General features: G+C 39.4%; 8 protein-coding genes and 2 long non-coding RNA genes across 22 annotated transcripts in view; 7 read left to right on the top strand and 3 right to left on the bottom strand.

Moving 5' to 3' along the window:
- reps1 (RALBP1 associated Eps domain containing 1) overlaps nucleotides 1-4507 on the bottom strand; it is a 13606-nt gene extending 9099 nt beyond the window's left edge. For 2 of the 3 annotated variants that reach the window (XM_088286671.1, XM_088286674.1), the window contains exons 1-5: nucleotides 3788-4507; nucleotides 1890-2013; nucleotides 992-1215; nucleotides 704-872; nucleotides 192-322 (exon numbers count right to left, since the gene is read on the bottom strand). In XM_088286671.1, coding sequence (XP_088142797.1) covers nucleotides 192-322; nucleotides 704-872; nucleotides 992-1215; nucleotides 1890-2013; nucleotides 3788-3940 — 801 coding nt within the window. In that variant the 5' untranslated portion in view covers nucleotides 3941-4507. The remainder of the gene's footprint in view (nucleotides 1-191; nucleotides 323-703; nucleotides 873-991; nucleotides 1216-1889; nucleotides 2014-3787) is intronic. The other variant, XM_088286672.1, reaches the window with a different exon arrangement.
- A 584-nt stretch (nucleotides 4508-5091) lies between these two features.
- abracl (ABRA C-terminal like) lies at nucleotides 5092-8782 on the top strand. Of its 2 annotated transcripts, XM_088286879.1 has the most exons (4): nucleotides 5161-5226; nucleotides 5311-5401; nucleotides 6228-6293; nucleotides 6592-8782. In XM_088286879.1, the coding sequence occupies exons 3-4, from the start codon at nucleotides 6233-6235 to the stop codon at nucleotides 6774-6776; spliced, it is 246 nt and encodes an 81-aa protein (XP_088143005.1). In that variant the 5' UTR covers nucleotides 5161-5226; nucleotides 5311-5401; nucleotides 6228-6232; the 3' UTR covers nucleotides 6777-8782. The 2 variants fall into 2 exon arrangements, with proteins under 2 accessions (XP_088143004.1, XP_088143005.1); XM_088286878.1 differs by lacking the exon at nucleotides 5311-5401 and having other exon boundaries at nucleotides 5092-5226.
- Nucleotides 8783-9558: 776 nt separating this feature from the next.
- Nucleotides 9559-16536, top strand: heca (HECA ribonucleoprotein granule regulator). The gene is made up of 5 exons (XM_088286910.1): nucleotides 9559-10037; nucleotides 12038-13043; nucleotides 13611-13777; nucleotides 15008-15162; nucleotides 16051-16536. The coding sequence occupies exons 1-5, from the start codon at nucleotides 9890-9892 to the stop codon at nucleotides 16213-16215; spliced, it is 1641 nt and encodes a 546-aa protein (XP_088143036.1). The 5' UTR covers nucleotides 9559-9889; the 3' UTR covers nucleotides 16216-16536.
- mtif3 (mitochondrial translational initiation factor 3) lies at nucleotides 16535-18729 on the bottom strand. 4 transcript variants are annotated; one of them, XM_088286911.1, is made up of 4 exons: nucleotides 18604-18729; nucleotides 17659-18115; nucleotides 17340-17491; nucleotides 16535-17246 (listed from the first exon to the last, which is right to left on the bottom strand). In XM_088286911.1, exons 2-4 carry the CDS (start codon nucleotides 18110-18112, stop codon nucleotides 17007-17009), a joined length of 846 nt encoding a protein of 281 aa, XP_088143037.1. In that variant the 5' UTR covers nucleotides 18113-18115; nucleotides 18604-18729; the 3' UTR covers nucleotides 16535-17006. The 4 variants fall into 4 exon arrangements, with proteins under 4 accessions (XP_088143037.1, XP_088143039.1, XP_088143040.1 ...); XM_088286913.1 differs by having other exon boundaries at nucleotides 18479-18625; XM_088286914.1 differs by having other exon boundaries at nucleotides 18470-18616.
- A 658-nt stretch (nucleotides 18730-19387) lies between these two features.
- Nucleotides 19388-21344, bottom strand: knstrn (kinetochore localized astrin (SPAG5) binding protein). 2 transcript variants are annotated; one of them, XM_088286778.1, is made up of 9 exons: nucleotides 21222-21344; nucleotides 20875-20916; nucleotides 20660-20786; nucleotides 20538-20567; nucleotides 20363-20462; nucleotides 20144-20258; nucleotides 19999-20060; nucleotides 19783-19857; nucleotides 19388-19626 (listed from the first exon to the last, which is right to left on the bottom strand). In XM_088286778.1, the coding sequence occupies exons 2-9, from the start codon at nucleotides 20891-20893 to the stop codon at nucleotides 19498-19500; spliced, it is 657 nt and encodes a 218-aa protein (XP_088142904.1). In that variant the 5' UTR covers nucleotides 20894-20916; nucleotides 21222-21344; the 3' UTR covers nucleotides 19388-19497. The 2 variants fall into 2 exon arrangements, with proteins under 2 accessions (XP_088142904.1, XP_088142905.1); XM_088286779.1 differs by lacking the exon at nucleotides 21222-21344 and adding an exon at nucleotides 21023-21215.
- Nucleotides 21078-34989, top strand: knl1 (kinetochore scaffold 1). 2 transcript variants are annotated; one of them, XM_088286777.1, is made up of 39 exons: nucleotides 21078-21671; nucleotides 22072-22105; nucleotides 22200-22236; nucleotides 22366-22425; nucleotides 22511-22593; nucleotides 22665-22720; nucleotides 22816-22834; nucleotides 22917-22960; nucleotides 23039-23091; nucleotides 23204-23396; nucleotides 23520-23535; nucleotides 23680-23723; nucleotides 23819-24055; nucleotides 24134-24183; nucleotides 24553-24838; nucleotides 24917-24966; nucleotides 25325-25610; nucleotides 25689-25738; nucleotides 26103-26388; nucleotides 26467-26516; nucleotides 26884-27346; nucleotides 27437-27474; nucleotides 28008-28172; nucleotides 30762-30894; nucleotides 30976-31025; nucleotides 31108-31206; nucleotides 31277-31392; nucleotides 31501-31591; nucleotides 31721-31837; nucleotides 31926-32010; nucleotides 32576-32638; nucleotides 32738-32777; nucleotides 32870-32974; nucleotides 33056-33147; nucleotides 33303-33368; nucleotides 33491-33600; nucleotides 33705-33826; nucleotides 33962-34087; nucleotides 34672-34989. In XM_088286777.1, the coding sequence occupies exons 2-39, from the start codon at nucleotides 22077-22079 to the stop codon at nucleotides 34766-34768; spliced, it is 4107 nt and encodes a 1368-aa protein (XP_088142903.1). In that variant the 5' UTR covers nucleotides 21078-21671; nucleotides 22072-22076; the 3' UTR covers nucleotides 34769-34989. The 2 variants fall into 2 exon arrangements, with proteins under 2 accessions (XP_088142903.1, XP_088142901.1); XM_088286775.1 differs by having other exon boundaries at nucleotides 21079-21671; nucleotides 22813-22834.
- A 6904-nt stretch (nucleotides 34990-41893) lies between these two features.
- nudt14 (nudix (nucleoside diphosphate linked moiety X)-type motif 14) lies at nucleotides 41894-55429 on the top strand. Its single transcript, XM_088286510.1, has 5 exons — nucleotides 41894-42070; nucleotides 48300-48343; nucleotides 51090-51154; nucleotides 51640-51940; nucleotides 53840-55429. Exons 1-5 carry the CDS (start codon nucleotides 41990-41992, stop codon nucleotides 54087-54089), a joined length of 741 nt encoding a protein of 246 aa, XP_088142636.1. The 5' UTR covers nucleotides 41894-41989; the 3' UTR covers nucleotides 54090-55429.
- A 9064-nt stretch (nucleotides 55430-64493) lies between these two features.
- LOC148316887 (uncharacterized) lies at nucleotides 64494-69059 on the top strand. Of its 2 annotated transcripts, none has more exons than XR_015840105.1 (3): nucleotides 64494-64761; nucleotides 64931-65015; nucleotides 68846-69059. It is a non-coding gene; the product is annotated as an uncharacterized LOC148316887 (long non-coding RNA). The 2 variants fall into 2 exon arrangements; XR_015840104.1 differs by having other exon boundaries at nucleotides 68843-69059.
- Nucleotides 69060-73900: 4841 nt separating this feature from the next.
- jag2b (jagged canonical Notch ligand 2b) lies at nucleotides 73901-117631 on the top strand. 4 transcript variants are annotated; one of them, XM_088286344.1, is made up of 27 exons: nucleotides 73901-74050; nucleotides 74143-74334; nucleotides 76273-76587; nucleotides 94306-94360; nucleotides 96705-96962; nucleotides 98125-98185; nucleotides 101643-101773; nucleotides 103133-103252; nucleotides 103402-103515; nucleotides 104276-104389; nucleotides 105257-105370; nucleotides 105768-105814; nucleotides 105894-106067; nucleotides 107751-107907; nucleotides 108054-108215; nucleotides 108508-108621; nucleotides 109082-109195; nucleotides 109318-109431; nucleotides 110347-110463; nucleotides 110655-110682; nucleotides 111287-111372; nucleotides 112634-112747; nucleotides 112869-112984; nucleotides 113140-113388; nucleotides 113493-113624; nucleotides 114342-114492; nucleotides 115020-117631. In XM_088286344.1, the coding sequence occupies exons 2-27, from the start codon at nucleotides 74266-74268 to the stop codon at nucleotides 115565-115567; spliced, it is 3774 nt and encodes a 1257-aa protein (XP_088142470.1). In that variant the 5' UTR covers nucleotides 73901-74050; nucleotides 74143-74265; the 3' UTR covers nucleotides 115568-117631. The 4 variants fall into 4 exon arrangements, with proteins under 4 accessions (XP_088142470.1, XP_088142469.1, XP_088142472.1 ...); XM_088286343.1 differs by having other exon boundaries at nucleotides 107745-107907; XM_088286346.1 differs by lacking the exon at nucleotides 105257-105370.
- A 9937-nt stretch (nucleotides 117632-127568) lies between these two features.
- On the top strand, nucleotides 127569-128515 carry LOC148316885 (uncharacterized). Its single transcript, XR_015840100.1, has 5 exons — nucleotides 127569-127642; nucleotides 127714-127912; nucleotides 128012-128080; nucleotides 128217-128260; nucleotides 128334-128515. It is a non-coding gene; the product is annotated as an uncharacterized LOC148316885 (long non-coding RNA).
- Nucleotides 128516-142865: the final 14350 nt, after the last annotated feature.

Below are 142865 nucleotides of genomic sequence, written 5' to 3'. Positions count from 1 at the left end.
AGTCACATTGCAAAAACTAAGCCTTATTTTCCACATTATCTACTTTTTAATGTGAAATAATTTAGAAAACCACACATGCCTGAGCCAACCAAAAAAGTTGCTTTAATGTCAGTAATAATTTGCTTTACGTGAGAATTATGATAGTCTAGTCAAGACTATACAATCCCAACCCCAGCAAAATGTCTTCCAACCTGTACGGATGAGGGGTGTGCTCCGGGGATTGTGCTTGCTGGCGGCGTGTCAGCTGTGAAACTGACCCAACTTTCCTGACCTGGAAGAGGGGGCGAGTGTGATGACCACAATCCATCACCTGCCACAGGAGCTGACACAGGTAGAAAGGAATCATCAAAATTAATCCGTGCAATATTTTCCAAACAGAGGGAAAAGAATGCCTATATTTGTATTTGGTGTACAAGTGTGTTTCTGTGGTGGTGTCGTAATATAAATGTGTGTGGAAGTTGCATCAGAAACCTCTACACAGTAACTATTGGTATGAAAAACATGTAATTCTTGAATACATAAGGAAACAGAAAAGTGCGGCTGTAACCACATAAGTGTCATATTCTTGCGTCAGGGACTCTTTGTCATTTGAAATGGTGTATGTCAAAAAAAAAGTAAGAAAGAAATTAAAAATTTTAAAAAATAGAGGACGCCCGGTTCTACATTATATTTATCACAAAGATTCTTATTATGGTTGACGTACCAGTTTGTTGCTCCCGGAATTGCGTCCACACGACTCCGCTCGGCGGCGCCACAACCGGTTGTCTGTCTGGGTTTCCGCCACTGTGCTGCCGTTTGTGTTTCCTCCAAGAAGGTGGGGAGGTGGGTGGGGACTGATGAGGGGACACCACAGGGGATGTTGGCTCTGCCTGCTAAAAGATATTTATTGGTCAAGACCACACTTGCTATAATTGCAATGTGTTTCAAGTTTTGACGTTTAAATTGTCAGTCAAACAATGGAATACGGCACATGGCTGCCACACGTACAAACCTGTGTTTCTATGCTAGGTGCTGTGGGCTGAACTGACTCGTGGACAGGATGGGCGCTTGCTGAGGGGGGGACTTTCTTGTTTTGGTGACCTCTGCCTCTTGGTATTAACGCAGCGGCGGAGGCGGGGTACAACCCCTGACTGTCTGGGTCCTGGTAAAGCGCCACATGTCTCGCCTCCGCCTCATTCTTCCCCACCACAAAACGGGGCAGTGGCAGGTCCTTGACTGCAAACACAGTAATTAATTCTGAATAACGTCCAACATCCATCACAGTGGAGCTATAAGATTGATTTGCTGTGAGGAAGTAGCATCTATGCTACCTTATTAGATTGTGAAATGATTTCAGGATGTTCATATTGCAACATTTCCGGCAACTGCCTACTTACATTTCCATACAGCTTTTTAAATCAGACACACTGTTAAGGTGAATGATTAATTTAACTGCCTGTCTGTTTAACATAATACCTAGAAACAAACAAACCCTGACGAATGAGTGACGAGACTTTTTATTTTTTTGTATGTGTAGGGAATAAATGCTCACAACAAACTTCAAAACAAGAAGCAGCTAGTTAACAATTAAAAGGAATAAATAAATGAATGGAGGCCGAGTGTCGTCTTCAAGCAGTTCTTGTCATTTTCAGTACAAACGTTAAAAAAAGACAATGATTTTTTTTTCTTTTTTATAAAAAGATTAAAATAATAATTTTTTTAGTCCAATGCATCGATTAATCACAACAAAATTTCACATTAATCGATTATTTAATTGTCAGTTGCAGCCTAAAATCCTACCTTGCTTCCTACCACATACCAAAAAAAAAAGGCTATGAATGTAACAGCGGATTCATTGGAAATTGTTCAGACGTCATCCCAGAACTACCTTAATTCCAGTAAGAACTCACCTGAGTTGAGGCTTTCCACTCTGAGCGGCAGGCCCGATTGGGCGATGGCAATGAGCTTTAGGGCAATGTAGAACTGGCTCCGTCCAAAGTGACCCAGCCGAGTAGCTCCGCACAACTCTGTGATCTGAACACACACAAGACAACAGCGCAGACCATAACTGATGTGATGTCATATGTATTAATAAAGTGGACCTAATAAAGAAACCACTGAAACAAAGTCCAAACTAAAATTTTCTAGCCAAGAAATACAAATTCTAAAGAAGACTCCTTCCACAGATGACGGATCCCTTTTTTGCCGACAAGAGTTTTTTTGTTGTACAAACAGTACAAAGTCATTTTACTCACTTTGTCCCTCACACGGCAGCAATGTTTAATCAGAATCAGATCAGAATCAGAATGTCCTTTATTGTCAGTTTGCAACGAGATTAGAGCATTAATAAAAACGAACATACATAAATAAAAAGTAATAAAGAGAACTAGAAGGGAGAGCCGTGAGCTGCTGCATCCAAACGTGCCGCCATCTTGGCAAAGTCTTAATGTGCATTTTAAAGAAAAAAATACTGCTTCATTTATTGCATCATCTCGCCTCTTTGACCTTGAAAAGGCTGCTGAGTCACAAAGTGCAAACACTGTCACTGCTGAGAGCTGAGAAGCCACGAGTATGAACTGCATTAACAAGCATATCATCAAGTGAGATGTGACTACAAATTCATTTATTCTCATTTGCGGGGAAATAAATCCTGACAAGTAATTGATTCAACGTTGACTGTTTTTTTTTGTTTTTTTTTTAAAGAATTGGTCACTTGTATTTACTGAAGCTTGGTGAATAGTTTGTAAAAATAACCAAATTTTGAAATCAATAATTGACATCTTCTGTTTAATTATCAATTTGATGAATAAATTTACTGAACAATTTTTAGCCTCACCAGTTACTCCATACAATACTTAGGTTTGGTTGCTTAACATTAATAGTGTTCTTAATTAGTATGCACGTCAAAAGTAGTGCAGAAAATATCATTTGCTTCTCGACCGATTCAGTGACTAACAGCCCGCATAGTCTACTTTGGCACAAGTTTTCGCAGATTTTTGTTATTTGTGGGAGGCGCATGCTCACAATATCCAGCAAATAACAGAGTTCACTATAACAGAGTAACAAGTTTTGCAGTTAGAATAATCGTTTTTCCCCGAGAACATTGTTGTAGGCTCTATTTTCCGTTATTAAGCAAATGGACTTTTGTTCAACACAATGATATGGTCTGGTTTAACACTTACATCTTTCAATATACAGTGTTTAATTCTCTTTTGTTTTATGTTGTCAGTATTATAGTAAACTTGAGCTGGGAGTGGTAAGTTTATAGCGAGCACATTTAGCCTCTTATTTGGAGAACTGTGTCATTTAGAAAGAATAAATTGGGGCCTGGTGTGAGTAAGTTGTGAGAATATATATATTTTTTTTAAGTTTAACATGTCTCAATCGAGGATTCTAACTTATTGCAAGTACCGGTGAATGAAATACGATTATGCTTTTGGAGAGGGAAGAATGGGTACAGAAAGGAAGACAGGGGGGAAACAAGTTTTGATCAAATTAGAGAAGAAATAGGGAGCAGTAGTTAGGAGTCCGTTTGTGACATTATATGCATTTGTGCCACTCCATCACAATATGAAACGTTTTAAGTGTGCACCACACAGCATGTTTGGAGCTCGGCTGAGCAAAGGCTAACGTTAGCCAGAAGAAGGTGTGTCACGCACTGCGCAGCGCTGCTAACTATCAAGGCTAATCTTAGCTTTTACTGACAGCTCAGCTCTTGACAGTCGCTCAAGTTTATTTTACATCCAAAATATCATTGGTGGGCCGAAAAAAAGCATAAAAAGTGAGGATTTAAACACCGCTAGCTTACCTGTATGACAACTTCGCTAGGTAGCTGGGCCGCCCGGAAAAGGTCAAGAACTCTCCCATAAGAAGCCACTTTTTTAGTGTTGTCCGTGTCGCAGTAAACGAACAAATCAGAGTAATATTTCTGCTCGACATCACTCAAAGTTAGACTTTCCATCGTACTACAGATGCCACCTTAAAAGCAGAATAGCGGGCTGTCGATTAGAACCCGAGCCACTAGCTGGGGCAGGATCCGAAAATGGGCGACACTTCAGGATCACAACTTAGCTAGCTTTGGAGCTAGCGTTAAGATTAGCACTAATTATGTTCTCAAGTCGCAATGACAAGCTGGGACACCGCGACGCCCCTTGCTCTATTGTCGCCAAATACTAGTTGTTGCTCACGATAGACGATTAACGTGCAACGGCGAATGCTTTAATACAGTTATTCACTTAGTTAACTTGTTGGGCCAGCCAAGCAAGGGAACCAACAGCTGGCTAGCGGTTACCTTCAATGTAACTCCGCGGCACTAGTAACGGCGAGCTAAGCACGTGAGTTCGACCGAAAGTATCTCGCGTCAAAAGACGCCGTCTTTTGTCCGCTACAAGAAAAGCGGTTCGTGCTTTTACGTCAGAGTTCAAATCCTCAGCGGGCCCGTTCGAAGTAAAGTTTCGGGCTCTTTGGGTTCCTTCCTCTAGTGACCATAGCCGCCATTCCTACTAGCGCTGTCAATGGACCCCGTTAAATTAGCACTTCCGAGATGGCTCCTTCAAAATAAAACGTGTACTGGTATTCACTTTTATTGTTTGAAATGCACGTGAAAAGCAGCTCAGCGCAAAACCAGAAAATAAAGTCTGGATAGTGTCAAACGCCATATGTTCACTAAGCTTGACAAAAAGTCACTTATGCAGTGCAATGTGACATGACTATTTACAAGAAAGGGGGGTATTTTGCATAGAAGAGTCACTCTACAAATTATGACAAACGAATATATTCGTGGACAGTTTTTGAACTACAAAATACACTCTAGTTCCAAAAACCACCAAAAAATACACTTAAAATGGCCCAAAAAACTGAACTGAGCAACGCTAACAAAATATATAAATAATTTTTAATCCCACACGCAGCGGTGCAGTGAATGTATCACGAGCCGTGACGTTTGAGTCTGATGAGTTTGTAGACTTTGGGAAATCTGGCAATCCATGACAGATTTATGGCTGTTTACAACAAGTGAAAACAAATACTAAAAAAATATACATTTTTTTTAAAACATCAAGGAATATTTTAACTTTCTTTCACAAGATAAATTCCGAGTCGTTTCTATTTTATTGCGAATTTTACGTCTTTTGTGTTGTCCAAAGTATTACAATTTACAACGTTCGCAAACGTTACGTAGGGTAGTATTAATACCAAGCAGCCGGTGGATACTACATCGTGGAAAAGGTGTCAGTCACATAATTACGGGTAAGAAATTTAATAGGTTGTTTGCAAGAAATACGATGCAACCCCTGTGTATATTAGTTGACTTGTTTAAAATATTTTGGCCAGCGCACATCCGTTTTAACAGTCAGGACTCCACCCTCCGAGTGAAAGCAGATCACCGGTTACAACTGCTGAGCCTTCCGCCTTCTTATCAAAGGTCGTCTATTTTAAAGTCATTCTAAACGTTGTCTAGCGATGACTCCGCGTCGCTTACGTTGTAACGAGAATGCGTTAATGGAAATGATTATTAAAATCAAGAGTCTTTGTTTGGTGATGGCTAGCCGGTAGCGCCGATCATCACTTCCGCATTGACTGCAATCCGCCCTGTTCGTGTTGTAGCTTGTTGGCATGTAGTCCTTGTACTGCTTCTTCTTACATGATGGTGTTTGAATGCATCGTATGCAAATTAAGGAGCATTCGTATGATAAACCTTTTATTCAATTGAATATTTGTCATGAATTTCATTTAATTCAACAAACTAAATCTAACCAAGACATCTTGGAAAGTTTGTGCAGACTCCCATTTAATGAGTTAGAATTTTATTGTCCGAACTCAACTCTAGTTCTACATGTTATGTAATGTCACATTAATGGTGGAAAAAGTCAAATTTTTTTCTATCACGAATACCCAGCATTTGAACAGGGGTGTGTAGACTTTTTCTTTACGCCATAGTGGGCAGTCAGTGAAGTTGTTGTAGAAAAAGTGTCATGTGAATTGTGTGCGGGGACATTGAAGGAACGCGAGTGTAGAAGTCTTATGTGTGGGTGGATTATGGTAAATGTATGTAATTTTCATTATAAACTCCCATCACATTGTTAGCCCTGTAGGCTGTCAGCACTGTTTAAGATTTGCTACTTACTGTGATCCAAGTGGCACTACTGCATTGAAATAAAGTAAATATTGTGAATAAAATCTGTCTTGGGTTTACAGGGGAAAAAATTCCATTAACATGTTTGTGTCTTGATTCAATTCCCTTTCCACAGCAACAATGAATGTCACTCATGAAGTAAACTTACTGGTGGGGGAGATTGAACGACTTGGCAGCAAAAGTGAGTCCAGGCTCTTATTGTGCATTGTAGCATTTTGGGATTAATTGTCTTTTGTCTAGCCAGTTAAATTTTAAAGCCACTTCATTCCACAAGTCCAATACAACCAAAAACTTTGCAGTCATGTGATTGTAAGCCTGACTGCTCCTAGTGCTGAAAACATGTTGATCATTACCTCTTGTAGAAATACGCCTAAGGCTATAATTATTAAATCTTATGGTATAGACGTTCAGCTTTTCCATCTAATGGTCATTGTGTAAGTAAATAAATAAATGAAATGAATTCTCTAAATTGATCACAGATGCTGAGGGTCAAACAAGCGTAAAGTTTGGAGTGCTGTTCAACGATGACCGCTGTGCCAACATCTTTGAGGCTTTGGTGGGTACCCTGAGGGCTGCCAAGAAGAAGAAAATTGTCACCTTTGACGGCGAGTTGCTTCTACAGGGCGTCCACGATAACGTTGATATCATCTTGCTCCAAAAATGAGGTTCGCTGTTGCTCACAGCAACTGCAGTTGCAAGTGTTTTGGTGTCTTTTACCAAATATTGAGCTTCTGCTGCATCAATGAGCGTTTGCTTTCAGTATGCGCAAAGCCCACTGTTTAAATTCTCATTGCAAGACTAAACAAGTTGGAACCTACAGCCCGCTCTGATGGCATAATTTTTATTCACTTAAATTTGAGTTAATTTCATTTCACTGCACCAAACAAAACCTGTTTTGGGGAACAGTTTTGTTTTAAGGGCTAATCAACAGACACAAATTATAAAGGTAGTTTTAATAACCTGTGGTTCCTCAAACAAAGCACACTGGCTTGAAAGAATACTTTAGATCACAGTCCAGAATGTGATTAGTTGTATGTGGCTGATAAAAGTTACATGGCCTAACAAATGTGTCTGATTTAAAAATATGGAATAGAACAGTACTAATGGGTTTGGGCTTCGTGTTTTGTTTGCTCACATGTTTCGTTGTAAGAAATTCTTTTTCATTAACTGTCAAGACTGCCAACTTTCCTCTCGCTGAAGTTTATTAGATTTTTTTTTTTTCACCAAAATGCTCAGGGTGATTTCCATCAATATACAGTACTGGGAAAAATACGTTTAAAGAACTACTGTGACTTTGTGAACACAAGTCACCAAACCTCTGGTATGACATTTTCTGTGAAGTTGCAGGCTAATTCATGCTGTGAGCTGACTCTAAACATTTCAACTTGACATGTATTCCAATTAGCAATGTTTAAGCAACTTTTACTGAATGTCATGCATACTTCAGTAAGAAGAGCAAACTGCACTTAACAAATTGTTCCTAGTGAACATGTTTTTTTAAAGGTACATAAAGTTAGATTCAGCTTTCTGTGTGCATATCAACAACAAAATATCTGGATTAATTACGCAACACATAGCAATGATATGTTGGCTAATTATGGTTCCATGCATTACTCAAGTCCATTATGCTACCTCTCAACCTTTGCATTAACACCGAGCAATTCAAGACCAGAACGCTCTGGAGACAAGTGCATTTCTATACCGCATTTCTACCTTTTTATATTCCTTGCTTTGTGGATTCCATTCTATCCTTTTGTTTTCCTTGCCAAGCAAACTTCCGCCAAAAAATCTGTCCATGTATTGGACGAAGTGTTTACATTGGACATTTTTTTGCAGTGCAACTTTTTAAGCATATAATTACTAAAGGGTGCCAACAAAAAATATCAGTTTGTACTTTTTCCTCAGGACCAAATGAACTCAACCAAATATGCTTGATCGATAAATGAACTCGTTTTTGTCTAATTACACTGTTATTTTTGTACTGTACAACGACACTTGTAAATCAGGCATCAATCTGGCAAAATAAGTGCAGTCCTTTTTTTATGATGCTGAAAATGAGCCTCATATAAATAAATTACAACTGGTATAAAACTAACCCACTATAATCTGTGCTGAATCACACAATGTAGGCTTGTGTGCATTTGTAAAAATTATGGGAGATGCAAACAGTAAGATGCCTGGTCTGCAAGTTCAATGTGTCCCATTAACTTCTACTGCTGTCATATCAACCAGGTGGATCTATTGTTTCAGGTGTTTGGTTGTGTGTTTTTTTTTCTTTTTTTAACAACATGCCTTGTAATTGGTATTCAAACAGCATCCGATTCAGATCAGATGTTGTCATGTGAAATGAGTTAGAATGTCACTAAATGAATGGTATTGTAAAACACATTGGCTATCACCTTGATAATAGCACTGGAAAAAAGGAAACCCAGGTAATTAAGATTTGATCAGGTCTAGACACACTGGTCAACTAAAATGTAAATGACATGTGAACATACAGTAGCAAGAAGAGATAGAGTGCTTGCCAGAACAGCATCAATACCTCAAGCTGTTTATACAATGATCAATGTTTTTGAATTGATACACAACTCCTGCATAGTGTTAGTATTACTGTCTTGTATTGCCAATAACCCATGTTAACATTCCAATAAATGAAAAATGTTCACGTCACTCTGCTTTGCCAAGGATGTACCTTGACTCTCTCCCAAAGTCAGCTGGGATTGACTCCGTAATGCAGCCAATAGGAAATAGATATTTAAATCTACTTGCTTTCTAAATTGATTTATATTCACTTTGGTTACATAGGTGTATATATATATATATATATATATATATATATATATATATATATATATATATATATATATATATTTTGTTGCATAACACAAACGTTTTTAAACCAAGATTCATGTGCATGTCAAAATCCCTCATGTAAAAAGTAAAACAACAAAAACGATGAGATTCAGCATTATCGCAACTCAAGTCTTACTTAGTTTAGTTTATTTAGTTTGTGAGATAAAATAAATTAAACACTGCAACGAGGCACCGTGTTTGCGTGCGCGTGTGTGTGCGCACGTGTACATGTACATATATATATGTATATATACATATGTATATATATGTATATATATATATACACATAAATTATTGTTAATTTAATTAATGACACATTGAATTTATTTAATTCCACATTTAATTAATAAATGAAACATTTATTAATGACTTTTATTCATTCTTTAATGTTGCATTTATTTATCTGATGTATTTACTTCCATATTAATGAATGAATGAAACAATCAATGAAAAGTTTAATTAAACATTTCATGATGTAATTATTTCTTTAATTTTGGCACTTCGAGTTCTCTATAATGATAAGCGGCTCGCAGAATGAATGAATGACAAGTGTCTAAAAAACAAGAAGCTTTCAGAATTCCCAGGGTAATTGAACACAGCAAATGTTGCCGTCGGCCAATGCCGGGGGTCCAGTGACGTCACGGGGTGGAAGAAGACGACAGAGCAGGAATGAAAACAAGAGAGGGGCACGCCTTCTCTCGTAAAGGTTATAGCAGCTTAATAAGTGCAGTCAGAGCTGCACGGAGAGACTAAATAACAACACCAATAACTACTACTACGACAAAAACACGTCAGTGCTCCATTAAACATCGAGAGTACCCCTGAAGAAATGGAGTCCACAGAAATGACAGACTACGTTAACACTAGCCGTTGTTGAAAGCGATCGAACAGAACACTTGACTCACGAATCGTGTGGAGGGAAAAATGCCCAACCAGAAGAACAACAAGGGAAAGAAGAGCAAACGCACCAACAGCAGTGGAGATGAACAGGAAAATGGAGCCTGTGCGGCCGCAACAGGAGGCGCGGCCGCGGTTACTGCTGCTGCTGCACCCGGGAGCGAGCGTTCGAGTGGTAAGAGAGGAAATGGGACACAGACGTACACGAACAAGTTTGGTGATGCTATCTTCCTGCGTTGACTGTGTGTGACATACTTTGGGTTGTGTGACATGCCTGCACAGCGATGTTGCAAACGGCCGTGTTCGTGCAACGGATCTCGTTGCACAGAAACCCAGCCGTGCAAAACTACCGTGCTAAATGATGGCATTTTAATGGTTTGCACGCAGATCATCTGCAAATGTAGGGTTGGGGGCCTTGTGTGAAACGAGTAAAATTGTACATCGTGCGTATTTATCCGATCCAGAAAGTCTGCTCATTTGCCAGCGATTTATTTACGTTTATTTATTTGTTTTATTCCACATATGGAGATAAGAAGCATTTCTTTAATCAGTTATTGCTTGACGTTTCGCCGAAAAGATCTACTGCTGTCTCTTTAAATATATTGATCGTGAAGTAAGTGAGATATATATATATATATATATATATATATATACGTATATATATATATATATATATATATACGTATATATATATATATATATACGTATATATATATATATACGTATATATATATATATACGTGTATATGTATATATATATATATATATATATACATGTGTGTATATATATATATATATATATATATATATATATATACACGTGTGTATGTATATATATATATATATATATACGTATATATATATATATATATATATATATATATGTATATATATACGTATATATATATATATATATATATATATATATATATATATATATATATATATATATACGTATATATATATATATATATATATATATATATGTGTGTGTGTATATATATATATATATATATATATATCCTGGTCTTATGAAGATTCCCATGCATATCATGCACATTTAGATGTAATGTAGTGCTAATTTTATGTGTAGGTTGCAGATGTCAAAACTGCCCACACAGTGCTATCGGAAAGTAATTGACTTTACACTCGTATCAACTATTCCTCTATTTTTTATGCAGTCTTAATAGACAAAATGTTAAGCAAGCCCCCTCTCTGACCATTTTCAAAACTAGTTTGAAGACGCATTTTTATTCTTTGGCTTTAGACCCAGCATGAGACCAACTGGTCTGCTGTTTTCTGGAGCCTACTGTAGTTAGTATATTGTCAGTTAATTTGTGTTATACTTGAGTGCTTTCACTGTCTTCGTTATTGTATTATGGCTATTTTATGTTATACTGTTATAAGTTTCACACTCAGGATTGAATACTGCCACAGCTTGACTTGAGCTGTGTATGAATTTAAAATAATGTAAAATAATGATAAATCAAGACCAATGCTATTTTTAAGTATCCTTTGCCTGTGCGGCTCATGTTTTTAGTTGATGTGCCGTGTAGATGACGAATGATTTTATGAATATGGTTCCCTTGAAAGTAATAAGTTCTTTAGGTATTTGAAGGGTAAGATGTATTATTGGTTAGTTTGTAGCACTGAACAATGTCACAAAAAAAAACTATCACCAAAAGGGCCCATGCCTACTCTGACCTAATTGACATAGTTTCTCCCCTTTTGCGTTTTCTCCATTACAAGGTCTAAGTCCTACTAAGCCTGTTGCACACTATCCTTCAAAGGCGTCTTTTTTAAGTTTTCTGTGTAAAAAAAGAACGTTTCCTAGCGTCTATCATAGTATAAGAAGCGTAAAAAGACACAGGAGGGGAACTGTGTGAAAGGGTATGGCGGAAAGTCAAAACAGGATTATGTAAATTTAATGCCCAAGAGTCACTTGGGAGTTAAACAATTGTTGCTGTCTGACCAGTATTTTATACATCTCACTAGACCTGCATGGACGTTGTGACGCATCTAATCATCTGATTTTGAGAAGCCGATCTGTGAACAATGTGGGCGCTTACACAATTTCTGCTTACTGCTCTTGAGGGTTAAACACAGAGAATTAATTTCACTGTACATATGACAGAAAAAATGTAGTCTGATATTGTTCTGTTTTTTATTATTTAGAGGCCCAGTGCGCGACTCCTCTCGGCTGCAGCTTGGGCCGGCCCATTGACCTGGAGAAGGATGACTACCAGAGGATCCATTGCAACAACGAGCTCTGCCCCTACGGAAATTGGATGCATCTGCAGTGTTTCTACGAGTGGGAGAGCTCCATTCTGGTACAGTTCAACTGCATCGGCCGTGCACGCTCATGGAATGAGAAGCAGTGTCGGCAGAACATGTGGACCAAGAAAGGATACGACCTAGCGTTTAGGTTCTGTTCCTGCCGCTGCGGCCAGGGTCATCTGAAAAAAGACACTGACTGGTATCAGGTGAAGCGCATGCAGGACGAGCGAAAGAAGAAACCATCTGAGAGGAGCACTGGGAGGGTGGGGTCCTGTGGAGGGGCTTCTGGGTCTGGGGACAGTGTGTTTGAGGACCCCAGGAAAAGCAAGCCAGTGGGAGGACTGGGGAAAACGTCGCACAGAGCGTCGAGTCAGGAGCTACCGCGAAGACAATCGGTAGACCGCCAGAACTCAGTCGAGAGAGGAGCAGGAGCAGCAGGAGGTCTCTTTCCCTTAGGGCTTCCTTTGAAGTCTCCATGTGACTCCCCGGGACAGTCTCCTCCAACTGGTTTCTCATTTTCGCCAACTTCTGTGCTCGGACCTGGCGGGGTTGGTTCAGGTTTTCGGGGTTCCCGTCAATTGGGAGAATTCCTCAAATCCGCGGTGCACATGGACGTGCAGCGGAAGCATCTTTTAGTCGGGGGAGCCCTTAGCCGAGCCTCCGGCTGCGTCCCTCACCTCGACCCAGCAGCTGTTCTACCCCTGCAGATGGCCTTCACACTCCCGCTTCATCACCGACTTGCCTCGGGCAGTTTAGGTGACGGCGCCCTTCCTCAGCCTGTGCAGTTCCTGAGGAGGCTGGATCTCTCAGAGCTTCTCACTCACATCCCTCGCCATAAACTGAACACCTACCATGTTCGAATGGAGGATGACGCCCAGGTTGGTCAGGGAGAAGAACTGCGCAGGTAAGAAGAGCCTTGAACATGTAGGGCCTTATTTTTGTGACCAGTGTAAATTTAGTGCAATAGAAATAGGTATCTGCGCCGTTGTGGGTGTGAACACAGCTCACTTGATTTACAGCCAATCGAAGTGGCTCCCTCATTGTTGTTAGCCAGACCCTATCTCAGTTTCATTACCAGACCTCACAAATGTTCATCTGGATGAATTGACAAAAAAAAAAAACACTCCAAAATCTTACAAAAAAAACTTCCCAGCTGTGTGGAAGCTGACAAAGGGTGGACCAGGTCCATACATTCTATTATTTTCACTTCATGATGGTAAAGATTGCGTTCTCAATTCATATTGTCTTGATAATATGCAAGTCTTATGAGTATTTATTTTGGGCGCTGACTAGCAAAAAAAAAAACATTACCTGAAATGTCATTCAGCCAAGGACATTACAGCGTGAAGAAGCGATGAGAGTGAACGTCAAACAGGAAGTTCTCTTTCTTTCATCTACTGTACAACGCAGCTGGTTTCGAGTGACCACAAAAAATTATTCTCATCAAAATGTACTCACTATTTTCTTATAGGTTCATCTTGTCCACACTCAGTGCAAGCCAGAGAAACGTGGTCAACTGTGCGCTGTGCCACCGTGCGTTGCCAGTTTTTGAACAGTTTCCGCTGGTGGACGGCACAATGTTCCTTAGCCCATCACGCCATGATGAAATTGAGTACGACGTTCCTTGCCACCTGCAAGGTAAGAACTGATTCTTTGCATCATTTAAGCTTATTTAATTTCATCTGGACATTGTCAAATATTTGTTTATTCATCGCCACAGCGTTGCATTCGCATCTGGCACACGAATCAACGAGAATCGAGGTTAATTCCTTGTAATTTTTTTTTTTTTTTACTCGTTTACTAGTTAAATTAAATAGTGAATAGGCTCTAATAAGGCTCGGATAATGAATGGACATATTCTAATTGTTAACAACAGAGCATTTCATTCTATTTGCAGTGTCGAGCCACAATATTCTTTGATGTACACCACTGGCTCACATATTTTAATATGGATGGCACTTAATTTGCATAGCTGTGAAAGGATAATTGATTAAGCTTCGCATGCTTTTTGTCCCCGTTTCTCGAGAGAAATGGTTAAATTTGGCCCTGCTGTTATAAAGTGATGAATTGAAATTTGATTTGACACAGAAGGATAGAAAAGTTCAGCTTGCATATATAATATATGAGTACTGTTAGTATTATCCAGAACTGAGCACTTGACCCTTTTTTGTTGGTCAGTCCCCCACCCTCTGGTCGCGATTTCTGTATTGTTCCGGCCTTGAGCCTCCAGCCTTATTCATAAAAATGGTCGGCCCCCGACCCCGTTCCAGCGAAAATACTCTGGTATTACCTTTATAACTTGGTTTGAGGACATACTTTTGATGTACTGCAGTGTGGTATCTAACCGAACAGCTTTTATTAGGATTGTGATAGATAGTACACAATCTTAACCCAAAAAACACCTTTACTGATTGATAATATTGATGGACCAGCATAGATACCCCTCTCTTTTAGCATTAGCCTCTGTGCTAGCGTTACTATTCAGAGTTAACGCTGTAAAATGATCAATGTTTATTCCAAGACATCAGTTTAGCTTTTGTATGTTGCTTCCTTTTTCTCAGCTGGAAACTAGTTAGATGTTGAATATTCATCGAGCATATCAAGCTAAGTAAATTATTAATGAATGGAACGCTAATATAATATACAACCTTAAAGGGTTCTATCGTCACTGGAGCTACAGAAAATGTACAGTTCCTTTCTTTCTGACTTGTTTGAGTGGTAAATATCCAATTTATAACTTCACCATATGGTGCATATTTACCTCGGTAAAACCTAAATGACATGTTCAAGGGAGCTCCTTGTTTTTTTTTTTCTTTTTATTATTATGCCTTTATTTGGCAACTAATCGTCTTTCTTCATCTCTAACAGGTAGGTTAATGCACCTCTATGCCATATGTGTGGATTGTCTTGAAGGCGTCCACAAGATCGTCTGTATCAAGTGCAAGTCTCGCTGGGATGGGAGCTGGCACCAACTGGGCACCATGTATACCTACGACATCTTAGCTGCTTCACCCTGTTGTCAGGTAGAAATACATATATAAGCATTAAAAATATGTGTAATTTTACACACTACCATTGCTGGTGGTCACCTTTTCCTGGAATCATCAGTGGATAGAAAGACAAGGAGCAGGAGGAATAAATATATTAGATCAAAATTGTTTTAAAGCATGCTCACCCTGTAGTAAACTGCATTAAAAAAATGTAGGCATGCAGTTAAACCCAAAATGTTTAATAGGCAAAATCAGAATAGATGTTTATACTGTACCTTGGAAAAACTACTGGCATCCTTTTTGAATTCTCATATTTTTTCTTGGATATTTATCTCAATTAAATGTGTTGAATCATCAGGCTAATTTTAATTGCTCACAAAGTGAACCAAAGTAAATACCAAATGCAGTTTCTTAATGATAATTTTATTTATTAAGGGAAAAAAATCTGTAAAAAAAAAAAAGTAATTGCGTGAGTTGACTGTGGTTAACCAGATTTTGGCAAGCCAAGTTCAATTTTTAATGTTCACACCCATGCTTAATTGCTTCTTCATTTTGGTGCATCAGCTTAAGGTAAAATGTATTTATTTTGAAGCTGATAGATTTTAGTCTTGGCTGCGGGTTATAATTTTTGCCGAGTCAATGTTTATATTTTAACATACTAACGCTTGTATTCACAATGCTTCAAAGGAGTATTTTAGCCACACACAAAAAGAAAAAAAAAATATAATATATATATATATATATATATATTATATGTAGATCTCGACTTTAATCCATGCACAAGTTTTTTCATTCATTTATTTATTCAAAATATGTCACATTAAATTGAAAGAAAAGCCTAGTTTCATGTTTTATGTATGTAGATTGTATCCCCACCCAAAGCATGATATGACCTATGTATGTCTCTCTGTGTGCCACCAGGCTCGTCTCAACTGTAAGCACTGCGGGAAGCCAGTGGTAGATGTTCGTGTTGGCATGCAGTATTTTTCCGAGTACAGCAACGTGCAGCAGTGCCCTCATTGCGGCAACTTGGACTATCACTTTGTCAAACCCTTCTCCTCCTACAAAGTACTCGAGGCTTATTGACAAATGTTGTTCATGCAGGCTAGTTAATGCTGCTTTTATTTTTACAAGTTTAGTAAAGTTTATATTTTCATGTGTGAGGAGGAGCTCAAGGTTAGTTGGATGTCTTAGGTTCCCACTTGTACTGTTTCTAACTTTTTTAAATGTACACACAGAGCACGACTCTTGTTAAAACTTCCAAGGCTAATGCTGGAAGTTCAAGAAAGGTGTTGGATTAAGTGTGAAACACATCTATTTGTGACAAGTGAATGTATCTGTAAGCCAAATTAGATTTTTATTTTTATCATAAAATGATATAATTCTTGAATAAAGGTAAGATACATAGTGATGTGGATTTTATTTTCTCATCATGTTCTGAATTGAGTTCACTGCAAACAATTCCATAATGTTTTATTCACAACAGTCACTGCCACTTAAAGGGGAAGTCAACCCCCAATTTTTTTTGCAAGAATATGTTCTAGTCAAAACATGGCATTCTGATTAATATTGCATTTGCGGAATATGAATTAAGCAGTAAAATCCATCTCAGTTAGCGTCCATTTTGTCACATCTGTCGACTAAACTGCATTTGCCCATAACTACCAAGATCATTTTATTAATTTTTTTAGACTAACTGAAAATGTGTTGATGCAGAAAGGTTATGGTACATTAACAATGAGGTAGTCTCTTAAAACAGTGCCAAGTCAAACTAGCCTCTGCTGATTACCTTCAACACTAAAAACATTAACGATTCAAGGGTTGACACCAATTTGTAGGAATCACGGATCTGAACGGATTGTAATACCAAATATAGCTTATTTCTCATTGTTTGTTGAAGTGTCTTGTGTGCCTGGTGGTAAGGTTTGATCCTCAGCAGCCTGTGAGCTGGCAGTCTGCGACAACGAAGTCTGATCTTTGTCTCTTTTGGACAGTTCTTTCGCTGAAGGCGGCCGAAGTACGCACATGGCCGCTTGACCCTCACGTATGACTTTTGGCTTGGAGACAAATCCCACCATCATTTCTATTTGTTGCACCATCTGCTCTAGGTTTTGATCCTGTGAGAAAATAAGATTTATTACATGGGATATGAAGACACAATATATAATAAATTTAGGACCAGTGGTAAATTGGGCATACGTCTTCCTCACCAGGTCGTTGGAAGGCTCTTTGCGTGGCGAGCGCAATGTAATCCTAACGTGGTGCTTCTTTTCCAACCAGCTTTGCACCTGCTTCAGTTTGGTGGTCAGGTCGTGAGGAGCAATGCTTGATGAAAATGTAAGCTCTTTGACTTGCACAGGAGCTATACAGAACATACAACCAAAACAGCTTACACTACATTCCATCTTCTAGTGACATGCCGAAGGTATGCAGATTAGCATCTTTTTACAGCTCTGTGCGCAAGTACAGTATATTTACTTAATGTAGAGACTTGTGAGTGTCAAAGTAACTTATTTTGGCTCCACATACCGGCTTTGGCTTTGTGTTTCTCCCACATTTTCATCTGTTCTTCATGGATTTGTTTGCCACTCATCAGACGATAGACTGGAGGCTCTTGTCGTTCCCCGAGCAGCACCAATTTGAGACCCTTCTCATCCATGATTCTGAGCACATCCGCACGGTGGAGAACACCCAAGTTGTCCCCTGTCTCACTGATTACTTGGATCTGTCGCTCCGGGATTTTCCGGCCAGTGCTGGAAAGGGTGGTACGAGCTCGAGGATCCTGCTTTTTTTTCTTTCCTGCAGGTGTCGGGTTCAAGTTATCCACCTCTGTGCAGAAGGGAGACCATCTCCAAGGGTCAGCAAAGCTGCTGCTCTTTTCGCTCCTGAGAATCCTCAATGCTCTCGTCCAGGAGCCAGGACTGCGCCCATACACCGTTTGGACTGCATGACAAAGCACTTGCCTCACACATCCTGCAGCCATATTCTGAACACAGTAAGCACACATGCAAAATGTTGAAAAGTCACAAGCTTGAACAATTCTTTAAATTTGTTCCCAATTGAGAGGCCTGGAGAACATCATGGAGTGCATGACTTCGTAAAATTATTTTTGAGCAAATCCCCATTTACAAAAAAAAGATACATTTCTACTAAAATGCTCAAGTTTAAGTACAGTTTATTGTTTTTATCTTACTGTACTAAACGAAAATGAAATAGTGGCGTTTTTTAAAGTCCAAATAACTCTTGGGGGACAAACAAAATACACTTTACTTGCAGCAATGGTATCTTTACTATCAACAGTTTTTGATTTTTTTATATTTTTATTTTCTGACTTGCCTACCACTCTCACCAGCGTGGAGCTCGCTTCGAGTCGCTAATACAAAACAAAAGTATTCAATAGTTATTTTGACGCTTCGGGCTTCGCTGAACTGATAAAAACATAACAATGATGTTTTTGCAGCATTCGACCAATACCGTTCAATGTCGCGAGTTGCTGCTTGCAGAATCTAAAGGGTGACGGCGGCTGTCTTCTTCCGCAATGCTCTTCTTCGTGTATTTATTCTGAGATAACACATTTAGTAAACGTACATTACTGACCCCTATACGTATCACAATGAAATGCATTTCCATCCTTCCTCAGTCATTGTTTTCTTGTTCTGTGAATGCTTTGAAATAAGACATTTTAAGGCAAAATATAAACCTCTGGATAACTCAAAGCTATTTTATTTGTTAGATTTCTTTGCTGTAAGATAATATCTAACAGGAAACTAAGGAGAGAAAGGAAAACAGGACCTGCATGACTGAAACGCCAACCCAACGTATTAACAATCAAATATGTTTCTTCTCATCAAACAATTCTTAAATGATGGCATGGGTGGGGAATATCCTGCTTCCCCTAATATGTTGCTATCTTGTTAATACTCTATGTTTTATGTTCCTATTCCCATGCCATACAGTAATGAGTAGAAAGGACGTACTTTTTCCAATGTATAGATTAAAAGTAAAAAGTCAGAGAAATAAATACTTGATTTCAAAATTGAAACTACAACCATGCTAAATTAAAACACCACTTCAAAGTTCAACCACACCCCAAAATTCTGCTTCCAAAATGAGTGGTGACGCCTAATAAGTATTGAAGTGTAAGAATAACTTCTTACAAACGGAAAATTGTTGTTACTATTGTGTTTACATTGTTTAAAAAACGAAAATAAGTGCACTTGTATAAAATATCTTTGTCAGGGGTACATACAATACAAAATGACAAACTTGAGTATTTATTGAGACTGAATAACAATGACATTTAACGACATTTGTACTCACACACATACATGAACAACAAGAACATTTGAAGACGGCCACTTAACAAATTTACAATAAGAGAGCTTCTGCCTCCATTAAAGATTTTTTTAAGTCCGCAGCTTCAAGAGCAAAGGTCTGCCTCTCTTGCATCATTAGTTCCCGTGCTTCTGTCAGGCCTTCCATTGTTTTCTGGAGTTCCTAAAAGCATTAAAAAAATAAATAAAAATGAATGGTGCCAAAAGATGCAAATATCAGAAACCATTTATAGTTGAGTACAAAAGTTATAAACAGGTCATTTATAATTCATAATAATGATGATAATAATAATAATAATCATAATAACAACAACATCACCTGCAGACGAGAACGCTGCTGAGTTGCGATATCACCAAAAGCTTTTAATTCCGTCAACAGGTCTGTGGAGACACTCTGGAATAGGACAAACGTTTTATTATTATAGTTTGTGTTTGGTTTGGGATTTTGTACATTTTTACAACAATAATTCTTTATTTTACAGAAAAGTACATGAGGTACAACAAAAAAATATTAAAAAGTAATACATGTGCATACCATGACTTCTTTTCTTTGTTCTTCAGTCTGGCGTGCAGCTTCACCAATTAGTTCTCCTGAAACTAAGCAGCAATCAAAATTAAGTTTCATTTTAATGATGTTAAAAACATAATCATTTGAACAAAATGCTGTGAAGCGTATTTACTTGGGTCTATTTTTGCAGCCACTAGGATTAGCTGACAGTCCTTGAGGTTTTTCTGTACCACAGAATTCTCTTTTTCAAGGTCACTGTACTGTTGCTCCAGATGGGAAAGTCTTTGCTGTGTTTCAAAAAGAACAATTGGATACAAACCACTCAAACTATAGTAGCTCCATGCATGGTGTCAATTGAAGGAGTTTATCAAAGAATTTTTTTTTTCTATACCTGTGTTGCCGTAAGGTTTTTCTGCAATTCCACTTTGGCAGCCGTCAATTGTTGATTTTGCTCCGTTAATTCTGCCTGCAGTTCATATCTTGTTGAAACCCTAAGCAAAACAGTATGTATGAAAAAGTTTAAATTCCAACTATGCTTGCATGGCAAAATTCTTTTATGTACTTACCCTTTGTAAACTTTTGGCACAACATTTTCTCTGAAAGGCAAGAGTGGGAAAAGTTGTTCGAAACACATTACATGCAGCAGATAAATGCTTATCTATTTGCAGGGGCGTTCAACATTTCTTACCGTGATAAGTGTTCCTTTTGTCTGAGGACATCTTTTTGGTGAGTCTTCGCTGAAGCACATCCTGTTGCTGTGTCCTTCATTTCATTTTTATACGAGGATTTCTTTGGCTCTGTATGGAGATATCCTCCTGGGGAAAATGATAACAAATTTAATATATGCTGTTCAAACCAATTACATAAAAATTTAAAGGAAAGAAAGCCACCGATTGTGCTTACCTCTTGGAATTTTTGACATTGTCCTATCCAAGATGCCAGCGACTGCAAAAGTGGTAAAAATAATTGGCTTTGTTATTCGAGGGGATTAAGCTTGTATTATATCCTAATGATGATTCCGGTCGAAGATAACGTGGAAAATTACACTTACACAAGAAATTACCTAAGTAATTAACAAAATTCAATTGTGGCTTTTGCAGGGGAATGCATTGAGTTGGAAGTAGAACAAACAAATACCGTAGTTCGGTTTTTCAACCACAAAGCAATATTATGGTGCAACACAAGATTACGGGTAAAGTATTAAGTATAACTTTTTATTTTCAAACACCCAATAGTAATGTAGATCCTACCGTACAGAAGACGGTTGTATGAAACGCGGCGTCAAACAATATCGCGCACTAATTTAAAAAAAAAAAAAAAGTCAAACCTAGCATTGTATTTCCGCTATGTGCGTCATTACCGGTATGGTTTAATCAGACTCTGAACCTTTACGTTTTTTCATATATTTTACAATTTTATAATTTTATTATAATCGCACTGAATTAAACTAAACAAATAAAGAATTTAAATAATTGATGGCTATAAAAAATAGTGCCATGAATTCACTACGCATGCGCGCAGGCGGCTAAATTCAAACCTCCAGACGTTAGCATCCAATTGACGTTTAATCGAGCATTGTTTATTTTTTTTATTTTTTTACGATTTACTTCTTTTGCCTTGTCATCATTGATACATTTAGATATTAACGCGTAACAATATTTACCAAGAAGCAAAAAGGTCTCACGCGTAACCACTTAGAGGTATGTCTGACTTTCTTTTTAATTTCCAGATTTTTGTTCCGTATTATTAATGACAAACTAGAAACTATTAAGTGCACACGAATTTTTTTTGTGAATTTTACTTCGTCGTCGTTTTCTTTAGGCCATCTAACCCGATAAACATCGTTATTCGCCGTTCTTTTGCGTAAATTTGCTTTCATTTGTTAAAAAAGAAGCCTCGTCTAAATGAAAACAACCTTTTGCAAAACCTAATTCATGGGAAAACTGCAACTGTTCACCCTCATTGTTTGTGACAAGCCAATTATTAACTTTAGCATTCGTTTTTAACTTTTCTCAAGAGATAAAAAGCAACTTAAAAGGTTACTGTCAATGAAAGGTTACCTGTACATTTAATGAATGCAATGCTATTTTTATAATTTAGTGAAAATGGAGATCTTGGACTCTGGCATGAACGAGTGAGTAAAACCACTTTAGATACACTGAACACAACGTTTTTCTTACACTTCTTCATTTGCTTTTGTGATTTAACTTGTATGTTTTATCTGACAGTGAAAACAGGAGACACTCAAGGAGACGCATTTCTTCTGTGAGTGATGCCAATATCTAATGATGAAACAAACTGCAATTTACATTTTCTTATATACTTTGTGATGAAAAAAGTACAATTACAACAATTTTGTGATGTTTTTAATTATTTTCTATTTTAATTTTGTAGATTCTTAAAACTCCTCGGAAATCAACAATATTCCCAGATCCAGAGCAGCATGTAAATGAGGTAATGGATTTGTTTGTTTAAATATCCATGTATAAATGTGTACTATAATATCACTACATTTTTCTAACGCATTATTTTCCTTCAGGTTGAATGTGCCAAACCAGTTGAAAGAAGAAATTCCAAACGAGTTAGCTTTGCGCCAGCCAATGATGTCCTTCTTTATTCCAAGTAAATCACTAAAAATACACATCTGAGCGTTAAAACAACTATATAATTCAATACTTTCTTCCTTTCTAAAGAGACGTGAAAAATGCCTCCCCTGTCCGAAGTCCATTCCAAGAGTTGATGTCTACAGGTATGTAAAGTCTCATGAATATATTGGCTGTATATGATTTAACACTGTATATTAAGATGTTTTGTAATTGTTTTATTGCTTTTTTTTCTTAGCAGGAATACCAGCACAAAATGGGTAAAGTGACTATTTCAAATGATATTATTTTTGTGAAAATAAAACGATTTGTATGCAGCATTTTCATTTACCCTCATTGCAGTGTCCAGATGTCAGTTTGTGAAGCAGGGATTCAACAAATAACGGGTATATATTTTTAAAATTCTGTTCAGGCGCTGTTTTTCTGTTGCATACATTGTAAATTTGTGTCCAAAATTGATCTAGGAATGGAACCACCGATAAGTGCACCTCATCATGCCAATGAACTAAAAGAAAATGTAAGATTATCTTCATTACGATACCAAATTGCTATATTTTGAATATGAATGTCCTTGTAATGTTTGCAAATCTTTAGTGTATCCATTCATTTACCTTTTTTCTCATCTTCAGGCCACCTTTGAACCTGTCGAAGGCTTTGGAGAGCTAACCGTGATGTATAATGAGGATGATGGCCTCATGGAGATGACCCAGAGTCACGCTACCAACATTGCCGATAATGAAGACTATCTTGTGGATGCTGCACAGAAAAATAGAACCACTTTGCTTTCTTGTGGAAAGAAGACACCATCATCCATTCCTCAAGGTGGGGTACTTTATTTAAAGTACAGACACATTTAATTTCCTTTCGACGCTTGCTACTAATTTTGCTAACATGTTTTTTTTTGTTGTTGTTGTTTTTTTTTTTTTTGTTTTGTTTTCATGATAGCTGCGATTGGAAATGGGTATGTTTGATTATACTCCAACTTCAGTCAGTCATTTTTGTTATATTTCAGGAACTTCAAGTAAGAATTGTTGTCATTGTTGTGCCAAAGATATTGTATAGAAAATTATTGTAAGATGTAAATATTGTGTTTGGTTTCCAAAAGGTTTGAGAAGGGATTTGCTGAAGAAGGGACATTTCAGTTAAATGGTATGTTGTTTATTGTTTCGCCACATCAGGTGCAATCGTCTAATGCTGTTTATATTAACTGGTGATTTACCATAAATCAATGACGTTGACTGCAGATGACACCTGTATGGACATGACACAGTGTCATGCGGCTGAAATCGCAGGAGCTCTATCACCTCCCCCAGCTCCAAATTTCGTCAATTTTCTCAGCGAAGGAAAGACGGGCCTTGTAGCATCATCTATGGAAAAGAAACACAGAGCGGCTACTGGACAACCTGTTCCATCTGAAGAAAGTTCAGAACCCGAATCTGAAAAATTCCTTGCAAACAAACAAGGGACTCTTCAGTTTACTGGTAAGTTGTTTATCGTTTAGTCACATCAGCTGCAATCGTCTTATGCTGTTTATATTAACTGGTGCTTTACCTTTTTAGATAGAATCTCTTTAAAGAATCATCCTTTTCATGCCCTTCAACTGCAAAGGGTAAGTTTTGAAATGCTGCATAATGAAACATATTTCATGTATGTTCCCTTTATTACGCTTTTTAGATTGACTGTAAATAAATAAAAAAAAAATCCATACAGTCATGACCAAAGTTTAAGCAGGATTCGCCGAAAATATTTGGCACACGTACTTTTTAGAACGGTCAACATTGTAAATAATGGGTGTAAAAAAATGTTTTTTTTCCCCTTCCCAGTATGACATCATACTAGAATTTAAAACGTTTTTAATGTGCGCACAATTTATTTTTATCCTTACTAAACATTTTGTAATTTTCAAACTGCTTCCAGGTTAATTCAAAATATATTATGAATTGCTAATTATCTGGTGACATGAAATTTATTTTTTTAGGACAATTTAAATGAAAAATCCCCAGAGAAAAGAATGACGCTGACTGAAGATGACGCCTGTATGGACATGACACAGAGTTATACGGCTAAAATCACAGGAGCTCTATCACCTCCCCCAGCTCCAAATTTCGGTAATTTTCTCTGTGAAGGAAAGACGGGCCTTTTAGCATCAACTATGGAAAAGAAGCACAGAGCGGCTACTGGACAACCTGTTCCATCTGAAGAAAGTTCAGAACCCGAATCTGAAAAATTCCTTGCAAACAAACAAGGGACTCTTCAGTTTACTGGTAAGTTGTTTATCGTTTAGTCACATCACCTGCAATCGTCTTATGCTGTTTATAATAACTGGTGCTTTACCTTTTTAGATAGAATCTCTTTAAAGAATCATCCTTTTCATGCCCTTCAACTGCAAAGGGTAAGTTTTAAAATGCTGCATAATGAATGACATTTAATGTATATTGCCGTTATGCTTTTTATTTTGACTGAAAATAAACGGTATCCATACTTTCATGGCCAAAGTTTAAGCAGGATTCGCCAAAAATATTTGGCACACATATATTTTAGAAGGGTCAATAAATAATGGTGGGGAAAGTTTTTTTTTTCCTTTCCCCTTCCTAGTATGACATTCTTCTAGGATCTAAAACATTTTTAATGTGCACACAAGTTGTTTTTATCCTTACTCATCAAATTTTAATTTTCAAACTGCTTCCAGGTTAATTCAAAATATAGTATGAATTGCTAATTATCTGGTGACATGAAATTTATTTTTTTAGGACAATTTAAATGAAAAATCCCCAGAGAAAAGAATGACGCTGACTGAAGATGACGCCTGTATGGACATGACACAGAGTTATACGGCTAAAATCACAGGAGCTCTATCACCTCCCCCAGCTCCAAATTTCGGTAATTTTCTCTGTGAAGGAAAGACGGGCCTTTTAGCATCAACTATGGAAAAGAAGCACAGAGCGGCTACTGGACAACCTGTTCCATCTGAAGAAAGTTCAGAACCCGAATCTGAAAAATTCCTTGCAAACAAACAAGGGACTCTTCAGTTTACTGGTAAGTTGTTTATCGTTTAGTCACATCAGCTGCAATCGTCTTATGCTGTTTATATTAATTGGTGCTTTACCTTTTTAGATAGAATCTCTTTAAAGAATCATCCTTTTCATGCCCTTCAACTGCAAAGGGTAAGTTTTGAAATGCTGCATAATGAAACATATTTCATGTATGTTCCCTTTATTACCCTTTTTAGATTGACTGTAAATAAAAAAAAAAATCCATACAGTCATGACCAAAGTTTAAGCAGGATTCGCCGAAAATATTTGGCACACGTACTTTTTAGAACGGTCAACATTGTAAATAATGGGTGTAAAAAAATTTTTTTTCCCCTTCCCAGTATGACATCATACTAGAATTTAAAACGTTTTTAATGTGTGCACAATTTATTTTTATCCTTTCTAAACATTTTGTCATTTTCAAATTGCTTCCAGGTTAATTCAAAATATATTATGAATTGCTAATTATCTGGTGACATGTAATTTATTTTTTTAGGACAATTTAAATGTAAAATCCCCAGAGAAAAGAATGACGCTGACTGAAGATGACGCCTGTATGGACTTGACGCAGAGTTATACGGCTAAAATCACAGGAGCTCTATCACCTACCCCAGCTCCAAATTTCGGCAATTTTCTCAGCGAAGGAAAGACGGGCCTTGTAGCATCAACTATGGAAAAGAAACACAGAGCGGCTACTGGACAACCTGTTCCATCTGAAGAAAGTTCAGAACCCGAATCTGAAAAATTCCTTGCAAACAAACAAGGGACTCTTCAGTTTACTGGTAAGTTGTTTATCGTTTAGTCACATCACCTGCAATCGTCTTATGCTGTTTATAATAACTGGTGCTTTACCTTTTTAGATAGAATCTCTTTAAAGAATCATCCTTTTCATGCCCTTCAACTGCAAAGGGTAAGTTTTGAAATGCTGCATAATGAAACATATTTCATGTATGTTCCCTTTATTACCCTTTTTAGATTGACTGTAAATAAAAAAAAAAATCCATACAGTCATGACCAAAGTTTAAGCAGGATTCGCCGAAAATATTTGGCACACGTACTTTTTAGAACGGTCAACATTGTAAATAATGGGTGTAAAAAAATGTTTTTTTTCCCCCTTCCCAGTATGACATCATACTAGAATTTAAAACGTTTTTAATGTGCGCACAATTTATTTTTATCCTTACTAAACATTTTGTAATTTTCAAACTGCTTCCAGGTTAATTCAAAATATATTATGAATTGCTAATTATCTGGTGACATGAAATTTATTTTTTTAGGACAATTTAAATGTAAAATCCCCAGAGAAAAGAATGACGCTGACTGAAGATGACGCCTGTATGGACTTGACGCAGAGTTATACGGCTAAAATCACAGGAGCTCTATCACCTACCCCAGCTCCAAATTTCGGCAATTCTCTCTGTGAAGGAAAGACGGGCCTTTTAGCATCGACTATGGAAAAGAAACACAGAGCGGCTACTGGACAACCTGTTTCATCTGAAGAAAGATCGGAACCCGAATTTGACAAATTCCTTGCACACATCTTCAAACAAGAAGGCCCCAGAGTTAATCCTGAATGTGCTGGCATGGCTCAGATTAACCCTCTAGCAAATGAGCAATCATTTAATGAAGCTCAAATCCGTTCCAAAGATGACGCGATTGATGAGCCTCTCCAATGTGGCCTACCTGCGCAAGTTATGCACCCTAAAAATCGACAAACTTTTGCAACATCTTATAATACAGGTACAATAATTTACAAATTTAGAATATTTTTGAGTACTTTTTGCAACTGAAATGCACAAACAAATAATTAATTTTCTTCTGTGCATTTAGGAAAGGAAACCCCATGGAAGCGGTCTTTGAAACATCAGGTAAGTTTCTCTCTCTCTCTCTTTTTTTTATTTTATTTTTATTGTACTGAAGAATAAGCGATGAAAAGGTAATAGCTGATTACAGTAAACTTGATGCACCTGCGGCAAAATTGAGTGCGTTAACTGGCTTTTGCAGTCTGAAGCCAGACATGACATCTGCTAGGAGTTAGGTGATTCGCAGCCAGTGTGCCGCGGGGAATTATCCATTTCACTTAGTTGGTGTGAAAATTATTTATTTGCTGCAAACTATAAATTGTTGTTTATCTACGCTATCTATGATAGTGACAGGATGAAAATAAATTTCCTTTAGATGGCATAAGGTACATAATTAATCTGCGCATCCACTTTTGTGACATTCACCTTTGGTGTTGTGTTGTGAATTTTTTTTTATTTTTCCTACCTTGTCAAAAAAAAAAAAGTTGCGGAAACTTTTGACTGCAAGAGTAAGTCGTAACTATGTCAATACAGTCTCTCCTGGAACTTAAATCTATATATGACATTAAGAGTTAACTCAAAATATGGGTCTTTCTTAGATGAATTCTGCCACTCAAGAGGACACCAGAGAGCAAGCAGTGAGATTAAGAGCTGACAATTCCAACTTGGACGTCACTCAAAGTCGCTCTTTAAACACGGGGAGTGCTTTCCCAATGCGGTCAAGCAAAATTCAGGAAGCTATACCTGCCAGCGATGAGAGAACAGTGAGTATCACAGTAAATGATGGCGCAATGGATATCGCCCAACATTTGGCCACTCCATACTTGTTGGAGGAGAGCATACAATCAGGTTTTCTGCAAAAGACGCAGCAATGGATATGACGCAGTCTCACTGCAATGATTGATGCTCCCCTTAAACCAGAAGCACACAAAAATATCTTTTGTAACACAAGTTTCCCTTCGACTTTCCGCGTGGTCACCACAACAGACCCTCCAGGAGAAACATCCTTTGTACAAACTGTTGATACGAACAACTTTCAGCCAGCCCAAACAAAACATTGTTCGTGGATAATAAATGCAAAGTTCCAGAAGTTGAAATCTTCATAATAGTTTCAGTAAACAGAAGAACGTGGATTGAAAAACTGATCTCAGTAACAGATGTTCAAACAGGCTTTATTGTTGGTGACAGATGCTCAACTGAGCCCACTTAGTGTGAATCAACACAACACCCTTATGCAGATGTTCAAGAGAGCAGAGACGATTTCACAACGCACCAGTCAATAGATTGGTCAAGCTGTAGTGGAAAGTCTGGATGCTGTCAACTCAGAAGAAATTAGTAGCAAAGATGCTGAATTGGGAAATAAAACCAGTCCTTTGTCGCAGAAGTTAAATTCATCTACTACTGGTGACCTTGGCAGAGATTCAAGTCCTTCTAGGCAGTCCAGGCGATTAAGCATTGCTCATTTTCAGTTAAAATTGAGGCGCTGGAGCCGCATTTTAAGCACCACCTCTGAGATTGTTGCTGCAGATACCTGCACCGGAGCGTCGCCATTAGGGGTGGGACGATACGGGTAAATCACGATTCGATACTGTGACGATATGTGGCCCACGATAACGATAATATCACAATACACAATGTCTCCGATATTCAATATATGATTAGAAATCTCTTCAACAATATATCACGAGATATGTGACTAAAAAAGAAAAAAATGGCCATAAAAATGTAAAAAAAAAAATTTCAATGCCAATATGTGTACAAAGTACAAAGAAATGTGCATTTGCAAAGTAGTTCACTTCCGCTGAGTCTTAACACTGTAGCTACGGCTGGACGAATTAAAGTGCACAAACATTAACAACATGTTTTATGTAAACCAAGACACTGCACTGCTTTCTGAACCTGAAATGTCAGTATCAACTGTCATTAAAGTGCTTTACGTTAACCCGCCCAGTGGAAACATCAAGGCATATTCTTCTTGAGGAACACTAACAGTAGTAGCAGTAGTGATGGTCGGCTGTCTTGGTTCGCCATTTTTTATCACCTGCGAGTAGTAACCGTGATAGCGAACGAGGTGGCTTTTCAGATTCGCAGTGTTGATGTTATATTTTACCTTTGCAAAGCAGTTCTTGCAGATTGCATACTCTTTATCCAGTGTTCTCCCGTCACCGGTCTCGTAAAAAGCGAAGTGTCTCCACACTTTCGAGAGGAAACTCTTGAAACTTGATTAGTTTTTCTGGGTTTTCCGCCATTCTTGCATTGGTTATTTTTCTATTGTAAATTCTTCACACTCTTCACCGGCCGCTGATCCCGGCAATTTTAGAACCGTTTGCGGCATTAGCGCCCCCACAGACAGGACAGGAGAGATTAAATACGGACGGCGATGACGAGGTAAATCCATTATGTGCGTTGTTTTGAAATATCGATATTGCCGCTAGGCTATCGATTATTTATTGCGACAGTTAGCAACAATTTATTGCAATATCTATTTTTTTTTTTCCCCACCCATAGTCGCCATATCCTGACGCTGACGAGACCACAAAAGACGTCTACAATGATTTGCTACCTGAATTTGTGCCAAATGTTAAAACAGGCGTGGGAAACACCGAGGATGCGGTTACACAATATGGTGCGCGAGGGTACACAACAGTGGGAACTCCTTTCGAATTTAAAAGTACAGAGCTGATCTCAAGACTGTCAACTGGATGCTTTAAGCCAAAACAGCCACAAAGAAGCCAAGCTGACAATGGCAATTTTCAGGAAAAATTAGCGAGTAGCACAGCAACCAACATTACCAATCAACTGAACAAATGGAATGACGATGACGTGAGTGACATTTATGATGAAGAGCTTGGTAGCTGCGAAGACTTCACGGAAACGTCGGACACCAAAACTCCCCCCAAAATCACAGAAACCGCAAATCCTATTAAAGGCTACCACATAGATGAGTCCTTATTGGACAATGTTTTTCAAGAAGGAAGCTCAAATGGTGCTCAAGGAATTAAGCGACATTTGCCACCAGATGTAAACAATGCAAGGGAGGAAAAGAAAATGAAAGCATCCAATGTGATATTCCCTGACGCTCTTGCAACAGTACATTGATTTACATTCAGTAAATCCCTCTCCAAAACCAGCCACGTTATTGACTCGGTAACCAGAGAGGATTTAGAGAAAACCCGTGTTTACTTCCATCGAACACACACCAGCCGCACTTACAACAAAGAACGTCCGATCTCACAACATCTCGCAGTACATCCAAAAACTCGCGCACATGTGCTGTTAGAATGACATAACTTAACAACGTAGCCTCTAATTTATCAAATGGTAAAATATTCCCACGTTTAATTTCCTACCAGGAAACACCGGCTCACGTTCTGGATTATGATCTTGTGAGCATCACTACAGTTGCGTCCATGCCAAATCAGAGTATGAATTCCTTCAGCAGTACTGAGTCAAACAGCAGCCGAAGTAACGCTACGTTTAACTCAAGTAAGTTCTCCCAATGCATACGTTCTGTCCATTGTCTTAAAAAAACTATTATTTAATCCGTATTTCTATTGTTGTCTTCAGCTTTTAAACAGAGCATGTTGGACTCCCATCTTGAAGACAGTGAGATACAGGTTTGTTTTTCAGTCTCAGTGAACGATTTCATTGATTGCTTTCCCACCAAGTCCTTATAATTGCCTGTCGTTTTACTGACAGAAATTAAAGGATGGCACTATCACGGTGCTAGAGTTCTTTAAACTCTTCAACATAGACTTTGTGATCCATGAAACCCAGCAAAGCGTCCTTCCTGGCACAGTAGGCATACGCAACCAAAACGATCAAAACAAAACTCGTAATAAAAAGAATTGGTTTTCTTTGTGCTCAGGTTCCACGAGGGACGAGTTGCTCAGCAATGGATTTATTAAAAAACAGACATATAAACCATCCTACACAAATGGCCTATGAAGCTGATTACAGGACTCTCTCTGAAAAGGTGGAAGGGTAAGAGTTTTATTTTCTTTTTTTAATTATAGTCAAAACCGCCACACAAATATAGGACAGTTGCTGTGTCAAAAGTTTAAAAGATGTACTGCACTTTTGTCTTCTCAGATTGAAGTGCAGAATGTTGGACTTGAACAAGCCGCTCAAGATGATCAATAAACATTTGTGGGCAGATGTGAAACAATATTCAGAAATGGAGGTATTTAATTTTTGTTGTTGTCATTTGTTACGTTACGCAATTACCGTTTACTACTCATGAAGTTGAAACTCAATGTGCGCATTGGCGTGAATTTAGTTGTGGATTGACTGATTTTGTTTGAATCGACAGATCAAATGTTTTGGTATCAAACTGAAAGAAAGACACAATTTCTTCATAAAGATGAGCAAAGTCCGCGCGCATGAAATGGAGGAGGCCCTGTACTCGGCTCTTGCACAGTCTCTTGACGTAACTAGACAATCCCACATAAAAAACTTAAGTGTACTTTCAAGACTGGTTAAGAGAACATCTGACATTGAGATTTTATTCTTTTCAGGACGAGCAACAGAAGCTCAAAACTGCAATTGAATCCAATGAGATGATCAAAATTCTGGATGATTGTATTTTTGGTTTGGAAGCAGGTAATGTAGTTGAAAAGTATATAAGTATACATTCAGTGTGTTTCTTTGACATAATTTGATTTTTGCTATTTAGTGTGTTTATGGTATTTTCACTTGTCAGCGTCAGCAACCTGTTTGAACCTGGGAGCTACTTCTTCGGTTCTGATTAACGCGACAGGCTACTACCAGCTTGATTTGCACTTCATTTCTGAAAATAGCAATATTATTTAAATTATTTTCTGGTAAATTGTCATATTGTCAGATTGCTTGTCCTTTTTGGACACCGTGATGGTGACCCTTGCTTTATAGGATCTAAGTACTGGTAGTAGCAGAGGGTGAAAGGTTACTACTAGTTTGCAGTGATGGTAAAATTAAACTACATGAAGCACCTGTGATATTTTTTGACTCCTCTCGATGAAACTCTTGGTTTAAGGGTGCAGTGGAAATTTAATACATTTCCACTGCATGAATATTCATCTTTAAGCCAGGAGTACCATCGAAAGGAGTCAAATAAAATCACAAGCGCTTAATGAAGCTTTTAGTATCGCTACTGTATAGCCTTACACTGATTTCCACAACCCTCCAGAACTAGCAGCAGTTGAAGAAAAAGGAACTGAAAACATGTCAAGTCTGAAATCACTCCAGGAAGGTAAGATACTACATTGCATAATGCATATGTTAAATTTAATTTACTGTATAGGTTTGAAGTACAGTTGTAAAGTTAAATAAATGGGGATTTCTTCAACAGAAATGAAGAGAGCCAATGATGATGTCGATGACAAAAAACGGTAAACAGTTTTCTGAAACATAATGTTGTTTAGGTCAGGTCAGTTAATTTTTTCTATTTACAGTATATGCTTTCTTTGACTGCGTTCCACAGACAAATATTTGAACTGGAGATAGAAATAGAGCAGGCGTCAGGAAAACGTAGCAGTCTGAAAACCGAGACAAGACATCTTCAGAGCTTCATCAGCATACTTGATACGTCAGTTTCTCTTTTCATGACTTCTTACTCTATATGATGCTGCAACTTGCACACGTGAGCTGTTTAATTTTTTTTTCTCAGGCTGACTGAATGGAGTTTTAGAGAAAAGACGGAAAACCACACCGTCTACACTTTCCTCTACGACACATTGCATTTAGAGCTGGTTCACCCAGGTATATATTTTTTTTGCCTTGTCAGCAGAAGTAATGCATTTGACTAGTGACTCATTCCTATGCAGAATTTAGCATCACTGAACCAAACATGCATGATTTGGGAATCTGAGTGGAATCTGGCTAAACACAAAATGTGCTGTCTTTCTTTTCTGTAGGGAATAGCGGTGATAAGGGACCTGAATGCAACACTTCACAAATCAATTTCCAATTTCTACTTGGTGGTAAGGAAAACACGAGTCATGTTAAATTACTTTTTACATAGAACAGATGTGATTCTTTTTTTTTCATTTGTTTTACCTTTTCTTCTATGCTTAATTTTATTTAATTTTTTTTTTATGTCAAGATGAGACATCGCAGAATCATGCGTGCTTGGTTCACAAACTGCTCTCGCAATACATTGAGGGTGAAACAGCCTGGGTGGAGAAGTACCCAACAAGTAGTTACGTTCCAAAGGTCTGTGTGGATGGATCAAACTCTAATATTGGTTTTGTAATTGAAATGGTTGTTGATCCTGTGGCAAGTTACTGTTGTTTCTTATCTCTTCTTCTTATGTGCAGCTGCTCCATGACGTGTCCTTGGTGGTGAGTACCTGTCGTCTCTTGGGCGAGGAGTTACGACTGCTGAAAATGTGGGGAGGTTTACGGCTCTGTATCCTGGACATTAGCTGTGAGGACACTCTGTAAGTTAGTTTGCCGGTGTGCTGGCTAGTGTAGTTTGTAGTTGTTGTCTATAAATTCATTTTAACTCGCATGTCACGTCTGTTTTTCTTATTGTGTTTTTTCATTCAAATAACAATTTTGTCGTCTTGTTCTAGAGTAAATATTGTCTTCAGTAGTCTGAGGAGACGTTCCAAGTTTGAGGTCACCTTGTCGGTCAGCTTGGCCAACCACCTCTATGTTCTTCAAGTGCGTTGCTTCAAAAATATCATTGGCGACACAACGTACGTATGACCAAGGTTCATAAGACTGGATGAGAAATAATGTAAAAGCAGGGGTGTCCAAACTATGTAAACTATGGGCTATTTGTGGCCCGATATCCATTTGTTTAGAGGCCTGAGGCGTATAATAAAATGACAATTGATTTGGCTGATGTCATTTGCATGCATTGTACTGTTTACTTTCTCCACTGGGTGGCAAGACAGAAGGGCAGAAGAAATTTGATTTAATCTCCCATTTCCTTGTGTTCCACAAATAATTCATTCTTTGGTGTTCGTCTGTGAGTATTCGACGTCTTGTAAGTGTGTGGTTCATTTTGTCCCGGTAGCCTAGCCGTTAGTGCTGCACACCTCCATGCAGCCAGCGGGGAGAGCGTTGTCATGGGTTCACTGTCTCAATTCAAACTAATGTTGATGTCACAATTGCTCTTGTTTAAAGTAGCTACAAAACAATGTAAATATGTTTCAAGCGTCAAAGGGGCCCTTGCATCCTTCTATTTTCTGTAAAATGTTGGACACCCCTAAGCGAAGCCCAGAAAATGTCCTGATCATGATGTTGCTTTTTCATATGATATTGTTTGTGTGTGCAGGGCCATGCAGATTAAGCAGATTGTGGAATCATTCACTCCAGCCAAGAAGCTCTTGACAAAGATTGTCAAGAAGATTAATTGTGATCTACTTTGTTGAGATTCGTTCACTTTTATAAGTGTCTTTGTCTGCAATGAGTGAGTCTGCAGTTCTCATTGTCACCTGTAGATGGCGACCAAGTTCTACTTGGTTTTGTTTGCCAAATTACTAAGATATTGAGGTTGGTGAATTTATAAGAACTGAATGTTTTTATCGTCATGTATTTTTTGTTAAAGAGCCTTCTGCATGTAATCCATGTTCAAATAAATGTCACAAAACAAGCTTGAGGAATTTTTCTGACTATTTCTCCAGACCAGGGAGGTGCTCCATTGCTGCTGCTCGAGTGGAATGTTAAGTGTGTCAAATATGTGAATTAGTGTGACTTTGCTTTGCTGCACGGTCAGTCGAGTGACGCAAGACTGACAAGGACACTGTGTCGAGGTTATTTGCAAGGTCAAACGAAGAGAGACGAGCCACTGAGAAGGTGGGCTGGGGGCTGACTGTTCATTTCATTCTGATGCCCTGACATCAAAGGTCACAGGTGGCTTTCCAAACCGTCACCTTTAAGTAAGCCATCAAGGAGTCAATTTCCTCCCTCCTTCTGTCCTTGAATCACCCACAAACCACAGCTTCTGTCAAACCACATCTATGTGGGACACGGGATATTTAAGGGAAGGTTGTCTTTTGGATCTACTTATAACAGATGAGTACCAATTTTTTTTTTTGCGTGTTTGTTTTTGCTTATGAATGTTTTTGAGTTCTTGATGATGTACCATTAATAACTAACATTTGTTTTATCTCTGGATACTTCTGCAATGTCCAGGGAATGGCAAAGTATGGCCAACAGGTTTACAGCTCATCTATTTTCTGGATTTGCAATTTGAGCCCGAGGGTACATTGATGTCAGTTTCAGTCGACAGCAGGGGGCAGTACTACATAAACTGTCAGCCTCCTTAAATGGATAAAAATGGGCAGGTTTGTGCACTTAATTCTCATTCCACCAATGCAATAATCACAATACTGTGTTTAAGCATGTGGGGCCACATAGTATGCTAATATGGTTCTTTGTTTATTTTTATACATGAGGGAACCATGTTTGGTTACTGCTATCTGATGATTTTTTTCTAAATATAATGGAAAAAAAAAAGTAATGAATCCCTATAGAACCGCAATGGTGCTCCTGTATATGGAACCAAAGCAACACCGCTATCAGCCTTAACAGAACTGTTTACCCACAAAAAACATTCGAATATGTCTTCACTTAAACCACATCATAAATATTAATGACACCGTTTTCCTTCCCTGGGAACAGTTTTATCTTGCTATAGAGGTATTACAAAGGGCCCAAAATGTCACTAGTGGGGACTAATTATATTAGGTGAATCATTTAGCTTCGGGCAACTTGTTTAAATCTTTGTAACCTCTCACCTATGAGCACTATTTCAGTGTAGTAATCTCATCAGTGTCCCCAACTGCCATCAACAACTGTAAGGTATGGTGCAGAAATTGGTTTCAGATGATCGAAAGCCACTAAAGGGTTTGATTTGTTATTAGGACCCTGGTAGCCAGGTGGAGCTTCAATTTAGGATTGACGTAAATATAATTTTGATCTCGTACGAATGAATATTTTGAATTTCTATGTTGATGTTGCTTAGCTTCTCAGCAAGCTCATATTTCACAATGACCCATGACAGTTATGTTTTGTCCAAAAACGAATGATAAACCTATGCTTTTTATTGTTGATTTGTTGCTTTTATTTTAAATTTGCACATGATTTACCATGTTTTACTAACTAATCAAATTCCAATATGCGAACATTTCCTGTTTTAAATTTGTTTCAGGCCTTGTGTAGACCGCCTAGCTGAAGTACTACACTTTATCATTATGGTACATACGAGGGGCAATTTGGGTGCATCAGTTTTCTGTTGTGAAAACATGCATGGCAGGCCGATTACAGGGACAACGGATGCAAATTAGCCATTGGCTATAATCTGGCATATTTACAGGAAACTGTTTGATTAATATGCACTGTCCCTGTATACTTTCAAAAATAAAAACAAATACAAATACAAAATGTTGTTGAGAATTGTATTTGCACAGCATTAGTCTTGTTATCACAACGTATTAGTTGTGTTAGTGTCCCTAATAAACTGAGTAGTCTGGACATTATATGGTAAAAGCGCTTACATATCGAAAACGTCACAGCGAGACCTGACAAAAACGTACACGGGCCCGGAGTGGTAATATTGACTTCTGGTGATGTCCCGGTGGGCTGGGCTGCTATATATGCTGCTCGGGCCACTATTCCACCTTGCACATAAATACCCCCCCCCATCTGTACAAAATAACACATTCAAATTGCATAAAACAGTCACAAGTGTTCTCCGTGGAATCTGGTAGAGAGGGGTCGGTTAAGGAGGGCCACTGTCACCGATGCACTCTCAGTCATTTTTTGACCGGGACATACAATGAAATAAAAAATGAGAAGGCGCGCAATGCAGTTCTGTACGGCCAATACGCCCAACCAGATGTTCTACTGTATTAAATATTACTCATTGTAAAACTTTTTTCTTCACATGATCTTTTATTGTGTTTTAAAATAGAACGGTGCTAGTCTTCAAAGTTGACTCCAAATATCAATACTGTGTTCTAATGTCCTGCTGTCATTGCTATCAGGGACCCTACCCCCACCAATGCACTCCTGTACGCCTCCCGGACAGCTGAAGTTATCTTGTTATGTGGCATTAGGGGGCCGACTTAATTGGTCCTTGCAGGCAGGTAATTAGTTCTGGTGGCATGTGCTCTCAGAGGGATATGAATGGAAGGAATACAGCCTGATTCCCCCTCACCCCTCTCTTCTCCTCCTACTCAACGCATTCACACGCACACACACACACACACCCCACACACACGGAAGTTACCACATTCTCTGGTCATTCTCAGGAAAAGACAATAGGTCTGCCTTGTTAAAATAGGCTCATGCTCAGCAGGGGAATAGTGGAGCCACAGCAGCTGCCCCATAGCATCAAGCCTTCGTGGTCCCCAAGGCCTCAATGACCATCGCTTAAGAGTTTTGTAGCTTGAGTTATGACTAATGGCCAAATTAACAAAGGAACTTTTCAACGGGAAATTTAATTAATTTGTCTTGACTTGTGAAAGTAGGAAGGTGAGAGATTAGGATTTAATTAGTTGCAGTTAGTGATTTTAGTGAGCATAACTAGAGCTACAGGTATTCAGGACATACTGTAGAGGGCAGTGATGAGTGGTTTGGGTCAATGAGGCCTTTTCTGTTGACCCGATCAGAAGCCCCGACCAGCATTTACCATCTAAACTCTAATATTGTCTTGACAACTCTGCTTTTTACTTAATTTCTTGTTTATTTGAATACCTTGTTTCACACAATGCCCAAAGGCATTTTATTTGGCAGTACAATGCCATCGCTACTCATGTTGTAAAATCATGGAAAACTTTGATAGGGTCTTCGATGACGTCACCATTTTCCAATCCTTCATTTGGTCTGCGCAAAGCCGTCTGTAGAAGACATCTAGCCGTCGATTTTAATTAGCACGCATTTGATGTGCGCGCTTAAGTAAGCATCATCTCTGCCGAGTAATGATGTATTTTTAGTTACATATTTATGATTTTTGTCACATTATTAGACAAATAGTGAGTCTGAACTATTTCAGCTTACAAAACGTAGCGTCTGTTATATAGTATTGATTGTGTCTATAATTGCAGCATGATAATGGCGCTATTAAGAGGTGCATTAAATCCCCACAGAAAAATTATGGTGCATGTATAAAGCTGAAAGTGCGGATTGTGGAATTTTTATTTATTTATTTATTATTGTTATAGTTCTCTTGCATTAGGGACAAAGTGGGGACAACGGGGCTCCAGATCATGCATATGTCTTGTTACGTTTGGCAGTTGGCAGCCACATGGTATTGCACATTGCCTTGTGAAAGGAATTGCTCACCAGCTGAGCTTTAACATCTCGGTCAGTTACGTCAGTTATGTCCACCTTAGACAAAACAAAAAAAAATATGACATTCATTCTGTGGTCATGATTTGCACAAAATTCACCAGGCAGTTAATAACTCTAGGGCATCAGTTGGTCTTAATAATTTAGCTTAAAGAATAAGAATCATTTTATTTTAAATTTGCCAATTTATTTTTTTTTGCTTGTTAAAGACTCAACACCTCCAGAATGGCTTCACTTCACTCAAATGCCATTTTAAATCTATTTGCAGCAATGAAAACAAACATGTATCTGGAACACCCGTGAGCAGAGCGCATCGTGGGTGCACTGCCTATTCTCTGGTAGAATAATGATGACAAAACAGGAATTAAGACCTTGCGTGGGGAGTGGAGCAGCCAGGGAATAAAACAATAATACATTTCTTAACAAATCTAAGGTGTCTAACACTGAAGGTATCCGGTTCCATTTGAGTTGTGGAGGAGCATGTTTTGTAAACGGGAATATCACTGCACCATGAAATTAAACTACTCTTGGCTTGGATCAAGGTGAGCAGTGGCTAAACATTCAGACTTGTGCTTGCTGTGTGACCCACACCCCAAGCCTGCTAACAGGCGGACAACAGTCACCTTGGCTAAGTGCATTCCCTGAGGCTCCGACCCAAATCCCTGCTTGACCCTTACTGATAAACTACGCTATGGATAGCCCGGTGGACAGATTTCCTTTAAAATAAGGACCAGCCCAAAGTTTCCACGGTAACAAATGTCTGTCTGTTTACGTCTCATGTTATATATGACAAAGCTTTTCTGATTGTCTTCACATGCGCGCGACCTTTCAAGCTGCGTGGAAACCGTTTCCTGGATAAGGCATTATTTGTTGTATGAGAAAGCAGGACGCAATACCTTTAGTAAAGCAAGCACGTAAACAGTTTATACGAACGTCTGTTGTTGGTAAGATGAGTGGCTGTCACCTGCACACATCCAGATAGGTAGCATGTAGACCTAAAACCATCACCACTCCCATTCGCCCGTTATTTTTCAGTATGTTTGCTGTGCAATTTGAATTATCACGCACATGTGGGGTGTGTGGTGTTGTTAACCTTGGTTAACAAATATGGTTTCTTGCCCAATAAAGGTTATTTCTATTGAATTACAGACTGAATTAACAAAAATATTGCTCCAAATCAGAATCATATGGCAAAAGTCTTTTAAAACACAAATTGGAACAGGAGATAAACAAGCAAGAGGGGTCTTGAGAAGGCTCCAGGTTTTTCATTGTCTTAAGCCCAATGCAGCCTGGCCTCTGTCAGGTGCCTGCAAGCAGTAATTGCTCATGACGTCCCGGGCCTGACACCCACATGTTCATGGAAGGATGGGATTAACACAATACGGGTGCCCCAGGAGTAGCTGATAAGATTTTGGGAATCCTTTCTTTATGTGGCCGATGTTCCACTGAGGCCCAGAAGAGGATAGATGCCGTGGCAGAAAAGGTCACCGTTTAGTATCAAAGTCCGTCTGCGTTTGGGAATCCCATATATGGGTAACTTGGCGTATGTCTTTGTTGTCACATAAATATCCACTTAACCCTTTCACTACCAGCTGAGTAAAAACAAAAAAAAAAAGACGTATTTAGCCGCCAATGGTATTGAATGAGTTAATGTCAATGATGCATTGAATTTGTTCTTTCATTAATTTTTCATGTGTTGTAATGGGGAAGCTGTAGCCTAAAGGCCTTTTGACCGCGCAAATGGGGCGCAGTCGGCGTACTGACAGTTTTGCTAAAGCGAGATTGCCATCCGGATTGAAAACCATGACGTCAGACGCTGCATCCAATGGTTGGTGGCGGAGTGATTTCAGAATAAAGAGAGCATATATTTTGGCAGTAAGCTACAGCATAAAGAAGCAGAGAAAAACATGAGGCGAAAATACTCCTCGAAGCGGTTTCCTAATAGCTTTAGCTAACGGATGAGCCAGAACTCCCAGAGATCCTGACAAGTCCTTAAAATTGGATGATGCCCATCTCTTTTTTCTTGCTGCTGCTCTTTGTCTCAAATTCCTCGGTAAAAGTAAAACCAGAGCTTTTTGTTATAATCGTTACAAATTCATGTTGCAACGGCCTACTTTCAATGTTATATTGCTATATCAGAAATTCTCATAGGAGGTTGCACACAAACACATGAGGCATATTCTTTATTCAAAGTTTTTATTTGCTTGGTTTGAATTATTTTTAGGTCAGTTATGTTTAAAATACTGTCTAAAAACCAAGCAGCCATCTCACTTCAATGATGACAAATGTTTATGTTCTTGGCATTGTGAAGTTGCATGACTGTAAGGAGTGGAGTGATGGAGAGCCTATACATTTTTGTCCATTTGTCAAAGTTTCCAGGTTGGCATTCAATCACATCACTGCTATATGGTTTATTTATGTCACTTTTTTTAGTGTGCCGCTGCAGCGTGAGTTTAGTACAATACCTTCACTCAACAGGCCTTCCCTTCTTATCGTGCCCAGCAGCTTGGCCGGATCAGGCAGTATAAATTGGACTTGCCCAGAGGAGAGACGGCGTGTTCCTCTTACGGGTCCACTCATTGTTTCGCCTTGGACTATATTTATTTTGATGTAAATCAGCTCACAAATGTGTTACGTCCTGCCCTTGTGTAGTGGGAGGCTCATTTGACGAAGGAAGTTCGTTCAATTGAGATTGGGTGTCTACAGATGGCTTTCCATTATACCGCTTTTATTAATACGAGGGGATGACATCATCCAAACCAACCCACAGATGCAGGGTTGGGGTCAGAAAAGGGATTTTGCAGCCTCTTTTTAAAAATAAATGTTCGATGATTGAAAATTGAGAATATCAACACATAATATATATTCTGTGCGTGTGTGTAAAATTTGTTTATTAATTTATTTAGATATTTATTTTCAAATTTGCAGTATCTAGTGTGAGTTTGTTTGTTTATTTATTTATTTATCCATCCATCCATACATACATACATACATACATACATATGTTTCTGTTCAAATCCAGTATAAAGTGGGAGCACATTTTCCACCCCCGTGTAGGTGAGTGCAATGATGGTATTAATCAAAACAACCAAATACACTATTAAATCTCTATCATAATGGAATTATAATGGGAAAAAAACGAGGACTTAATATTTTAAACAATTTTTCGCAGTGCATTAGTTCCCATTGTCGCTGAATGACAGTTGTGCGTGGGTGTCTTGCCCTCTCCAGGCTTCCGTAGGATTCCTTCACTGTCGGTGTGTTTGCGGTGACAGACCAGCATCGCCGCGCACCAAACTATGGACGAGATCAACAACATTGAAGTCGTTCCTTGCACAGACTCCGACTGCCTGAAGCCGTTCAGGGTGCACTACAATCAGGTAAGCTGTCTCCCCGCGGCTGTCAAGATGCGGCTGGATGTTGCGGGTTCGCCCAACCCCCCTTGCTATACTTTAGGAAGCTAGCACAACATCAAGACTACGCTGACCTTAAACAGTCGCTGACAGCAATCATTAGCAGTCACGTATTACTCTCTGGACTAAGAAGTGTGTCCATTGTGTCCTTTATCTTACAATAGACTCGAATTCGACATTGCTTTTTTTGTTGTCAAACCTGCCAGCTAATGTGCAGCTCCGGGCTAGCATGCTAACGTTAGCCTGCTACAGCTGTTACAATTGCTGGTCGAGCATGTGATTTAAATGATCGCAAATAGGCTTTATTAACACAATTGGCATTATTTGATGTCACGATTTTGTGGAAATAACGCAGCTGGGGCTTGTTGATATCAAGAGCATCACAGAAAGCTCAAGTGTTGGTTTCATTGGAAAACTTCCTCTGCAACATCACATATTTACTTTAAAGATGAGTAAAGGTGGCTAAAATTGGTTGTCTCTCACATGTCAATCAATTTAACTCAGACTTAAGTAAATGATATTGTACCTTAAGTATGTTTTTGTTTGTGTCTTTCTGCACATCAATATTGCCTTTATTTAGTGTACAAAATTCAAAGAAATATACAATTCATATGAATGGGAAAGTTCTTTACTGACAACACTGAATGGGACACTTCACTGTACTATTTAATGAATCTTGATGGATATTTCTATGTAAATTGTACTAAATTAACTGTCCAGTAAGTGTATGCATTTTATTCATTTGCAGCCGGCTAGAACATCTTATTTCATTTTATTTGGTAATTTTCCAAAAAGTATAGTGTTCTATTGGTCAGTCCACAGGTGCGAGTGTGTCTGCTATTTGCCGGCATCCGACATTTGATTACTCGCTCTGTGTTTCATAGCTCCTACCTATTAGTCACTATTATTATTATTATTATTATTATTATTATTTATTTATTTTTGTTAACGTGTGTTAACCAACAATCTTGGATTAATCGTGCTGGTCTTTCAAGGTTACTCTTCTCCGCCACTCTAAAGATACAAAAAAATCAGTTGAAATACATACAAGGGAACATACTGCTCTTTTTTCATGATTAAAAAAAAGACTAAAATTAATCAAGAATGAAATTAGGGAAAATATTTTTTTTTGTCAATTTTGTATATTTTCCCCTTGTTTTTGGTAGTTAATTTCTACAGGTTGAATGTCATGTGTTTTATTTTGTTTGTATTTTTTTATAAATAATTTCCGGTAGTGGAATATTTAAAAAAAAAAAAATTCAGTTGTTGTTAATAGAGGTGTGTTCACTTTCTAGATCCACAGCGTTTTCGTAGCTTATGTTCTTAAGTCACAAAAACTATGACCTGTTCACATTTCACTTGAAGCAGCTCTTTTTAAATGTGCCCTCAAGCTCCGTTACCATGGCTCTTAAGGTTAACTAAGTTTCTTTTCACCATTTGGGGTTCACACCTGTGACAGCAGGGGGTTGGGTGGGGGGTTAAGCTTATCAAGAGAATGGTGGAACTGCTAATACGGCAGATGGGCAACAAAAGAGATGATGATGGTGACTACCTCTCTGTTCTTCCCTCTCTTTTATCCTAGCCAGCTCTTGGCCAGACCAGGATGGGCTGTTCAGGGAGTCCCACAAAAGCTTTTCAGTCACACATCTTCCCCAAAAACCTTTCATGCTGCACAACACATCTGGAACCTTACAATCATATATATATTCACACTCAGAAAGGCACTAATTGTCCGAGCCTAATAAGTGGTTCTCGTCATCATTATTATTTATCGGTTTGGTTTCATACCTATGAAAGTAGGTGACTCTCCCTGTTGACTCTGGGAAAGGACACACTCACCATTGTTGTCTCATGTCATCATGCTGAATCACAAGTTGCTACTTCAGGCAGGCTAATTACCTTCATTTATTCATGATAATGATTTGAATTATTCATCCTCGGTAGCTTACTGCCTGTGGTCCCTTAGTCCTTCACTGAATGCACCCATTATGATCTTAAAACACATCATTTCATTTGAAATTGTATTGATGATATACAGCCGGAACAGCACGTGAAGTCCATCCACTGGGGTATCTTTAAATATAATGTCAAGTAAGAGTTGGAGTCAATCTTAACTTCCATACAATTTTATGAATGTTAGCCATTGCAGTGCTCCAAAGCAACATTTTTTACTAGTTACACAACAATTTACCTTTGAACTAACTGTAAACGTCAACTGAAACACATCTCACGCTTCAGTGTTTAATGTAGGGATAGCAGTTTTAAGGAACTGAAAAGGCAATCTTGATAAAGTTAATGTGTCAATAAAAAAGTTAACTGCTGTATAATAAATCTTGAATAGATAAATAAGAAGAGTTGATTAAATGTTTACTCACCCTTAACTGTGATGTACTATGAAGCTTTGTTCCCTTTCCAGTTCGGTGGTCATCACATTTTTTTTTTTCACAAGGCTACAGAATGCAGAGGTCACAACGATAGACAGAATTATTTTTTTATCGTTTGACATTTCTTACATGAGTATGTAAACACGGACACCAGCTAGAAATAAACATGTTTAGAATTCTAAAGTCTGATTGGTCTCCTCGGATGTTATATGGCTATCGATGATTATCGCCAATCATCCAGACATCTTGCATACTTATAATTGGTCCTTCTATTCATTCTCAATTTATGGGTCCTGCTGTTTCTGTTTTTTGTGTTACTTTAATTATGTGCACGCGGTCCCATCAATATTTTTAAGAAAGTGCAGGCTGTTTTTTATGTATTTATTTATTTATTTTAATCCATATGGATCATCTGATTGTTCTGTCAATACTGTGAAGACTCATCACACACTGTATGTCACAACGTGTGGTTCTTTTGTTCCTTTATCTATTGCTGATCATTAGTGGAGCAGCTGTAAAGTGTGCATGAGGCTTGCCGTATAGATCTCAAGTGAAGTTAAATCCCCCCAAAAACAGGAGAGCATATGTTAGGAATCAAAGAGTGCTATTGAATTGGAGGACGAGTTGATTTTTTTTTTTCCGCCACTTTTCTGCAGCAGCTGCCAGCTTTGTAGTAGTATTGAGTGGAGTGAGCACAGTAGGTGTATGAGCTGGTCATCGCACGTTAAGCACCTAAAAGATCAAGACGATACGCCCCTCTCTACAATGGCCATTCAAACAGGAGACTGTCATGTTTGATGCCCAAAGCCAGAGGGACCACATTAATTTCAAGGTCCCGTGAAGCCTCCTCTGGCTTCTCTTATCCCCCATACCCGTCTCCCACTCACTCTATGTCGGCTAATCACTGTGTAGTAATCCACATCGAACATGATTCTGCACCTGCCCTCCCCCCAAGCTCCTTCTCGCAGCGAGAGGGCCGAGTAATGAGGCGAACCCCACCATCTGGGAGTGGTGACAGGATCCTAGAAAGAGAATGGTTGCATTTGTCGTTTGCAATTGAGTGTCATCCATTTTGCATTCCACTTACGGTCAAATTGATCATTTGGTATGATTGTACTAAATTAAACTAAACTGGTTGATGGCCTCTCTCTGTAAAGTTGTGTCCGATCAGCACTGGCATGTTCTGTTAAAAAGTTAACCGTCATTTCTTTAAAGAACCATATTTTTCGGACTATAAGGCAATGAACGGGTCTATTTTAGGAAATTGTCATAAATATGGTGCACTGGGTTGTAAGATGCGGTCTCAATGAACTGGTCTTTTTGTGGAAAACATCGATAAATTTGGCACACTGTGCACATTAAGGACAATAAACCAGCGCAACAAATGAGGCAAACTTTATTTCAACATCCATATATAAGATGCACCTGATTATAAGGCACGCTGTCCATTTTTGCGACTATAGTCAGAAAAATACGGTAGTTCAGTTTTGGTATGGTTCTTTGGGGTCACAAATCTGTTGTGATAAATTGTGTTGAGTGATTAAGATGAAATAAAACTTATCAGTGCACTCTTCTTGTTAGCATTAACTAGTGTCCTTAAACTATGGTAAATGCCGTCGATTGGTTTTTGATTCATCATGTCAGCATGCAAAACTGTATGTGATTGGGCCGTATTTTTTTATTTTTCAAATTCACAACATTACATGGAACAATTCTCTCTTTTCATGCACCTTGACTCTTCTAGAAGGAGTTCTCCATGTGTTTTGACACATATAACCTTCCATTAAACTGTGGATGATTGAACACAGAGAAAGACTTTGTTGCTGGCAGGTTAAGAAATGTACTGTAGGTGTTCCTGTGTGGGTGGCAAACTTGCAGGACTCAACAGGCTCCTCAAATCTCTGCTTGTTTTGCAATCGGGGTGCGGCTAGCTTGGCCTCAACTGGGAATTATAGCATGTAAAACAATTGTTCGTACATTAGTCGATGTGGACTGATAAAAAGGTAAAACATAAATGTAAAATGTGACGACAAAGCTTAGAGTCCTTTCATTAGAGGGTGAAACAAAACCCTTTCTTGTCAATCATCAAACAAAAGCATTCATTTTTCCAAGGTTTATCAGAACAAAGCAACAATGATTGTTTCTGGTTTTCACCGTGTTGCGAGTTTCCTATTTTCAATAAACAAGAAAGTAGGAGTCATGCTTTTCTTTAGTTAAAGAATGTGACGCCTGTGGTGGCCATGGACGATGTGCAGCACAATTTATGTATCGAAAAATCATTTAGCAAATAGTCAGACGACATTCTATAAAAATAAATGCTAATCAACATTATTTTTCTAACTTTATTGAATATTATCTGTGTGACGAGTGTTAATTTGACTGCAGTTTTCTTTTTTTAGTTAATGAGCACTGAGCAGTCATGCTAAGATGCAGCACTTTGATTAAAAACGTGTCTCACAATGACGTCGCATGCAGTTCACACAAACGGAACTAAAGTGCCTGCCTGTTTGCAAGCCTCCAAGACACCCTCGATGTGACTACTGCTTAGGCTGCAAAACTGCCCCGCCAATTTCTCCTGCTTGCTGGACTCGGCTGGGTTGCCCTGACCACAGTTATAATTGAATGTGCTAAAATAAGACACCAGCCTCCTCGCCGTCTGAGAAGCAGCCGCCAGCGTTCAGACACGGGCAGATAAAAATCTGATGTTTTGATTGCATAATGAAAGGGAAATTAAGTGAATCCTTTCTATGCATTTCTAAATTGTTTGAATGATATAATATCCTCTTACCCAACCGAGCACATGAACTACATTGACTCTCTTTCACTTCAAAATGCCTTCACTTAATCAGGATGCCAGGCAAATTCCTTTTCCGTTTTAGGTGATGAGAAACACGTGAGACAATGTTAGACGCTTCCCACACGCTCAACACTCAATCTCTTTTCTGCTGCTCTTTAATTGCACATCTGATGGTGTGTAATGCTGCACATCCTGTTGATGCGGCAACATGACCGCAGGGTACATAAACAGCTATTTCCAACCTCTGCCATCGAAGCTTGAATGACAATGGGACGTGTTTGAACATTTAGTCATCAGGATTCCCTCCCTGAAACTTAATCCATCTTGTAAACGCCCATCTTTTCTTTTTGGTAGACAATGCTTTAAAGTCGGTGACTTATTTTCTTCGACACAATATGGCCCCTATCAGTTGATGATGACCTTCTGACATTGAGTGGTCATTTGTCAGCGCTTCTGAAGGCTTTGTCCAATGTCTCCTCAAATCCCTTATTAGATTTGTATAATCTCTGACACAAGATTGTTTCGGGATTTTAAGGTTCAGATCACTACGGCGGCTGTATGTTAACCAATCGTCTCCTTATTTTCAGAGGATGTCTTCTGTCAAATCTGTCATAATAATTAATACTTATCACCATCATACAATAAAACATCTTGTATCAACGTTTCACTGATCTCTTAAATTCAGACTCTTTGCTCCGTTATTGTCCAATTTCAAAGTGAGAGTCCTGTCATTTGATCCAGGAGGCTACAAATAACCAGGGTTCAAAATGCATGTCAGACTTGTGTAGTTTTACAAGTCAGCATCAGTTTCAAAGAATCTGATTGCTTTAGCAGTGTCCAGATTGAATAAATCAATGATGATTTGACGTCCCCTGACTTCAAGGGCTAATGCATCAAAGGGACCATGATGGATAAGCACGTAAACCTTCCCCTAACCAGAGCGTTTTAACATTTAGATAGTATTACTTTGATTGCATTTACTCACGCTGTCTGTTTCCGTCTGATTTCTTCACAGAATGGCACAAAAAAGTCCTGGGACTTCATGCGAACCCATGACAGGTAAAGCTTATGACAGCAAACCTTATGCACCAATTCTGCACATGTACACTTTCACGCATTAACATGCAAAGTGATACAGTTGGTAAAACTGAACACAATATTGCCTTTTTAGGATGTGTACCCATAAAATAGCTATTGAAACAAAAAAAACAATACAATGTAAGCTCCTTTTAATTGCAATTATTTATTTATTTTAATGTTTAAGAACACATCTGCTGCAATTAATGGATTATTTTCACCTTCCAACATATGATAGATTATTTTACTTTCCAAACCTACCCATGACTCTAAGGCTGGTCAAATGAGTTTTTTTTTTCCTTTTTGTCTGTGCATGGCATGGAGGTCTTGTCAATGGTTATAAATGTCAAAGCTTCACGGGGTGCCCTGTAAGCGAAATGTCACACTTTTGTGTCAAAACTCTTTGGTTACTAGTCTGTTTTGCTTGAGGTGCACTAATGTTGAAGGGTGCGTCTCAGGTCATTTACGCCCCCTTTCCTCTACTACTGACCCCAATCAGAGGTGCATGTGAAAAATAGTACCGCTGAGACAAAGACAATCTCAGAAATATCCAACCTGTCCATCGGTTTAAACTCTGCCAAAATATTATTTGCAGTTTTGATATGTAATAAATGCACCAAAGTTTGTGTGTGCGCTCACTCAGGACAAATTTGTTCACTCAGTGCTTTGGGAGGCATTCTGGGCAATGTGTGACTGCTTACTTTTAGCAATGAACACAAATGTGGGAAGAGCGAGTTTTTGGTCAAGGACGATGACGTGGAATCAGGTCAAAGCAACAGAATACTGTATGTCACTTTCTCCTCACACTAATTTAGTCAAATAAAACGTTGTCATGAAAGGACAAAATTCCAGCAATTGTTGATGGGAGTCTAAACCTCTAGCTTCTGCTTTGAGACCATTTTAGGGAAAAGGAAAACACCCACCTTAATTACCATGACTGCAATGACCACAGAATGTTCTGAGGGATGCTATGATAAACATCCACCAGTGCCACAAAAACATGTGCGCACATGGTGGGTAGAGTCCCATTGTGTTGTTATTTTGACACCTTTGTGTTAGCGGTGGCAGACTGGTGTTTTCCAAGAAACCAGATTTGAAAACAGAGAAAAAAAAAATGTGCGTAACCGCAACTCATTGAATAACATTGTGCCAGTCATGGTATCAACTCTATATGCTTCCCTTATTTTGCATCAGAAGGCGCTACATACTGCACAGAAGCTGTTTTGGTACTTAACACCATCACCAGTATTCACCTTAGACCCGCTGTTCACGTCCCACTCATATCCTACTGTCGAGTTTAAAGCCCCTTTGAGAAGGTCGCTCGTTTAACGATGCATGGAAAGTCCCAAGCGTCTTGGTATAACCATTAGAGCATTTTGTCTGTGGGAAGCTGCAGAAGAGTTGTAATGGTGTGGAACACTTCTAAAAGACTCAGAGCTGCCTCGGGGGACAGCTTCCATGCCTCAGGCCTGCATATGCATGTCCCACTTTTTTTTTTTTGCCTCAATCTGTTGCTGCTTAATTGTACCTATTCCCCAGCTCCTTTGCAGTTATATTTTGTATTCTTGCGTTCCGGCTGTGAGCGTTTGCAATAGTTTATGAACACATATGTGGTGATGGTAACGAGGATGATTCCCAGTGTATACTAATATTGGATTTTTGTGTGCAGTTGACCTGAATTACGAGGTTGGGATGATATAACTTGGATACTTTGAACATATTACTATTATTAATATATTGCTATTACTATTTTTTAACCTCTACACGTACAATTCTGGTCAAAAAAAGTTTACTTTCCATTTCTTTACTGAAATTAATTTAATTCAATGTGTCATTCTACTGTTCTGAAGGCAGAAGAACAGCAACATCAAAAGAAATCAAGGAATCAATATGACAAATATATTTAAAGGGGAAGTCAACCCCCCCAAATTGTTTCCAATAAAATGTTCTATGGGCCTTCACTAGTCTAAACGTGGCATTCTGATAAATAAGACGTTTGTGGAATATGATTTAAGCAGCCATATTAAGCTATCTCAGGAGGCGGCCATTTTGTCACTTCTGTCGACTGAAAATGACATCTCAGTTGCTCAGGGCTCAGTCAGGTCTCAATCATCTTAAATTGAATTCGCAAAAAAATATATAGAAAAAGCTGACCAAAAGTAGTTGCTTCTAAGCAAGTTGTGTAAGGTCCTTTCATCATGGGAAGGGCAGGGAATGATTTCCTCCTGCCTCGGACACATCCGCTTTCCCAACAAAGGCTTGCAGTCGCCCCTGGCAGTGGCCGTCTGTCACATCTACATACAGCAATGTATTTACAACACCTGGCGGGGGGGGCAATGGCTTGGCAAATCGGTGTCACGTTTCTGAGGCTTCATTAAAACACAAGATAGTGAAATTATTTTTAAAACTGTCCACCTGCACACACGTGTAGCTCTTAAGATGGAATTCAATTCGAATCATCATCAATATTGAATTACTTTCACTCTAAAATAACATCTTCAGAATCATTCTCCACTGCTTCAAATTACAGAGGAAAGTGTGTCATTGTCATGGCGATAAGTGTCTGGTCATCCATTGTTGACTTGTATTAACCACGGGAGCTTTAAAATCACTTACTCTTGACAATTATAGTGGGTGCCAGGATGCAAAAATATACACATTTTCTATGTACTTATTGCTTCTTTTATATATTTGCCTAAAAGCTTTTTGTTTCCACACTTATCCTTAGTGTATCCGTGCTGATATTCAACACCTCCTCCCACTGTTTTGTTCTTGTCAAGCAGTTCCGTCCAGGTATGTTTTATCTGCCCACCAGCTTTGCAGCACACAAAACATTGTCTAATGTACCCTGCGGTGTGCCATATTTATGCTCTACCTTTCACCATGTGAGATTTTTTATTGTTAAGCACTTTCACTCATAATGTAGTACACTTACAAATCCTGTTTATTCATGTGGGTTGGAGCCACAATGCTTAAATGCGCCATAAGAGGCCCACCTCCTTTGTTCCACAATGCAACAATTTCACGCTGCACTGTTAAATTCAAGGAAGTCTGGGTATTGATATGTTTTTCCGCTCTTATTCCTCTGAGAATAATAATAATGTACTCTTAATCTGAATCTTGACATAACATTTGTTTCAACCTGGGGCTTCACTCGTATTAACGTGTCAACTGTGTCCTCAACAATAATGTTTAAATTACTTAATTTCATGAATGTGGCATAGTTAAGTGTAGTAAAGTAGTAAACACGTACACTAATATTAATTTTGATCCTCCAGCTGTATACATGTGTGAGTGGGAAAGGAACAAGACACTGCCATGTCAGGCCACTGAAAAATCAGAGGAGGGGGCCACCGAAGCAGTCGCCTCAGGCTCGGAGAGTCAAGAAGACCAGGCCGACACAGAGACGGGGAGCTCATCCGCGTGGCCTCCAGCGGCCACGGGCATCACATACGAGCTGTGCGCCGGGCCGGTGGACAAACCCAACCTCTCCTTGGAAGAGATCGCCAGACAGCAAGTGCTGGAGGAGTGCGGCTATGATGTGCCGGCTTCCAAACTCAAGCGGATTACTTCTTACAGGTGAATGTACAGTGCTGTTATGTAAAAGAAGTAGTGCACATTCTATTTCTACTGCTAGAGGGCAGCAAGTACATTTCTGAACTCCGCCCATTTGTGACCTAATAAAGCGCGTTATAACAAATAAAACATAGCTTTTCGTTCACCAGTGAAGATAGATGACGGCAAAATCTTCTTAGGTCAGGTAAGCGAGGAGTAATAAAGCATCAGGTGAGCCAGCTATTTTTTTAAGCTTTACCAGAGAGCAGTAGCCAGGGCACAGCGACAGAAAAGCATGCAGGAGAAAAACAATCCCACATTCGGCAGCCGCACCTGCACAGCCATGACTGACGGCTCTCATAACTGTTCTTTTGATTTGACTCAGGCGCCTCCTCCAGCTTTGTTGGTGTAGTCTATGGTCGATATTACGTGTGGGCCTCTTCCATTTAATAGATAGGTATCACCTTAACCCTCATGACCCTTATGAGGGTGCTTTTGACGGAAGTGCACTGTGTGGTAAAGCTGAATGCTCAGGTCACAGCGTGCTTGATGATTTATTGCGCTGACTAAATGGCCTTTGTTGGGCTTTATAATTACTGAAAGAGTGAAATGACATGTCTTACACTGGACAGGATGTTATTTGGGGTAACACATGTTACATTATATCTGATGCATCAGATAACTACATTGATCTCTAGTCTGTACTTTTAACAATACTCAGGCTTTTTTTTTTTTTTTGCAGGTCGGTGCCTGCATCAAGGCCAATTGTTTCCATAGATACTGTGATTGTTGTGATTATAACCCTCCATATTGCCATTTGAAAAGAAAGACAATTCAGGAAATAGTTATTTCTCTTTATGAATAGTGCAAAAAAATGTATTCTGTATATTGGATTTCGTAATACGACGATCTGTTTATAGGGCTCAAAAATTAAATTGAGGATAAAGCGGTTCGGATAATGGATGGAAAATATAAACAGCACAGAAGGTTGCATCACATCATTGGTTTTTAGACTCATTACAATTTCAACTAAAGAAACAAATACTGTGGTCATCATAGTTTTTCTTGTTAACGTTTGAATTTATTCTTTCAGATGTACTGACAGTGCGATAAAAGATACATCTATGTCTCAAAGAATATACATCAAGGACAATACATTAATTTCTGGCAATGTTTACTTGGACACATTTTTTCAGATTAAAAGCCTGATCTAAATAACAATGCTTCATGCACACACGCAATTTGAAATGGTCTGACCCGATCAAGCCCATTCCGAACATGATTTGGTGATTTATCTGATTGCCACACATTATTCCGTAATTTCGGAGCAAACCGTTTTTACCGCGCATGTCTGTGACGTCAGTATATACGTTCTGTTATTCCCAGAAGCAAGTTAAGCAAGCGAGCGAAGGAAATAAATGGTGGGTGCTGTACTGAACTGAAAAGTGGGGTCTGGAAGATACGCTCCATTAGGAAACGTTAACTCGAAATATGCAAAATAACGATATATACCGACATATGGATGTTTTGTTGACATGGAAGTTGCTACGTTTTCTTCTTTTTCTTTTAGTAATAGCAGGACATTTGGTTAACCTGTGTGCGTCAAAATAAGTCCTGATTGAATCGAGGTTTTTAGTGTCCAGTAAAACAGTGCATCGAATTATAATTTTCATTCGAACTCTGATTGGATAAAAATAAATTTTGTCCATGTAAACATAACGACTAACATTCATTGTTTAATATTGTACAACACTTTCTTAAAATGAGATCTTTTAATTCATATTTTATTATAGAATAATTGCATTGAATAATAATTTCAAATGGCAACATATTTGGCTCAACAATTGTGCCATATTGGTCAGCGTGATTTGTGGAGTACCAAAGTACACAGCACAAGTTTAGTCTCCCCTTTTTTGTCTCCAGGTCCGGCGTGGGAGTCACGGGTTCCAAGCAGACCATGTTTTATGCGGAGGTATCTGACGACAATTGCGTGAGTGCAGGCGGAGGTGAGCCGCGGGAGGGCGAGCTCATTGAGGTGGTCAAAGTACCGTTGCACGAAGCCATGACCTTTGCCTACAACGAGCGCATTCCCAAAACCATGGGCGTCATATTTAGCTTCATATGGTTCCATAACAATATGTCTCCCAAGTACAAGATCTCCACCAATGTGTAACTACAATTATCTTTTATGTCAAACACTGGCCCAGCACAGCGACTCACATCCTCATGCCGTCACTTTTTTTTTTTTTTTTTTTTTTTGTGACACTTGGGTCGACATCTGCCAACGTGTATTTTTACATTTTGCCCTCTTGAACTTTTATGTGATGTCCATACTTTTCCCTCAAAGCAAACCGCCTCAGCGGGCTCTCTTGCACTTTTCTCGTGTTATCGACCAGTTTTGTTTTGTTTTTCCAATGTCTAGCACCGTTTATCAAAAATGGCTGCATATCACTGATTTCATATGCCTGCGTGAGAGTCCTGAATTTTGGACTGCTTTCATGCGGCTTCTTAGACATTTGCAGACATCTCAAGCATTTGCTGATCTCCTTTTATATGCTGTCAAGTTATCTCTTCAGAGCAGAGAGTTTTTGCCGAGCAACCTTGTGCATCTGGTTGGTTTTCATCTTTATTGCAAAGTTAAATGTGCCCTCGAAACCAATTATTACTCAAAGATGCGGTAAAAAATGTTTCTTTTCGCTGTGATCCAGTAATGCAAAAAGTATGCTCATCATGGTTATTGTTGCACCATGCTGTTAGCAAAGACTCTAATTATTTCCTAGTTCGTAATGGCTAACAAAGCATGCCAAACCAAACACTCAACCCTGAAGAGAGAATGGCTCAAACTGAAAACCCTTTACCTGTTTTAGTTTTTAGCGTGTTGTTGCTCAGCACACTTACCTTAAAGGAGGCCAATTATGTAAAAATTACTCGCTTGTCTACAACCCACCCATCAAGTTTAAAATTATACAACCAAGTAACCTTTGTCATGGTAACGCAAAGCCATACTCTCGTTGGAACACCCCGCAGTAGATCGGGACTGGGTGAGCAGGGCCTGATTTGCCTTAGACTGAAAGTGTGCTGTTATTCTAGATCAGGGGTGTCAAACTCATTTTTATGGACGGGCCACATCGTAGTTTTGGTTTCCCTCAGAGGGCCGTTATGACTGTGAACCCATATAAATGTATAATCACCTTACATTAGCACATGCACACGACAAATTGATGGAAAGCCAGTTTTGAAATCATAAGCCGGTCAGTTATTGTTTGTTCAAAAATTCTTCAATTTTATTTTAAAAAGGGGAGGATTGGCAACAAATGAATGACAATATCTCTTATCTCAATGTTGTTAAAAGTGAAGAAAATGTGATGGAAACAGGAAGTTGACGCACATGATTTGCCCTTCGCGGGCCCCATAAAATGAGGTCGTGGGCCAGATCTGGCCCCCGGCCTTGACTTTGACACCTGTATTCTAGATTCTTGGATATTGTGATATAACCATTTTTGCGACATGATATTAAGAACCACTATAAATTGTGAAGGAAAAAAAATGCATAATGCGTCTCCTTTAAGCACAGATGTGTGGTTTGTGTGAGTACCAAGTACAATCGAAGCTGCTTTTTATTGCCTCAAAGAAGAAATGAAATCATGGAGCACCTAGCAAGTCATACAGTTGCTTCTTTCTCAAAGGCTGCCATAAATTATATCTATCTTTAAGAAAAAAAAATACACGTTTAATGGTCGTCAAATTGTCAAGTCCTTTGTTTCAGCTTAACATTGTAATCATATAAGTTGATGTTTGGGGCGGATATCAACTGTCAAACTATCTTTTCGTAGAAAGTAATGAAATAGATTTGGCACATTCACACAAACAGTTTCATTCTTGGAGAATCAAAGCAGCAGTTTGCTAAAAGCTCAGGTCCAAATATTGAAATGCTTATTCCTATTCAGGGAGAATCTCTGTGACGATGACCAGCATTTAACATCACATTTAAAACTTACTAGCAGCAAAGTTTCTATCTTCTCAACATCTGTGAAAAAGGGCTGGTACTTCATTGTCTCGTATGGCGTGCAAAGGGGGAAAATAATTTCTCACGACGTTGTAGACATTTGGTGGGACAGATCACGATAAGTCTCATCAATACATTATTACAATCAGATCTTAAAGGATTTACTGCTTGTTAATCTGGGTGACTGTAAGTTGTGGAAGCTGTGTAACCGTGTAGGAGTTAAGTTTGGAAATGCTTTATGCAGTACAGTAGATACCATGTGGGTGTGAAAGTGAGAGTGAATAAGTGTTTTACTGGAGGACATTGTGAAAAGGAACACAACTGTGATGGATCTTTTTAGCGCAAAAGAACTGATGACAATCGACATTTAAGCTATGAGGTAATTTATTATGTTAAAATAATGAAAGAAAATCGTAGAACCATAAGCAATAGTATTTGGTACTGATTTGGTACCGTTTGAGGTCTCAATGCATTGTTCTAACTTGCACGAACTATACCAATATTTTCGATACTCTCCTCTTAGCCATACCTTGACGCAGGGTTGAACATTCAGCTTTAGTTTTATAACTACTGACGGACTAAAGCAATCAATCGCATTAAAAAAAATATGCTGCTTACGAAACAATTTCTTAACACATACTTGCATCACAATTTTCAAATGAATTTTAACTCCAAGATCATCTTTAGCTGACCATTTGGCACAAGGGTGGCTTGCGTTCGTCTTACTCATATTGTTAAACTTTTTCAACTTGAAAAACTGAAGCATGCAGAGAAGCAATGATGTGGTGATTATTTAACATTGCCAAAAATGTTGTCGTGCTGCATTTCTACTGCACAGTACCAGCTTGTCCCGGCCCTGCTCGCCTCTGTCTGAGGCAGTCGGCTTCTGAAAAAGAGGACAGCCAGAAAGTAAGAAAACCACGGCATATTACACACATTAGAAAATCTGTCATAAGTGAGACTGACATGCTGGACTATAAGGAGTGACCAGCAGTAGTTAATTTTAGCCATATGGTTCACTACTTATATAAACCTGGCTGACCAGTAGCTAGGAAAGTAGTACAGTGAACCGCCGTTTAACATGGGTGATATATTTAAGACCCATCCAAAGTAAATAAAAAAAGTTTTACCCAACCACACGCTTTAGAGACGTTGAAATTATTACAACACGTTTTGCAGTTGGTATCTGCGTCTACTTTTGGAGATCGCTGTAATATGCTGTGATAGATTCTTTATCATGCGCTATATATAAAGTTGTATTGTATTGTCCTCAAATAATGTTTTTCTTTGGCAATTGCCTTTTTTTTAAGTATTACCCTGGGTTCACACACAATTTCTAAAAGAACTGAGATACCAGCTTCATTTTTGAACAACTGAATGAGTTGGAGGTAGGGCTGGGCGATATGACCTCAAATCAATATCGCGATAATTGGAGCAATTTTACCTCTGTAACGATAAATGCACGATTAATTCCCCCCCGTGGACCAAAATCAAAATAAATGCAGGAAATGCATATTGACTGCTTTTTTTATTGAACAACTAGTACACATTACTTTCAATGAAAAAGAAAAGTACAAAAACCATTTGTATAAACATTCCAAATAGCTTGCTTTGCATGACTTGAACAATCTCACAAAGAACAGGAGAAAAAGGTTACCTCTCGCAAAATCTTTTTCTGCAAATAGATTGCCCCAAGATGCTGTAATGCCATGTGCAAAGGCCAAGATTTATGTAAAGGTCTATTGTAAACCATATAAATAATGCCATGTGCAAAGGAGCTAGTGTGGCCTGTAAAGAAAATGCTAAATAAAATAAAAAACATTTCAATGCAAGCCAAATAAACAGGTGTGCATCATCAGGAAAATGTGCCGTCTCGAGTACTCTGGTGCGCAGTCGCCACTTGTCGTCTATGTAATGCACAGTCAGGCTCAAACAGGGATCCACGTTGCGACTCAATCACAAATCAATGTGGGTGCAAAATGCTTGACATGTCTAAGCTCCCGTCCCGATGTCCATATTGGGAAGTGCGGTTTGCGACAAATAATTTTGTACCTCTTGTCGGCTACATTCATGAGGCGTTTAAATCCCGCACGCTCCACTGTAGCTAGAGGAGCTATATCTTTAGCTATGTGCTAGGCTATCGCATCCACCTCTGAGACGTTCTCTCGTATGGTGTCGCCTCCGTTATGGACTGTTGTCACTTGTCGAACCTTGCTTCTCACTTTTAGCACAAGCTCCAAGTCAACAGTAGGGTGGAAAAGAAAAGGTTGGACGCATTGTTTTGGGTGCTTACAACGCACTTTGTTGTTTGTGTTCTTTTGCTCAAACACCGTGGAACCCAAAACATTTCCAAACGACAGATGCAACTGGAACAACTTAAACTAACGTTTCGACGTCTACGGTCGTGTCAGCCACGACGGCGTCGTCAGTTTTCTTTCTTCTTCAGTTGGGTGGAGTCATGTGACTACACGCCGTCTTAAGGGGGCATGAACATAGCCGCAGACAGAAAATACTTTTTTTTTTAAACACAGAATTTACTGACATGGGCAAAATGATGTCGGTTATTGTAATACATTTCGGTAACGGTAAATGTTCGGTTTATTGCCCAGCCCTAGTTGGAGGGATGTTGAACACTAAGACGCAGGGGGAAAAAAAAAAGTTAAATCTTCTTTAAAAAGCCCTTCCGGCATAGTGACCAGTGTTTTTCTAGACAAGACATGAAGCTGCATGAGAAATTGCACACCGATAAGACCAGGACAAACTAACAAATGAAAAAGTTCCATATTATATTATTTTCGACAGAATGCTTCGTGAAAGTATACCGTATTTCCCTCGGGCCGTTCTACAAACCCCTTTCCAACACACAAGTGTAAGACTTACCGCTTTATGATATAACTATTCATAAACACTATATCGCTGGCATCGGGCCAAAACTTTATAAGTCGCATTTTGGTGAATCTTTTTAAAACTCTATAATATTGGTCAGTCCACATGCGTGGTTGTGGTTTTGCTCTCTTTCATGATGCAATGCTAATGATCTCTCTCTCGTCCCTTGAAAAGTGACTATTTTGGAGATACAAGGTTTTGGCCCGACGCCAGTGATATATACTCTACTACTGTAAGTGATAAGGTTGTCACACTTACATACATATTCCCAAGTAATTTGATCTTTCACAGTCACAAACAGTTGATTGCACATTATTGGTTAGTACCAGTGAAGATTGGATAACCACATGTAGTGGTGGAGTAGTATTATTTAATCAATAAATAGAATTTCTCAGAAAGTATCAGTTTGCTTCTGATTTGCTCTCAAATGTGAACTGAAGCATTGTATTAAAGATCAGTCCGTTTTCCATGTGCCTGAAAGTTGTAGTTTTGTTCTGCCTTTGCAAAGATATTTGTCCCTTTCCCCCCCACCAAAAAGCTGTATGATCCTGTGTAACCTGAACTTAAAGTTAGCATCTCTCATATTTTTCATATTAAGAAACCGATCGCGTCCATTGAGATGCATTAAACCTTGTGAACATTTGCGCCATGTCATTTTGTCTTCAACAAGCCATTTATCACAGTTCAAAGTGACTTTTATCTTCTGAAAGCCATATGCGCCGTCTCTTAAAGGTACAGTACATGATAATTGAGGTAGGTGGTTATGTAATTCATTGTTGCATATGGTGAATAGGACCATGAGCGCAATGTTAAGACTCTTCTACCTCCATCACTCAGGCATGAAACACATCTATTTTGTGCCTGTTTGCTGTCTACAAGGCGCTGACATATCCAACTTTCAGCATCACATCGGCAATGTCCAAATTTATTACATTCAATAGGACCAGATTTCCGGGTTTGATGTCCCCCGTGACTATGCTGTAGTCGCTTCTTTAACGTTTACTGATTTATTTTTCTCTGTGCACATTTCATTTCCAACTCGCTGCAGTGTTTATTTATTTTTTATTTTTAAGAAGGTGCTATGTGTAGTGTTCTCGGAGTGAGACAAGGGGTGTACTGTTAAATTAGGAGTTGATATGTGGGTGTTGCGGTTCCTTTAATAACTCTGAGCAGCAACTGATTGAATTCGTCTCACTTTTCTGTTAGGCAGCACAGCGATATTTCTTTTTCTTTTTAGCAGAATTGTAGCTGGATTTAACACTTACAACAGAGTGGTAATCCGCTATAAAACGTTTCATAGTGCAAGCTCATGCTGTTACCGGAAATGCAAAATATTTTTTTTTAAACATAAGCTCGACATTAAAAAAAAAAAGTGTATTTCTTTTCTGATGTTGCAGTTTGAGCTCTTTTTTAAAAAAGTATTTTCTCAAAGACATGCATACATGTTTTACACTTTAAGAGTGTTTGATATTTGTGGATGTTGTTTTTCTGTCATGTTCCAAATCTGTTCAATTAATTACCTAAATGTGAATATATTATACTTTTAAAACATGATTCTTGGTACCAACAAATTGTGTATATTTAAATATGATACTTTGCATGTGCACTAAGTGTGATGGATTAAACTGCATTAAGTTTAAATAAAATGGGTTGGACACCCCAAAATAATTTTGAGAAATTGTGATTTCTTTATATTTTTTAATAGGACACTAGAAGCTGTTTTCTACGTAAATTCGGATGTACATGCTATGTAAAAACTATCTTTACAAAGATAACTATCCTCATGCAAAATAGTGTTTTAACTTACTGTCAGGGAGATGTTGATTCAACAAAACCTATATTATTGGAGTTGTAGTTTACATTGCATTGCGTCACACTAAAAAGCATTTGTATTGTAGCGTGCGAGAGACTTCCAATCATGCCAACCGGCATTTGGAATGATGTAATGTCATGACGCCCTTGACCACATTGGGTCCGTTTGGTTCAAAAGACCCAACGATTGTGGCCACACTTTTTCCCGGCTCCATTTTCCATTGGTTGAGACTCCAGTGTTGGCTTCCCCAACCCTTAATGGTGAATACAGACGTCAGCGGTGTTCCAAGTCTGTCATCAGCTGGGCGAGTGACGAAGGTGGACTTCCCAGTAAGCCGAGCAAGTCTTTCATAAACAACTACTTGTTTGTCATTGTTAGTTATTATCCCCCTTGTAGCTGTAGTAATCATTGTCTTTTTACCTACCGATTACTTGTTGTGCTGCCAGTCATTTAAAAATGTGAATGATTCAATGTTATATTTAGTTATTCGCTGTCTGTTTATACTGTGTACTCATTTTGGGAATGTTATGGCTATCACTTGCACAAATAAAGATCCTCTTCCTCTAACAAGATGGAGTGGCTCAGACCATTTCCTGTATGACTTAAGACCCACACAGTATTATTTGCCTCTCAGACCACAGTTAAATGCAGGGCAGTTGTATATTGCAAACGTCTACTACAGTATACTGTACCTCCCAGAGAGCGTCAATAGAAAATTGCATTATTATTTTTTTTATATTAATGCATTGGCTGCTAGTTGTGTTTTTCCCTTACAAAGAATGCTTCGGGAAGTTGAATTAGATTCATACGAGTGAGTCTTAAATGTGATCTATGAGAACCGTAAATGTGAAGCGTTTTCATGTGAAAGAACAATCCAACATCACTTTCCGTTTAGCTACATGACCGTTTACACCATTTTGCATGCATCAGTGCATGCCAGATACGGCCAAGCTAGATGTGGATCACAAAATGACACGACACATTTCTACCAAGAATCCCTCCGTGCAAGACAAAATCCCTCCATGACTTATTATGAAGACTAATCTTGACAGGCATCCTTTTTCAAGAAATGAATGTGTGGTTTCTTTCACGTGTAGCCATACACTGTTGTCTTAGGATGTTATCATAAGCTGTGTGATGACGATATATAGCTCTTGGGAAACAAGACAACACATTTCTGAGGAGTGCTTATCAAAGTTTTAAGATCACCATATTATGCCCTAACCTACTGCAAGGTGTGTTTGTTTTTCTTAACCTGAAGTGTATATTATTTCCTTCCACAAATACTCCCATTACACACTTCTCTCGCTCTCTTTGGTCTGTGTTGCTTGGGAACAAGATGGCAGATCATGCCATATATAATAACAAATGTACATATTGTGAAATGAATACCCCACTGACGGTGTCAATCACAATTAGATGGAATTTTTGCTGTGGCTCTTGTATAGAATCTCGTACAACAGGTGTACCTTATGAAGTAGCTGGAGTGACTTTGCTTTTCCAGTATTAAAACCGAAAGCGAAAGACAAACTCTCGAGACTGTGAGAATGTTCCGATAGCGACATTCCACAATTAGTCGTTCTTCTCAACAGAGATGCAATTGCGATTTACACAGGATAGTCTTTTGTAAAATTACTTCCTACAGCGCTTGTCCTATCAACCGGCCCTGTCACTTTGAAAACCAAAAGGTGGAATGGAATGCTGCACGTCTTCGTAACTTGAGCAACACAACCAACCCGAAACATCTTATAAAATAATATTTCTACAGCATGCTTATTTGTGTTTGCATTATCACTAATCACAAGTCAGCCATAGATACGGAACTCCATGGACATTTCATTAGTATCATCCGCACGGTTTAATGACACTCAATGCAATAGCCACAGTATATTTAAAAAAAATGCCTTATCAAAGAATGTTTTTGCAAGAAGGAATGTTGATTAAAACTGTTGTGCATCCATAAATGTTATTGGTCTCATTAAGCCGTAGAGCATAATTATAAGGGCATGATTTACAAAGCGAGCCCTGAATTTAGTCTTCTTACTTGAACTGAATGCACACGCTGTTGACAACAAGTGTGACAGGTGTTTTTCTTGCAACGACTTGAAATTGCCCACAATATGATTGCAGTGCTGTATTACACCATTGCGCACTGTAACCACAATAATAAACGTATTAAAGGGGAAGTCCACCCCAAAACAAATCTTTGCAATAAAATGTTCTATGCGCCTTCACTCGTTGAAATATGGCATTCTGATTAATTTTACGTTTGTGGAATATAAGTAAAGCCCCAAAATCAACTTGTTTTTACCTATCTCGGGGGCGGCTATTTTTGTCATTTGCTGTTGACTGAAAATGACCCCACAGTTGCTCAGGTAATGACCAATCACGGCTCACATGTTTTCTGAAGCGGAGCCATGATTGAGCCCTGAACAACTGTAATGTCATTTTCAGTTGACGGAAGTGTCAAAATGGCCGCCTCCTAAAATGAACAGGTGTATTTTACTGGTTAACTCATATACCACAAGCGCAATATTAATCAGAACGCCGTGTTTCGACGAGTGGGGCTTCATAGAACATTTTGAGGTTAACTTCCACTTTAAATCCATACTTCTCTTGACCGTGCCAAGTGACAAATGTCTTGCCCTACCAAAAAAACAAACCAACAAAAAAAAAACAGCAACTTCCTAAAGGGTAGCTCCATAGATGAACACTTGCATTGCGTGCCTGCTGCTTTCATGTTGTAACAGGACACATGGGATGTCTCTGCTCTCCAGAGGCCATCTGAAATGTGTATTAGCCCAGCAGATGGATTACCTTGTCAATGTGACCCATTCACAGGTGGGAATTAAGACCCGCCCATTGACAGGAAGACGAGCTCCACCTCCACAGTTAAGAGCTAACACAATTCCATCGCACTTCCCATCTGTATGCTAATGAGGCCTTGTATGGAGAAAAGGTGTGGGGTTTTTTTTCACTCTTTTGTCATCCAACAAAAATGTATTGTCTTCCTATAAAACTGGTTCAGCTGGGTGTATAATATAGATATTGAATTAACATGGAGAAACCGCTTTTACCTCTGCCAAGAATTTAATGTATTTGTTTTTGTGTATGTTAGTGGGATTACAATTAAACTTCAGACTAGTATCAAAATCTCAACAAAATACTGGTTTGTTTTTCCAATTGTTAATGTGCAAATATTTTAACTAATTTAGGTCGTGATCTTAACTGTGCATCGTGAGATTTTTTTTTTTTTTTTAGCCCAGTTACAGTAATTACCTATCTAATATAATGTAATGGTAATGATGTCATTGTCATCATCATTATGGCAATAGTTTAACTTTCTACATCTATACCACTTACAATGGTCACGGCACCGCGAAGCTGGAGCCCATCCCAGCTGACTTTGTGCGAAAGGGAGACTACACCCTGGCGTGAGAACTGAGCCCACGCTGCTGAACGGAAGTCCGGCAAATGAACCGCTACACTATCAGTGATTAACTTTGACTTTGTATTAAAATTATGATGTTAATGTAGTGGCATGCCTTTTCCGCTGTTTCTTTTCTTTTTTTAACTATTTGTTCTTTTCATAGCACGGTGAGAGTATTTGTATGTTCAAATCTAACCTTGGGCCTTTCTGTGTGGAGTTTGCATATTCTCCACGTGCTCGCATATTTCGGCTTCCTCACATTCCAAACCATGTGTGTTGGGTTAATTATAGACTGTATGGATGGTTGTTTGTTTATATGTGGCCTGTGACTACTGGCGACCAGTCCGGGGTTGACCCCGCCTACCGCCCAAAGTCAGCTAGGATAGGCTCCATGTCACCCGTGACCCAAATGAGGACGAGCGCTATAGAAAATGGATGGCTGGGCGGAAGATGGCCCTAAATAAGACTTAAAGAATTTTAGTGTATATGAAGGTTTATACTAATTAAGATTATTTGGCCTCGGTGGAAGTCTGCGTTCCGCTATGTTTCACGAGCACAGTTATATGAATTATTTTGCAATAAGCACGAATACCTGAGGTGCTAATTGTGGAGGAGGTTCTGAATATCTACTGCGTACTCCAACTCTTGACTAGAATTTTATTACCCAACGGTTGGAAGAGGACCATCTGTGAATTCCGAACAAGCTCAAGGTAACATTTTCAGCTATCAGTTTCCGGGTAAACTTTGGCTGCAGTTATGTTTTGTTTTTTTTTTGTTTTGTTTTGTTTTTTTCACCAAATACAATCCACGTATGCTTCATAATCTACATGTTCATCTATGCGCACCTAAAAGTAAAAACACTGTTCTTCTCTTTTGCAGCGGGGTCATGACCTAATGGATTAACATCATGCTTTGAGGAAGAGCAGCGGGTGAGGCACTGGTCCAGTCGTAGATAAGAACCGAGGTGAATGCTGACAACCTGTTTCGGCTTGAAAAACGACCAAAGATGACTTGCCGTTTGAGGTTTTGCTATATTTTCTGCCGGCGAGCGAGTTGTGCTAAGCATCTGCTGTGGCTTATCGGTTTATTTACGAGTGCCCCGAGCTTTACCTGAGGGGGGTTATGGTACGGGCTGAAGGCCTGTCCGTTTGTGTGCCTCCACATGTGGAAGGCGATGATCTTATCAGTGATGCTCAGACTGTCAGGAGCTACATTTCCTCATTATCCACATCATCCATCATCAAAATGCATGACATTTTATCGTTTAGGTTCAAGAATGGGGTCAAATAATCAACGGGTGTGATAATGTGACTCAGGCACAAATTAAAAAATGTACGAAAAATTATTGTCCGGAGATTCAGTACAGGTTTTATTATGGCGGCCGTCGGAAGGATTATTGCCTATAGGATTAAATAGAGTTTGACCAGCATCCTGGAATAGATTGCGTTCAACCATTGTACTTTGGTTCGCATTTCTAGCTATGTAAGGGAACAAAATCTGAGCCGTTTCAATGCTGCAATATTTTGGCCTTATAACACTACTCAACATTACACATTACATACAGTGAATGTAATGTATTTCACGCATTCCAAATAAGACCCACAAAAAAGCTGCCTCCTGTCATCCTCCATCTCGTGTGAGAAATCCATTCCAGTGTATCATGCGAGATATTTTGAATGGCATTATTGTCATCTACTTGCTTAACTGGCTAACATGTTTGTCTATGGGTAGGGCTGCAAAGTTAATAGCATGCAAATATGCATTTCCCGTTTGTTTGGGAAAGTCTTCCTCTTTGAACAGCAACATTTCACACAGGCTGGCTAGCTGGCTGTCTGGCTGGTGCACGCTGAATGAAACCTGAGCTTTCTGCATGACGGCAAACAAATGCATACAGTACCACCAGCAGAGCAGAACATAAGGGTATGAAAAAGATACCTCTGTGTGTCAATGGTGACTGCATGTCTCCTCTTATCTCTGCGGAACTGCCATTTCCACACACTTGATAGCTCAGTCAACCATGGGAACCAAAAGAAAAGGGCAGTAAACTGTCAGTGACACACGGGGTTCTTCATTTGCAACAACATTGGGATGAATACATTAGCAATAAAGGAATTAAATAATGATGTGGGCAGCTAGTTTAAAATCAAGGCCAGATCAAAGTGGGCGGATGAGGAAATAAAGTCACAGAAGAAGAATGCTCGCAATGATAACCTAGAATCATGACCAATCAAGGATTAAACATAATCTTAAAGAGCAAACTGGAGGACAGGAAATGATGACAACAAAGAGACGGGGTGTGAACCTCTAAGCTTGAACACAAGAATTTTGAAAAAAAATGTTCCAATTGTAAATAACAGGAATTGAAATTTGTCTCTTCCAGTGTCAAACTGTCTCCACCACAAAACCTTTATTTAGATTTAGATTTATTTATTATTTGTAAAATTTAATTTTTATTATATTTATTATTATAAATGTAACATTGCACCACTTTTAGTTGTCACATCACAGAAAAAGATACCTGCTCTACACTAAAGCATAAAAAATTATATCTTCGGTCATTTTCCCCGAAAGCCTTCAACCACAAAAATAAAAGCAAGCATAATAACACTACAAGAACACGATATGATATGGCTGCTGCATTATGAAAAAAAAGTAACATTTGAATCAAAGAAAATTGTAGGGTACCTGGAGCTGACACTTGCGGGATACCAAAAATAAGTGGGATAGGTATGCATCAGATTCTAGTCTATTTAGTTGCCATTATTACCACTAAGCACATTGTAAAAGAAAGTTCTATCACAATTTGAAGTCAGACAGATCATCTGCGCTAATTATTTATTTATTTGGAAAAAAAAATTCAATGAAGGGGCTGGCTTCTCTATTACGATACCATTTTGTTGTAAGAAGATAAACAACAAAAAGTTAAAATGTTGTGTACCCAGAACTCAGGTGTCATCATGTCTTCCCCATTCACTCAAGATACTACCAATCTAAGAATTATGTTCTACCAAAGGCTGTTTACAGCTACCCTTATGCACTTTGATTTCATTTCATGCCCAAAAAAAATAATAACGTCACTGGATCAGAAAAGCTTGAAAGCCATGTCGAATGACTATCTGTGTATTGTTTCATGCTCATGATTTTCACACATTTTAAATGCCACCATTGACCTATTTACAGACGTAACATTTCAACCGTTTTATAGAACTCTCCTTATTGTAAAGTGTCAATCTCCTCACAAAATAAAAAGTACAGAAGAAACAATATAACAATATAGTGAAGCGGAAGGAAAGGAGGGAGGAAAAACATCAAATTACAAAACAAAGCCGCTCTATTATTTCATTCTTTCACACCACAATTTTGCCGTACACGCTATTGTACTAAAGAGGGGAAGGGTGGTGTTGGCCAGGAAACATATATCAATGATGCCTAAACCTACAACCCTGAGGTCACCACTCAAGGCCATTTATTATTCAAAGTTGAAGTCACCCACTGGGAGAATAAGCTGCTTTTGAGTTCAAGTAGTGACGCTTAGGTCATTTTATTTTTTTTTTTTGTATTTTACCTGGTTTCTAATCCAACAACAAATCATCTACTACATTTTATTCCGATGAATTATTACCACAATTAAACTATGGAGACCTAAGAACATTTGCATAAGCTTTAGAGCTGCGTATCATCCTGGTTAAAATCTAAAGAAGCCACCAAACCCCTCAGAAGACACACACACACACACACACGCACGCACCCCGGCGAGTCCCCAAAAGATAGATAAAAGAGATTGGGCCTCGTCACTCGTATACGAGAGAGATCTGAAAAGAGGAAAGACATGAAAAATGGATGAGAGAAGGAATCCACTTCTCCTCCCCCTTGGAGGCTGGCAAACCCCCCACAGCGCTCCCACTCATCATCCCTTCTCCTCCTACCCTTACACACACACACACACACACACAAGGTGTGGAAACAAGAAGAAAAACTGTAATTACACACTACACTTTGTCTTACTGTCATGCAATTATGATTCAGAATTTTGCTTTGCATGTTTCAATTTTACAAACATTCACATTTAAGGTTGTTGTGTGTTTAAAAACAACAACAAATCCAATCAAAAGTACATGTATTTTTAAACTTGTTCATCTGTTTATCAGCTAAAGTAGTGGAGACCCGGGACAGTTGTAACACTTGCATTTGCTCCAATCAAGAACAAGTTAGGAATCACCTGCTTCACCTTGCACATGCAACGTTTAGTGCGGAAAAAGTAGTCAAAAGCCGACAATATAGTGTTGCTCAAATTAATTTTGATTACAGAGCTTGCTTGGTATTTGATCACATTAAACCCATTTTATGTCTGCTGAGATTGTTGTCAACTTCAAAAATTCTACATGGCGAATGCTTTGTTGAATCAGAAAAAAAGTGGTCTAATCTGGAGAGAAAAAAAAAGTTCAGTTGTTATCATTAGCTGCTTTAGCTCTTTTTTAGGGTGCTATGGGAACACATTTTGATAGCATGTCCAGTTATTTTGGTCTTCTATGTCCGAGCACTAAGCTAATAAAAAACGTAGACTATGTTGAGAGCAGCTTTTTTTTCTCCATTGTGCCAGGTTATCAAAATAGTTATTGTATTGTATTGTTTTAATTTTTACGCATGTGAATGAGCACTTCAACTTTTCTTTGTCTTTTTTACAGTACTGCCACTTATGTCATGGCCGCACAGTCCACCTCTGCCGGCAAATTTAACAAAAGTGTGTGACAATGTTGCATATACTTGACTACCTGTTCGTCTGTTTGTTAGCAGGCTACCTCCTGGTTCGCAAATGATGTTGGAAAGATGGGACCTGCCATTGAGCTTCTGCAGGGGTGGCTTTCATGCAAACGTGACTCATACGGTAAAAATGAATAAATAAATAAATAATAATAATAATCCTATTTGTGTACATTTATCTCAATCCACACAACATTTTGTGGCTGATTTGGCCTGTGTCCCATCACTCTCCCAAGTGAAGTGGAAATCTGTACTTTGTCTTTAATGCTGTACTCACTCCGAGTGTCTAAATGACTGCCGTCCATATTGCTCCGTTGGAATGCTGGCTAAAAGATATTTCAGGCGATCCTGGCATATGCCGCTTTGAGGTTCCCAACAGTATGCAGTGAACTCGTTTGCTCAGTGGCTTAAGAGTATGTCATCATGTTGCAAAAGAAGGCTTACATACCACTGAGGTTTTTTTTCTGTACAAATATTTACTCCTATAATTATTCATTTTGGCACGCACCGACTTTAGCTTACATTAGCATAGGAGCGGAATACCAAGGTAAATGGAGGACCCTGTATTTGATTAATAATTATATTTTTAATGAGGGGGCGACAGGGTTGGCTCAAGTAAAATGAACACTGATGGTAACAGATAGGGGTGTGAGGATCTCCACAAAAGACGATTGTATACGTGGCTCGATATATGGGATGCAATTCGATTCAAGGATGCAACGGTTTTAAAATGTACTGGTTTTATTTCGTAAATTCAAAACCGATTTTCCGATTCAAATAGTTTTTTGTTTTTTCGACTTTTAAAGGCTCTTTGTAACAACTTAGAAGGTGATTGAACCAATAACCATGAGACCCACAAGAAAAATTTGATGTTAGTGAATCCTAAACGTAAGCCAGTTTGGAATAAAGAGGGCAGTGTCTCTGCGATCACATCACCTACTTTAGTGGTCCGTATTTGATATTGGACCAGCTAGGGTACCTTTCAGGTTGTGTTGGTTTTTGCGTCTGTGTTACCACCATTGTGTGAGCTGAACATACACCCTTTGTGCACTAAAACAATCACTCAATGTAGATTTCAAAAACTGACCTTTTAACACGGGATGAATGGCTGTATAGCAAATTAATGAAAACTGATCTGTCTGTGACATATTTCAGTGGGAGTCATGAAAGGCACACCCACATTGTTCCTTCAGCACTCAAAGCCAGGTGTGACACAACTTAAGGCACTCCAATGCACTTGTGGCTGTGTGTGAAACGTTCCAGTCCAAGCGGCTGCGGCAGGTCAGGTTATCAGGCTGCCTCGTTTCAGGCCTATCTGACCATCTGGCAGCCAGCCAATAGGGATGAGACACGCATGTGGTGCTTTAGGTGATGATTAGTCCACACATTTTAATTAACCGACTTTTAATCTAGCATAGAAGTGCTTCAAAATAATTCCAAAACAAACTCTGAGCCACCCCCGCCATGGCATGATTCATCATTTTCTATTTGTGGGATTCTGAGTAATTTTTATTTTTTTTTCAATAGGTTTTTAGAGTACATGTAGATCTGAATTTAGAGCTGCGCACCTTTACTGTTGCTGCGGGGTGCCGCAACATGCCAGGCAGCGCTGTGGTATACTGGAACAGATGCAGTGTAAGAGCAAGAGGAGCCAGAGCAGGCTCCCAGAAAATCTCTCATAATAGTTGTTGTTCCCACACAGCAGAGACAATATATGCACTTGTTGCATGTTCAGTTTTGAACTAGTAGCTGTTTGAAAGTTTGCAATTACTGTCACGTCAATGTTAACTTTCATGAACACATCTATGGAGTTTTGCATTGTATGTTAGCATTGAGCTATTAATCAGATGTTCATTAGATGATATGCACAATGTGCAATTCTCGTGTGTTTTATGGTTAGTTTTTCAGTAAACTTCAACTGACAAATGGAAGTGCTACCTGAGCCCCGAACAACTTTGATGTAATTTTCAGTTGACACCAAGTGGCTAAATTGATGACTCCTGTGATGGATAAAAATGGCTTTAAAATCATCATTTGGCAATGTTATTCTAAACCATATTTACACTAGTGTGGTCGCATAGAACATTTCACTGGCGTTGGGCCAAAACCTCATAAGTCACATTTTGGTGAATGTCACATTTTTTTTCGAAAATATATACTAGCGGCCGTTCCACACACATGGGGTGTTATTATTATTATTTTTTTATACATTATTGACTAATATAAAGAGATGAGAATGGCTTTTTCTCTTTGTAACGATACAATGCTAATGTTTGAACAAACTTGCCCTTTTTGGGGGGTCTCCTGAAAAGTGAGTATTTTTGAGGTACAAGGTTTTTGCCCGACGACAGATTTTTGTTTAACTTCACTTCCCCTTTATAGTATGTAACCAAATTACATTGGAAAGACTTGCATTACACATTTGAAACCAAAATATACACAAATCTTTTACTCAAGAGTCTATATGTGAGCCCAATGCAAAATCCCTTGAGTATGCTCGCTTTCAAATCAGCATTTGCCTTTTGTCATCATGGGTCACTTGGCCATGCTGCCAAGGGAATGCAAATTTCCTCCAAAAAGACTCTTGTTTCTATGTATTTACAGCATGGACATAAATACAATGTTGTGTTTACATGTGCCATATGTCTAAATGCACTTGTTGATGTGTGATAATCCCCATCCAAGAGTAAAAGCATATACCCATGTTAACAATGGTTATCTCAGATATGACATCACATATAGGTAGTATCAGACAATAGCTCAAGTTTAGTCTGATGCACCTTGCACAGTGACAAATACAAATTTGGCAGATCAAGATGTGATTTAAATGCGCGTTGCTCCTTCAGATCACATTCTGAGGCTTGTACACGGTTTACTGCCAACAGTAGAGGGCGCTCTAAAACTGCTGCAATAGAGGCTTGACTCGAGTGGAGGACCTCAGTCAACTCAAATCTCCAATAACAAAAACATATATTTTTTTAAACGAGCCAAACAATCCGTTTGTATTTTATTTGCCACCTCTATAATAGTAAAAATAAAAATAATGGATTTATTTTATATACAATTGTTATATCATTACATTTGAAACATTAAAAAATAATCAAACATTGTCTGATAACTTTTTGGTTTGACTTTTTATTTTTAATGAAAAAAAATATCTCAACCGAAATGTTAATCACTTTTCTTAACACTTGCATACTTTTCGGGGCAATTTTGTCTCGCTTTGCCATTTGGCGGCAATCAAAACTTTTCTTACTTTACCTAAAATGACTAAAAATACACAAACATGGAAAATATTCAAAAATGTCATTCTTTGTACAGGTGCTGCAATATTTATGTATCTGTTCCATGGATTTTTAGCTTTACCAGTGTGTTAAATCAAGGAAAATGGTGGGAATATTGAAACTGTAAAAACGAACTTCTGACAAGAGGTGGGCTAGAGCCTGAATGGTTGCCATCCAATCACAGGATACATACAGACCAGGGATTGGTCACGTAAATGCTGTAGAGGGCTACAATTTTTCATCAGCGCTACTAGGGGCCACATTGGACCACACACTTCCTAATCAGATGAATGCCAAAAATGCCATTTAAAATATAGACACAAGTCATACAAAATACGTGCTCTTAATATTATGACATTTTTTATGATGAATTTCTTAATGCGTCTGTTGTATTTTTTTTTTTTCAACGCAAAGGGCCGCCTCGCACAAAACTGGCACAAACTGTTGAACAGAAAACCAACGTAAAGTGATAGAACTAATTTTGTATTTTTTTTTTTTTTCACGAAAATCTTGTCATGCATATCACTCCAAATCTGCCATTATATATTCTACCACTCGTCCATCGAGAGCCTGCTGACGTACTGTCTCCACCTGGTACAGCGGCTGCACTGAGGCGGACAGAGTGAGGCTCCAGAGGACGGTCAAAACAGCGCAAAGGATTATTGGCTGCCCTCTCCCCTCACTGTCGGACATCTACACCGCTCAGTGCCTCAGCTGGGCTCTCAATATCGTCAAAGACAATACCCACCCAAACTCACACCTGCTCGACCTGATGCCCTCTGGCAGGCGCTACAGGTGCATCAAATCAAGGACCAATAGACTGAGAAACAGTTTCTTTCCAAGAGCCATCTCCATTCTAAACTCTCACACTCACACACGACCACCCGTACCTTGCAGAACAGCAACGTGATGTGTTTTTATATATCCTATTCAGTATTATTTCCCATTGCACTAACTATTCTCTTATTTATCTAATTTATATATTTATCTGAATTATTGTTGTATTGCAATGGAGAGGGGAGCTCTCTAATCTCGTTGCACACTTGAGTATAATGACAATAAAGGGATTTCTGATTCTGATATATATATATATATATATATATATATATATACACATATACACATACACATACACACATATATACACATATATATACACATATACACATACACATCACTGATTTAGGCCAAAAAACATTCCCACTCACACCAAAGGACAATTTAGAGTCCACATTGAACCTAACATACATGTTTTTGGAATGTGGGAGGAAAACAGAGTCCTTGAAGAAAACCCACACAGGCTCAGAGAGAACATGCAATTGAAGGCCAGAGCCAGGATTCGAATCCTGAACCTCAGGCCTGTGAATCGGATATGCTAGAATCACTTTCCACCTCTGAAAACAAGGGAAAAAACATCTCAAAATTAATACTCATGTGTGCGTGGACAATGGGCGGGATCAAATGGTTAAACGATTCAATGCTTTGTATTGATCAATAAAATTATTTGGGGGTGTATATATCACATCATGCACCTCTAAAAGTCTAACAGAGAACAAACACTTGTGTTTTGTGCGCTTCATGGGAAGCCCTTAAAAAATTAAGTTTTAAGGGGAGTTAGAGTAGGACTGGTGGGTGGTTGGTGTGGCGAGGTGGTAGTGGGGGGCGTCGGTTATTCCCCACTAATGTCCGCCCCCTTAATCCGGTTGGCTGTTATCCTGCCCCGTGGCCAAGCTCTGAGAGGCTGGTTTTGCTGTCAATCAAAGTCGACGTCCTCTCCTCGGGCTTGTGGCTTTGAGCAGACGTCTCAGTCAGTTCGCCGTGTGGAGACATCTCGGACGGAGGGGAACGGAGCCCACTCGTGTGAATGTTGTGCGTGGACCATCACTAGCGCGCCGCAACCTGCCCACCCCGTGCGCACGCGTGCTCCGCCCGGCGCGGTGTAACCGAGACACGGGTGTGATTTATATATCTATATATATATATATTTATATATATATATATTTATTTTTTTTTATTTGAATTTTTCTTTTTTTTTTTTTTTTTTAGAGGGGCTTGTTTTTGTCATTGCATGCCAGGAGGCTCGAGCTGCTTTTCGCCGTGTCTGCGGCTGTTTGTCTGCGCTCACCGAGCCCCCTCCCTCCTCCTATGGGACTCTAATTAATCGGAGGCATGTGGACTCGCACCAGGATTAGACATCGCTTCCTAACAGTGTGCCTGCTGTTGGCGTTCTGGGCCAAGGTAAGACGCTTCTCCGCTTCGTTTTGTAACAATAAAATATCAATTTAGCATCGACGCACGAACACGTAGGATCAACGCTTCTAATCAGCCGTGTCCAAAAGTTGGTGGTCCTTGCAACATTTGGACCTTTGCATCACATCTAGCGATAATTCAATTACGCAGGTGTCCTTGGCTGAGCTTGAGATCACGCCACCTACACGAGCCCCACATCAAAGGCGCATCACTTCAATGACTTGCTCGCTGTTACCCCTCTCCGACCTTTCGCTGCCACCAATTAACATTGAGGGTACGTTTTTGATCGCATTAGGGGTCCCACGTGCACCAGGGGCCTGCTACAGCGAGCCAGTTTGCGCTGGGGACCGCCAAAACGTGCACGCTCCACTTTTTCCCCCATGCCTCTTCAGTAGAGGATGGATCAGACAACGGACACGTTTTATCACTTTCGCAATATCATGACAGTGATCGGTGGTCATGATGTTGTAGCTGATCGCTTTTACAGAGAAACATTTATAATATGTATAAATACTGTTTTTAAACCGAACAACAAAAAAGCCCCTCAATTATACATTGGAATTGCACGTTGCATGGGGACGTTTACATGTCTTGTATTTGTAATGATTGATGGAATTGTTTCATTCGAAATGTTATTTTAATGAATGTATGTGCCGATGCACTTGGTTTTTGACTGATGCTGAAGAATATCGGTTTGTCAATATGTAAAAATATTGTAGCTGCAGTTCGCAGTGCAAAACGACTAAGTCATACTAATAATTGATTTTGATAACGTATATTCTTGCGAGGCAGTGTGATTTATAAAAAAAAATAGATTACTATTCCTGTGTTGGATCCTTAGTCTTGTGTTAGCCAGGCTAATCATTAGGTACACGTGCATGCAAAGTGCGACGAGACCCAATGCACAAACTTTATTTACAAGTTGTCTTTACAAACAAAGCAATGCTCCATTTTGATTGAAACGGGAATTCGTTCATCTCTATTTTGTGGTTGGAATTTGCGGTGTTTTGAAACTTCACTCTATCGTACAGAGAGACGCTTTTTTTTTTTTTTTTTAACTCGGATTTAATTTAGAAAGCCTGGATGCATAATGCACGTCCAAGTGCCCCATTCCGATTTAATGCCTATATCACATATTTTTATATATGCACTTCAAATTAAGCAAACCACACCCAATGTCCCAATAACATGTAAATGACTGCAACACCTGGCACTGACAACTTGGAAATAATCAAAACAAATACTGTAATATAAAAAAAAAATGGATTGGACTGACTAAAGTCCCCGTTGAATTATATGAGGGAAACTCTTCTGTATGCAAATAATAATTTTTGGCTTGTTTATTAAAGGCCACACTCTTATGTACCATATTTGGTCTATATTCATCTGTCTATGCATTTGTCATAGTTTCGATTCATAGCCGGTATTTTTCATTAGAGGTTACTGATTAGTGTATTTCGATGACTTCAAACTTCCATTGACAGGCTGGCTCAGAGCTCTCAACTGCGTTTAATGCGCACTTTAATTGGCACATATAGGAAATGCGGAAGTCATTTGGGGTTTGCTTGAATATGATTTGATACAACTTTATTGATAGAGCGCATTTCACAACAGCTGGAGCTGTAACAAAGCACTTTCCATATCTTGTAATATCAATTAGCAGGAAATTAAACATGTTTCAGATTTCCCCCCCCCCCCCGTTTTTGCTTTGAATTGTGTCACTTCAACCTTGCAGCATATAGCCAGGTTAAAGCAGTCAAAATACTGGAAGCAGATTTCAGTATATACAGTTCTATATCACTGCAAAGTACAAACACAATAAACGGTGTCAATTAAAACTGAGCATTATCGTCTCCTTGAAAGGCAGAAGCAGATCGAGTGTTTGCGCTCATGTAATTGTGGGCATTTCTCAAACGTTGTTTCCAGGCGTCCCAGTCAACAGGCTATTTCGAGCTGCAGCTGATCTCTGTTGAGAATGTGAACGGCGAGTTGGCGAGCGGGGAGTGCTGCGACGGCTCCAGGAGCACCCATGGGGATCTGCGCTGCGTGGACGACGAGTGTGACACTTACTTCAAGGTGTGCCTCAAGGAGTATCAATTTGACATCACCACTGGGGGCACCTGCACCTTCGGAGCTGGATCTACGCAAGTTCTTGGTGGAAATATGTTGAGCTTTCAGAACACAAAGAACAAAATCGCCGACACTGGCAAGATTGTGATCCCCTTCCAATTTGCATGGCCGGTAAGTCATTGATTTTTTTTTTTTTTGCTCCAATTATGCCTGCAGGTTAACATGTCTACTTCCTGTCTGGAAAGATGATTCACAATTTGGAATGTTTTAAGTTCGTGTCCTTGAATATGTACTGTAAGTGCGCCAGCATTCTTGCACACCGCTACAGCAGCAATTATGAAGATGAAAGTTAATAGTTAATGTGTCAATGCAGAAAACTGGCTTTGCAAAGGCATGCTTCATACTTACAAATACAAATGAATGTACTTTTCCCTTCAATGGATTCAAAATCCTTTCTTTAGTCATTTTTGCATATCACCGTCTTATTTACCCTTAAAGTCGGCTGCACGCAGTGACCCCTTAAGAGGAAAAAAAAAATCTGCAAGTGTGGCTTTATAGTGTGTGGTGTACTCGCGATGACCAGTGCGCTACACGTAGCGATGTCTCCACCGACATTTGAGTCAACTCCCTAAAACTTGATGTCTGTCGTAGTACCAAGACTGACCAGTGAGGGGCAGCTTGTTTCCACAGGTTATCCAAACTGCGGGAAAATAATACAAATGCAAGTAAAAAGTAATCGTAGTATTATTAGAAGTAATAGTAGAAGGTAGGTTAAGTGTTATCTTGTCTGCTAGCAATAATGCATTTTTTTTTTTTGTATCTTCCGTTCTAGTTCAGTTTTTTTTTTTTTTTTGTGACCTTCAAATGCGCCATCCTCGCACGCACAATTACTTTGAGTATTACTAAATGCCTTCCAACGATCCTTTTGCACTCACGGTGCTTGCTAATGTCACCTGGGTCGTCTCTGAGAGCATCCCTGATATATTGTATGAGGTTTGGCTTTGTTCCAGTGCACCACTAAGAACCTGTCAAGGCCCCCACAGGCTAATTGGACAAGCGGACATGCTTTAATGTGCACACCCTGAAGAGGATGCGTGTTGCTCCTTCTACCTCGAGACGGTTGTGTGCTTCACAGCTGTAATGACATTTTTCAAAGAGATTCACCGTCATTCTAGAGACTCCTTGACTTTGAGCAGGCTTGATTTGTTTTTAGTTGAGCAACTTTTCTGTTTGATGTACCTACAATATGCTATATGACAATTGGAGGGTAGCCGGTTCTCGTACAGTGTGATTGTCTAACACAGCGCATGCATTTCTTGCCGGCGTCCTGAGCAACTTCCTGCGGTCTTCTGTCCTCAATGCTTTAATGTGACTCGAGATGAGAATATATCGTGAGTGGGCCTTGGTTTGGAGTTCCCCCTTTTGCATCCCACCGCTTCCTCCCCTGCTGTGGGTGCCAGGTGGCCCCTCCAAGGCAATTAAGCTTGTCCCACTGTTGATGGTTGATGGATGATGATTGGGGCAGGCGAATTAGGTGTGCATGCTTTAATTGTTTAGTTGAACTAGTTTTTGTTGCTACAAGGGGAGGGTGCCTACATCTATGAAGCTATATGACTTTGGGAACGTGATATGGCATTTATTTAGGTTTTGATGGAGTTGTTATGTTCTTTTGTGGTTTAATATTAAACCAAAGTACATGTTTTGCCATTATATACTATTTGAAGCAGACACAAACATCAGGTTAGGCTTTTATGATAATGAATCTGCTTTTGTTGGAAAATACACACCCTTTTGCATATTTGGTTTCTTGGAAATGTTTTTATATTTGGGGATGCGCAGTGTAAATCTGTCCAAAAAAAATTTGCAGAGCTTAATCAAGCAATCATTTTACACAATTACTGGCAGAATAATAACAGTGATTGATTTTGATTACCATTTCCAAACTAAAAATGGCAACAGAACCCTTTTAATCATAGAACGGTGCCCAGTGAATATATTTTACAGTGAACAAATAATAAACTCCAAAGATTGTGTTGTTGTATTTGAGGCAGCGTCTGACTCCTCAAGTCAGAGATGAACCTGTGGTTTATTCTTGGTGTGATCTGTGAATTGGTCCTGGCTGATAGCGCCGCACGACTCCAGTAGCAGATGTCACAACAAGCCCGTGAGGGTCACTTGCAGTGTGGCGTTGTCACTTTGCACACTGTGGAAACAAAGATGCAGTGTACCATCGGCCGTGTAATCTGGCTAACAGCCCGTTTTACACATTTGACACCCGGCTTCTCCTCTGTGACATCACCGGTCTGTAGACGCTCGTCACGTCTTTTGTTTCACAATTCCAAACTGTCAGACGAGTGTACAAATCAGTTAACAACTGTTGATTGATTAGTTTTAATTCATTTTTTAATGCTTTTTACACATGTAAAAACATCCCGTCTCATGACTTTTGCGCTACTGTGAAAACAAGTGGCACGTACTGTTTATCTTTTGTTACCATGACAACCACCAGCAGCAAGTGGCTTCAACTGTGGAAATAAAGCCCCAAATGTCAAAAAAAGCAAACGCTCTCCTAGGTAATAAAAGCATTTTCATACCAGTCAATTAGGGTGTGGATTCAAGTATTTAGCGCACAGAAAATGAACACCTCGCCAAACTTAAAAAAAAAAATGCATAAACACTTTCACTTAGCGATCGAGTATGCGGCATTTATAAGAAGTCAACGTTAGCCCGTGCAAATCTGCTCAGCCAACAAAACTTGATGCAGCTCTGCTTACCCTTTGGCTATTACATGACACTATTTCAGACAGTGTAGTCTGGCCGATGTTTTCAAGTGGCACTCTATCTTCCAAATCATGGCCGTAAAAACTTGAGCCACTTTTCCATTACAGGTCACAAAACGGTCCGGCCCTGCACCACCATGGCCTCGCTCTGCCTGGCCTGGCCTCCGTTGTTTCTCCACTACAAATGGCACCAATCTAATGTGGTGCGATTGGGCCGGGATCAACTGAACTGCGTACACTCGCAGTATGCGGGGTTCTGTCGTAAGAATTCACGAGTGGCGAGTTTGTCCGCTGGTTTTGCGGCACATTGCATGATGTGGTGAAGTTGCAAATTACAGCCCATCAAATGCACAGAAGCTTTCACACAGACCAAAAATCCATTTCCGAGTTAAAGCCAGCGAGAGGCAGCCGGCCATCGCCAAGGCGCAAAAATACATTATATGCAGCACAAATATATTATTTTAAACAATACTCGTCCTAACCGTGGTGCGAGCTGCTTGCTAAAGTCTTTATCGCTATCTGTAATTGTAAATATGAATTGTTGTAACATACTACGTGTGTACTGTGCATGTTATATTCTTCTGACTTGGCGGCAGCCAGCTCTCTAAAACCAGGAAATGGGCGAGTGCAGTGGTGTTCTTTGCCGAATCGCTTGGGAAACTCCGAATGCGCGGCTTGCTTTTTAGAACAAACTCGGAGAGGAGCTGTTCCATTGTAACCGCTTGGCCCCGGAAAAGTGACCACACAGGGCGCAACCGGCTGTTTCGAGGTAGAACTGGTAGAATGGAAAAGGGACTTTAGTGTGGGGGGTGGTTTTGTAATCTAGCTGAATTATGACATCACACTTCAGCATAATTCAGGTCTTGCTGACTGTCACGTTATCAGAAGTCGTGACTGAACAATTTGTACTCGAAATTAAAAAGTAATTTAATTTTCACTATGTCCCCACTAAAGCTGTCAAAATAATGAAATAACTTACCTCAGGGTCTCGATGTTGCTGACATTGGTGAATATCTGCTAACGTCAGCCTGCATTAGTGCATCTCAGCTTGCATTTCTGGTAAAGGCTTCTTGTTCCGTGACGAGATATCATAGCTTTGTTTCAGTGTAGTGACCAGCGTGACGCTTTCGCTCAAATCTGATTGGACTTGGATTGCGTAATGTTTTGGAATGCCTCTAGTACTTCTCTAGTTCTGCCTTTATTTTTTTATTGCAGTAAAGAGACATGTGATTGAGGCCCTGTAAAAGCTTGTCCTTTGGAATTTATTGGAAAAGCCCATTTGTTTCAATTTTTGTTTATGTTTAATAAAGGGCAGTAGTTATTTGGTGAAATTAGTTTCATTTGTTTCATAGTCATATTGCGAATTTCATTTTTATTTATTTATTTTATTTTTATATTATACTAATGGTCCTTTGGGGGGGCTGCATGATTGAGAGACTGACTTCTGCCTGGCAACAAGAGGCCGGCTAAATGTTTGACTGGTAGGCCAGCCTGCAAAAATGGATTGGAATGAATGTATTTTTTTTCTCCAATGAGGTGAGGTTACCAAAAGACTTCATCCATCTGCTTCTGCTACGGCCCCTCTGTCAAATTTTTTTAACCCACTGTGGCCCGCCAATCAAAAAGTTTGCCCACCCCTGCTCTCTACCATAAGTGGCAAACTCTGGCCCGCAGTGTAATTAGATTTGGCGCGGGAGGCTATACCAAATGACTACTATACCATTTTACATTCTATATGATAATACTAACATTCAAAATGATAATTGTAATTTTAAAAACTAAACACGTGTATTGCATTAATAAAACTTATAATGAAAAAAATTAATACAAATTTAGCATTTATATTGTTGTATTGTATGGCTTTGTTCAAGTTTTACTTTTCGGCCCACTGTGTATTTGAGTTTGACACCCGTGTTCTATACAAGTACTGCTTCATAATTGTGTTTAGAATTTCTAGTTTTTGTATTCATCGATATTTCACTATGACAGTGGACACGTTGAACTTGACATCAATCTTCACATAAATATGAAAAATAAGTATCAACTGTTTTTTCATCCTCCGCTAACGGATGAAAATGCTGGCATTAAATATTGTCACTAAAACATCATGTCAGAGTGGACAGCAATTTTGGGGAGACTAAAATAAAAAAATAAATAAATAAAATAAAATCACTAATTCTATCAAATAACGTGGACAATAAAAGAACGTTTTAATCACCAATTTACGCACACAATAGCTTGAGAATTGTGTGGTACATGCCCAAATACAACCATTGAAATATAATGAAGGAAACACATTTCGAGAGAGTTATTATTCGGGTATGTGTGCAAATGTTTGGCTGCTTATAACAGCATCTCAGTTTTATTATTTCCCTCCATTTTCAGGACGATAGTCATTCAGATGACACCAAAGGCCCTTCATAGTGGTACTGTCCCATTTCCAAATTATTTTCATTCATTTATCATTTCATCTATCCAGTTATTTTTTAGACTATCATGTGTCAATTGTACATTTTCGGGATCACTTTGGCTGCTCAATTGACAAATAATATAATGACCAAGAAGTACTGCTCGTACTTGCACAATGAATTGACTCAAGGCTTTCCATCACATCGACTTATCATTCAGTGTGCTATTGGATAGTGCCACGCAAAGAAACTATATTGAAGCTTTTTGACATGGTATGGATAACACTTTGATTCCCAAACGTGACCGTGTCAAAAGAGGAAGCGCTGCCTTGTATGAAAACCATGTGCTAATCTGCACAGACCTGTGTGAGACTGCCTTTACTGGAGAGAACCCAAACTATTTGAATGGGTTTGGCTCCCTCCTCGAGCCACGTGTCCGTCAAATGCACGCGGCGTGCACTTTCGAGCAGATGCAGTCAAGTGCAACCAGCCATGTGTGTGGTTTTTAAAGTGGGATGTGTGTGTGTGTGTGTGTGTGAGTAAACTTTTGACTACTTGCTGAAATTCGGCTGTCGTAGTTAGACTTCTTTTAGCTGTTTTATGATTCAAACATTCAAAACAAATATCTTACGGCCTTTCACCCTCACAAATATGCAGCCTCTATTGAGTTTAGTTGTTGGTTCTAAATGTTGAACATTTTTAGATTTTTTTTTCTTTTCTTTTTTTAAATCAGTTTCTACCACCAATGTGCCAGTTTCTTGGACTCGTTACGCCACTTTTTCCAACTTCTTTGTCACAGTTTCATAATCCATTTATCCAATGTCCAGTCCTTTTTATTTAGCCTACTTGTTGTTTTTATCAGAATATTTCCACATAGAGCTTAATTAAATTGTGCATTTTCTTGCCAGGAAAGATCTGTAATGTGCCATCCGAATGTTAAATGTGAGGAAACGAAATTGAGTTCAAGCTTCAGCAATAATGACGCTAACATAATTTCAAGGTCATTGATGGAATTCACAACATTTGGATGAATTATAAACAAATAATCCTTCATTTATAATTAGTTTCATCCAACAAGGCATTTTCAATACCACTTAGGTTTGCAGACAAACATCTCTTCACACTCACGTTCACACCATCACTGAGTGGGAAATGAACTCACGATGTCTGCAAGTCAGCCATTGTTCAGAAAAGAGAGAATTTAGACTATGACATGCAGTAAATCACTGAATTTGTTTTTAAAATGTTGATTGATGAATTGCCCTCCCAATGTTCTGAAGTCCTGTGTCGATGCCTGTGTTGTATTGAGCTAATTAATGATGCCATAGCGGAGTGTAGGTGTAGCGCAACATAGCTGACGTCATGTCATTCTCCATTAAATGCCTATAGCGCCTCTGCTGGTTGCAGCCAAGAATTTCACTCCACGATCATCCCACAAAAATGACTGGATGCCTTCTGATCAGTCAGTCGTCTTCCGTGGGAATGATCAGGGCTGTATATGGTTTCGGGGAGCAATGTAGCAGGAAGTTAGCTCAACATTTCCCTTTTGATTTCCCGTTTAATGAATGGTAAAAACGCACCCAGCGTACAGTTGCGTGTTTTTTTTTTTTTTTTTTAATAGATTTTTGGGATCTGTTTTGAAAGACATAAAGCTTGCGAATATGCTTTGTTACTGTGTTGCATTCCTGACTTGCGTGAGACTAAAAGCGTCCTCTCAAAGTTGGACCTGAGTAATGCATGCGCAAGGTGTTTAACATTAAACACCAGCCACAGTAGTGCTTCATTCAACACTGACTCAGGACTTGTGCTAAAAGTCACCTCCGCTTTCATGCGTGCTGGCCTGTTAAGTGCACAGATGAACACGCTGACTGAGGCCGCGCGGAGGCGGCCGTGTTTCAGCCACACCTGATACAAGCTGTTGCTAGGAGACGGCTACATAGGCCTGTGGTAAACAATTATCTTCGCTCGCCGTGGTGCCTGCCTTCCCCCATCCTCCTTTTTGGTCCGAGGGTTGTTGTGTGCAAAGCCACTCACCTGTGGTTTAGCCCAGCATTGAATTGATGGTGTAATTGTCGAGTTGGCCTCAACTCCCAAGGCTTTGGACTTAAAGGAGCGTGAAGTGTGGCGCTTGCGTACGCTGTCTGGTGTTTGCCTTGAAGCTTAGAGCTTGTGTTTACCTCTTCATTCAAGTTACAGCCTTGCTCCAGTAATATTTGAACATTGAACAAATCTAGTCTTGCACTTTATTTAAAGGAAGTCTTCCAGGTAATACTCATGCTCGTGTGTAATACAGTTGTGCACAGAAGTACGAGTGACCCGCTTTAGAAGTTTTTCAAGATGCGCCGTCATTCGGGAGATATTTTAAAATTATTCTTAGAATTATTAAATATCTTTTTGTATTTTTTTAGCTTTGACTTGTGAGCAAAAATGATACAAACATTGCATTGTGGAAGTGAACGCAACTCACTTCACATTAAGCAACAGTTTGGCAACGTAAAGAAAATTACATGTTGGCATTTAAAACGACCACATAGCTTGGCTAAAGGCTGCTTAGCTTGGTGCTAACTAGCTAGACGTTAGTTTCGACAGTAGTATTTTTTTAAACCCTTTAACAGTGGAAATTTGAACACAAGCAGTGAAGCAACACATGTAGACAGATAATAGAAATTTTCTTGGCATATTTTCTTTAGCCTCTGCAAAATGACGAGTACTACTACATTTTACAGAGTCACTTGCAGTAGCACATGAAGTACTATTTTTGTCTGTCTGCATGACAGTGTATTGGATTGCAGCATGATATCGTGATGCACAAACCGTTCATTTATTTCCACTCTGTTTCATTTCCATTCATATCTCTGTGGAAAGATGAACTCTGAGATGCTTGTTTTGTTTCTCAAGACACCACTGTTAGTGCATTGAATAGCCCGGAACTCTCCGTACATGTTTTTAGCGTATTGTGCTTCGTTTTCTGAGCTTAAAACTCAGACATATCTACTGTATGGTGTTGCCTTGGTCATCAACAAAGCTGCAGTGTAGTATTAAGTCTGTCATAGAAATAGCTGCTTCATTGAGGCTCTTGTGGACCAAACCCTCTCAGCACCATCTTACTACCTTCTTCTATCACATTGGGAAATCCCAAAGATACATTTGATCATCATCATCATGACTGCAACAGATTTTTTTTTTTGGCGTGCGCAATGAATCTCTGTTTTCGCTTGTCCCGTTAGGGTTCGCCATCCTTTTCTTCTACATCCCCCTCTTGAACACCAACTGCTCTCATGTCTTCTCTCACTCTGTCAACACTCCATTCTCATCACCCTTCTATCAATATACTCGCTTGTCTCTCCTCTGGATGTATCCCAACCATCTAAGTCAGCTCTCTCTAACTTTTCTCCTCTCCTTCCTGTTGACTCATCGGCGCCTCCGTTTGTAATAGTCGTCAATGACATAACACACCTGATGCTTTCCTCCACCCATTCCAATCAGTTTAGATCATTTTTGCCACACACCATTGCTCTGGACTGTTGAAATATTTTAAGTCTTCCACACTTGCGCATGTCTCCACCTTTCTAAATGTTCCTCCACCTGCTCCCTGCTTTCACTGCAGATCTCAGATTCATATGTAAACATCATGGCTCATGGGGATTGCAATCTGACCTCATCTGTCAGCCAATCCATCACTATTGCAAAGTGGAACGGGCTTAGAGCTGACCCTGATGCACTCCCACCTCCACCTTAATTAAACTTCTGTCACACCTACAGCACAGCTCACCACTGTTCTACTGCCATCATACATGTTCTGTACTATTCTTACATCTCTGCCACTCCAGCCTTTCCTGTCATAGGCTTTCTCTCGATCTACGTTAAGTTATTATGTAGCTCCGTCATCTATCTACCTTCAGGATTTACTGATTTCAAAATTAGCTGGGCTACTTGAGGGAAATTTAAGCGTTTAGAATTCTGAAATCGTTTTCCAAGGTGTCGGCCATTGTGCTTCCTGTCTATAGCTTACTTGTGCCGGAATATTCAAGTTGAAATGCCGCTTGAGTCAAGTGGGGGAAAAAAAAGACGAGGCACTGTCGCCCATGCACTTTTAGCTGTTGATTGAACACGACAGTCAAACACATACACAAATGCAAAATGAGAGAAGGAGCGGCTGTAGAGCCAACACTCATCTTTCTGACTTACTGGCCAAGTTGAGCCAACCTTACTCACTAAGACACGCCCCTTAAATGAACACATACAACACTTGTTCTAATGTACAGTAATAGCACTTTATAAAACCAGTTTATTTACAATTTCTTGGATTGTTTTTAGAATGCACTGTTTTTTTGTTTTTTTTTTTGGTTCCGAAGTTTTTTGTTTTTCTAATGAAAGTGTTCAAATTCATTTTGGAGTTTGATTTCAGCTACTATTGTGTATATTCATATCAATTGTGGCTCTTCCATCATTCACCAGCTGAGGCTATTCATTAAATGTCACATCTAATTATATATCAATTCATGGAAGTGCCCACCCTGTGTCTGCATGCTATCAAGCAGCTATTCAAAAATAAAATGGTTGTTAAATATCCACTAGGATCATTGTATGGAAATCAAACCTGCCCAGGTCGGTGCCCGAGCGCCACTCAAAGTTGGCCTCGTTTTGAATGTGTAAACCACCATTCAAAGTGGTTATGAGCTGTCATGGAAACTTGTACAACAGAAATAAACTTCCTAAGCTGGGTGGGTGGGGCTTACCGGCCAGGGCAAGTCTACAGCATGCTTTTTGTGAGGCCCTTGGCTGCCTTTGTTAGAGCTATTAAAGCAGCATTGTGACGACACTGGTTAAAGATGCTGCAAGGTTTGTGACATGCGACATTCTGCACTCTGCTTTGTTAGCTCCAGCGTTGCACCGACCTATCGTCTGTAAATCAGTTTCACACATTTCATTATCACCGTGATGAATTTGTTTAAAGATGTTGTATGTGTTACCGGGACCCTGGTGGCCACTTCTTCTTAACTGGTGTACAGGTGCCACGGGCTTCTTATGGAGGTAATTAACGCATGTCATTACATGGGCAGTTAACTCGTCACCGTACTGCTGAACCTGTTTGAAATGCTAATGGGCCTTGAATGGAGGTGGTGTTGCATTGCGTTCAGGCCCCCTGTTACTTTGGATCGTGAATTAGCTTGTTAATGTTTGAGGAGCATGCCCATTGCTGTGGCAACTCTTCAATGGCTTCAAGCAAATGAGCTTCAGGGAGTAATGGACCAACAGCCAAGAGCACACGCACACAAAGTTAATGTGACCATGTCATGAAATCCTTGCCTTTTTTTTTTTTTTTTAAACAAGTGATGCGGCACCAAAATAAAAGGCCAATGTCGAGTAATTCTATTGTAACGTATGAAATATTAATCAAGTATACCAAATGTTAGCTCGCACTGTATTACGGCAAATGCTGCTTCAAATGCACAGTAGTTGTTTTTGACACTTTGTCCGTAAAATAGCTCATTTCCCGAGATTTAGATTACAAAAACTATCAGCCTTTGTTTTCAAATTCGGCGATCATAATAACATTAACATGGTGTGCTTCTCAAAGCATGTAGTTGTCCTCCCTTCAAACATGCAATTTGTCCTGTTTGTTCGGCATGTTGCATAGTGCTGGATCATGCGGGTTAATTAGCACCAGAGTGTGTTGAATTGGAACTGCATGGCTAATGACCCTGCTGGCATCATAGCAGCCTGCTCAATGGGCCGTGCATCCTTGTGTATTAGTGTGTGTGGTGCGTGTACATGTGCGCGCACAGCCGGTGTACGCTAGCCAGCCAAATGCCTTGCCTTCACTCTAACCTCTCTTGGCACTCTTGCAAACAACCTGTGACCACAAATACCATTCATTTTCTACCATTATGCAAAGGAAGGGAATTCTTTAGTCTTGCCTCTCCCATTTTCGTTTTTATTTAGTGGCTTTTTAACTACCTTATTTTCTGGTATATAGCATGCACAGTTATGCCGGTGCAGCGTATACTTGCCAGTGCATCACATTAACGATGTTGTCTATGTTTTACCAATTCAGTTCAATGCAACATTGGCACAGAAACAGACGTTTGGAAGATTTAAAAACGCTATTGTTTGATTCATTTTCCTAGCAGACCCGAATTGTGTTTCTTTGTTGAAGCAACTAACAATTATTTGACATCTGTTCAAGTGACATAGAAATGAGTAATTAAGGCAGCTAATTTGCAATGTGAGGCCTGTTTTGTGCCGATGTTATCATTAGCAAGTGCCAAAATTACAAATACTAAATAATGTACTACCAGGCTTTTCCTATTTGTATGAATTTAGCTATTGGAGGTCATGATGCCTCTGAACAGGTTGATGGGTAAGACACATAGCGACTTATGATCGGGTACACATGGGTTATTGTTTTATTTATTTATTTTTGCATCATTTTCAACCGAATATGGAAAAATACATTTGGCATCACTATGGGTTAATAGTACCAAATATAGTTGCCATCAGTTAATCTTACTGACTCATTATAAAATAAAGATACACCCCAGCCGATTAACATAACTTCACAAGACTAATTTCCCCCATTTTCAGACAGCAATGTTTGAATTATGCATGAGAACTGTGGTTATTTATCCCTTATTTGGAGCGAGCCACAGAGATGTGGTGAAGGAGTATTGCCAAAAAGAATCCCGCCGGTATTTCGATCCAGCAGAGATGCGGTGGCGCGTTGCCCTCGCTGGGATAGTGTAGACTCAGCCCAAGTAAAACTAAAAGCTGGGATTGACATCACAGATTAATGAAGATTACATGCAGCGATTACTGGCCACGGGATGAATCATGATGACCTCATGTCCCATCAGAAGGCAATAAATCAGGAGATGTCAATGACACTGCATGGACGAACTGCAACGTTGGCCATTTTGAAACCAAACATGCCGATTCCAGAATTTTTAAGTTTTTTTTTGTTGTTGTTTGTTTGTGTTTATGAAGCTCACAGAATACGGAAATGTAAAACGGGTAACACCATCGTGTGATTCTAAAAGCAAAATCTGAAATGCAAAATTTACCCCGGAGACGCAAATGAGTCAATCATTTCGCTGATCCTCATCGCAGACGTTCCCACTGATAGCGGACTGTTGGCCGACTGGGATTTTGCATGGGATTAAACACCAGGCCTGGATCTCACATTCTTAGTATTCTTCGAATGCAAACACGCACATCGCCCCACATGCAGAGTGCTGACCCCTCTTTAGAAAAAGGAGTGTGCAGATCCCCATGCTTAGTGACCCCAACCTGCCCCAGCTTCCACTTCCCACTGCTGGCTGCCTGTTTCCCCGGCTCTTTTTATTCAAAGCATAAAATGACTCTGCAGTAGCAGCAGTGAACGCTCCCACCCATCAACCTATCGAGGAAATCTACACCTGTGGCTTTCTGTCGACATATGTTCAATCAAGGACATTTTATAAAATACAACTGAATACGACAACAGGGTCGACTTTATGATTCTTGTGCATAAAATGTAAATGCAAATCCTTGCAAGCAGTTTCACCTTATGCATGACACAGAAACACCTATGTTTTTTTTTTTATTTCTTCAAACCCCCCTCTTCAATTGAAAATTAGGATTTTTCCTAGTAAATCCTCTAATCCATTAGGAGTAGGCCAGGGGAGGGTTTTTGTAGATTTGACTGATAGCATCTTCTTCATTCTCTCAGACTTAAATATTTCACGCTGCCGCTTGAAGATTCAAACAGGGAAAATGAGTCTTTAGAGGTTAATAAGTGAGACTTTTAGTTTGCAATCTTTTGGACGGATAATTAGTGTGTGTGCCTGCTCCACAAGGCAATCGTTATTTATTTATTTTTCACTCCATCCAACTAATCTTGCCGAGCTCGCTGGCGCAAATGCTGATTGCTAATTGTCCTCAAGCTGACTGGGTCTCATGGTGCACAATGGTTTTGATTGGGATGGGGGTGAGTTACGGTATTGGGACAAGGCTCTTTGTTCAGTAGCGCCTCTCCTCCCCCACTCCCTCCCCTTTATCTGCCCATCATCTATCTTGTTCCGACCATTTGGGCAGCTGTCACTTAATCCAGCTAATCACAGACTGGGATGGTCTGTGGGAAACCAGACAAGTCCTTGGCTTTGCGCAAGCCCAACGTGCACGGACCGTGCTGACTGTTTATCCAGGCGTTTACAACATGAAGCAGTCATGTAAAGAAGTGGATGTTGCGCATGGTGCATGGGAAAAGATCGGACACTTCGGCAATCATTGATTCTGAATCGTTTTGGGGATTTAAGGGTTTTCCTCCCAATGAGTCGCTTGTGCACACTTTGCCCCTCATAGTACCTTTTCTATGCATTGGCATACGCGCACACCCACCCACATGCTCAGACTAGCCCACTCTATTGAGGTGGGGGAGGGGGTTGGCGGGGACTAGGTGGAAAGGTCAGAAGCCGAGCTAAATGTCGTGGGATGATCCACGTTCATGTCAAATAATCCATCATTGAGGCTGCATCTGTTGTGCGTCTATGTTCGGACGCGTTGATTCGGAACTCCGAGTGATGTTGGCAGACAGACTATAACATCAAAACACCAAACCCTCTTCAATGCTCAAATCTGGCATACCTTCAATTCACCTTGAAGGATCAAACATCAAAGCACCTCAAAACAAGCCCTCTCCTTCATCTTCCATCCTCTTTTTCTCCCGTTCACCCTAGTGTCTCCACAATAACACTCCCCTCCCCTTCCTCCCGCCACCACCCATTGCCAGACAAGCCAACTTAATCCTGCAGACCAGCAGCAACCAGCCTACCAGCTTGTTGGTCCCCCACATCAACAACAGACACACACACACTTACACACACAACATTTGACAGATCACCCACCTCCTCACCGCAATTTTCTCTTTCCCGCTTCATTTGACTGACGGCAAGTTCTAATACCCCCCGCCAAACTCCTCCAGGGTCTAATGTTCCATCAGTGACATTACAGTAGAGGTCACTTTGTGGCTACTACAACTGTCTCCAATGATGACGTAATGATTTGCTATTTAGGTCAGCTGGTTGCCTAGCAGTGTGCCCTGCAGCACACCGGCTAGATTACGCTTATGGAGTGTGCATGCACCCGCACGAGCACGCACCATTGACGGCAGGCAGAATTTTCTATATTTTGCTCTGTCACTACAAACTTATTAGTTGCCCAGTAACCACCGGACGTCAACACAGGACTGAAAGTAACCGAATACGCTGGCCTTCTTGATATTATTGGATGTCATCTTCAATTTTGGTGGTGGGAGCGTTTGGATGTTATCAATGTATTCAGATGGAAAAAGTAGTCAACTTAATCAGCTGCAATGCAAGTGAAGTGTTTTTCAGTGCTGAGATGTCAACACCAGACCAGAGTTGACCAGCATCGAAGGGTGTGTTCACATAGTATAATTTAGTTTCCTGATCCAGACCAAAGCAGAAAATGATACATGGTTCATTTTGTGTCACACATTCGGTCCTGGATCACTTAAATTCATTCTGGCATCATTTAAAATTGGACCAAAAGTTGACCAGTAAAGAGTATATGGATGAAGTCGCAACCAGAGGACTCAAAATGAAAACAAAAACAAGAAGAAAAAAAACTCTGTTGCACACAGATGGGAATATGCTGCAAACATTTGTGAGTAACAGTTCTCCAACCAGGTATATTTGTCGCCCTTCAAATTCAGGAAATCGGTTCTCAAAAATAACCCTTATGAGAGTAAGCAATATAAAAAAAATGGATGGAGAGATTTTTTACATGCATCAAATATCGGATGTGAGGATGCTTTCAGATGTGTTCACTTATTTTATGCACTGCAGCCAGTCATCAATTACTCTAGAAACTTGCCAACCGAGGTGAGTGGTGCTGCACCCCTGCTAAAATTTTAATTGGACAACTGACACTTTGTGTTGAAGTGCATGGCAGAAGCACCACAACCGCCTCCCCCTTATTTTAGTTTGGACTATGTTGGCATGTTTATTCTGCACTTTTTTATCCCCCAGAAAAAAAAAAATCATAATAGTTTATAATGGATTTTTTTTACTCAAAAATACTTAATCAATAATACAGAATATTTTTTTTCTCTTTTATTTCATTAAATTAAGGACAAGTCAAATAACTATTCTACTACAATGACTTCATCGGGCGCACTTCCTTTCATCTATTTAAGTGCATATTATACTGCATTACAAATACACGGGGAGTGTTTATATTAATCCATTGCATGATGTGTTCAGAGCAAAGCATAACTGAAACAAGATAATCCCATTAGCTGCTTATTTACTGTACCTCTGTGTCTGACAAGCAAGGACAAAGCCAGTATGAATTTAGCTCTCATACTGTAGCTAATATTGGCAAAGTGACCTTCTTAATGGATCTCATATTTGGTGAGAGTCTCTCCGTGAAGCAAGTCAGATTAAATAGAACGGATACATCTACATGGGAGCATTTGACATCATGGCATATTTGTTACATTACGTTTGTTTTGCATACAGTATTATCAGGCCATACAGTGTTGGCCCTCTTCTCTCTACCATGCAGGGAAATTCGATTCGCAACGCCATTGTCTCATGTCTGTGCTGTAAACAAACTGTAGACCTACGCTACTTAATATGACATAAACATCCCTTTCATAGCAACACAGCAGTGATAAATGAGCATTTATGAAGGAAAAATGTTTCGCCTGACGCCAGATTTAATTTACAATAACATCGTTTTCGACATAGCCATCTGTAGTTAGCACGCACCGGCTACCGTGTGGTACGCTAACATAATGTAGTATCAACTGTGGATTGTGGCGGCATTAGTCGGCGAACTCTGTTTTAAAAATCAAAACATAGTTTTTATATACGCGTGATTGACATCGAAACCGCAAACGACTAACTTGCAAACACGCACTGTGTGTTGCGTTCATGGAGTCGGAAATTTCACCACCCAAAGTACAACATGACGCCTTTGCCACAAGCCATTGATGGCAACACCCGACAATAAAACATAAAATACCTAGGTTGTTCGAATATACTACAGTGCTAAAAGATTTTGGGAAAAATTGGTTAACAATTGTGTTTTGCTGAGCATTGTTGTTTCCAAGTGTTATGATATGCATCACGCTTGAGATTTTCACGTTCCCTCTCTCTCTCTTATTTTTTAGGCACATACCACATTTTGAATGTGCAGATGATATGATGCATACTAGATAAGCAGAAGAAACGTTTTGTATTCAGGTTAAATAAAAAGAAATTAAAAAAATCAATTCAAGTGGTGATTTCAGTTTTCTTTGGCACGGTGCATTTCCTCAATTTTATTCATGATTTCAGTCCCTTCTATAGTAAAAAAAAAATGGATTGGTCCTGAAGAAACATGAAATCTGTTCACAAGCATTTCTTGTAATATTTATAGGTAGTTTCATAATAAGAGTGCAACTCGGCATAGTGTATAGTTTTTGGTTCCATTCAAAATGCAGGTAACATTTAGTCGCTCGCGCTAAACATCAATACGTGTCTGTTTGTGGATCGCTGCAGCATCACACGAGCACAATGAGATGAGCGTGGTAGCAATTTAAAAAAAATAAATAAATAAAATATTGAATCAAAATCAGGAACTGAAACTCGAAAATAGAATGGAATCGAGGCTTAAGTGAATCGTTACATCCCTAATAAATAAATATATATATATATATATATATATTCATCAAAAGGTATGCAGAACACACTTTTTTTTCAGTTTATTTACAATACTTAAGACCTGCGTGGAGAGAAGCAAAAAAAAAAAAAAAAAAAAGGACAAACTCGTGTTCAACAGTGGGCTCGAGGTATGTTTAATGGCCACTCACACAGTAGGACATCTCAAAATATCAAAAAAACTAAAACTCTTTGGATGTAGCAAACAGGAATAACTAGCATGTGAGCACATTGTGTGGGGTACGTGGTAATGTATATATTATTATCATTTATTTCCCCACATCAATCAAGTTCTGGCACCAAAATATGAAAAGCCACATATCAACTCAAATGCCTCATTAAAGCAATACATAATATATTGTACTGCAGTGTTTAAGAAACGGTTATCTTTCTCCGGTGTCTGGAAGCCTGTTAGCCTGTGAGCTAGCTGGTGGCTAGCATCTCTCGTCGCAGCTTGGAAAGCCGTATTCCAGTCGCTGTTGGCACTAAGCAGATACTGCACCTACGAGCGCTGGGAGAACGTCTGTGATTTTTGAAGCCTCATTGTATATACTTGCCTTTTTTATTTTTTTTTAATAATTAAAAATTGACAGTCTTGTTAAAAACACTCTTCTGTCTTGTGGTGACAGCTTCACTTTACAGGGACTTTAATTGATCTTTTTTTTTTTTTTTATCAGTCATGGGAATTTACTCAAATATCCTTTCCTACTGGCAATACATTGTATGGTTATTTGGAACCTGAGCTTCTCTGGGAGGAAAAAAAATGCTTCCTTTTGGTACACAATAGAAGACACGGGATATACTGTATTGTATGCCGTCATGACCGCCATATGTATTGTTGCAAAATCTTTTCAAGATCGTGACAGGATGTGAGTAATTATAGTCTTGTCTTCAATAATTTATTCATGTTGGAAAATTAATTGTTTTTGTAAAACTACAAAATGCATATTTGTGCACACAGCTCTGACGATGTCTTTTGTCTTCTTGCTTCAGCGGACGTACACCTTAATCGTTGAGGCCTGGGACTGGGACAACACTACCCGGAACAGTAAGTGAACCGTTGACATATCACAATGCTATAAAAGTTCAGCAGGTGTTTTGGAACGATAACATTGACTCTTTTTTTTTTTTCTTTTTTTTTTTAAATTCCTTATTCCGTTTGCCACATTTTTTCTGTAGAAAATCTAGCGCCTTGGATATATTGGTCTCCCAAGACACCCTGTATACAATACAAGCAGCTATGTCGGCGGTCAGTGCTTGACCAGCTGTATCCTGTTTTCATTCGGAAATGTCCGTTGGCTCGACTCCTGTACATCCCCTTTTTCCCGTCCTAGCAGTAGCCCGGTCAGGGAGGAATCCTTTAAGGACTATAAATGTTATGCGCGCCCTTGATCCCTTGGCATTTTTCACAAGTCCTAAATATCTTTGTGTGTGCATGGAAACATGTTTGTGTGTGTGAGTATGGCTGCATTTCCATACCACACTGTCCTCTTTTGTCCACTTGTCCGCCTTATTTGTAAAAGGCCATCACATCCTGTTTAGTCCATGACATCAAACGCACATATGAATGCAGACAATGGAGAAAAAAATAGAAATTGACATCATAGCTCTGATTAGCTTCTTGCCCTACGTAGTCTCCGGTTTCTTTGGAAGAGGTCACCAGTAAATGAGTTTGTTGGCAGTGATACAATGGACATTTATGCAACAATGTTTTTAGATAAAAACATTTTTAAATATGGCCTTATTTTGGCCATTCATTTGACATAGTTATTGCAAATTGAACACTTTTTCTTTATTTATTATTAATATTTAGTTAATTTCCCAGCTATTAGTGTTACAGTGCCATGTCTTGTCATTTCAGTGTTTAATTTTTTCATGTCAGGGCGCTACTTTCTCCTGATTTCTTCTTCTTAGTCTGACTCGGACCAGCCTCAGGTTCTTTCTGTTTCTTTGCATTTTCTCTACAATATGCTAGTATGTCAAGGACAAGCGATGAACACCCACGTGGTGTTACATTATAAAATGTGTCACCAACTATTTTTTTGCAGGTGCTTCCACACCCTTTCAAAAGCACGAATGAAAAATAACTCTGGAACAACGTAAGCTAAGATACAGTCGTTTCAACAACTGTATATGTCTGGTATCTTCATTCTTGTCAATTCCAAATGACAGAACTGAGATTTGTGGTCTTGCCTTGTGTCACACATCAGCTGACTTCAATCCGAATGTCATGACTTGAGGAGCCTGTTATCTAAAACAAATACCTATTTCTTCTGCACGTGTCTTTAAAGCGGTTCTGCTTGTGGTTTCAGCACATCACAACCTCTTTGAACTCTACTGTTCGTGTTGAAGTTATAGACAGATGAGTTTGGATAAATCTACATTTCCCATGCTTGATTTAGGTCTTTAAAGTAAATGACCTAAAACCATGAATTGATGATGCCATAAACAGAAAAGTGGGAAACTTATGACTCTCCATTTACAGTACCTTTAACTCCATTATCAGTCCTTATGAATAATCCTTGCATTTGGTTTATAGTGCCACCTTTTGATTTGCAACTTTTTTTAAGAAACATCACTCGCGTAGACATTTTAGTCTAATTGACTGAACATCGTTCTATATTATGCGTGCATGAACATATTCTCTATTAGTGAGACATCGGAGTAGAATCCTGGCCTGAGTCAGCATCCGTCTCCTGTCTTGTCCTACGTAAGAGTCCGCCAGTATGTCAGTGAGATTCCTCTCTTCCAGCATCACATCCTCCCTCCCGCTTGCCTCTCTTCCCTATTGCCCCCCCCCCCACTCCCCACACCTCCTGCGTCCTCAGGAAAGGCAGTCGGCTGTTTTCCTTGTGTTTATCGAGCAGGAAGTGGAGCGGACTGGGCGGCTGGGCTCGGTGTTTAGACACCGAAGTAGCTGAGCCCGCTTGGGCCCGGAGCCCATTGTTCTCTATCTGGCAACTGCCGGGGGTTCCATTTGTTATTGTTGCTTAATTCTGTCTGACATTGTGTCAGACCCCGGCAGAGGAAAATGTGTGTGTGTTTGCGTGTGTGTGAGTGCTTGCTCACTTCAAAAGTGACTAAAGTGCAGTGCAACTCACCGCTATGCAGGAAAGGAAATCACAGGCCCTCCACTTCCACAGAGATTGTTGACCAACTGCAATCACACTCTGATTAATGACTTTCTTTGTGGCGACTGAGAGCTATCGTGAGACTAACTTTAGCCTAGTTAATTGGCCTCTATGCCCTCTATGGTGCTGCTGAGATGCCGGAGGGAATTATTTAATTCCGCAAAGTTTTGTGACAACCATTTTTTTTTTTTTTTTTTTAGTGACACTGGTATCAAATATCCCTATCAACCAATTTGTAGTTAAAAACTTTATTTATTTCAGATGATGACGATCACCTGATTGAACGCAGCGCCCATACCGGCATGGCAAACCCCGGTGACCCCTGGAAGACTGTCACCTATGACGGGCCTGTGGCTCGCATCATCTACCGTATCCGGGTGCTCTGCGATGACAATTACTACAGCAGCAAGTGCAATAAACTTTGCGTTCCTCGAGATGACTACTTTGGCCACTATCGCTGTGAGAACTCTGGTGCCCAGGTTTGCCTGGAGGGCTGGATGGGTCAGGACTGTAAGACAGGTGAGCGACCAGCCAGCTAGCATGATCAAAGATGGTCCTTTATTTTTATGGCTGTACTAGTATACATCATTTCGTGGCTACAGATGTTTCAAACCGTACCACATATAGGAGGTGATAAATTGTAAACCAGTTAGACCATAAAAAAAAAAAACGTTCATATAGATTTAAACCTTTAAACGCTCACAAACACCTTATACACACAAGTTATCCTGTTCCAGCTCTCACCTCTTCTCGCGCACAGATCGTCACAATTGCCTCATGATTTCTTTGTACGCTTGTTTGTTGATTGTCATTATAGTTTAGATTTTTTTTTTTTAACACACTGTAGTTAAAAAAATAAAAAAAATTCACTGCTTTGAACAGCTGCTTTTTTTAAGCTTAAGAGATTCTCAAGGTACTTTTAATGATCATAAAGATGTGATCCAAATACTAGATTATTACAAAGGATTTTCAATTGCATATTCGAATATTAAATATTTCAATAGCTGCAGCCTTCTGCCACGGGTGTTTGGCTGAGCTGATGTTTGGTTTGCCTCAATTAAAGAGACACTACAGCAAAATTAATATTACACTGTACACAGAACATTTTTGCTTTGTTTACAGAAAATTGTGAATGGATGAGTTTTTCTGCAAACAATGGGAGAATACGCCCCCCCCCCCCAAAAAAAAATAAATAAATAAATAAACAGTACTGAAACGGAAATATATACACTATCTTTAAACACAAATCTAGTCAACCAAACCATACAGTACTACTTACTTACTCACAAGCATATATTCTATCTGCTTAGTAGGGGACCTTCTCTGCTTCTTCTGCAAGTAAATAGTATAGAATTTCTAAAGGATTTCACATGCCTTGGAAGTTATTTGCGGTGCCGCCGTAAAGTCAATAATGCTAATGTAGATGGCTTGGTTTGTTTTTCAGTAGAGTTATTGTTGTACAGGCAGGCTATAAAGTTTTGCCCCCCCCTTAACCCCAAATTCTGCCCAAGGAAGCATTAATCATGTCTTGTTGCACTTGCTTTAGACCAACATGCCTCTTCCCACTCACTTGCGCATCTGTATGATTCACTTAATTTCTCTTTATGAATAATATATACGCTTACAGATATTTACAAGCTTTTAACGTTTGTTGGTTTGGTCTTTTTCCTCCCTCTCTTAGCAATCTGCAAGCAAGGTTGTAATCTGCTTCATGGTGGTTGCTCCGTTCCAGGGGAATGCAGGTAAGACGAGACGATTCAGTTATTCTCATGATAGTCTTCTGATTTGGCACATTTTGTGGAAACTGGAATGCTGAGCATTGTATGTAGGGTACAATCAAACTTGTATTACTTCTTAAAATTAACTAGTTAATATTAGCATGGCGGTCAACGGAGCATAGACCAAAACAATCCTGATCTCGGGCAGCGTCAGTTTTTTTTTTTTTTTTGATTGACCCATTTGTCTTTGAGTCTTAGCGAAGTTATGTATCATCATGAAAGCAAATATGAACACAAAAACATAACCTGCTAAAATAATGCGTAATAATCCCTGAGGGATCATTTTGAACAGTCACCTTCAACAGTACCTTTTTTTCTTTTTCCTTTTCTTCCTCTCAGGCGTTTCCATCTCAGTTTAACTCAGGCAATTCCTTGCCTGACATATTATTATATTTTTAGGCAGCCCAAATCCCACACAGAATACCAAGCATCTCACCCCCCCCCCCCTTTTTTTTTTTTTAAACCACTCGAGCCCAAGACGGGGGGTTGTCAGCGTGAGCGTTTTAAACGTGCCGGGAATCGCCATATCTCCTCTTCATCTGCAATGCGCTTCTCTTTTTAAGGGCAAGGGGCAGACAAGAAAATAAATCTCGAAAGAGATCAAAAATACAACTTGAAAAGCTGTAGAATGATCCGGGAGTTTTCCTCGATATATTCAGCATAATACAACACTCTGCATATGTAACCTATTGCTCCTCACATTGTCCTCATAAAAATTAACACGTGCTTTGTGTTATTATTAGATGAAATGATTATTAAGAGGAGACTTGACCTGACTGTATCCTCACTCCAGTTAACAGGCAGAGAAGCGAGCAAGGCATCTTCTTCTCCTGAAATGTCAGGTCCCAGCAGACAGGAAAAGTGATATGAGTGGCGGAGTAGCAGTAAAGATTCTTCCTGCTCTGGCATGAATTTAATGAAGCCTCGGGTCACAGAACACAAGCAATAAATCCCTTGTGATCTCTGGGTGCCCTTTCGTTCTCTTTATTTCATCAATTTTGAGGGCTTTACACAGTCCCATTTTGCCAGAGGCTTTGATTGGTGCTCCTTGTGTGGCTACGGTGTTGAGGATTTTATATTGGCACACATTAGGCTTGTTCTGACATATTTGTCAAAGGCTTGACATGCCCTGAGGATAAATGGTAAAATGGTGTTCCCTCCGTTTCACCACACTGGCTACCTTTGACATGTGGCACTGCTATGATTTTTGGAATCCGACCCACGCCTACTTGCAGATGAGTAACGGTGCTTGCACTGCCTAGATTTAATCCAGAGAAGCCTGTTGGGACAAACAACTGTAAGGCACTTTTACACTGCCTGTGAAAGCTGGCCTATTCCTGATTTTCTTTTTTTTTTTCTGTGTTGCTGTTTTTTTACAATCATCAGCGGTATTGAATGGTGGACGGCAAAGTCAAGCTTGGTATGTTAAATACCCGGTTTAACACTTGCGCCCACCTGAAAAGCATAAAATTTTTGTCATATGTTGAAAAAAATGACAACGACAAATAGCACTGTACTATTTATTGCTGTCAAGGAATTAAATTTTTCTAATTTTATGAATTGCAAAATTTTCCATTATTGATCATGATTAATTGAATTTTTTGTAACAAATATTTGAGTAAAATCTTGGAATTAATGTGGGAAATAATTTTCCTGTAAAATTCTCAGTACGGTATTTGAATTTGGCTTTGCAAAGTGCACACATTATTTTGGATTTCTTCAATTAGCCATCGAGCAACTTTTTAGAGTAAAATGAAGTGAAAGTCCGTCTTTGTCTGTCTTTGCGCCAGTGACTCTCCAAGTTTGGCTGCAAGGTGAGCAGTTTTTTTTTTTTAAGGCTTTGTAACATTTAAATTGATCTCCAAAGTTAACACTTTAACTTTGACAGCCCTGAGAGATTGTTTGTAGTCACCGCAACTTTTGTGTGTGCCTTTAAGGGGCGTGGCCTAGTTAGTGAGGTCAGTTGTTTTAAATCCAGTTGGCCCCATTTGCCGGTTTAGACTACGGGTGAACGTCTAGGCAGACGTTTCGGCCTACTGTAGCTCCTTGCTTTTTACAGTTTGCGTTTAACTGCTAAGCCCTTTCAATAAAAGGCTGAAAGAAGTACATCGGCGTTGTGGCACTTTTTCCTCTTCAAACACTCTTTACTAGAGAGTCAGCTTGTTTGCAGCTTACAACACACACAAAAAAAAAAAATCAACAGATTGTACGCATACGTTGGGACACATCAGTCAAGGTATTTGATTACAGGGTGCATTGCTGACGTATTAGTGGGATCTGTTCAAACGAAGTTTTTAGAAAACTGACTGCGTCTCCCTGCCCAAGTTATTGACACATGAAGCTGATCAAATGGAGCAGGGTGAAGCATGTCAAGTATTCTTAAACCACACCCCCACCCGTCTCCCCAACCAAGAGACGTTCAAAGACCTTGTTTCTCACATTGGCAGCGGTGCCGTCTGCAGGAGCACGGGCTCGAAATAGAAGCCAATTGACAAGACAGCTGGCTCGACGACACCACAGCCTCGGAATAGCCGGGTGTTGTCATGAAGCAGCAGGCGCGTGCGCAGCTTCTGTAAACACAAGGCCGTCTCCAGACGCTCTCAGAAGCCGCCGCACCGCTGTCATCATAGGCCTACACCCCACCCCCGCTCACTCCCACCCTCGTCCAGACAGGAGCCTGCTGGATGTATTCTGAACCCCTCCTGCCCTGGAATGTCACCCACGTCTAAGATTAGTCAATAGGGGTCCTTGGGATGGCGCGACCCACGACGTGATACGATGTTTAGAAGCATTTTTATAGTTTCTTAGTTTGGGTTATATTTATGGTATTAATTGAGGACATTATCTATTTTTGGGGTCCATTATTTGTGGAAATTTGCTATTAAGTTGGGCTTGGTCCCTAACCGCAAATAAATGTGGCTATGTTGCGTGAACTAGTTTACTCCCTAAATAGGCTGCACGACAAACGAAACAGGAAGTGAATATTATGTTAATGCTCATGCTTGTTCTGAATAATGGAGCAATGTTGCCCAGACTGGTGATGTGAAAGTATCATGTGTCGGCATCACCCGCAACTTGGGGTAAAGAATCCACATTTTCATCTGACTGTCACAAGGCTGCTTTCATGCGCTGACATGTTTGTATTTCTCAACACAAATATTTTAAGCGAGGGTTTATTTTTGTTATGCTTGACTTGCACATTTCAACAGGATGCGGGGTAAGATTTTTCTTTTGTGTTTAAACAAGAATTTAATCGTAAACTGTTTAGGGAATGTTGGGCTATCATTTCTTCTTTGAATAACAATGGTATTTGCACATGCGGATAAATCTGATGTAATTACGTATACCTTACCGGATCCTGGATTGGAGAAATGTACTTTTATGCCAAGCTTGTATGACACAGTCTGCTATGTGTGCGTAGGTGTAACTATGGCTGGCATGGTCAGTTCTGTGACGAATGTACCGTGTTCCCCGGATGCGTCCATGGCACTTGCAACATCCCCTGGCAGTGCAACTGTGAGAGGAACTGGGGTGGCCTGCTGTGCGATAAAGGTATGCAAAAGGTTTTGTCCTCAACTCACACGCATGTACCCTCAAGCTATGTGTTCTTTTATCAAAACAGAATATTTGGTTATGCCGTCTTCTTTCCTGTTCGCTTTAATTTTGCCTTTGAGACGTGAAACAAAATCAAAGAATATTTCACATTTATTTTACTGTATTGAAGAGAGGCTCAATTTCAGAACTTCTGTTTCCCACGCTTAGTGTATGTGTTGCCTACACATTTATTTGCATGTCATGCTACACAGACGTCTTTCCCCAAACTGACTGGAAAACAGCAGCTGTATAGTTTTACTGCTCGTGTGATTTGAGCACCAACGGGGACACTTGATCCCCACGCATCCTCGTCGTCACTTGAGTGCACTTTGGGGGATGAGAGTGGGTCCTAAGATCCCCGGTGGGGACTCATCCCTATTCATTTATTTATCAGCCTTTAGGCTAAGACCGGTTCTCAAGGATCAAATGGGTTTAGTTTTGTATGTGGAAAAAGATGAACGAAACAAGCTTAGTTTACATTAATAATTAAAAGACACAAGTTTCTACCTCCTTAAGCACATCCTGTGAGCACTGTAAGTCCGCTCTCTTGATGCCGAGCAGCAGAGTGATTGAGGAAACAACTCAGTGCTTCCCGTCAAACTGACAGCTGGTGCTCTATACTGAGCGAAGACTCCGACAAGCTTCCAGGGAACTCCTGGCACCAAGCGGATTGAATGTTGGCAGCCAATTAGCAAAGTTGAGGATACAGTGGAAACTGATATTGCTCCAAGAGCTTGTCATTTTCATGGAGGGGTCTTTCGACACTTTGTATCCTCTGTACACGCTTGTATCTTTTCAAAAAGCATTTTCTTCATTAAAATAACATGAAGGATATTTTTTGTTTTGTTTTCTGGGACTCTCCTCGACTTAGCCGTCTGTTGGCGTTGGAATATGTCTTGAATTTCATTGCATTTAAATGTAACATTAGAGGTGTCCTGGCTAGTCCGATATTATATACATCTATATATATATGTCCATGATTACATACCACTAAGGAGGGTTATCTGGGGTAGCCCTGGCAACGATATGCTCTTTATCAAAAGCTATTGTACCATAAAGGGTCTTGAATCTGTCAGTGTTAAACTGGCAATATTGCATTCTGTTGCTTTAACACCATGATGAAGTTGAAAGGAGGAATATGGATTTGGCGTCAACAGTCAAATATTAATTTTCTAAATGTACAAAGTGTCTAGCTCACTACAAATAATGCAATAGATGTGCAAGTTGAGAGATTTGCTTTGTTGTTGTCGTGAATCGTGGAGGCAAACATTTCAAAATGAGTCTCATGGTCTCCTCCATTTAACATGTCTGCTCCAGATCTCAATTACTGCGGTCGCCACCAGCCATGTATCAACGCCGGCACATGCTTGAACACTGAACCTGATGAGTACTACTGCGCCTGTCCACAAGGCTACTCAGGCAAGACGTGTCAGATAGGTGAGTGTTTTTGTTCGACAAGGATGACCACTCGACTGAACTTTGTCAAGGATGAGTTATTAGGAAATTGGATGAAATATTTTAATTTGTATGAATCCCAGCGTCTCAACTTGAGTAACGCTGTTTTGTTTTATCGGGTGCTTCATCAGCTGAGCACGCCTGTGCTTCCAATCCTTGTGCGAACGGTGGTACATGCCTTGAGGGTCCCTCAGTCTTCGAGTGCCAGTGTCCACCAGGCTGGGGAGGTGCAACCTGTGCAATCAGTGAGTTTCCACGCAATTTTGTCCAACATCTTTGTCCTTTTTTAAAAAATCTTTTTAAATCTCAACATTGTTTTTATTGCATTTCATCACATTCCCGATGAGGGTTGCAGAGTACATTTGGACAAAATAAAAAAATTATAATATATATATATATATAAATATATATATATTTATTTATTTATTTATTTATTTTGCATACCAATTAAACTGGTACCAAAGGCAGAAAAAAAATTAATTGAGCATTTTTTTAAATGGAGGTTTATTCCAGACCCCCCCCAGCAATCGGTGATCTGTTATAGAAAGACCATATAAAAATGTATATAAACATATGTCACTCTCACTTAAGCTTGTAAAGATGACACATAGAGCAAATAATTAAACACCGCATTTTCAGCAGCGGCGCAAACTAGGTTCAATGATAGTGGGAGATTTTTGTGCATTTACACTCCAATGAGTTGCAAAACTAAAGCTATCAAAATCTAAAAATTGCTTGTGAACGCTGAGAAATAACATTGTCAATAGAAATATTGGAATACAGAATACACACAAATGGAGCCATCTTAGATGCGCCGCTCAGTATGATGTAGTGCACTTCTTTTTAATCAGAAACATAAAAAATTACATTTCTCCTTTTTGTCATTGAACCATGATTTAAATCCAACCACCATGCCGTTTATGCCATTTCAACCTATAACCACAATATTTAATACCTATCTGATACTGCCAATCAAAACTGCTCTGCCATTTTGTATCTACTCAGATTTAGACAACTGTTCTTCCAATCCATGTGCCCGCGGAGGAACCTGCATTAACCAGGAAGATGGCTTCCAGTGTGTGTGCCCACCTGAGTGGGAAGGAAAGACCTGTCAAATTGGTGAGATTGGTAGATTACTCGAGCAAAATTACCCGACACCAAAAAATAAAAATGTATTGTCAATAGTCTGCTAAAATGGCAGCTGCCTACTTTTTTCCCTCCATTATTTTATAAGCCACTACTGGGTGTATATCAAATGTTTCTGTCTGGCTCCTGTCAAAAGCGGACATGACAGGCGTAAGGCCAGGAAATTTACAACTGGTAAATAAAGTCGAGTGTGCATGTGTGTTAGAAGCGGGGGGAGGTGAAGGCCGGAAAAACGATCCCAAGAGCCGTCTCATTTTACCAGCTTAGATCTCAGTTTACAAGCAGCAATCAGCTTCCAGTCTTACCTGGCGTTGAGTGTGTGTGCGTGTCAATGTCTTAAGTGTTGGGTTTCAGCGAGAAGACAGGTGTGCGTGCGTGCGTGCGTGCATGAGTACAGAAGGACCCCCTGCGGACTGCCCACCCCCACTTCACCATGCCTTTAGATATTTGAGCAGCAGTGCTTTGTTGTAACACTTTAGATGTCTGTGGAAGTGGTGGGCGTCCGTTATTTGCATCTCATTTCAGCCTTTTTTTTTTCCCGAAACGCCTGTGTTTTGTCATTTTTATTAGCCTTTTGGGGACATTTTATAAACATTTGTCACTCAATACGAAAATGAATGACAAAATATGGTGTCCATCTCTGCATTATCAATAGACCCAAAAAGGTTAAGCCATTTAAACACTAAAGCAATTTATACTCCAAATTCTAGAGAAAAACGTGATTAAAAACTTTTTTATTCCTAAAATGTTTTTTTTTTTTTGGTTCCTACTCTTCCTTGTACATCCCTTGCTTTGTCCCCATTTATGGACGCAGTGTCCTTTTACTCCCTGCTTTCACAGATGCTAATGAGTGTGCAAGAAAGCCGTGTGTGAACGCTAATTCTTGCAAAAATTTGATTGGTGGATATCACTGCGACTGTTTTCGGGGATGGTCCGGACAAAACTGTGACATCAGTCAGTATTTTCTTACATCTTAGTCACTTCTTGTTAAATGTTTGTCCCTCCAGTCTCTCAAACAGCAGTTTCTTCTTTGAGCTGTTGCTCTTCTAAAAAAAAAAAAAAAAAATGTTTACATTTTTAAACGCCTTGACTCACCTTCTGGACTCACAACATAGGTGTAGTTTAGGCTAACTCATTCAGTCACATGCGGTAACTTGTTCCTTTCTTGTCTTGGCAATCAAGCGCTCCTGTTTGCCCTCACGAAACCAATTGCATGCCCACTGTGGATTCAGTGCATGAACAGCCCCTCAACTTTACTCGTGTCTCTACCTTTTCGCAACTTTGCCCTTACCTATAAGAATCCTTCTTGTCATTTTCTAATGAATTCTAATATCTGGTATTTGCTTATCAGGCATGAGCAGCTGCCGCGACCAATGCCAGAATGGAGCAACGTGCAAGGTTTGACATTTCCCATTCAAAATGTCTTCATGTGGCTTAAGTTTTGACTTTTTCTTCTTCATCCTTTTGTCGTCATTAGGACAGCCCACGCGGTTACCACTGCCAGTGCCCGCCAGGCTTTGTGGGCTCTCACTGTGAAATCCAAAGGAATAAGTGTGACAGCAGACCTTGCCAGAATGGAGGCCAATGCCACGCTGTGTTAGGTGGCTTTGTGTGCCAGTGCCCAGTGGAGTTTGCAGGTCAACTGTGTGAGGTACGTTTGAGTTACACCAAAACTTGATCAAGAATTGCTTCTATGCACTCATTTAATAGGGAATTGTACAGGAGACGCTCTGGGATTTAAATCACCCTCCAATTAGTTTGGATTTCCAAGATACTCTTCCCACCGGAAATAATAGACATTGAATTAATTTGTTTCGAGGTCACACATCGTCACTAATGTCGGTTGTAACGTTTGAACGTTTCTAACAGCCATAAAAGTGTTAAATATGTTCGGCCAAAACAATGCCGCATATAGCGGCTGTCATACAGCAGCCAGTCTTTCTTAATAAACAAGTATATGCGAGATTAGTTTTCAAAATCACTGCACATGGTAACCAAAACAAGAGTCATCTACAGTAAGCCACCTGTCCCGGTTGCACCGGCTATCACATGATGTCTCTGTCTCCTCGCTGTAATTTGTTATATTTAGTGTGCGTTTGAAGCCAATGTAGGTTAGCTGTGAGGGAAACCGATTCTCTTCTGCTTCTCTTGGGGCTTGAATGGAGGACATTGCTGGTCAGGAGCCAATCCTGATTTAGCTTCTCCACTATATACACCAGCCTTGCTGAATGAGGCGACGCTGGGTTACTGCCCGCTTACTACTAAACACTCGTCTGCCATGGTGCTGTCTACATGCCTGCTAAAATTTAGCATTTAGAAGGCAACATATTAACTTATTTACATATTCATGGTGATAAAAATACTGAGACTGTAACAATTGTTGTTGAAGTCATGCAAATTTCCCATTGCGGCTCTACAAAGGTTATTTTGGGGTGTTTGTGGAATAGAATTATATCATGTTATACATGATATAGGTTAAAAAAACGACAGAGGTCGCCCATAACTAAAATATGGTTAGCTAGTGGTACTACTAATTAGAAAACATTATTATGCAAAAAAAAAAAAAAAAAACATGTTTCCATGGCTGTCATAAGCATGTTATAATACCAATACCGGATCTGATGCAAAAGAATTCCATAATGCCCTCTGAAATTATGTCTCCAATGCAAGTCAATGCCGCAAAAACTCAAATGTAATGATTTAGTGTTCCTGGCTTTGACCACACACATCCAAATAGTAAAGAAAATTGGTATGTGCGCATGACACTTGGGTTAAAATAAACTACGTGTGACCACAGACTTCACCCACTTTGCTGACCCGCTCAGACACTCCTGCTCAGCACCTTAAATGGCAACGGGTGCAGCCCAGCGTTTATGCACAGTAGTGATGTTTACAAAAACTTGGAGATTTTCCCTCCAACCTCTGTATTGTAGTGCGTTTAAAAAAAAAAAAAAAAAGGAAACGGCTAAACATGCCGCTTTGGTCACGAGCAGGGTGGCTCTTTTGGTCGTTTATCTTGACTTTGTTCACCGGCCCTTTCAATATCTCACCAGCGTGTCTTCTTTTTTTTTTTTGCCCTCGGCTAATTTATCACGTCAGTGGTGTTAAAACAAAAGGGTGAATCTTGTTGATGCGATTAGGGAAGGTTTCGGAGGCTTACTCTTAAACGTTTATCTTCATAAGGGGGCATGGCATAAGCAAAGCTATCCAGCTCACTGGCCAAACGGTTTAATCATAATTGTGTCTCGTTGCAGCTGTTGGGATCGATACATACAAATCTTGGCTTTATTTTGACTTTCTTACACTGTCTCTTCCACCTCTTTTTAAGATGCAGATCTCATCCCCCTCGGATGCATGCAATCCAAACCCGTGTGAGAACCAGGCCAAGTGCCACAATATGGTCCAGGACTTCTACTGTGCATGTCCTGAGGGCTTTGAAGGAAAAACCTGTGAGCAACTCAAAGTGGACTGCAAAACCACCCCTTGTCAAGGTGACAATAATCTTAAAATGAACTCGTACATCGTTTTACAAAAGCCCCTTTTATTATCTTAAGTTGTATTAACTGTGCTACGCAAAATGGACAAATAGAGGAAGTAATCCGACCGTTTTTTTTTCTCTGTCTTTATTTGCTTGCAGTTATCGACAGCTGCACTGTTGCCATAGCGACCAACGACTCCACAGAAGTGCGGCACATCTCCTCTAATGTCTGCGGACCTCGAGGGCGCTGTGTGAGCGGGCTGACTGGCAACTTCACTTGCATCTGTGAACCGGGTTTCAGCGGCATCTATTGTCATGAGAGTATGTACAGAGGAATTTCAACAATTCACTAGAGTGACACTCGGCGAAAATTTCGATTAGGGCCATCATTGAACACCATGTCATGCGTATCAAAGATTTTAAGATGTGCAATGTTAGTAAATGTTCAAAAACAAAATTCTGGATCAACACCAATATGAGAGCTTCTTACTTGGCCCATGGCCCAACCTCCCACAACATTTCAAGGATAGTGGGTTCTGTAGTTTTTGTTCAACCCTGATGAACAAAAAAGCAGCTATGAAAACCTAACATCCGACTCCCATCCATGTTCCAGACATTAACGACTGCCTCAAAAGCCCATGTAGCAACGGGGGGACCTGCATTGATGGCATCAATTCGTTTCAGTGCTTCTGTCCTGATGGCTGGGAGGGAGAATTCTGCGACCTCAGTAAGTTTCTGACATGGATCTTTCTTTTTATACTTTAAAACAAATCCACCACAATGCCAACACTTGGGGCCTGAGTTACGCAAATAGCAGAATTCCGTGTTCAATCTATATACATATTGCGTGTGCTGCTGTTGGGCGTGTCCCAGATGAGTTTTTTTACGATTGTGATCTTTGACTAAGATCCCAAATAGTGAACGCTCAAATGTTTGTACACTCATGCTAACCGATTGTGTTGTATCAATTATCAGTGTGCATTGAAATGACCCAAACGTGAGGGAATGCAGTTTTGTTAGAGGCGATATGGCATGACTCCTTCTTGTGACTGGACCCAAGTCAGCCAAATCTAAGGCATAAGACCTCTGACTGACGTGTCATTTTATGTACCAGTAAAACCAGGCCCTTGGTGCTCTATTTCTCTCCAAATAGTGTAAAATTAGGTTTTTTTTGCTGCATTCCTCAGATGTCAATGAGTGCAGACTCAATCCATGTAAGAACGGTGGCCGATGCGTCGACCTTGTGAACGACTTCTACTGCGAGTGTGCCGACAATTGGAAGGGCAAGACCTGCCATTCGCGTGAGTAATGAGTCTTTCACTCTTTGCAGTGGTCTCAAATCCAACATGTTTAGCTTCATATTTCATGTCCATTTGCTGTGGTGGATGCGTGACATAAGTGTGCGTTTGTGTATTTGGGGCAGGTGAGAGCCAGTGTGACGCAACTACATGTAGTAATGGAGGCACATGCTATGACCATGGGGACACCTTCCGCTGTGCCTGCCCTCCTCGCTGGGGGGGCAACACATGCAACACAGGTGGGGGTTTTTTTCCTTTTTTTTTTTTCTTTTTTTTTTTCTGGCCTCAATTGCAATGCTTTAAATTCAGGGTTACTGGATGACATGAACTTAAAATAAAAATCCAATCAAAAAATGTTTCTAATAAAATCTGATTGACGCATTTAGAAAACGCATTTAACTGACATTATTCATTTTAGGTTTTATTTTTATTACTTCTGATATCGAACAATCCAGAGAGGGAAATTACTTTATTACTTTTAATTACTTTTTACACTTGAGGTCAAAAAACATTTAACACTGATTAGTGTTATTGAATGGCAAACTTTTGACTGGTATTGTATGTTTTTGCTAAAGGCCACCAGTGTTTACGGTCATTATTTCAAGTTGACATCTCATACTAATTAACCGAACCTAATAAGTTGACTGAGCTTCTGTTTAATTTAGTTAGTGTACACATTGCCTGTTGGTGCAAGGCTTTTAGCAGTCAACACTGAAAAGGGTTGAGTTTGTCAACATGAGTCTCCACATTTTTAATGAATGCTGCAAATCCACGTTTAGTTAATGGTCTACCATTAAAGCACTTTTAGCTTTAGAGCTGTGATCTGATGACAGAAAAATAAACGGTGACGAGATTGTGCTTTAAAATTAAGTTGCTTTAAAAGACTGGTTGCAAAATACATTTGGACTTTCTCCTTGACCAAAGCATAAGGCTGCATTTTTTTTTAAGTTTTCCTTGCATCTTTATTTAGTATAGATGCTTACTGATTATAAAAATGGTTTTAGAATTAATGGTTGTTAATTCAAATAAAATTCTGGAGTGAGTGCTGTGAGCTCTAAAGAGATTGTTTAAAAAAAAAAAAAGTTTTTGTGTTCACCAAATGACTCCATGTTTTCCTTTTTTCTAAATCATTTTTGTTCTGAATCTTTTGGCAGCCGAGAACAGCACATGCGCCTCCAGTCCTTGCTTGAATGGTGGAACCTGCGTGGGAGGAGTAGACACCTTTACTTGCATCTGCAAAGACGGCTGGGAAGAACCTACCTGCAGCCAAAGTACGTTTTTTTTTTATTTCCATTTGTGCCTTTTGTGAAATCTCTCAACTAAACCCAAAAACGTGTGAAGTCCCACCGTCTTTTTGGCACTGTCATAAAAAAAAATCGTAATAAAAGCGAATTTGCCATCATAGATGCAACAATGCAACAGTCACACTTCCCACTAAATGTCTTTTGTGCTCCCTCAACAGATATAGACGACTGCAACCCTCATCCATGGTATGTATCGTTTCCTGCCTCGCACACTCCTGTGGTGTCGTCAAAGCTTACCCCACCCATCCTCCCCTCCATTTATCCCAGCCTCCCTCCTCTCTGCACTTCACACAGGCTTCGCAAGGCTGTAAGGGGTGCAGGGACTCCCTTAAAGGAGTGGAAGGTGTCCTCAAATCAAGCCTCAAAGGGCCATCTCACCAAGCAGAGAGCTTTGGGGAATTGAATAGGACAGGGAGAGGTGGAGTAATACCAACTACCCCGTGGTGAATGCAGGTGGGGGGTGGAAAGGCAGTGGAGGAGGTGGTGCACATGTCCCTTTTCTTTCTGTGCGACCTGGAGGGAGGGGGGGGGGGGCTGGGGCTTTGAGGAGGAATGGAAGAGTGGCATGATAAGAGGAGAGGAGGGGAGGGACTGGACACGCCTATTAGCATCTGAAAGGTGGAAGCTTGTATTGATGAGTTGAATTGAGCTTTGTGAACCCCCCTCAAACGCCACACACACACACACACACACACGCACGCACACTAATGATGTGCTTTGTTGCAAGTGGAAAGGATGTAGATCTTGTACTCCCTCATCTAATCGTCATTTAATGTCTGCCCTCTCTCAGTTACAATGGTGGTATCTGTGTGGACGGAGTCAACTGGTTTCGATGCGAGTGCGCCCCTGGGTTTGCCGGCCCTGACTGCAGGATCAGTAAGTACCAGCATGAGGTTTATCTAATTATGAAGCACAGTCATCAGTGCAGTTCAAACAAAAAAAAATCCTTTGACTATTGTGAGCCACGACAACACCAAAATCCAAGCCCCGGATGGCGCCCTCTCGGCTTTTTCTTTGTTCCGAAATGCCTCCAGGGGTCAGAGGTCACCCCTCCTCTATACTCACGCAGTCACACAAATGCCCACATAAGACAAATTAACCAGTGACCCTGAAATTCTTCTCCGAGCTTCCTTTGTTCGGGCCAGAAAGTGTCCACCTTTTCTGTCCAGCTCGAATTTGAGATTTCTCATTCCGACTGTTTGTGTGCATCTCAAATGACAATGGCCGAAGTTCTTAGTGATCGTGGGAGCCCCCGCGGGAAACAGGGAATAAGATGTTATTTCACACACTTGTGCTGTGACTTTCTTCTACCCAGGTTAAGTTTTTTTTTTTTTTTTGGGTTTGTTTTTTAAACGATGGGTAGATATTCGTCAAAGGATTTCCCCATTAGATGCTGGACATGATCCACGCTATATTTTATAAAAGACAAAAATTCTCATGACTCATATTTCTGTCCAGTCTTGTTTCATTTGCAGTGTCAAGTGTCAATTGTTTTCATCCGGATCTGATCTAGATTGCACATTTGGCAGCAGGGAATAATTGGGAAATCACATTTAATATGTTCAGACACTTTCATCTCCCTGTCGTAGCTCATCAAATTGTTGTAATTACTTGTGCCTACTGTGGATATAAAAAGTCTACACACCGCTATTCAAATAGCAGGTATTTGTGAAAATCATTTCCAAACTTTTTCCACCTTCAGTTTAACAGATATCCTGTACAAATGAACCGAAAAGAATTGAATCCTTTTGAGAGGGTAAAAATAAACCACTGAGATAATGTGGTTGCACAATTGTTCACACCCTCCTATAACTGGGTTGTGAATGTATAGAATCGGTCACAGATTTATTTTTTTAGCCTCAAAATGATGTCAACAAAAAAACAACTCCTGCAAGAAAAAAAGTGGCTATTCCAATTAAAATCTAATGGCGGAAAATGTTTAGAAATGTTTTATTTTGGTCTCACTTAGTTTATTTGTGTAGGCTTTTTATATTGACCGTATGTAAGAAAAGGGTTGGAATGAAGATGAGTCTTGACCTCAGTATAGCTATCAAGATTCCAGATTTTGAGAAGTCAGGAAAAACCCCGTGTTGTGACCAGGTTGTTTATCGAATGGATGCCATTCTTTGCCCCTCAGATATCAACGAGTGCCAGTCTTCACCGTGTGCTTACGGCGCAACTTGTGTGGATGAGATCAACGGTTTTCGATGCACTTGTCCACTCGGTCGAACGGGAATCCGATGTCAAGAATGTAAAGACTTTTTTTGTCCTTTCCCACACATTCTTTAAGCAATATTTGAGTCTATATTGACTTGTCATCCCTCATTCATGCATACAAGGATGTTCACCATTTCCTGTATGTGTGTGTAAAGTCATAGGTATCGGGAAGTCATGTCACTACGATGGGCTTCAGTTTCCTCATGGCAGTCGATGGGAGGAGGAGTGCAACAGCTGTTACTGTGGCAACGGAAAAGTCGACTGCACAAAGGTAATGTTTATTTTGATGTGATTCTTGTCAGCATAATCAACCTGTCAATTAGTTTGATCCAACAGATAAAGTATAATATTCCATCAAAAAAAAAAAAAAAGAACGTACATACAGGATATCTGATCCAAATGTCCATTGCACTTTTTTAACCGCAGGTTCAGTGTGGTCGACGGCCCTGCCGCCTCCAGGTCTCAGACCAGAACCCGAGCAGTCAGTCCTGCCCTGCCGGACGTGTATGTGAAGCACACAGATACCTCACGTGCTTTTCAGGCCCTTGTCATCAGTGGGGGGTTTGCTCTCAAGCACTCACACAAACAAGCACCAAATGCCAGCCCAACAACGGGCACCTGGACAACAACTGTGGCCACCTCACACTGATTTTCAACAAAGACAAAGTCCCACTTGTGAGTCCCGCCGTCTTCGCACGCTGTGTGATTTGTTGATGTGAAGTTTCCGGGCAGGCTTTTCATATTATTGCCCATCATTGTGACTTAATGTTTATTCTCAGGGAACAACAGTGGAGAACATCTGCTTTGAGCTGAGGTATCATCCTGCAACCCGAACTTTGGCAAAAGACCACTCTCTCCTCCTGCTATGTGACCTGTCAGACTCCAGTCAAGACGCTGTGGAAGTGGCCATAGTAAGTCAATGAAATGCTAATCACTGAAAATCATGTAAGGTGTTTTTGACTTATCTCACTATGCTCTATCACTAAAATCAAATTTTCATCACGTCTCCTAGATTGTGTCCTTTCCTTAAGTAGATTCCATAGCAAATTACCTTTAAAGGATACGTCTTGGGTTTCACTTTTCAGAATTTAAAACAGTGTTCAGGTGTTTGAGTAACAACATCTGTCAGTCAATAATACCCGAAGATGATGCACTTGACACACAAAATAGAGAAAGTCCCGCTTTGAGTCTTATGAAAATGAGCAACCGGGCACCGGGCCTGCTCAATTGCAGAATGGCATTCATTATGATGACCAGGAAAGCAGCTAAAAAAAAAAAAAAAGACAGTTACAGCATTTTTACTTGTGGAGACAGCACTACATTCTATATATTTATTATGGCTATTCTATAAACAGTATTCAATCTAAGCGCAGCATTATACATTTTATTATACATGCACTATGCTACAATTTAGCACACCATTCATTTTTCTGCCTGTCACCTCAACATGTTCCTGTCATGACAGACTAAAGATATGATTATTTAAAAAAAAAAAAAAAAAAGTCAAGTGATTCCATTTACGTAAATGTGTCTTGGTTGTCTTGATTGATTTTGTTGAAACGACCATACTGACACGAAATGTTCTGAGTGTCTCACAAGTCTTGCGTTTTCTCTTACTTGGTTATCAGTCTTTCCAGCCCGAGGATCTCGCAGACAACAGCCTGATAAAGGAGACGGCCAACACTATAGCGGACACTTTGTCCAAGAGGAACAACAGCACCATCATGTTGGCGGTCATTGATGTCAAAGTGGAAACGCAAGTTACAGCCCATTCAATGGGTGAGTACTGAGCAAAAATGGCACTAAAGGTTTTTTTTGTTTTTTTTTTTAAGAAACACATTCATTCATCAGTGACTTAAAGGGAAAGTCAACCCCCCCAAAAAATCTAAAGTATATGTTCTATGCAACCCAACTAGTCAAAGCATGGCATTCTGATAAATATTGCATTCGCATTTCAATGACTGGAGGCGGCCATTTTGTCACTTTCTGTCAACTGAAAATGACATCACAGTTTGCTCAGGTTACGACCAATCATGGCTCACCTGTTTTCTGGAGTTGAGCCATGATTGGTCATTATCTGAGCCCGAAGCAACTGTGATGTCATTTTCAACGTGACAAAATGGCCGCCCCCTGACATGGCTAAAATCAGGTGGATTTTACTGCTACTGATATTCCGCCAACGCAATATTCATCAGAATGCCCCATTTAGATAAGTGAAGGTGCATAGGATGGATGTTGTAATTAAACTGTCATAGTTACTCTGTTATGTAACTCTACTGAACCTTCTGTCATCTCCGCATCAACAGACTATCTGGTACCTCTCCTCTGCGTCCTCTTCGGTTTGGTATGCCTCTTCTGCATCATCGTTTGTGTTTGGTGGACTCGCAAACGGAGAAAAGCGCGCGAAAGGAACGTGCGCTTACCGGCTGACGACAACGTGAACAACCACTGGGAGCCACTTCGGCTCGTGGCGGGACGTCAGCAGCAGCAGCAGCAGCAGCAGCAGCAGCTGGCGAAAGAGAGCAACAAAGAGGCCGAACAGGAGCGCAAAAGGCTCATGGGACCCTCCTATCGGATGTGCGATGAAGGGCAGGAGGAAGACGACGAGGAGACGGAAGGCGAGTTGGAGCTGGAGGAAGAGTTGTGCGGAGCCACGGCAGGAAAGCCGTCGGCTTACAAGTACTCTAAGACTGCAGTGCAGTCGAGTGGAGGGCTGGTCTGCACCACGCATAGTTCAAGTTCGCCCCTCAAGGCGCCCCACCGGACCCCAAGCTACAGCCCCAAAGACAACCGCTGGAAAAATGTCAGCGCCGTCATGACTGGCCAGAAAGATGTCAGAGATCATTCTGTATGAGTCATTTCAAGTGGAAGCAAGAAGCTGCAAGGCGGCTTTTTTTTTCTTTTTTTTTTTTTATTTTATTTTTTATTATTATTATTTTTCCCCCCGGGACTTGACTACCTTTGGGAAGAAGAAAGCTTTGTGTTTCAATAAGCCATTATTTGCTTTGTGATCATCATGTTTGTCACTGTCACCTGACATTTGTGTTTTGATTTAAGGCAGCACAGTTTTTTTTTTTTTTTGTTTTTTTAAAAAGCTTCTGTTCTTCTTTTTCGATAAGATCTGCCGAACTGCAATGTAACAGTTTTCAGGAGGTAATAAAAGCCTGCTGCAATTTTTGTTGATAAAAACAAATTTACCGTTTAAGAAACGAAGAATCATTGGAAAGTAGAGGAAAAAAATCTACAATTTGCTTAGTTTACGGACTGCTACAGCTTTGAGTAGTCTGTAGGCGTCCATGAATGGGGCGGGGATGGATACCAATTTAAAGGACCCGGAAGGGTTTGATTGGATTGTTGCTGTCGTAACAGCAGAGGAAATTCCTCCTTTGACTTTACCCTCGAATCCGTCTGATGCCATCACACGCCAGCCTTACCAAATTTTGGCTTGGGGGAGGGGGGGGGGATGTAGAGGGGACGGAAACCCCAGTGCCTACTATGTGGCCTTCAATAACATTGTCCTGTCTCTCAATTGTCTTGGCTGAAAGCTCTTTTTGAAGATTTCTTTTGCAGTATTTGAGTTGGTAGCAAGTGCCTTTCTACGAGCCCATTCCTGGTTCCGAGTCGCGCTGCCCAATTTGACCTCCAAATCTCAAATGTCGACGTGTGCATTTAAAGATTTCCATTTCACAGCAACGCCATTCAAGGTATTTCATCCAAACAGAAATTAAAACTCTGTACATATGTGTAAATACAAAAAAAGGAGTCGCTGTGTATATTTGAAATAAGTAACTTAAGACAAGTCACACATTTTTATTATTATTATTATTGTTAATATTATTTTTATTTTATTTTTTACAACGCCATTCCTTTTATTTATGCCAGTCAAAATAGGCAGGTTTTATAATATGTCATATCCAGAGTCACACAGTAAAGAACCTTTACAATGAGGTACCAGTGATGAAGGACTTTGTGAAGGGGTTAAAAATGGTTTGCAGGGAATTCTACTTTTGATGTAACTTTGTTTTTTCCTCGGGATTTTTAGTTCGCTTACTTGAATTGGTGATGCTATGCTACGTCGTAGCGATTTCTGTTACACATCAGGCCAAATCTTTGCTGTTTGACAACTCGGAATGTCACAATCTTATGCTGTATTTTGCTTGGTCAAATTACTAATGTTAATATATTCCAACTCACGATTTAAAGTGGAATTTTTTTTAAAATTTTTTTCTTCCTGTCAGGATTTGGCCCAACATAGCCTTAAAGTGGTTGACCAGAGCAACATGAGCCATTTCTAAGCCCATCATAAACCCTTTTTTTTTTCAGGTGCCTTAATGTATTGAGTGATGCATTATTTGTGTAATCAGTTGACATTTTATGTTTTTTGTTTTTGTTTTCACAAGTAACTCTGAAACATTGTGTGTTGTATTGTGGCGTGTTTTATTCGCCTTTGTTCAGTGCTTTCCTTGTCTCACTTTTCTTTCATGGAGATTTCTGGCTTATAACAGAATTGAAAAGGAAGACGGTGAAATAGGGGGAAAAAAAACTATCCACGATGGCTCTTTGATGTGTCATGAATGTGGATAGCAGTAGGTCAAATGTGGACAAAAGCGCATTATCTTCATGTTTGGTTTCAAGGCTTTAATGAAGGGAACAATGTTTGCATTTTGCTACCTTGCAAGTGTGTTTGTTTCAGTTACCAACTCAGTCCAAAAATGGCTCATATAATATCATGTTTTCTGTTAATGGGACACAGCAAAAATAAAGAATACAAGCAGCATCACTGCTGGTGTTAAAACTGAATATGCATATTTTTCATACAATTTTGTTTCCCCCGTATCGTATTGTACAAAAGAAAGATTTTCATTCTTTTAGTGACTGTTTCATGGGCAGTTATTAAAGCTGTTTTGACACGTTTTGATCACGCTTGTGATATTTGTTTCTCTGCAAACTAAGCCAAATTAGCGCAAGGATTATTTAGTCACAGACTGACCGAATGTCATTGAAAACTAACAGGAACTTTGAAGAAAAATATATTTTCTCTTATTCACGTGAACCAATATTCCTCAAATGTCTTTCTCAACTCATGTAGTACTCAGCAGAGCTCAAAACGTCAGCGGAGTCTCAGCCATTAGTTTCTTTTTGTGCAAACGGCAGCACGCACTTTGACATCAACAAGGCAGTAGATATCAATGAAAGGCCTTCATTGTGAAGCCACATCCACTTATAATGTGAAATCATAGGAAAAATAATTTAGGTATTGTTCAATCATTTAAAATCTGCCCTGGTTGGCCAACCAATATTAGTCCCCTAAAGCAGGTGATCCACTGTTGCCATGGCGATGCCTGAGTCACTATTCACATAAGTATCATCCACATGCTTTTGAAGCGATTAGAACTCATTTCTGCTTCAAGCTGGCCATGGATGTGGAAACTGAGATAATAAGCTTGTTAAGTGTTCAGTAGTTATCTCAATTTCACTTTTACTCCAATCAGCAGAATTTGATCCTCTAAGAGGATGGGCCTTCACTTGCAAATTCAGCTTAATGGATTGAATTCATTGGACACATTCCCTGTACACTATGTAATGCCAAATTTAGATGCAACTTCAGAAGCCACTAGTCTACATTAGAACTAAGTCGCTGTGGTGTACAAAGGCACTTGTGTACTCATGATTACTGCCTTTGCCTCAGTTTTGAGGAGGGCCTGATCTGGCCCCCAGGCATTAAGTTTGACACCTGTGCTTTCAACCTTCACTTCAGTCTTCTCTCCATTTACAATATATAATTTGTATTTGTGTTATTTGATACCGTATGCTTAAAAAAGTTGTATTTATCCTTGCCCACGTCTGTGTGGGCTGACTGGGCTGGATCAATCGATCCGAAATGGCTCAGCAGCCTCTCTAGCCCTCTCAGTACACCAATAGAACCTCATCTCCTGTTCTGGGCTCATCCGGGATGCACCAATGAGGAGGCTGGCGTGATGTTCCTGGTCACATGAAGATGTGAATGTTTCATGAGTAATATTGTGAGGCTGAGCAGGGTGGGCTGGGGCATTTTTCCCCTCCTTCCTCCCATGGGTCCCCCCGCTAATGGGACCTCCCCTGGTCTGTATGATCAGATTGATTTACACAGAGGATAATGTTAAGGGAAACAGTATGCATGTTGATGTCCAAAAAAATGTTGAATCATTTCCTTTCAGTTTTTATTGAAACTGTCCAAACAGCGGCTGCATTATTGTGGTTGGAGTTTACTTTCCTTTCACAGTAAAAACTTCAGTTGCTCGACATCAACACAAAAAACATCAAATCATGTTTATTTATTGTCATTTCCTGGCACAAAGTAGTCCTAACTCCTGTACATCCTGTGTGCGTCAATACACTAAACCGATCCCGGACTGCATCGGTAAACTGACACCAGGCTCGAGAAGTAGCCAAGGACTCTCTATGCGCTTGCTGTAGTACTACACGGAGCTACAATAACAACAAAACACTTGTTTTTGCAAAGCAAAAAACACACGTCATTAGTCTTATCTAAAAATTATTGGTTAAACAAGAAATATATTGATTTGATTTGATTTATTGAACACATAAGATGGAACTAAATCAAAGAGAAATATAAAAAACATGTAAATCAATACAAAATTCAAAACAGTTGATATGTTCAAAGGGAGTAGGAAGATGTCAAGACTCTTCTAGTCCCACCCTTGTTCTCTGTGAATCACAAGTTGGTCATTCATAAATACATACATTCACATATAGACGTACATTTTTACATATATATATTAGCGCTGTCAAGCGATTACATTTTTTTAAACTAATTAATTGCGACTAATCAGATTTTTTTCTTAAGGGGGTGTTTTAGTCCTGAGATGATGTGTTAAAGATGTACAGCTAATATGGTACAGTGTTTGAATTTGGCTTTGCAAGATATGCACGTTATTTTTTTAAGTAAATAAAATTGAGTTAACTGCGTTAAAATATTTAACAAATATATATTTTATTGTGTAAATTATTTTAAAGGTTAATCACAAGTTAACGCTTTTAATTTTGACAGCCTTTATATATCTGTATATATATATATATATATATATATATATATATATATATATATATATATATATATATATATATATATATATTAGTGCTGTTGAGTGATTAAATTTTTTAACTAATTAATCATAAAAAATCCGTAATTAATTGCGATTAATCGTATTTTTTCTACTACTATTTTTTTGTGGGGCTTTTAACAGGTATTTACTTAAATAATATATTGTAATTAATGTAAAATCACCAAATATGAAGTGTGTGATCCTTCAATACAATCTAAACTGAGTCATCTTGACAGGATTTTATTAAGAAACAATTCTCAAAATGTATACAGTACATTTAGTTGTAAGCACCACACTCCAGTGGTGTTGGTTTGCATGGCCCAGTGGTAACTTAAGCAAGGTGTTTTGTTCTGAGATCATGTCCTAAAGATGTACAGCTAATTTGGAATTTGGCTTTCCAAGTTATGCAAATTAATGTTTGAAAAGAATAAAACTGAGTTAACTGAGTTGAAATATTTAATCGCGTTAATTTTAAAAAAATTATCTTGGGTTAACGCTTTAAATTTGACAGCCCTAATATAAATAAATACTTTTTATATCTATAGATAGCGCAAAGCGCAGGAGCAGCCAGGTCTACTTCAAAGAGCATACTCTCGAAGCTGGTGATCGATGTGGCCAATATACACTGTTTGCATTCAAATTTGTTTTCAATATTCTTCTGGCTCATTTACAGCACCAGGTGGGCATCAGTGGTAGCACGCTAGAGTGGTTTAGATCTTATCTGACTGGCAGGGCCTTCTGTGTTCGCCTAGGTTGCACTGAGTCCCGCTCTGTCCCCTTGTCATATGGTGTCCCACAAGGTTCCATTTTGGGGCCCTTGCTGTTTTCGTTATACTTGCTGCTCCTAGGTTCCATCTTACAAAAAAATGGAATTCCCAGTTGATTTTTATTTCAAGTAGATAAATCGTCCGGGCGTCGCTGGTGGAGTAGCCGGTGCTAACAAATGGTGGTGCGGCTGGCTGGGGTGACGAGGTCGATGGCTAATGCAGTGGAGATCATTGTTTGAGGGGCCTCCGCCGGCGGGCTTGATGTGTTATATATATTTTTTTAGCCAGCTCATTGTTTTTTATTGCTGTTATAACAGTCAAAAATGACTTTAGTGATCACTGTATGCTACTGAGTTAATTAAACTTTACGTGTTAGTTGTACTATGTCGGCATAGTCGACGCGCGATACTTGCCGTTTACTCATGTCATTAAAAATGTGTTCCATCGAAACTGGATTGAAATTAAGATACTTTTCAACTCTCATCATAATAGTTTTTTATAGCTTTTTCACATGATTTCATAAATCTTCATCCAATCGTGCATTAATCTCTAATTAGCCATGGCGTAATCAGCTCATCAGCAAGCTTTGCACAAGCCTGATAAAGATCCTGATCATTTGAATGAGGTGTGTTAAAAGGTTAACATGTAAAACAGGCTGCCTCGTGGTTCACAGGACCGGACTTGAAGACCCTCGAGGTATTGTACATGTATTCATGATGGTATATGAATCAATACTAAGGAAATCAACTGTTTGCATATGTGCAGTATAATATTGATTATCCTAATGATAGTAAATGCTAAAGAAAATGAATGAATGAAAATTTGTTAAAAGTGATGGTTAGTCTGGTCCCCCCTTTTAGTTACACTAACCAGCAATTATTGCAAATACAAAATGTATTCTGTAAATTCCGATGCATTCTCTTTAAATCCCAAGAAATTAGCTAAGTACTAATATCTTTCCATGAGAGGCGGTGACGTTGGATTTTGTTGCAACTGACAGCAGAAAGGGCATAGGTCAAACAAACTGTGAATTTGCAACCACTCTCCACCGCAGTCCACGTCCACACACAAGGAAGCGTATGTGAATATATTCACACATGAAATGCTCTGTTTTTTTTTCCCCCCTGCCCAAATTCACTCTATTTATTATTCAACTGACCAACATTTAGATGCATCCATGACTCCTTACAATGTTTGTTGCTACGCAAACTGTGCATGTCTGTTTGTGCCTGCTCAAATGTCAGTGTGCAGTGCAACCCAATCCCCTGTACAGTGATACGTGCAAGGTCAATTTGCGCCTCCTGAGCTTGACTGACATTACAGTGTGTAAAATACTGTCAGGAGTTTAAAGGAGACAAGTTGTCTCCAAGACATACTGTAAGAATTTAAGAAATATCTGAGATATTCTCAGCCTATTCATCACCCAGTACTGTTTTCTGTGTTGCTAAATAGTGCAGCACAGGGTTAGCCTACTCAAATACATATCATAAACAGCCACAAATCAAGATTTCAATGAGCCAAAAGTTAATTTATTGACGTTCATCAGGTTACACACGATAATACTGTAATTTTGAAAATATTCCTTTCCCTTAAAAATTACAACAAAAATTCAAGCTAAAAGAAAATGTTATCTCCATTTTGACCGGAATTAAAGTAAACACTGAAATAAAACCAAACATGACTCCCTGTTATGAATCCCAAAATATACATCAGGTCCGATGTGGCGGGGAGAAAGTTATTTAACACAGATTAGCAAACAAATGCCAACATAGGATAAATAATAACATTAATCTCATGAATTCACAGACACGTGATATCCACCAATAATCCTGTGAAATTGGTAACATTTGCATAGTTAATATCACATTTCTTAAGACACAAGCACACTGCTATTGGTACCGGAAGTTGCTGCACGTGGTACCGTTTGTGGAAATATTCACAAATGAACAGCAAACAAAAACGTTCATAATGTTGTCAAAATGCCTCTGCTGTTAATTAGTTTTTTTTTATTTTGTTAGTAGTAGGAAATAATGTGATTAATACCAATATTTTGCGATTAATTGGTTAAAAAAAATGTAATCGCTTGACAGCACTAATTTACATGTTTATGTTTTCAAAAGAACAACAAATGTCATCGTAAATATATCTGTAGCTTTATTTATTCTAATAAATAAATACCTTTACGTAAACATCTGTCATGCCTACGTTCTGAAAACAGACACCCACACTCACCTCACACTTGCGTCAAAGGAATTAAATTGACTCACTGCATTCATTGTGAATTATGATATAAAAGAGGAATGATTTTGCAACCTCACACATTCCTGCGTTGGTTGGGGCATGTCACAGAAAAATGTTGTGCTATGTGAGCAATTACAATATGTTTGACTTAATCGCCAAATAAGCCACACTAATGCTTAATGCCGCTTTGCTGACTTACTGAGACTGTATTGCACAAAAGGGTGGGGAAAAAAGTTATCGCCTCAGGAAACACTTTTACCCTCAATTTCAGGTTAATGCTGTCACAAGAGCATAAGAATTAGGGATTGCCTGGTGTGATTTTTTTTTTTTTAATTGCCGCATTTGTATTTATAGTGGTTTGCCACATAATACAAAAAGCCAGTGAGCCTCAAAGTCAAATCTTTTCTCTTTGGCCTATTCATTTCAAGCAATCCAATTATAATTTCCGGCCGGATATATCAACATAGACTACTTAAAGTACTATTAAAGATATAATATTCACCTTATAGTACGTTTAATAGCTGCAGTCCAAAACCAAAAAAAAAAAGAATAGAAATGGAGAATGCAATTAAAATAAATTTCATGTGCATCTACTAATTAAACAGCAATCAGCTGGATATGAAACTGGATACAAAATCCTACCAAATTATAGGACATAAAAATTCAATGCAAACCAACAAAACATTTCACATCAAGTACCAAATATATGCGACTGTCATCTATTTAAAATACAATGGTGATACAGAGCAGGGACGGACCAATAAATCAGAATCCCATTTGATCCTTTAATCAATTGGTCCAACTTGACACTTGACAGGATTGACCTTCCAAAAGTGATGGGGGTCAACGTCATCCGTGCACTCTCAATTCAAATTACAACAAAATGAAGGGAGGGGATAGTGGAAAAATACCAAGATAGAGCACCATTACGGTGATTGATAGCATTTGTCATTTTTGGGTCAGATGTATCACATTGAAAGGCAAATTCTCAAGAATTTGTCTTTAGTTCACACTGTCTATATCAAATTTATATTTATGAATTTAGATTTCTGAAAAATGTTATTACTAAACACTGGGCGTCACTGTCTCTAAAAAATAATAAGGACCAAGTCTGAAATCTTCGGGTGCTGATAGACTCTCGGACCTGACTTTCAGCAGTTGTATCAAATCTATCACAAAAACAGTCTTGTACCATCTTGAAAAAAAAACATATCCAGTCACAAGGGTTGCATTCTCCAAGCAGACTAGGAGAAGCTTATCCATGCTTCTATCACCAGAAGACTTAATTGTTGTCATGGTTTTCTGACTGCATCAAACAACTCAACGGCTCATTTAGACCAGAACTAAAAGATCACAACATACTGTGTTACTCCACTCGGAAAGGCTTTACACTGGCTCCCAGCCAACTGTAGAATACATCGTAAAATGTTGCCACTTGTCCTGAATTAAAGAAATGCAAATTGTACGTAAAGCCTTTAGGACTCTGAGGTCTACAGACTTGAGTCAGTTAAGTGGAGCCTAGGTTTCAAAGCAGCATTTAGCTGTTTTGAGGCATTCAAATGGAATAAGCTGCCAACAGAAGTGAAGTACTATTTGTAAATGCTTTTCAATTCAGGTTATTTTTTTTCCCATGGCACATTGAATTGTGTTGTGTGTGTGTGAAATGTGCGATATAAATAAAACTGCCTTGTTCTTGCCTCAGCCTTGATTGGACCCAATATTTTGTCTCTATCAGTTTATTTAAATACAGTAGTAGATCTGGAAATATAATGTATAACTAAAGCAAATATGAGTTTATAACTTCCTCATTTTATTATGGAATGGCGGTGTAATAAAAGCAGTGGCTGGACTCATATCCTGTTAATTTCGATGATGACAAGCCTCTGAATTGTAGTTTTGCTTAAATGTTTCATAGGGATGTAATGCAGTGTTGAAATTCACTTCACATGTGCACTATAAGGACAGTAAAATCAATTGTAACCATTGCTCTCGCTACCTTCATTTTAATCTCATCCTCACCGTACTCCGTTTCCAAGCAACATCTATCACATGGAGCTCCACAAAGCACCATTCTAGACCTTTGACCAGTCAATCTATCATAGCTGCCACTAAGGCCCATTATTCGTTAATATTGTTCAATATTAATATATATTCATATTTAGTTAATGGGTGAAAATAATGCAACGTAAAGTAGCCTGCAGTCATGTTCTAATCCGTATTGCAACGATGCTGCCGATTGTAATGTGTCATTTTTCCCATTGTTATATTCACCATTATTGTTATATTTCAAGTACACCTTGCCAAACCGTTTCCCATAAAATCACTAAATAAACAAAGCTTGATAAGATTAAATCCAGTGCAACCCCCTCCTAAACTCAACTGTCCAACTAAGTTCCTGTTCCCAGCTGGTTAGAAAAGTGAAGCAGCTGAAGAGTCAGACAGTTGAAAACACTTTCTTTTTACGACATTAAGGCAGGCAGCCTCGTCACAGAGCAGCGTCGTCTGACCGGGAAATTGGATCTGGACTTGAGAGGGGGGAATGTAATACGGTTAAAGACATCACGATAAAGGCCGCTGTAACAGCATTTTATCCCCCATGTAGCTCAGACTGACTGATGCTGTGAGGCCAGTCATTATCGGGAAAGCCATGCTTTTGTGTTTGCATGTGAGTCTTTTGGTTGTCTGTGTTTGCGTGTCTCATTGCTGATAATACAGTTAGGTCCACAGGTATTCAGACAGTGAGAATTTCCAGGCTGTAAATGCTTGGATGAAAAGTCAGTGAGTGACGGCCCAGAGTCTGGATCCTGTTGTTTGGGGTCATTGGATATTATGTTTGGAAGCAGATATTAAGAATGGGAAAACGACTGGATACAATTGATTTTCATTTTAAAGTAGAAACATCAAAATTAAAATCCATGCTAATTTTCCAGTTTGTTTTCTCAAATAAGTGATGTAAAGTCTAATAATAGTTTAATTTTCAACTTCTTATTTCTGAAATTAAAATTTAATACAACACGGGACACAAAAACGGCTTGTCTATTATGTGGGGATTTCCTGGTTGTCAACGACTGCATTTCTCCGACTGACCAGGAGATGGCGACAATGTGGCGACAGAAAAAGAGTTAGTGTTGCGTCTTGATAGTCATGTGATTCACTTTGATTTTTGTGGCGTGAAATTGAAGCAACAATTTCAACGGTAGGCCAAAGCAGTCATCATAGCAGGCCACTAGGCGACGCTAGTGTGTAAAACGCCGTTGAACTAGCAGACGAAGAAGAATGTCTTCGATTGGCTGACGTGAGGTCAAGTCTGCGGCTCAATTGCAGACAGGTGTGGACGACGGGGAAAAAAAAGTGTTGACGAGGAGAAAAGAAATAAAGTCAGCACGATGCGAATCCTCAAGTGCAGTGCTCCGGTGCGGCAAGATGGCGCCCTGACCGCGTGCCCTTTCCAGAGCTAAGTGAGCACAAGCAAACGCTTGTGCAATTTCTCACATTTTTGCTTGTTTCAAGATTTGCCCACTTCAAGGGCGCAACAGCATTTGAGGTTTAAGCAGAGCGCGTCACAATTCACTTCATTTAGTTTGATCTAGCGCCTTGTGTTCTTTGTTCCTTTTGCCACAATTTATTTTTGTAAATATATATATATATAACATGATGTTATGAATTTGCTGTTCATTTGTTTCTCTATAGAACTGAAAATGACTGCAGAATCCTTTAATACAAAGTGAGCAAGAAGACCTTGGACAAGGTGAAAATAAGTTTGTGTAAAGTTCCCGCTTGTGTGTGATGGATGGAACTGTACACATGAATACATGGGAACATCTACTCTTGTCTTAGGTGTTTTTTTTTCATGTTCATTTTGCCTGAACAAAAACTTCTTTGGTGAATTCCACAAATGAGCTGAAGTGACATGCTTACTGTCCACACTGAAAGTTCAAGAACGTAAATAAACTTGTTTTTGTAGTTTATGGTGTGGTAACTTTTGTGCGTCAATTAAAGAATCTACATTCCTGAGATGGGAAAAGTATATATTTTTTGACACGGATGCCTGCTTGCATAATTTAGCATCTTTCAAATTTATTGCAAGTAATATTTTTGGGTGTAATTCTTGGTAGTTTTATGAAGTTGTCTGTCTGGGTCAAGAAATTGGGTGAGGGTGAAATGTACAAATGAAGTTCCCAGCCCAAAAGTACTTGTGCATGTGTGTTTTGCAGGCTGGAAGATGCGTCGAATGCGATGAGCAAAAGGAGCAATTCTGCATCTAGTCAAGAATCAAGTGGCGCACAAAAGTTAATGTGATGTGTGGATCTTGTGAACAGGAGTGGGGAGAGTGCAGAGTTCTGGGGCGAGCCTTGTTTGACTATGGCTATGGATGCCAATTGTGTGCTATGCTACAAAGGTTGGCTTGAAATGAGGAAGGTGTAGAAAGTGTTTAGAGGGCTGACTGTTGGAGTCTAATGTTCTTGCTTGTCTGTAGTTGTGGCTTGTCTGGATCCAGAGCAGTTTTTCTTGTGAGGATGGCAATTGAAAGCCAGAGCGTGAAGTAATCCGGGTGAACAGTACTATAATAAATGTAGGGCGAAAAATAAGGCCAAGAAGTCATCTGCCATTTTTTTGAACGACAGCCTGGTATTGCAACATGTTGAGTTTGGCCACTTAGCCAAAAACAAATCATCATATTACATGCCCACTGTATTTTGTTTACAGTCGACGTTCTCTTTCCTCCCCTCCTTGAGTTGATGGCTTGCAGGTTGTTGGAGGGCAGCGGCGGCACAGTGGGATGGTCTGAGGGGGACAAAAAACCATCAGACAAGTGTTAGAATTATTTATGCGCATTAAAGTGAGCAGCACCCAACTAATTACGCATTATGCATATTATTTTGCAGGTTGAGCTGGATGAAAGGACGAGCGAGGGAAACCAAAATCATTGCTCCAATCAAATTGGTGACACTCCACATTATTCTGAAGATTTTGCTGTGTGGATTCCGCACTGGGCCAAAATCTGAGAAAAGCGTACCTGAAGATGTTGCTGTCGAGAATTCTGCATTGTTTGACAGTGCTGGGTCATGAGGAAGAACCACTTCTGTTGAGTCTACCTGCTATGTTTTTGACCCATTAAATGGAGTCCAGCAGCGTAGTAAGTACAAATGCACAAAAGATGACATTTCTTTGCTTGTTTTGTAGAGTGGAAGAGGAGCCGGATGAAAGGAAAGGCTGGACAAAAGTCACAAAACACATGGCCATTGACTAAAAGTATGAAAGTAGTGTTTGGTGAAAAGATTGTCCTGCGCTAGTTTTTGTCAGTTTGAAATCGTACATTTTAGGTTAGTTTTCAAACCTGTAATTGTTCTACTGCACCCCCTGTTTTATATTATGGTTATGTTGCAAGGTGGCGTGGAATTGGCAACAGTCCCCAGGATCCACCAGACAAGGGTAAGAAAACGAACAAAGATATGAAAATTAAAAGTGAGAAATGCAGAACTCTATTATTTTTTTCTAATTACAGTGTGAAGAAGCTACTTGGGATGGGGTACACCGAAGAGAACCAGAGCAATGTAAATACGAGAAAATCACTAAAGCAGTTTTGTAGGGTGGAAGAGGAGTCTGAAGGCTGGGCAGAGGTAATAAAACACATTGCAAATTGATACGAAACGGGCACAACTAATGTTTTGGGGGTGTTGCATGACTCGGATGAAGCTGGATGAGGAAAAGGAGCAGTTCCACAAATGAAGACTCAAGCGGCGCACATGAGTGTCATCTCTCCGAGGGTGCCTGTAAATGTTCAACAGGAGGGGGCAGAGTTGTGAGCTTTGTGGTTTGCCTCGGTTGACTGTCGCTAGGCAAGGTTGTTGTTGTTTTCGGGCTAGAAAGAGCTGATGCGAATGAGGGCAGTCCTGGATGGTATTTTTCAAGCTGATAATTGGACACGTGTCGGTGTGGTCGATTTGCTCTTTGTCAAGTGATGTTGACAATGGTCAGCTAGTTGGTTGGCTTGTCTGGTCCCTGAGCAGCTTTTTGTTTTTTGACCATGTCAGTTGGAGAGCTGATATGTGCGACAGTGTAGGCAGGCTTGATGGAAGGAGTCTGTCATATCAGCACCAATTATTTTTCTGTTTTTCAGGGTTGTGAAGGCACCGGAAGAGTGCTACCAAGAACATCTTGGATCTGGGTAAGTACATGGGAAAAAAATGAATTGACCCAGTTGAAGAAAGTCGGGTAATGAAAGTAGCATGGCAATAAATTAAATGTAGGGCTTTATAATGTTGCCCAAACACATGCATATTTATTTTATTTTTCTTAATGGGCGGGACAGCAGAGCTTTTTATTTGCCACCTTCCTGTGCGGCTGAGTCGTGGCTAACCTCTACTCGCCATGTACCACTCCTGTCGTCGATGCAGTCTTCGTGCCATCTTAAACATTCAGCAGAGTGATCGTCGAACGGTCTGAGATCACCAACATGCAGCCGCTGCGGGACGTCTCGCACCAGCACGATCGGCTATCAGTGGGCCTGTGGTTGACTTGAACCTTGATAAGATCTTTGGCCAAGATGAGTCACGTTGTTTGTTTTAAAATGGTTTCTATTTTTCTGTTCTGTCACTGCTCCCTACCCCCTCCTTTCCCCCCTTCCTTGTTAATGACTTTCAGTGTCATTATCACCCAGGCACACAACTGACAGATACGTAACGGCTTGAATTTTTCTTTTTGTAACACAAAGGTTTATACTTAGATTTGCTAGTGTTGGTGAGAGCAAAGTACCTTCGTCTCTGTGCAAGGTCTGTGCACCGTTTCCTAATCTTTTTGCAGCTTGGATCCATCGTTAATATTTGTGGTCTTCTGATCCAATCATGTTAGTATTGTCTTAGTCCTTGATATTCTTCCAATTTGCAGTGATGGGGAATTGCAGATTTAAATTTTTCCTGTTTTATCCTTTTCTGTTATGTACTGTTTGTTTTGAAGGTGGACAATGAATGGGACGAAAGGCCCAACGAGAGTGGCCGGCGAAGTAGACACTAATGAAATAAAGTGGTCACATTGCATGGAAGTGCTGCTATTTTTCCATTTTATTTATATATAAATGCCGGATGAAGGGGATGTCTATTTGGAGAAGAGGCACTAGTACATGGTTATGTGTTTAAAAAAAAAAAAAGGAATGAGTGTGAGTGAGTTGGGCAACCTACTCCTTGACACCGACATTTATTTGCAATCACTAAAAATATGTTTCTGCTTGCAAGTAAATGTTTAAGTAACAATCAACAGAAAATTAGGTTTATAACTCACCATGTTATTTTTGTAATAATTGTAGATTTTACCGTATTTTACGGACTATAAGCCGCTACTTTTGTCCTAGATTTTCAACCATGCGGCTAATACACGGTACGGCTTTTTTGGGAATTTTTCTTTCACTGGTAGGGATGCTCTATAGTTCAGAAAATACGGCAAATCTTTATTTATTTTTTTATTTTCCTCTTGGGTCTGTTCTATTTTAATTAGCAAAATATTTGCCGCGTTAAAAGGCACTGTTTTAACAATCTGTTTATATGTGCATTCGGATACAAAATCATTCTGTACATGCAGTAAACAATTTTTTTCAACATAGAAAACTACGGGTTATAGTGTGGTGCGGCTTGTATATCTTTTTTTAAAGAGTTGATGCCGTTTATATTCAGGTGAGCCTTATAATCCGGAAAATACAGTGAGTAGATTGCAGTTTCTTAAGAAAATGCATGCGAGTGTTGAAAGCCATCTCGATACAGCATCATATTTGCAACCGGAAACACATCATTGTGGTCGACTTAAGTGAATTACCATCAAACCGACACCGCAAGGTATCTTAAATTTTTTTTTATCACTACTACCTCAAGTATACAATAAGACATTTGTATACATTTTTAACATTTTACCACAACTTACCTCAAATGCGGTCCAAAAATGGCATTATGGTGTGAGTCAGGCTTGGCCGTCCAATTAGGTCTTGCATGTCCCCTCTGACCAGAATTCAGAGTAACAAATGCGTGAAAATGGTTCAGAGGAATGTGTTGGTAACGTATCAACCAGCAGTGCGGAAATACAGTTGCAATTTTTGGAGCGGAAAGTGTTTAAATGTAAATTTGTGACAACTGGCGTCAAGAGGTAGAAAGGTTTCCCAAACATTCAACAAATATATTGCACATTGTTGAATAACCCAGCACATGAATTAAAAAAAAGTAACAACTGCAACAGGCCTTCCTCATATTGGTTGACATTTTGACAGTAAATTTCTTAAAACAGACTAGGAATAAATAAAATTACAGTTGAATTCACAAATACAAAGTAGTCGGGTGTGTCATTTTTATTATATATATATTTTATTATATTTATAATGATAATTTAAAAAAGACAACGGAAAAGAGCTGACTAGTGTTAAAAACAAACAAACCAAAATCATTTAAATTATGAAAAAAGGAACATAGCGCACAGCACAATGTGCTCAATCAAACAAAATGAAGCGAATTGGGACACGCTGTGCTCAAACTTCAAACGTTGTTACGTCCCTCAAGTCTGCAAATCCAGCAACAAGCAAAATTGTGATAAATTGCAAAAAATGACAAATATTTGCTTGCGTGCTCACTTAGCTGTGGAAAAGCTACGTGGTCGGTCGGCATCTTGCACGTGAACATTCTTGTCGTACACACCTGTCTCCTATTAACCTGCACACCTGCCAATCCAAGCCAAGCTTCGTCTGTTCTGCTCGTTCAACGGTGTTTTGCACACTAATGCCACCCGGTGACCTGTCATTGTCACTGCTTTGGCTTACCGTGGTAAATGTTGCTTCAATTTTACGCCACAAAACTTAAAGTGAATCCCATGTCATAAACTACGCAAACCTGGCTCTTAAGACGCAACACTACATCTTTTTCCGTTGCCTCGTTTTCGCCATCTCCTGGTCAGTCGGAGAAACGTTGTCGGTGACAACTTCAGGGATGCCAAAATAAATTCTTTTTTAATTTTCGAAATGAAATAGAAAATTTGGTGTTTCTATTCTAAAATGAAAATCAAACAGACATTTTTAATATCCAATAGCCAAAGGAGAGACGGACCATCAGCGAACATAGTTAATTACATACACATTACTAGTATCCATAATTGCCCATGCAATGATACTACTTTCAACATGTTTGACACATGATGTGGTATGCAGTGATGGAGTTGTTGTTTTCCCTCCCCATACTTTTTCCTCTTCCGATCACTCCGATAACAGCTTATCATGGATTTATCACTCCAAACAATCGTATTCCAGATATTTTTTTAGACTCTTGCAATACAGATGTTGTGTACCACAATGACTGTATGTGTTTTTGTTCCATTGAAAACAATCTTAATAGCTTCTCGCCAAGGTCAGCGCCTTGACTGTGCTATGTGTGGAATGAGCAAAGTCTTGTGGTGCTCTGCCTTCAGACGACTCCAGAGAGTCGCGCTCATTGTGTGGCCGTCGAAGGCGAACAAAGACATTTCCACTGGAGGAACTTTAGGTTCCTGTTGATAAGAGGGCAGCATTCTGAGCACGACTGTGTTTACATGCGAGTGTACAGTGAGGGCCTACAGAGCAACACAGGCTCGCACTTTCCAGACAACAAGTGGTGAGTGTACTGTATAAATAGTTACCCTTGGAGAAACATCAAAGGGAGGGAGAAAATTCCAACCCAAGATCAAGATTCCCAATCCGAATTCAGATGATGTATATGCAATTTACTTCAAACATGTTTGTCACCAACAAACTGTAAGATGCTCAATATTGTACAATACAGCGAAGAAAATATTATCGAATATGCTTTATTGAACAGTGTTGGTCACATGTTATGTAATAATGTGATCTTAAAAGAACAGCTTCAGAATAATGTCCATGGACTATCATCTAACATTCATGGTGAACCCAGACCACCTATTAAGTAATTTACAGTAAATAAAATGTAAATAGTTGTGGGTTTCTTTGCACATGCCAAAATAATAACGAGTAGGTCAAAGGGCAATTATATTTTATTTTTTTTAGATGTATAGGCTTACATATCTGTACAATCGCCAATATATATACAGTATTTATTGTAATATTAGTTATCGATGGATACAAGTTTACCGACTTGTATTTAGTACTGTGAGTTAAAACAAAAATTCCGCCTCAGAACTGCAACTTCCTTTGTAGCTGCTAATCAGGCCAACAAGCATCTCCAAAGACTCTTCCAGCAATTGACTGGTTTGGCACGACTTCATTTCTTCTCGTGTCATATTAAGAAGCTGTGAGACGACTATGGTTTCTAAATTCTGTCGTGACATTCCCACACTGTCTGCCGCCTTTCCTGCCGACTGATCAGCCGCTAAATGCAATAATGTAGACAAGACATTGCTTTTCAACCCCCCATTCACTTATCCTTTTATGTTCTTTATTCCCACGGCCGGCCGTGGGACTTTCCTAACTGTGCAGACAGGTTGTATTTGTGCATTGTTGACTAAACTACACTAGCATTTAGCCTCAGAATAAGAATCTGCGCTGCAGAGAAATTACGGGAAACTCTGTTGGACGGGAGCCATCTTTTGTCAGATTTTGACAGAAAAACATCGTAAAAGTAGTATATTTCTGAAGACGTCTATTTTTGTAGTACTTATCCTTATCTTCTTTTCACTACAGTACTGATATAACATGTTCCAAAAAAAGAAAGGGTGATAATTCATTTCCTCACAAATGACACAGTGCCGCCTTGTAAACATTCAATATTTCCATTATTATTGTAGCACAATAATATTGGATAATCCGATGTGAATAAAGAATACTGCAGTAATTTGTCTCTAATATACAAAAAGGAAATGAACGATAGCATTTGGGAGAAATGAATTCATATTTGGTTCAATGCGGTGTAATGACAAACGATTCTTCACACTTTTTCCAGTGCTTATTCAAAAGTGTTGCGGACGCTTCCATTTGCCTACTGCCGCACTTTAAAAAGCAAGGTGTGAACGGAAACAAACACGACTTGGGTGACACCGAACCCCCAGCGGACACCTGATAAAGGGCTTAAACGCGGCATGGACACCAGCAGGCGTGGAGCCAAAGATAAATCCAAGGCGGCATATTCACAGCGAGGGCTGCGCGTGCTGAGAGGTGGAAGGCATGTGTGGAAAGGAGAGAGAGACTCGTGTCTTCCAGTTCCAACGAGGCCTATCAGAGCCTTCCTGTGTCTGTCATCTGGCTGGCTGTGTTGGTTTTACTCTCCAGGATGCATACATTGACGTGAAAGTGAAGTGAAAAACCTGCTCATTAGTTCTGTTTGTTTACGCAATTTTTAGTATGTGCTTTTTCACATTAGACGGAACAGTTTTGATATGAGGTTTCCACTGTGACCGAAAAAAAGACAAACTGTGGCCCACTCAATTATTTTTTTTGTCTTTGGTCGTCTGGTGTGCATAATTAATAACAGGCTAGTTCTGAGAGTCACACAAGATGACAATGTTACATTATTTGGCGTTTGCATTCTGAGAGGAGGGGGATGAATCTGTTGGGATTTGAAAAAAAAAAAAGAGAATAGAAATTCCTTTAACAATAGAGAAGACATTCTGGCTATCAGGCTATGTTCTGGTTATTGGGCATGGACCAAAGATGAGACGAAATCATTTACATTCTGGTGTTTGCCTTCTTAAGGTTCTGCGATGAGTCAAATTGTCCATCCACACATTGTCCTAATTTGGGCCATGGGCGTGGTATATATTTCATCCCAAAGAAAATCCGCCACAGTGTCAAACTCTGAACCTCAGAAATTGCACTTTGCCTAGCCATTAGCTAGCAGCTCACTTCCTGGTTTATGGAGGACAAAAGATGACAGGGCAACATTTTTGATTTTGGGGGTCTGTACAGAAATTTTTTAGCATTGGCTTCTTACTTCCCAGTTCATGAGGGCTAATGCTACAGCTTATGAATTGTTTCTTTATCATAATAACAAGAAAAAAAGAGATTGCGAGAGAGAAAGAAATCAATATATTTGGATTTTCACCAACTGCCTTTTCTCAGCACAGTAGAAATCAGCAGGATTGTTTTTGGTAAATTTTGCTAAGGGCCACATCCACACACAACCAAACCAGCAAAGAAATTATGATTAAAACTACACTCTATAATTGATGTATGTAATTTGGATTTGTACCACGTTGTATAGAGTTAATTCCTACCTCCTGCAAATGCTTGTTTTCTCACACATTAATGCTGCGCTGCAGCAAAATTCTAAAGGGTCTTTTTCAGCCCACGGCCACCACTTCACAAAATTTGGTAAGAATGTTTTGCATAATCCTGCGGCCAAACCAACACATACACAGCAACATCCTTGTCTGTGGTAATAAATCTTTCCCGGTTTTACGGTGTTACCAGTAGGCATAAACTCAGTGTCTATTTTATCCCTTGCCTATTGATTTTTTTTTTCTCTACAGAAGGAGTCAATATGTGCTCGACTGCTGCAGCAAATAAGGCCAAGTAGTAAGCATACAGGCAGATTAGGACAGAGTTTCTACTGCACACGAGACAAAGGAGGCAAGAAGAAACGGATGATGAAATTTTGTTCACATACATTTCAAAACGTATGAAGAATATGCCAATTACTGATGGTTTGGTTTTATCGTATTTAGTAAAGTAAATTACATTCAAAATATCTCTTAGATCCTTCAATTTTTCTCTATGTGGTCCTCTGGGAACAAGATTTGGACACCGCTGATTTAGAGTTTTCGATGAACATAACATGCATGTTTTTGGAATGTGGAAGGAAGCCAGGGTACACGGAGAAAAGTCACACAAGCACAGAGGAAACATGCAAAATTGACACAAGACAGTCTGAGGCAGAACTTGCAGGCGTGCTAAGCACTGAGTCACAATGCAGCCCCATAAATCACTCAACCAGTTTAAAGAGAAAATATTAATTTAAAAGGTATTCATCCTCATTATCATCAAACACAAGAGTAAAAATATAATAGCTGACTGCCATTGTATGAATGCATGGATACATTTAGTTGCGTACATATTACTCTTCGCTACACTTGATAATGCTGCCCCCTACTGTTAGAATATAGCTCGAACGTGTTCAGGGGAGGGGTGAGAGGTCAAACAATTTGGACAGGGGAGAAAATGAAAGTGGGAACAATAATCAAAGTGAAGTACAATGAAATGAGATCTGCTCTCCAAATCTAACTGCGTGTTTGCTCTAACATATGCTAAACACGGCCATTAAAATAATTGCATATAATGGCAGCTGCAGGATGACATAGTGATTTGCACGTTCATAATTTAAAGCACAACGCACTTCCAGATCAGTGGAGTGTTTAACATTCCATGCTTTTATTCTGCCGCACAAAGGGAATCTTTTTTTGCTGCTCGGCTATAAATCAGCGGCTGCCTTGATGCCTGTGACAGTGAAACACAATGTATGCGTCGTTCATTTTGTGGGCCACAGCCACGCTGGCGACTTCAGCGTCATACATTCGTGACCTCCTGACTGCAGAACCTTTTAGGGGAATAGATTGGTAACTGGTAAATTAAACATGACCGCAGGTTAACCGTTAACTAGCACTCAGCTGGAAAAGAGCGAGACCATAAGGAATTATTCCACGTCTAACCCTTTTTTAAGTTAAATGGACAAAGTGAAATTTAATCAGGATTCAGTTGAGACGCCGAGGGGTATAAACTTGCACATGCACACGGTCACAGCAGGCTTGTTTTTAGGCCAAATGTGTCATCCCACTGAGCGCAAGTTGTAATCACAACAGGCAGGTGGTAAAAGCTGCAAGTCGCACACATCACACAGGAGGATTTATGGCCCAGCTGGTGTCAGGCTCACACTGGGCAGCAACACACACAGCTCACTCGACAAAGGCAATTAATAATGTATAAAACATGCAGGAGCAAACATCGGATTGTATATATATATATTTATATATATATATATATATATATATATATATATATATATATATGTGTGTGTATAAAATATTTATTGCTATTTATTTTTGTTTTTTTTTCTCCAAAATGCGTTCAAGTGAATTTGTTTATTTTTTATTCATGTATCTCATAAAATCGTATCTCATTAAATGACTGGTTTCATTGTAAATAATCAAAACAGTTGTATATTAATAAAATAACCTGTTTACATATACATGATCTCTTTTATTGTAATAAGTAGTTGGTGAAATAATTATAATTATCGCTGCCTTTGGGCCAAACCTTAGTACTTCCGAAATGGCAAGTTTGTTCAATCATTAACATTGTATCGTGAAAGAGAGCAAGCCATTTCGACACTTTAGATTGGTAAATAATGTGTAAAAATAACACTCGAGTGTAGGGACTAATGAGTAGAATAGATTTAATAAATAAGAAATGTCAAATTCACCAAAATGTGATTCATGAGGTTTTGGCTAGACGCAAACTATGTGTTGCAAACTACACAACTAAGTGCAACAATTTTAAAATGAGGCTGTTTAATTAAAAGAAGTATTTTACATACACATTTAGATTGTTTTCTTTTTGCATTATCTACAAATGGCTCGGCTAGCTAACTTTGTGAGAAGTCAAAAATATTTGATTCTGCAATTGTACACCACTGCAAATTACAGCAACAGTATTGTGTAAGCGCTGCATTATCAACGTAAAAAAATGTGAGTGTTATGTGAGTAAATCGCCCTTATATGAATTTTTTTATTAACCCATAAGTGGCGGGGCGCACATCTGATACCTGCATGCTACAAAAGAAAGAAAATACAACGTTACAAATGGTTACGAATAAATTCATTCAATTTTAAATCTGCAAATGTAGGTCATATACTAAAGAAATAATAAAAATAATCAATGCGCTGGTATGGCAATTCATTAACTTCCAACTGAAAGCGTCTGACCTCCACTTATTGAAGCTAATGAGTGTGGAAACAAAACACAGAGGCTGTAAGTGATCCATGAAATAATGAAGGCGCACAGAAGGACTAAAATGGAGGCAAACAGCAGCAGATGGGAGAGCAATGCATCGACAATGGGGAGGATGGGGCCACAATTTGGGAAAGGGGAGTGTGGTGGGTGTCTGGTGATGGAGTGCTGTCCTTTCCATCAGCCTCATTAGTTAATTATATTGTCAGAGATCCCATTATTGTCTTACAGTTCACTGAACTCCTCCCTTTATATCAACATCTACTCCGGGTTTGTGTGTTTGTGTGTGTGTGTGTGTGTGTGTAATAGAATATAATTGCTTGTGCTTGTTTTGTGATAGAAAATATAATGAAAGACATGTTTTTATGCATTATTAATTTTTATTTCATTTTTAGATGTGAACTTATTTCTTGCATTTGACTTATAATCAATAATTTTGACTGGTATTCTCCACAATATTCAATTTAATTTGCGCTAGTGCAGTGATTCTCAATCATTTCACATCATTTCAAATAAAGCTCTTCAGGTACCACGATAATGATGAACATTAAAATACTCTAGTGCAGCAGGCCCAAGTAAGCATAAAAAAAGAAATATATTTTTATATTTCACATTATAAGTCATGGTAATATAATGCAGTCTGAACATCAACATAAACACTCCACTTATAGGAAAATGGAAAAAAAAAAACTACTAAAATGTGTTGCGCTTAAAAGTTCAATATAAATTATAGCTAAATAAAAGTTTTAAATGATTGAATGTGGATGTATTGTACCAAATGTGACTTTATACAACAGATAAGTCGTTTACAATGCTAGATTCTGACGTCTTTATTGGTTAACAAATGCATGTTTGCTGCTGTTTAATTAGCATTACCAGAATTATTTCAAAGTAAATTATGCTGAACTGTAGAGAGAACATAGTCACAACTCAATAGTTTTCCACTATAGGTAACACAAGTTACATAATAAACTAGTGTATCCACTTTTGTGACATTGTTCGGTTGTTTGCCTTCATTGTTTTTAATGTAAACTACAATAACTTGGTTCAATGAAGGTTGGGCAAACACTAAAACCAAGTTTTTATCTTTTTGAAAATGTATTACTGAAGAAGGGACATAATCATTTTTGCATCTGCTGGCTTTTCATATGGCTATTGTATTGGAACACACTAAATTGTGTGAACTTACTTTAAATCTGTAATTTGCCATCAGAAAAACAATAAACATCATCAGTTTTACAAGTTTATAATTTTAGTAGACTGCACAGATTGGATGCACAGATAGATAGATAGATAGATAGATAGCGTGCGTATTTACGTTACAGGCCACTGACGTCATCATGAGCGTGCTGCCCCATGTTGGTGTAAGTTAGGAGATGTACCACTGGGGGGCGATGTAACACAAATTTTGCTATTTTTTTCCCCATAGAATTCATTTCCCCCCTGTCAAGCAAGACGATTTAAAGCTTTGCTGATTTTTACAAGCACAGAGTGGCTCTTTTATGGTAGCACACCACGGGACGTCAGGACTGAATCGACTTTAGGAATTATTTTTTTACAGTGTACTTAAGACATTTAATAAATCATACTGACTTCAAATGTTCAATTTTTTTATACATTGCTCGTCTTCCTGAGACATGTGGGTGAGATGGAGGCTAATCCTATCTAATTATTCAGCAAGGGACATGTAAAGAATCAACCACTCACTCATATTCATACCAATGGACAATTTTGAGTCTTAAATAAACCGAACATTCATTTTTTTTTTTGGAATAGAAGAGGAGAAAACAACACAAGCGTGTGACGAATACCCATATGCTCCACATGGGAAAAGCTGGATTCCAGATTCAAAACGTGAATCTCATCAAACTGTGATGCCGGTGTGCTCACCGATAGCCCATTGTGCTGCCCAGCGAGAAATCATAACTTGAAAATAAATCAAAATGAGCAAAGAAATGCCAAATCAATAGTTCTCCTGCTGCGTCTGATTTAGGACACATTTTTAAATAAATATGATAAAAGCATTGTATGAACAAAATGATTCTCACAAGGTTGAGAAGAATAAAACAATAGAAAGTGGAGAGTCTAGAAGCCGGTCTGGCTGTTTTTTCCCCCTTGGATCATAGTAATTTATCTTGACACACAAAATGTTGTGTGTTTATTAGTGACTCATAGTCTCGCGTTAATCAGAGTCTGAAACTGAACTGTGACCAGTATACTTTAAATCTGTCAGCTCGCGTCAAAACAAAACCTCGTAAACACGTCTTGTCTCCTTGCTGACGGCATGATTCATTTGCAAACAGACTCAGCCAAGTCATTAAATGGCTTTTAAGTTCGGTCAGGAAGAAACACAATAACTAGATTTTATGAATTCCTCATGCGGAAAATCAGCAGAATTTCATGGCTGAGGAACATTATATTGTAATTCAATGTTTTTTTTTTTTGTTGTGTGTAGTTTCCGCACTGAGATCTTCTCTGTCCATCTTGAGGAGCTCTAACGTTTCCAGATGGTTCCAAACATACTTTGATAACAATAGCGAGGAGACTTCTTTTAAGCAAACAACATAAAACTGACATTGTGTGGCAGTCTGCCTTGATCCATCAATAGAGTCATTGTTATTTCTGAAAAGGGGTAAAATATAAAAGTACAGTATTTGGCTGCGGACTGTTACATCTGCACGTCGTCTTTGTCTGCACTCTTCGGGGGAGCTGAGTTGTAAACTTCGACAAGCTTTGAGGGAAGCAATGTGTTGATGTGATTTCCAATTAAGATTTTTTTTTCAACACTTCTTCAAACTATTAGTGCCTCTCTTCTCTATGTCAAAGAAAAATGCTTGAACATTTTCCATGGAGTCACTGGTAGGCAGGTGACTTGACAGTTAAAAAATAGCAGTTAAAAAAATGTGATTATCGCAGTTAATGATGGAATTCTTTTGTGATTAATTAGTTAAAAAATTTAATTGCTTGACAGCACTATATGCTGATTGTTTCCTTGTCATGTGTGTGTGCTCTCGTGTTCGAAAAATTATTTAAAGACGAGAGTTGTATGTGAAGATATTGAGTTGGAGTGGTTGGGGGAGGATAGCTCGACCTATTGAAGAAAAGCTTGAGCTTTATCCAAGACAATTCTAAACAAAGCCTAAAGATCTATAGAATACAATATAAATTGGTTGTTTAAAGAGTAGGAGGTGTCTAACTCTTGGAAAGACAAGCCGAAAACGATTTCCCAAGAGGAGATTTGAAATGAATGACAGATGCGGAGGAATGTGTGTTTTCTGTGGAATAGATGAACTTGATTTATTTTTATTGGCCTTATTTTAAGAAAGCGCCATAAAACTCAAAACCCACTAAAATAACCCTCTTCAACCTGCGAAATAAAAGAGCTGAATATCATTTCTCAGAAATTAAACGTGGAATAATTGTGTGGGCTGTGCGGTTACATTGTTTTTTTTTAAATCGTCTGGATGGTTTTAATTGCTTTTCAGTGGAGCTGCATTACTCCCACATCACAACGTGTACCAAACGAGTATGTGAGGCACGCCGCTCTGCGGCAATAAATAATCTTTTCAGCCTATTGCAGGAAACCAGCAGCAAAAATCCCAAAAAATGACATGCAAATCTCTCTGCAGTTTGTCTTTCACGCACAGACACACACTCGACCTCTCCCACACACTCTGTGAACTTATTTTTTCTTTGTGATCAGAAGGCTGGCCAATTATTAAAAGCTTGGGACATTAAGATTGGACACTACGATCTCAAACTCAGATTTCACAAACTGGACTTGTGACATCAGGGTGCACATTCACATTCATTCTCCAAACTGTATCTCAAAGTACCTAGCTTGTTTACAGTGCTAATGCTAACTTAGCATTACCATTAGTCCCATCAGTGAGGGGCACAGCTTTGGTCTGACTGACATACGGTATTCATCAGTAAACAGAGGAATTTCACTTGATACCTCAGAAGCGCGTGTACGAATTAAACAGTAGAGTGCTTAAAATTGATCCCTGTGGGACATCACATTATTTTTATAGGCTTTTGAAGAGTAAGCGTACAAAAGAAGTTTTGTCCATGAAGTAGGCGACAAACCATTTGTGCACATCACAGAGAGACTGACCAGGTGTTTCTAGTTCATTTTAAACGAATCACTGGGTTGACTCATCTAGCCGAACAAACACTGTTAATTTATAACTACCAAAGTTGCAGTCTTGGTGCTGTGTGGTTCACCCTAAAACCAGGCTGATACTTTTCAAGACTATTAGGATTTGCTAAAAAGTCACCGAGTTGAGTAAAAACGTGTTTGTCTTAAAAATTGCAAAGTGATTAATGGTCAGTTAAAATTATTCCAACCTAAATTGCTCTTCAGAAGAACTGCACTGCTCACCATTGCTGCTTTAAATGCGACAGGGAATTTGCCAATCCAAAGAGAGTAATTTGTAATGTTTAACAGCACCATTCTTAATGATCCATACAATGTGGCGGAAAATAACTGGGATTACATTTATGGTAGGTGAGTATTTTGGAAAAGTATGCATTTGTTGAGCAGCTCTAAGGAGATCTTAGTTGCAGAATATTAGTTAGTTGATTGTAATTTTATTTCTTCTCCATTTTCTCTCTGCCACTGCAATTTCTTTTTAATTTCTCAACTTCCTCCGTTCTCCACAGGGGTTAGTTTTTGTTTGTATTTTTTTTTTTTCTTCAGCTGTGCGACCAGGTCTAGGTTTAACCGAAGCCTGCTGCTAAAATAATCACGGATAAAACCACAGGGGGATGTAAAATGGGTGGAGGACACAATTTGAACAACACTTGCACTCATTGTCTTGAAACACTGAGTCACCGGTATGTAATTGTATTATTAGTTTTTTTTTTCTCAGTGGCAGTAATGATCAAACCCTGTCAATTCTGCCCGGCAACAAGTGGCCCTTCAAACGTGTGGTGCAAAAACACACAAAAGATTTTTACAGGTCTTATCTGTTATCTGAATCATGAGAACACCTGCGACTTGCACTGTCCAAAGAAGACTCACATGCCAACAACACCAGATGTTTCATTTCATTGTCCGGATTTACTGATAAAGTTAAAGTAATTGGAAGATCTGACTGAACTTAATGTCCTTCCGTA

This window comes from Idiotropiscis lumnitzeri, chromosome 21 (assembly GCF_059441095.1).
Source record: "Idiotropiscis lumnitzeri isolate Australia: NSW breed Sydney's pygmy pipehorse chromosome 21, RoL_Ilum_1.0, whole genome shotgun sequence".
NCBI lineage: Eukaryota > Metazoa > Chordata > Actinopteri > Syngnathiformes > Syngnathidae > Idiotropiscis > Idiotropiscis lumnitzeri.
This window is presented reverse-complemented; position numbering and strand designations above follow the sequence as displayed.

What these genes read in the sequence shown, in the direction of transcription:
- knstrn (XM_088286778.1), bottom strand. An exon ending in CAAAAGGAACACTTATCACG is followed by an intron (nt 20,568 to 20,659) that starts GTAAGAAATGTT and finishes CTTGCCTTTCAG; the next exon opens with AGAAAATGTTGTGCCAAAAG. An exon ending in GGCTGCAAAAATAGACCCAA is followed by an intron (nt 20,061 to 20,143) that starts GTAAATACGCTT and finishes ATTGCTGCTTAG; the next exon opens with TTTCAGGAGAACTAATTGGT.
- abracl (XM_088286878.1), top strand. Translation starts at nt 6,233, where the DNA reads ATGAATGTCACTCATGAAGTAAACTTACTGGTGGGGGAGATTGAACGA. An exon ending in TGAACGACTTGGCAGCAAAA is followed by an intron (nt 6,294 to 6,591) that starts GTGAGTCCAGGC and finishes AATTGATCACAG; the next exon opens with ATGCTGAGGGTCAAACAAGC.
- knl1 (XM_088286775.1), top strand. Translation starts at nt 22,077, where the DNA reads ATGGAGATCTTGGACTCTGGCATGAACGA. An exon ending in CCAATGAACTAAAAGAAAAT is followed by an intron (nt 23,092 to 23,203) that starts GTAAGATTATCT and finishes TCTCATCTTCAG; the next exon opens with GCCACCTTTGAACCTGTCGA. An exon ending in CTCTTGCACAGTCTCTTGAC is followed by an intron (nt 31,838 to 31,925) that starts GTAACTAGACAA and finishes TATTCTTTTCAG; the next exon opens with GACGAGCAACAGAAGCTCAA.
- nudt14 (XM_088286510.1), top strand. Translation starts at nt 41,990, where the DNA reads ATGGACGAGATCAACAACATTGAAGTCGTTCCTTGCACAGACTCCGAC. An exon ending in TCAGGGTGCACTACAATCAG is followed by an intron (nt 42,071 to 48,299) that starts GTAAGCTGTCTC and finishes ATTTCTTCACAG; the next exon opens with AATGGCACAAAAAAGTCCTG. An exon ending in TGTCAAGCAGTTCCGTCCAG is followed by an intron (nt 51,155 to 51,639) that starts GTATGTTTTATC and finishes TTGATCCTCCAG; the next exon opens with CTGTATACATGTGTGAGTGG.
- heca (XM_088286910.1), top strand. Translation starts at nt 9,890, where the DNA reads ATGCCCAACCAGAAGAACAACAAGGGAAAGAAGAGCAAACGCACCAAC. An exon ending in CAGGGAGAAGAACTGCGCAG is followed by an intron (nt 13,044 to 13,610) that starts GTAAGAAGAGCC and finishes ATTTTCTTATAG; the next exon opens with GTTCATCTTGTCCACACTCA. An exon ending in CTGCTTCACCCTGTTGTCAG is followed by an intron (nt 15,163 to 16,050) that starts GTAGAAATACAT and finishes GTGTGCCACCAG; the next exon opens with GCTCGTCTCAACTGTAAGCA.
- jag2b (XM_088286343.1), top strand. Translation starts at nt 74,266, where the DNA reads ATGTGGACTCGCACCAGGATTAGACATCGCTTCCTAACAGTGTGCCTG. An exon ending in CCTTCCAATTTGCATGGCCG is followed by an intron (nt 76,588 to 94,305) that starts GTAAGTCATTGA and finishes TTCTTGCTTCAG; the next exon opens with CGGACGTACACCTTAATCGT. An exon ending in CGGACAAAACTGTGACATCA is followed by an intron (nt 105,371 to 105,767) that starts GTCAGTATTTTC and finishes TTTGCTTATCAG; the next exon opens with GCATGAGCAGCTGCCGCGAC.
- mtif3 (XM_088286911.1), bottom strand. Translation starts at nt 18,112, where the DNA reads ATGGCTGCAGGATGTGTGAGGCAAGTGCTTTGTCATGCAGTCCAAACG. An exon ending in GAAACACAAAGCCAAAGCCG is followed by an intron (nt 17,492 to 17,658) that starts GTATGTGGAGCC and finishes TGTTCTGTATAG; the next exon opens with CTCCTGTGCAAGTCAAAGAG. An exon ending in AAGAGCCTTCCAACGACCTG is followed by an intron (nt 17,247 to 17,339) that starts GTGAGGAAGACG and finishes ATTTTCTCACAG; the next exon opens with GATCAAAACCTAGAGCAGAT.